The 144,179-nt window shown below is 35.9% G+C and overlaps 3 long non-coding RNA genes across 3 annotated transcripts; 1 reads left to right on the top strand and 2 right to left on the bottom strand.

Moving 5' to 3' along the window:
- Nucleotides 1–86,704: 86,704 nt before the first annotated feature.
- Nucleotides 86,705–88,716, bottom strand: LOC135086295 (uncharacterized). The gene is made up of 4 exons (XR_010260388.1): nt 88,654–88,716; nt 88,425–88,548; nt 88,005–88,190; nt 86,705–87,357 (listed from the first exon to the last, which is right to left on the bottom strand). It is a non-coding gene; the product is annotated as an uncharacterized LOC135086295 (long non-coding RNA).
- Nucleotides 88,717–88,743: 27 nt separating this feature from the next.
- On the bottom strand, nt 88,744–125,496 carry LOC135086361 (uncharacterized). Its single transcript, XR_010260439.1, has 4 exons — nt 125,428–125,496; nt 125,069–125,124; nt 89,109–89,214; nt 88,744–88,830 (listed from the first exon to the last, which is right to left on the bottom strand). It is a non-coding gene; the product is annotated as an uncharacterized LOC135086361 (long non-coding RNA).
- Nucleotides 125,497–127,557: 2,061 nt separating this feature from the next.
- LOC135086364 (uncharacterized) lies at nt 127,558–128,257 on the top strand. Its single transcript, XR_010260444.1, has 2 exons — nt 127,558–127,744; nt 128,081–128,257. It is a non-coding gene; the product is annotated as an uncharacterized LOC135086364 (long non-coding RNA).
- The last annotated feature ends 15,922 nt before the right edge of the window (nt 128,258–144,179 follow it).

The raw sequence follows: 144,179 nt of genomic DNA, 5'->3' as shown, positions 1-144,179 counted from the left end.
CGATTAATAATTACTTGCAGATGTTTAGAGCAAAGTAATGTAAGAGATAAGAAAAATAAAAAATGTATGTGAGAAAAAGACGTGAAATTATTTAATTTCTCAATTTACTAAATAAGTTAAACAACCTTATTCTTAAATCATTTTAAAGATAATGTTACATTTATCGTTCTCTTAACGATGTTAATAAAATAAATGCAATTAACCTTTTGTTTTATATAACAAATCATGTACCAAATATGGCATTAACAAAATCATTTTCATTTGTATCGATTACTTCTCTTCGATAGTACTTAATAAAAACATTAGAGGAATTACTCCAACCCGCTGCCTTGCGAACCACTTCCAGACTAACCCCGGATCTGTGAGCGGCGGATGTAGATGCCGAGCGAGTACTATGTGCTCCAAATATAGAAATATCTATGCCACTATCGAGCAACACCTTTTTCACCCAATGTGCTAATGTTTGAGAACCAACTTTTTTGTGAGGTTTTCGCACAGCAATAAAAAGATGTTCCTCCGAAGGAATCTGTCTCAAAGAAGAGGTGTTTGCTATGTAAGTTTCAACAGCCAACGCGGGACAAATACTGAGATTTTCACGGATATATGGCAATCTGATGAGTGGTTGGCAAGAACCGGGCCTCGATGTTTTTATCAAGTCGGTGATCTTAATAACAATGGCATTGTCTTGTTTTGATATATTATTCAATTTGATTAAACTGATAGTTTGCATTCTTTGAGCGGAAGCAATAGCCAAAAGTGTGCAAGTTTTATGTGACAAATCAGCTAATGGGATATTATCGTAAGGATACATATTAGATAGATGATTCAACACTATGTTTGTGTCCCATGTTGAATTATATTTCGGATTTGGGGGAGCAAGTCTATAAACACCTTTAAGGAAACGGTTAATGTAATCATTAACAGTTACTTCCGTACCTAAAATTAGTGACAAAGCTGATCTATGAGTGTTTAAACTGCTGTAACTAGTATATTGCTCTTCAAATTTTGTGGTAAGGAATGATAATACTGTTGAACTATTAGCCTCGTAAACGTCTAAGTTATTCTCTTTGCAAAAATGCCACCAGGATTTTATGGAACTATTGTATTGATTCAATGTGTTTTTTGCAAGAGAAGCCATCATTATATTTAAGGATTCTTGAGGTACACCGCGTTTAATCATTGATTCCCTGATAATTTGGCTGCCACCAGGATAAGACTCGCGTGAAGAGGATGGCAGGTTCTGAAAGGAGAATATAATAGGAATTCATCAGGGCCAAAGAACAACTTTTCCGATAATACAAGCTTGGACCACAATGGATACCAAGGTTGTGATGGCCAGTAAGGCACCACTACTATCCCCGTTGCTTTGTCTGACAAAATTTTTTCCAGGACTCTAGTAATTAAACAGAATGGGGGAAAGGCATAAAAGTTTATATTTTGCCAGCAAAATGTGAATGCATCTACAACTTCAGAATATGGATCGAGTTTCCATGAAGCATATCTACTACATTTATAGTTTTGAACGCTGGCGAAAAGATCAAATTCGGGTTTTCCTAATGATGTGCTAATTCGCAAAAAGGCATTATCTGAGATTTCCCACTCTGTATCTATATTGATTCGTCGAGACTCGCGATCTGCTTTTATATTATCACAAGATCTAACGTAGGATGCGAACACAAAAATATTTCGGGACTCACACCACTGCCAAATCTTTCGTGCAAGATCATTCAAATGAGGATGTTGGACACCACCCATTTTATTTATGTATGATATGGCAGTGGTGTTGTCTATTCGTAGTAAAATATTACAATTCCGTAAATCAGTTGTAAATATTTTTAGTCCATAAAATGCGGCTTTTAATTCAAGTTCGTTAATATGAAGCACAAGTTCTGTCTCTGTCCAGTTTCCGTTGGCACTTTGACCACTGCATGCAGCGCCCCAGCCGGTATTTGAAGCATCAGTAAAAATTTCAAGTGAATACTCGTTATTTTTACGGATGTTAGCAAATGACGTCATTATGTTATCTCGCCACCATAAAAAATCATTTTTTAAATTTTGTCTTAATTTCATTTGTTTACTGTAATTCTCAGAATAATTTAGGGCCAAAAACTTCTCTCTTTCAAACAGTTTAGTGTACATCCAACCGTAACTGACAGCTGGGCATGCGGCGGTCAAAAGTCCGATAAATTCAGCAAAAAATCTTATAGTAGATTTGGTTTTACACATAAGCTCTGTAGCTCGACTTTTTATTCGTTGTTTCTTTTCCTCTGGTAGGGTAATTATCATGTTTCTAGTGTCAAACATAAATCCTAAAAACTTGCAAAGTTGACTTGGTATCATTGCACTTTTATTTGTGTTTATTATGAACCCTAATGAATCTAAAAGGGATCTTGTAGTGTTAACATTTGACAGGCACTCGTTATATGAACTACCTAGGCATAAAAAATCGTCAAGATAATTTACTGATAAAAAACCTGACGTGCGTAAGTTTTCTAGAACGGGTTTTAGTAGTTTTGTAAAAACAAATGGGGCAGTGCAAAGGCCGAACGGAAGGACGTTAAATTCATATAATTGTGACCTCCAGCGAAACCGTAACTTTTTTCGGTCACCCTCATTTATAGAAATCAAAAAGTATGCGTCTTTAATATCAATAGTTGACATAAAATAGTCTTGGCTTAATAATCTAAGTGCAGTGCGATAATCTTTCATTTTAAAATGATCTGTTTTAACAAATTTATTGAGCTCTTTTAGGTTTAATATGAATCTATGTGTTCCGTTAGGCTTAGGCACTGTAAAGATTGGTGAGACAAATTGTTCTTCACAAGATGTACAAGGTGATATAAATTTAAACTGTATTAATTCCAGGATACATTCATCAATGATCTCAATTTGAGACTGTGTGTTACACGCATTATTTTGAGGTTCAGTTATTTGTACAGGCTCCTCGATAAAGGGAATTTTGTATCCTTGAACCCAATCTAAAATTGTACAATCATTAGTGAGCTCACACCATCTGTCATAAAAGTGAGTCAATCGACCAGCAACGCATACCTGAGGACCTTCTCCTATCGTCTCCTCGTCTGCTGCCGCGCGTGGTTGGTGGAGCGACGGCCTCGCGGCGCTTCCAGGCGGCGATCCCTCGGCGGTCGGCGCGGTGCAGGGGTCGTCCGCGGCTCGACCGCTGCTGCTACGCGCGGCGGCGCCCCCCTCGAGTTTAAAGCGCCCCGAGGCTGTGTTGTTGTTGCCGGGGCCCTATACGTAGGGCGTTGAGTCTTTTGTTTGATTTCCGAGCCCGTCTTGCTTATTGCCTTCGAAGACTTGATGTGATCTGATAATGCGGAACCAAAAAGATGTTCGTCTATAGTTGTATTTTTGACAGTATCTCTTATGTCCTTATTAAGAGTGCTCAGTGCCGCATAACGCCTGGATTGTGATTCTTTATAGTGGCTGTCGCATATGAGTCTGCCGGCGTCACTCAGTGTCTTTATTATATCTTGAGGAACAGTACTATTTGATGCCAGGGCCCAATTCAAAACTCGTCCTATAGCAGAGAGACTACTAGCAAGTTGATTTTGCTTGCTTTGGCTGTATAAATCTTTTTTAATGTTCATTTCCAACAGAGCTGCTTTGATTTCCAAATTGAGTTTTGGGGCTCTCATATTTGGGCAGTTTTCTGGCGGTAAGTAACATTTTATTAGTTCTAATTGGATCTCTTTAGAAAGCCCGTTAGCTAATATATGTGCCCATCTAGGTGCGATATCCTTATGTAGATTTTCTCCATGATTTTTCTGGCTGGTGGGGTCCTCGCCAAGCAGTTGAAGAATCTCTGGGTCTAATGAAGGTGTATTTTCATCCAAAATAGATGTTGCCGGAGCGTCATTTACGTTGACACTCGACGGGTCCTGTTGCGTAGACACAGGTATTGTGTGTGTCACAGATTCGGGTTCTGTCGGTGGCGCAGGTATGGGAGCAGCTCGCGACGTATATGGTCCGGCAAGTGGCTCTGTTAACTCGGGATGGCAGTCGCCGAAGATGTCAGCGTTTTCATCTGCGTAATTTTCCGCTGTCAAGGAGCAATAATAAACGTAAGTATTCTATTTTTAACCATAACTAGCATGGAAGAATGCATATAGCATTTAACTATATATTAAAGACCTCAACACTTTTAAAGTGGAGTATACCCTCGACACGCTTTGCGTGGAGTAGGTACATATAGGTGTCTCGACACAGATTAAGTGGAGTATGTATAATTAATCCTCAACACGGTTTACGTGGAGTAGCCTCGACGCTCATTAAAGCGGAGTAGCCTCAACGCTTATTAAAGCAGAGTAGCCTCGACACTATTAAAGTGGAGTTTGTTTGTCCTCAACACGAATTACGTGGAGCTGTCTCAACACTGAAGTGGAGTTACGAGTATTATATCCTCAACACGGTATACGTGGAGTATTATTGTGGGCTAAATAAAATGCCATAACACAACTAAGCACTATTTTCCAATATTAAAACTTAGATAATTTCGTACGGAACAGGTAGGTAAAACATTATACCTACTTAATAAATATGTTTTCCCATTAAAAATATTATGTAGGTAGGTTGAAATTCCGTTTCCCATAACCGTGCAATTTCTATATTTTGTTACACTTAGATTGTAATTTACCTTGTAATGAACTATGATTTTCATATTCCTGTGTGTCGTATCTCTTATAGTACGAAGAATCACTTTCTCCTTCCACCGATACTGATGATGATAATCGCCGTCTTTTTCGTAATTTCGACTCCAACTTTTTGATTTTCCGTAAAATACTATCATAATCACTGTCCCTAGACCTAGAACGCTTTCGTTTTCCCATAATTATTCAGAATATAATTATTTCCCGAATGCGAGGTGTGATTCCGATAACACAAAAACACGTAATGAAATCAGGTGACGCGGGGCTGCCAGTCGGTGCAAGGTGGGAGTAGGACAGAAAATGCTTTCTTACATTATAACTCTAAAGGTGTGACGAAGATAGCATCATCTCATGTAATGCTGCAAGTAATTATTAATCGTCTTCGGTTGAGACCCGAAGTATAATTTATTCAGTATAAAGCCCTTTTCCAGGGCACTTATACACGTCCCAAATATAGCTTGCCCTACCACCACTTCGGGACATCATGGGCTGGTGCTGAGAAGAAGTGGCGGAAGAAACTCAGTCACCTTTGTCAGCCTCTTTTCAAACCAGATACAACAATTTATAACTTACATAAAATGAATAATCTAGCAGTAATTAAGTCTTATTTATTATTAACATTTTGACGGTATTCTGTATAACCAGTATTTATAATCAAACACACAGAACACAAGTTCTAAGTTAGGTTACGTTAAGACTTAGGCTTTGGTTAGGTCACGACTTAGGTTTCGTACCATAATGTAACCGGCAACTATTTCTTTATACTGGTCATACAAACTACCGACCTGACCCCGTGGCATGTCACCATCCATTGGCCAGGTGTCAAAATAATAGGCCTGGCGCAGCCACATAGCCGGGTGTTAATACAATATCACAATAATACAATACAAAAACACAACAAGCATAATAATAGTACCAATAAACAATGTACACTTAACTTTGGTCAGCTTCACCGCAAAGATCCATCGAGACCGCCTTTCAACGAGGAATTCCATATATTTATACCCATACTCCTACCTTTCCTCTACTCAACTCTGATTGGTCACTTAAGACGACCAATCAGAGAACAGGAAGTTAGATAATATAATTAATATTTAAACGGACCCGGAAGTTGGAATTTCTCATTTTACAATATTTGTTTTTGATAAAAGGATAGTAAGTTGGCTTATTAATTATACATTTAATAATATTTAAGAAATATTAATAATTATTATCCAAAAGCTGGAAATCTTACAATAAATTCTATAAACAGGAAGTTCGAATACATTATAACTAATAATATTAAAACGGACCCGGAAGTTGGAACTTCTCATTTTACAATATTTATTTTTGATTGAATATTAGCCAGTTGGCTTATTAATTTATCAATTCAATTATATTTAAGAAACATTAATAACCACTATTCAGAAGCCGGAAATCTTACAATAAATTCTTATTTGCAAACGGAAGTCTTAATTTTATCTGGCAGTTAATATGGCGGCTGTTTGATACTTGGTGTGTGTGATGTTATAGAAAGTTAATTAATAGTGTAGTTACTAATATTATTTATAGGTCACATTGAAATATTAATATCAATCAGGTATGTACATAATATAATTATGCCATACCATACCATCATCGGTCCCATCAACTACAGTAATGACCATCATCGGTCCCATCAACTACAATAATGACCATCATCGGTCCCATCAACTACAATAATGACCATCATCGGTCCCATCAACTACAATAATGACCATAATCGGTCCCATCAACTACAGTAATGACCATCATCGGTCCCATCAACTACAATAATGACCATCATCGGTCCCATCAACTACAGTAATGACCATCATCGGTCCCATCAACTACAGTAATGACCATCATCGGTCCCATCATCAACTACAATACAATACAAGACATTACAATTGCTTTAATCAAAATAGAAATTTAAGCAAAAGAGAACAGTGATATCAAATTCTGGTATGTTTAAATTTTCAGAAATAAAATTATGTATACTCTTATATTATAATTATATAGAATCAATATCTATAATAAGTAATTATATTGTCTCGAATCATTATTATCAAAAATAGACATTTAAATAAAAGAACACAGTGTAATCAAATTCTGGTATTCATAACTTTTCACACAAAATAAAATTGAATGTACTATAAGAAACGGATACTTATATTATTATTATATAGAATCATAAATATTATCTATAATAAATAATTCTATTGCCCCGAATCATTAATATAATCCTCATTCGTCCAATTACCTGGCCATAGCCTTAATTTATCTTTAGACACAGTTATACTTCTAAGATTGCCTCCGCCTCTAAGAACATACCTATCATTTGGAAGTACATTAGTTATTTCGTACGGACCTTTGAATTGAGAACTCAGTTTATCGTGACGCCTATGGTCTTGGTTTACATAAACAATATTGTCTACTTCATACGACTTATTATCCCGTCTTACGATATCAAATCTATTTTTGAATTTGTTTGATTCTAGTAGTAGTCGTTGAAAAGCTAATTGTCGATCTGCCCTTAAATCAATGTCTGGTTCTGGTATATTTATTTCATTTAACCGACTTTGTACACTTGGTATATTAGCATTACAACCGATAAGCAAATGGATTGGTGAGAACCCTGTCGATTTTTGAGTAATCGTATTAATTGACTGTTGCACCTTATACAATCCGCTTGGCCAGTCTGACGAACCATTACAAATGGTATTTAACATATTAACGACTGTAGCTACGTAACGTTCTACTTGACCATTCCCTCTTGGTGTCCCTGTGGCAATCATGTGATGCTCGATTTGTAAGTCCCTAAATAGAGATATTATATGTCGTGAACTGAAGTTAGTACCCCTGTCAGTGATTATCTTTCTAGGGGTACCAAATAAGGTAATAGTGTCCCGGATTAGAGGCACCAACTCTTGAGCCGTTAGACTTTTCAAAGGTTTTAGTAGAGTAAATTTAGTAAAACCGTCTATTAAAAGTAAAATATATTTATATCCTTCAGACGTTTGAGGAAAAGGGCCGGTGCAATCTAGATGGATTGTATGGAAAGGTACTGGGGTTTTTTCTATAGGGTGTAGAAAACCCTGTTTCGGACCTGAATGACCCTTTCTTTCTATACAAATCAAACAGTGTTTTAAATATTTCCGAACAAAAGCGGCCATGTGAGGAAACCAAAAGTGTTCTCGGAGTTTTAAAAGAGTTTTATCGAATCCTGTGTGACAGTTTTCGTCATGAAAGAGTTGCAACAAGTCAAATCTACTGCCTTTGGGAACGTAAAGCTTGGGGTCACCAGGTTGTATATAAAAAAATAACAAGTTATTGTGCAAGGCATATCGAGTATCGTCTAAATCGCCAGAAATAACTTGGGTTATTAAATGTTGAGATTCTGGATCATTTTGTTGAGCAATTTCCAACCATGATTGGGGCTCATTTATTAAATTAACCACTTTATGAGGGGTTTTATATGAAGGATTTATATTGGTTGAAGTGGAAGTGGGGGCTGGAAATTCGGATTCATTGTTAAAACTATCTGAAACCGATTCGTCGACGGGATTTCGACTAAGAAAGTCAACATGTCCAATGTATTTACCTTTCTTATATACAATTTCAAAATCAAAGTCTTGCATAAATGCCCACCAACGAGCAACACGTGGGGACAGATCTTTTTTACTCACAGTGGATTTGATAGAATTGCAGTCTGTGAAAATTTTAAATTTGATCCCCAAAAGGTACACTCTAAAATGTCTCAGGGCATTATAAATTGCCAACGTCTCTAAGTCATAGGAACAATATTTAGATTCTACAGGAGTAGTTCTTTTGATGTAGTAGGCAACAACCTTCTTACTACCATCAACTATCTGTATTAGCATGGCGCCATAGCCCAAAGAACTGGCATCTGTGTAGAGTTCTGTAGGTAACTGATGATCGAAAACTGTCAACAACGGTTTGCTCGATAAGTGTTTTATAACATAATTTCTAGCTACTTCCTGCTCAATACCCCATTCCCATTTTTGGTTGTTCTTTGTTAACTTACTAATACATGCTGTTTTAGAAGAAAAGCCAGGGATAAATTTTCGAAAGTAACTCGCGAGACCCATAAATTGCCGGACTTGTTTGACATTACATGGAGCGGGAGAATTGACTAATGCAGCTACCTTAGTTTCACTTGGCCTCACACCTTCTGGTGATATGTGTCTACCCAAATACTCAATGTCGTTTACGAAAAATTTACTCTTTTTTAAGTTAATGGCAAAACCGGCAGAACATAGTGCCTGAACTGTTTTCTCTAGATAATCTAACCCTTCATTTACCGTTGAAAACGGTATTAGTATGTCGTCGATGTATACCAAAACGAATTTCAAGTGTTGTACTGCTTTAGCAATGGCTCTTTGAAAAACTGCAGGTCCATTACAAATACCGAAGGGCATTTTTAGAAATTCATAATGCCCGTTTGGGGTTACAAAAGCGGTATATTTTATTGAGTCTGATGAAACCGGAATCTGGTAAAATCCATTTTTCATGTCTAAGGATATAAAGAACCTTGCTTTACCGAGCCTATCGATTTGATCTTCAATGAGAGGAAGCGGATATCGATCTTTGTCTAGAATGTTGTTTAACGATCTGAAATCCACGCACATTCTATCGCTTCCATCTTTTTTTTTAACTAAAATAACAGGACTCGCAAAAGGCGAGTTACTTTCACGAATAATTCCTTTGTGTAATAGTTCTTGTATAATTGTGTCTACTTTTTCCTTTTCAATCTGAGCCAATCGATAGGGTCGGTAAGTAATGATCTTATTTTGTTTTAAACGCAAAACCAATTCTCCAGTCTGTACATTGCCTACCTCGTTAAGGACTGAAGGATATTTATTGAAAATATCTTTTATTCTATCTTGTACTTCCAATGGCAAGTGTTCCGTTTTTAAATTTAATTCACTTAATTCAGACGACGAAGATACCAAATTAACCTCTGAAGATACATTACACGATTTTCTGAGTAGCCGACAACCGGATGAATCAGTAACAATTTCTACATCTGGATAGTTAACAGCATTTCTGCCGATGAGAAGATCATAACGGAATGCATTGTCTCTAACTACATTAATGTCAAGCTCTAAACTTATACCATCAAATTGAACTATTGCAGTAATTAAGGCAAACACGTGTGTTTTGTTCTGTCCTAAGCCATTTACATACGTGGATACTGGTAAAAGATGACATCCCAATTTTTTTGCAACCGATTCTTTTATTAAGCTGCAACTTGCTCCTGTGTCTATTAAACAACTAATCATCACCCCATTAATACATACTTGGGTGAGATTTAGTTCTGTCTGTCTAAAAAATTTACTTCTTTTGTAGGGACTGAAACCAACTGAGTTGTTTCATTCCTCTGTTTTTGGTAGCAAAAGGTTTCTGTATGACCAATCTTGTTACAATACCCACAGTTTTTTGTTTGGGGTCTATATTGTTTAAAACTCTGTGCAGTTTCATTAGTCATTTGATAATGACGTTGAGAAGGTACATTTTTAGAGCACTGAGTATGTACATGCCCAATTTTGTTGCAAAGATAACATTTCTTATCAGTATTGAACCTAGTACGTTTTACCCCACTTGGCCCTGAAGCATTGGTTCCATCCTTGTCATTATTTTCCAAGGGTCGCTTTTTGGACTTCGTATAAGTAGACAGTAATGTAATTAGAGCAGAAGTTGTCTCAACACCACTATTTAGGGCTGCCATCCTTACACCAGTATCATTAATACCTCCACAAATCAATTCTATTAACTGAGAATTTGTAAAACAAATCCTTGTGTTACGAAGTAGTCTAATTTTTTCTCTAACATATTCACCATACGAGTCAGATCCATCAGACGTGTACAATACGGCCTTAGTAAGTTTTTCAGAAAGGTTTTTCTTTTCTGGATAAGCGCTAACTATGTCCGAACGAAAATTTTCCCAAGACCTTCCCTCTAACGGTTCCCAGGACTCAAACCAAGATATAGCAGAACCCCTCAGGGCTTTACCTGCCTTCGCTGCGGTTCTGATGCTGCTCCACCTGAGGTCCTTCGCGAGGGCTTCTATTATGTTGTCACACTAGGTGGCTGCTCCGCAGTCATTCTTGTCAGGGTCGAACACTGGCAGAGCGATGTCATCGTCGTTCGAGTGTGGTCTGGATACAGCGTCCCGGATCGCCGTGAGAAGACTTGTAGCTTCAGCATCCATCCTGAAAATATTCGAAAAAAATGTTAATGATCGTGAATCGAGAGTGATCCCACTTCTGATGTTAGATTTTTAAATGGTATGAATTATTTGTAAATTAATAAATATTTATGTATTAAAGCAGATTCTTTAATTAATAAGGTTACTACAAAAAGAAGAATAATAATAAGCAAAATGTAGCATATTAAATACTTTATGTTATATTCCTATCATATCTTATTATACCGTATTATACTGTAATTTAATAAATAAGTAAGTTCCAAATTAAAAATCCAATTTCAAGTTCCAATAATTTATTCAGTATAAAGCCCTTTTCCAGGGCACTTATACACGTCCCAAATATAGCTTGCCCTACCACCACTTCGGGACATCATGGGCTGGTGCTGAGAAGAAGTGGCGGAAGAAACTCAGTCACCTTTGTCAGCCTCTTTTCAAACCAGATACAACAATTTATAACTTACATAAAATGAATAATCTAGCAGTAATTAAGTCTTATTTATTATTAACATTTTGACGGTATTCTGTATAACCAGTATTTATAATCAAACACACAGAACACAAGTTCTAAGTTAGGTTACGTTAAGACTTAGGCTTTGGTTAGGTCACGACTTAGGTTTCGTACCATAATGTAACCGGCAACTATTTCTTTATACTGGTCATACAAACTACCGACCTGACCCCGTGGCATGTCACCATCCATTGGCCAGGTGTCAAAATAATAGGCCTGGCGCAGCCACATAGCCGGGTGTTAATACAATATCACAATAATACAATACAAAAACACAACAAGCATAATAATAGTACCAATAAACAATGTACACTTAACTTTGGTCAGCTTCACCGCAAAGATCCATCGAGACCGCCTTTCAACGAGGAATTCCATATATTTATACCCATACTCCTACCTTTCCTCTACTCAACTCTGATTGGTCACTTAAGACGACCAATCAGAGAACAGGAAGTTAGATAATATAATTAATATTTAAACGGACCCGGAAGTTGGAATTTCTCATTTTACAATATTTGTTTTTGATAAAAGGATAGTAAGTTGGCTTATTAATTATACATTTAATAATATTTAAGAAATATTAATAATTATTATCCAAAAGCTGGAAATCTTACAATAAATTCTATAAACAGGAAGTTCGAATACATTATAACTAATAATATTAAAACGGACCCGGAAGTTGGAACTTCTCATTTTACAATATTTATTTTTGATTGAATATTAGCCAGTTGGCTTATTAATTTATCAATTCAATTATATTTAAGAAACATTAATAACCACTATTCAGAAGCCGGAAATCTTACAATAAATTCTTATTTGCAAACGGAAGTCTTAATTTTATCTGGCAGTTAATATGGCGGCTGTTTGATACTTGGTGTGTGTGATGTTATAGAAAGTTAATTAATAGTGTAGTTACTAATATTATTTATAGGTCACATTGAAATATTAATATCAATCAGGTATGTACATAATATAATTAATCTAACAAGCTCATACTGCCTTAGTAGCCCGGCGGAGTCCGCCGACAGCCCCGGAATGTAGGATGTCCTGCAACCCCTGGGGATACAGCGCCGAGAAATGGTCCACACGATCTCAACAAAGCGATCATAGTTTTTCGGGGTAGGCAAGACATCGAGAAGGGCGACGTCGACGGACTGCGCGAACTGTTCCCAGTTACCTTTGGCGAAGTTAAACCTGCGCTGGAATGGAACCTCAATGGGTCGGATGACGGGCTGTACCACACACATGATAGGCCTGTGCTGGGTACGAGGTATGGGTGGACACACGGTTTTGGCATATTGTGAGCTAATGGAGGACGAGACAAAGATCAAGTCTGGATTGTACCCTTTTTTCCATCGGCCGCTGTTAAAAGAAGCCGGTTGCTTAGGATTATGGATCAGACTCAGATCATTTGTGTCAGCCCACTCCTCCAGTGCATGTCCACTCATGTCCGTGTCCTGGTAGCCCCAGTTGGAACCCCGGCTGTTGAAGTCTCCGATCACGATCTTCACTGGTTGGTTGTAAAAATTATCTGGAGGGTCGAAATGAAACAGTTTCCCTGGAGGTTTATACACGGAAGTTATAGTACAGTTCCCAGTTTCAACCGTAACAACTTCAATGTCATTTTGTGCCGAGCATGAGGTGGAAATGATGCTTACGCCGGGAGCAGCAAACACTGCGTTGCCGTGTTTCGGATGTGAGATCTCGGCGATAAGCTTAAGTCCTATTTGTGGGCGGCTCTGTGTTTCGTCTCGATGGGTCTCTTGCACGCAAAGAATGTCACAGTTGGTTTTGCGGCAAAGGTTAGACAGAATCTCTGATTTGTCCTGTGAGAACCCTTCAATATTAATCGAGACTACACACAGGCACGGTTTTGTGAGCGGACTGGTTGAACTTCGGTTTGTCATCGTGGTGCAGTAATTCGTTTCACGGCTTCTGCCGCTACTCACGGGGAGGGCCCGAGCAAAGGAGTCGCTCTACGGGAAGGCTTACTGCATCCCCCCATCGCAGTTTCGTTCATATCGCAGTTTTAAAATAACATCGCAGCAAAATAATGATCAAGTACTGAGCGCGCCACTGATGGATCAACGCATAGTCTAAACTGCTGACCGTAGAGACCTGAAAGAAGTAGGTTGGACGAAGGAATCACGTTGGGATATGGGTAAATATCAACAAACTCGTTTTTTGCCTAATTCCGGTGGCGAATTTTTATTTCCACTTTCTAAAACTTTTTTGTAGCAGAAATAATAGTAAATGACTTGTGTTATTCAATGATATGGTAGAGATCAAAATATTGTTAATACTTCTCGAGATACATATTATTATGTTAATTTGAAATTATCAAGAGCCACCGAAATTTCGTCCATAAATTACATGAGACAATTTTGGCTATTTTTGAACCCCCCCGCCTCCCTTGGTGAGATTTAATGAGATTTTGCCTGACCCCTTCCCCCACCCCCTAATCTCACGTGATAAATTAAAAAAAATCCGAAATTTAATAGTTTTGGAGTAATTTAACTGAGAAAGTTTTTTTTTGTGTGCTTATTTATTTATTTATTTATTTACTAGCGGCCGCCCGCGACTTCGTACGCGTGGATCCCGTTTTACTCCCTTCATCTATCTTACGCGATTTAGATTTTTTCATACAAATGTTTTTTCCCCGCTAACTCCCGTTCCCGTGGGAATTTTGCAATATCCTGTTGTAACTAAGCTTTAAGTTTACTAAGGTACCTGCATGCCAAATTTCAAGCGTCTAACTTAAGCGGTTTAGATTTTTCATACAAAAGGATTTTCCCGCTAATTCCCGTTCCCGTGGGAATTTCGGGAATTCCTTGCTGTAACTAAGCATTAAGTTTATTAAGGTACCTACATGTCAAATTTCAAGCGTCTAACTTAAGCGGTTTAGATTTTTCATACAAAAGTATTTTCCCGCGAATTCCCGTTCCCGTGGCAATTTCGGGAATTCCTTATTGTAACTAAGCTTTAAGTTTACTAAGGTACCTGCATACCAAATTTCAAGCGTCTAACTTAAGCAGTTTAGATTTTTCATACAAAAGGATTTTCCCGCTAATTCCCGTTCCCGTGGTGATTTCGAGAATTACTTGTTGTAACTAAGCTTTAAATTTACTAAGGTACCTACATGCCAAATTTCAAACGTCTAACTTAAGCAGTTTAGATTTTCCATACAAAAGGATTTTCCCGCTAATTCCTGTTCCCGTGGGAATTCTTAAGTATACTATAACCTGCCCAGGAGTATGAAGAATAATTGTACTAAGTTTCGTTAAAATCCGTCGAGTAGTTTTTGTTTCTATAAGGAACATACAGACGGACAGACATACAGACGGACAGACAGACAAAAATTTTACTGATTGCATTTTTGGCATGAGTATCGATCACTAATCACTCCCTGATAGTTATTTTGAAAATATATTTCATGTACAGAATTAACCTCTCTACAGATTTATTATAAGTAATAATCTATACTATATATACTATATACTATATACTATTATACTATACTATATATTATATATTATATATTATATATATATATATAATATTATAAAGCTGAAGAGTTTGTTTGTTTGTTTGTTTGTTTGGTTGAACGCGCTAATCTCAGGAACTACTGGACCGATTTGAAAAATTCTTTTTGTGTTGGATAGCCCGTTAGTTCCTGAAGGCTTTAGGCTATTTATCATCACGCTAAGATCAATAGGAGCGGAGCACCAATCAAGAATATTTCAAATCAGTGAATTTTTTCCTTTTGAGAGCTGACGCTGCGTAAACGGTTAAAGTTTCGCAAAAATCATGTATGACAGGATTGTTTCCCTTTAAAAGTTCTTTAAAAAAGTCCGCGGTAGCATATGTCTATCTTTTAAGGTTGGCTCATAGTAACCATTTTTATGCAAAAAAAATCTGTTTTAAAATAATGCATTATTTGCGAAGGTGTTTTTATAAACATGATATTAATCCTTATCCAAATAAATAAATTATTCACCACAAGTATTTAATTTTAAACATTCTTGCCCTTTACACCATTCGATTTCAATAAATATCTTAGGAGATATCGCAGTTTTAAAATCACATCGCAGCAAAATAATGATCAAGTACTACGCGCGCTACTGATGGATCAATGCACAGCCTAAACCGCTGATCGTAAAGACCTGAAACTTGGACGGTGTGTTCTTTGTATGACGTAAGCATCTGATAAGAAAGGATTTTCCAAAATTCTACCCCTAAGGAGGTAAAAAGGAGGGGCAAAGTTTGTATGAAATAACGAGATTCCTTCGTCCAATCTACTTAAAATTTTGCATAAGCATTCTATAACAGAATTAATGGAAGACGTGTTTTGTATTTTAGTGAAATGCACCCCCTAACTATGTTAAAAAGGGGTAGAAAGTTATTTTAGTGGTGATTTGCTTCAAAGTTGATATTAATTACTCATTAGTGCATTTTTTTACAATCATGACGTCATGTTAACGACTACCATACTCTAGGGGCCTCCACTTAACCTCGGAGTGGGTGCCCGCTGCGTGCGCTCGCCCAACAATGCATAGTAATGCATGAAAGTCATGCCGCGGGCACCTGCTTGCGCTGTATACATAAACTCATTTTCGCGCGAGAGTTTTGGCGGAGGCCCTTGAGGTAGTGGGAGTAGTCTTGAGGAAAAGCTCCTTCTCCCACGGCCAGTGGCATGCTGGAAGCTTGGTGATTCTAGCACCCGTAGGAAAATATAAAAAAAAGTTTACCAATAATACTGCGGTAGGTGTAGTTTTCGATTTCGTTGTAAAAAAATAATACCACCGAGTAACTTTCACCGGATCAAAGGCCGAGCTGCATATTCATAAAATATAAGAAAAAAATATTTTCATGTTTATTTAACCTGATTTTTATATTTTAAAAGTATTCAAACATTTAGATAATAACGTTAAAACATTTAAAAATAATCGTATGAGAACGTTTTCGACTTCTCCACGGACGAAGTCGCGAGCAAAAGCTATTTGTAAAATAATTAGTCTAAATTATTAAAAGTGCCTACCCAAAGTCATTATTCCACGCGGACGAAGTCGCGGGCACAGCTATAATAATATAGATATGGCATACCAACTTTACAAGAAACACCCTGTATATGTTACAGGGTGTTTCTTGTAAGGTGTCAAGCCAAAGGCAGGTGATAGGTGAGGACTAGATCTATCGATTTCACCCCCATGTATGTTCTACGATTTTTCGTAGTTTAGAAGTTATCGTTAATTTTGTGATTTTTTCAAATTTTATGACCAAGTAGGCTTTAAATTTTTTTATCTTTTTTTTGGGTTGACTTTTTTCAGATTTCTTTTTTTTTGACAGATTCCCTATTAATTGCAGATGTTTGAAAAAAATAATCACCTTCCTATCTTTGATGCAAGATATAAAATTTTTGCTAGAAACATAAAAAATATGCTTTTAGCGGAACATTCTAAAATTTTCAACATAAAAGTTAAAAAAAAAAACGGCCAACTGCGAGTCGGACTCGCACACCGAGGGTTCCGCCGTACAAACGTAGCGGTTTACAATTTATGACGTATTAAATCAAATTACTTACTAGATATCGTTCAAACCAATTGCATGGTAATGCGTAATATTTTTTTTAGTTTTAATATTATCTTATTTTGGAACTTACAGAGAGGGGACACATTTTAATACTTTGGAAGCTCAGATCATAGAAAGAGAATAGATATGAAGTCGCGCGTAACTACAACGAGAACCAGTGTCCCCACATTTCCCCCACCACAGCTCCCACACACACATTCAACTGTGTAAAAACAAAGCGACTGAGAGTCTACGACAACATGTGCAACCGGCTTAAAAGTGCTGTAATTGGCCAGGAGGCGTGCCTTATGGCCAATCAATGGCCACGTGACGTGACGCACACTTTGAAAACGCTAGTGAGAGAACAAAGATAAAATGGAGTCGACAAGATATCGATACTTTAAATCGCTAGGGGCAAGGCTCGAAACTGGTTTCACAAAATGCTTATGTATGAAAACCTTCTTATTATTATACGTTATTATTAACTACTATCACGCATTTACTTTTTAATTATGGCGATCTGCGTACCGCATATGTTTATCAATAATAATGCCTATAATATTAGTCTTTCAACTAGCTCTTATAGTAATTACATAGTTGAGAGTTACTAATTATTTCTACTGTTATTTTTTTTTTTTGTAAAATCTTATAATCGCAAGTAACACATCATTTTTAGGGTTCCGTACCTCAAAAGGAAAAAACGGAACCCTTATAGGATCACTTTGTTGTCCGTCTGTCTGTCTGTCAAGACCCTTTATCTCAAGAACGCGTGGACATATCAAGCTGAAATTCACATGAAATACTCAGGTCTATTGTCCCTTTAAGTTGTGAAAATATAAAACTTCTAAGCCAAGCCAATCAAAAGATACAGCCGATTATGTCGATATTTTCAACAAATTTTCGACACTCGCAAAGGAATCAAAACCTACAGGATACTTCCCGTAAACTCAGAATCTTGAAATTTGGCATAAAGCATTGTCATATAATGCAAATATAGGAAAAATTGCGAAAATCAAATTTTTTTAGTTATATAATATAATAAAAATATTTTAATAAAATGAAACTTACTACCTAATTTCTCACGAACGAATAAAGGTATCAAATTGAAATTTATACCAAATACCTAGGTCTATTGTCTCTTTAAGCAGTGAAAAAATAAAATTTCTAAGTTAACGCGATCAAAAGATACAGCAGTTTATACCGACACCTTAGACGAATTTCCGTCACACGCTAGGGAATCAAAACCTACAAGGTACTTCCCGTGAACTCAGAATCTTGAAATTCGGCACGAAGCAACGTTATATAGTACAGATAAAGGAAAAATTGCGAAAATGATAAATTTGAAGTTACATAAAATATTAAAATATTATTTTTGCTTACATGACATAAAATATTTTTTTAATAATTATAAACTTACTACCTACCCTTTTTCACATGAACGCGTAGAGATATTAAAGTTGAAATTCATATCAAACACTTCTTAAATCTAATTGCCTCTAAACTGTGAAAAATTCTAAATCAACACAAAAATTCAAAACGCTCTAAAACGATGACTATAAAATGTTGTAAATAAATAACTTTAATAAAAGAACTTTTACAAGGTACTGGCCTACTATTTTAGTTATATTATAAAATAAAAAATATTAACTATGTTGACTCTCACGAAATTACCATAACTATGATTGTTTTAAACTGAACGGTTTGCGCGAGTGTCACTTTCAAAGTATTAAAATGTGTCCCCTCTCTGTAAGTTCCAAAATAAGATAATATTAAAACTAAAAAAAATATATGATGTGCATTACGCATTACCATGCAATTGGTTTGAACGTTATCTAGTAAGTAATTTGATTTAATACGTCATAAATTGTAAACCGCTACGTTTGTACGGCGGAACCCTCGGTGTGCGAGTCCGACTCGCACTTGGCCGGTTTTTTTTATTTAAAATTACAAAATAGAAAATTATAATTTACTTCTATTTATCGATAATAGGAAACCGCATTAGAACACGAGCACGGCACTATGTTACGACCGGCACATGCGGCCGTACTGTGTATTTTCACACGATAGTGTATATCGGAAGAAATTAAATACATTGCGCAGTAGTTGAGCATGACATAAAGTGGTTGCTAACTAAATCGACAATGTACAAGTGTGTTAGAATTTTTATCACCACTGATTTCGATATCGCAGTAACTGTTACGGCACTGAATTCGTTCGTAAAAATGTTTAGTTTTTTTTATTTATAAGCAAAATACAAATGGATTTGCAATACTTACATGTAGTAAATGACTCCATTGTTCCTGCAGTTCTTCGTTTCACTTGTTTTATTGCACGTAACGACGCATTATCCAAAATATCGGAGAACATTTCCTTAGTACGACTGAATCGCGACTAACCTAGCTACGCGGCCGATGTTCGTTTCTGGGCATATCGCGGAGACACGCGCCACGCCCCCGTTTCACATCTATTCCCTTCTATGATCTGAGTTTGGAAGTGACTCTCGCGCAAACCGTTCAGTTTAGAACAATCATAGTTATGGTAATTTCGTGAGAGTCAACATAGTTAATATTTTTTATTTTATAATATAACTAAAATAGTAGGCCAGTACCTTGTAAAAGTTCTTTTATTAAAGTTATTTATTTACAACATTTTATAGTCATCGTTTTAGAGCGTTTTGAATTTTTGCGTTGATTTAGAATTTTTCACAGTTTAGAGGCAATTATATTTAAGAAGTGTTTGATATGAATTTCAACTTTAATATCTCTACGCGTTCATGTGAAAAAGGGTAGGTAGTAAGTTTATATTTATTAAAAAAATATTTTATGTCATGTAAGCAAAAATAATATTTTAATATATTATGTAACTTCAAATTTATTACTTTATTTTGTTACCATGTTTCTGAGCAAATAAATGATTTATTTATTTATTTTATCATTTTCGAAATTTTTCCTTTATCTGTACTATATAACGTTGCTTCGCGCCGAATTTCAAGATTCTGAGTTCACGGGAAGTACCTTGTAGGTTTTGATTCCCTAGCGTGTGACGGAAATTCGTCTAAGGTGTCGGTATAAACTGCTGTATCTTTTGATCGCGTTAACTTAGAAGTTTGATTTTTTCACTGCTTAAAGGGACAATAGACCTGAGTATTTCATGTGAATTCCAGCTTGATACGTCCACGCGTTCTTGAGATAAAGGGTCTTGACAGACAGACAGACAGACGGACAACAAAGTGATCCTATAAGGGTTCCGTTTTTTCCTTTTGAGGTACGGAACCCTAAAAAACCGGCCAAGTGCGAGTCGGACTCGCACACCGAGGGTTCCGCCGTACAAACGTAGCGGTTTACAATTTATGACGTATTAAATCAAATTACATACTAGATATCGTAGTAGTCTTTAAGTTTTGATTCCGTTGCGAGTAGTGGCGAATTTTAAAATATGCGGTATGATTATAGGTGGGTGTGTAATGTATGATATAACTACATATCATATAATACTTAAAAGATATAACATCAAATTATATAAAATCATTTAATATAATAATTATTTACTATAATAAACGAATAATATAATTTTAAAACGAATAATTTTAAGACAAATAACTATTAACTGATATAAAATGGTTTGATATAATGAATATTTTCTATAAAACTTACAATGTATAAAATTTAAAACAAATAACATTCAAATCATATAAAAATAAAGTGTCGAACAATCAAATGAGATAAAATTCTTTTCCTATAAAACTTAAATCATATAACAATAATAATTTTATATAAAGTTCAATTGTTATAATAAGCATTGCATGCAGCAAGCAAACAAGCAAGCTAGCAAACGAGCAAGCAAGCAAGCGAGCAAGCAAGCTAGCATGCAGGCAAGCAAGCAGGCAAGCAAGCTAGCAAGCAAGCAAGCTAGCAAGCAGGCAAGCAAGCAGGCAAGCAAGCAAGCAGGCAAGCAAGCAAGCAAGCAAGCAAGCAAGCAATCAAGCAAGCAAGCAAGCAAGCAGGCAAGCAAGCAAGCAGGCATGCAGCATGCAAATTTGACTAAAAACTTGAGACTTTTGTCACGGCTCCGGCACTGCGGGGCTCTGGCGGTCCCTCGCGTGCTAATCGTCGCAGATGGCTTTCGCTCGACACCGCGTCTTCGGCTTGCTGGCCGGCTTCGCCGGCCAGCCTCAGCCGCGGCGCCTCGCTTCCAGCCACCTGCTCCTCAGCCCGCGGGCCGCCTCGCCCCTCCGTGCCTACGCGCTTCTAAATTACACTCTAGGGGTAGGGCAGACAAGACTACGTGGAGTCGGTTTTACGGCGATTCGTTTTTGTCACTAAAGTCATTTATAAGTCAAGCTAAAGAAGAACATACTAAAAGCTATATCTATCAGAAATTATGTCAATTAAAGAGTATACCAAATAGTCGTTATAACAAATAATATTTATTTTATGTAATGGTTATATGAAATAATTATTTATATTAAACAAAATTACATCAAATGAGTCTTAGGTTAAGTAAGGTTTATATCAAATGTCTTTATGCGTTTTGATTGGTATCTGAAATGACATTATTAGAAATGATTTATTATATGAAGTAAACATTATATGTTAAAAAATTATATCAAGTGTTATTATAATATACGTTTATTATACAATATGAACGTTATTGAAATGAATTTATATCATATAAACTTATATAAACTGTCACGCACCCATTATAGGTAGGTACCTACCTCAGCGTTTTGAATTTTTGCGTTGATTTAGAATTTTTCACAGGTTAGAGGCAATTAGATTTAAGTTCAAATTCAAATTCAAATTCAAATAATTTATTTGTGAAACACAGGTAAGCAGTATGATGTACAAACAAAATATGTGTTCAAGCCGTGATCAGCCTTGTCGGCATACAAATGTTAAAGCGTGATTTTAAGTATAATATTATGTTAAAGAAAAGTAATAATGAGCAAATTAAATGTCAAAATCATAAATGTCAGTTAAATAAATTGCAAGATTAAAATAAATTAATGCAGGGCAGTCAATCGGATATTAGAGTCAATATTGTCAAGGAAGAAATTGTAGAAAAACTTTATTTAAATTGTAGGAACTCATGTACTGAATAAAAACTGTTACTGACCAAAAATATAAATAGCTTTTGTTTAAAGATTGAGATATCAGTGCACTCTTTAATATGATTAGGTATTTTATTATAAATTTTCGGAGCCATAGCAAAAACACCCATGTCGTAGAGGGCTGTCTTATATGACACACATCCATCAACGGCTATAAGAATATTGCGATTACGCGATCTTGGTATTATTTTAAACAGGGAAGGGTTATGTCTAATAAATAGAGCCAGCTCAAATATATAAAGGCATGGCATAGTCAATATTTTTAAATTTTGAAAATGAGGTTTGTGTAAAGTGTTTGATATGAATTTCAACTTTAATATCTCTACGCGTTCATGTGAAAAAGGGTAGGTAGTAAGTTTATAATTATTAAAAAAATATTTTATGTCATGTAAGCATAAAATAATATTTTAATATTTAATGTAACTTCAAATTTATCATTTTCGAAATTTTTCCTTTATCTGTACCATATGACGTTGCTTCGTGCCGAATTTCAAGATTCTGAGTTCACGGGAAGTACCTTGTAGGTTTTGATTCCCTAGCGTGTGACGGAAATTAAGGTGTCAGTATAAACTGCTGTATCTTTTGATCGCGTTAACTTAGAAGTTTGATTTTTTCAATGCTTAAAGAGACAATAGACTTAGGTATTTGGTATAAATTTCAATTTGATACCTTTATTCGTTCGTGAGAAATAAGGTAGTAAGTTTCATTTTATTAAAATATTTTTATTATATTATATAACTAAAAAAATGTGATTTTCGGAATTTTTCCTATATTTGCATTATATGACAATGCTTCATGCCAAATTTCAAGATTCTGAGTTTACGGGAAGTATCCTGTCGGTTTTGATTCCTTTGCGTGTCGAAAATTTTTTGAAAATATCGACATAATCGGTTGTATCTTTTGATTGGCTAGGCTTAGAAGTTTGATATTTTCACAGCTTAAAGGGACAATAGACCTGAGTATTTCATGTGAATTTCAGCTTGATACGTCCACGCGTTCTTGAGATAAAGGGTCTTGACAGACAGACAGACGGACAACAAAGTGATCCTATAAGGGTTCCGTTTTTTCCTTTTGAGGTACGGAACCTTAAAAAGAACTTCCATAGGTCCAAAATAATTTTAAAAACTGCGCAGTTTTCTGAACTTTCATAATAACACAAAAAAACATGTACTTAATAGGCCAATATTTTCTGTAATCGCTCCACTGAAGTGGTAAGTCGGAGATTCCGTTACATGTTTTTGAATTTCTTAGGACTAACTAATGTTTGCAATTCCCTAAGTTTACGTTACGTAGAACACATTTAGAGACAATAACTGAACAGACCATTTTTTATCCACAACGAGGAAGCTCTTGCCCTTCATCTGACCTGATGGAAACTGATGGATGATCAGCGAGCTTCACCCGGAATCCTAAACCACAGAGGAATTGGCTGTTCTAAATAGAAGGTCTTACCACTAGACCACAGTGGTGATTGTTACTTTACGATTAAATTCGATATACCTACCTATTAGAGTGTGAGAGAAAGGGAATGACTTTTCTCTCACACTCTAATAGGTACGTGTGTGTATGTGTGTGTGTGTGTGTGTGTGTGTGTGTGTGTGTGTGTGTGTGTGTGTGTGTGTGTGTGTGTGTGTGTGTGTGTGTGTGTGTGTGTGTGTGTGTGTGTGTGTGTGTGTGTGTGTGTGTGTGTGAGAGAGAGAGAGAGAGAGAGAGAGAGAGAGAGAGAGCAAAAATTCGTGTAATGATTTAATTTAAAGTAAAGGACAATGGGCAAAATGGTACCCGGCTCCAATAGATATGCTTCTAGTGTCATTTGAAAGGTCTTACCAAGACGAACAATATTTACTATGGCCACCAGCCTCAGATCTGGTTGCGTTCGAAGATAAACATACTTTTTGTGTAACCGAAGTATCATACGTGTCCATAGTATGGTACTTAGGTTATGCGAGGCATGAAGGGTTTACTGCTCCAACATCCTTCCTTAACTCTATAATTATTGATAGGGATAATTGTGAAATGAATGATTGTATTTGAAGAAACTACCCCCTTATTAATAAAAAGTTATACCTATTATGAATCTTGGATTAAAATGACATTTCCATGCCAAATGACAATTTAAGCCAGAGTTCAACTAGGGTGTAACTTTTATTAATAAAGGGGTTGAAGTTTTATTACTTCTTAAAGGTTTTATTATGGGTTGCTAAAGCGAATAAACCCACAAGACCCAATAAGTCACAAGATGCACCGACGACCTCATAAAGGTAGCGGGAAGGCGCTGGATGCAGGCCGCCACCAACCGGCCATTGTGGAAATCATTAGGGGAGGCCTATGTTCAACTGGACGTCCTATGGCTAAAATGATCACGATGATGATGATGAAAGCGAATAAAGGGCTAATAGCTTGGGTAGTTCATCGTCAGTGTAATCCTTTCCTTTTCAATGCTTCTTTTAGTTATATTAATAGATTATAGTCATAATACATACTCGTATACATGGATGATTGTGTTATACTTTCATTATAATACTTAGTGGAATTACTGCTTTCAAAACGTGAATAGAACTGGCCCCATAGCAGACATTTTTCTACATCTAATAGGCCTTTTGAAATATATATTGGTTATGGCTATTGGAGCGGGTACCACTTTCCATACATTTGTGCCCATCATCCTTTTAATGTTCAAAATGTCCGCCATTGACCTGAATGCACATTCGACAAAGACGCAAAAAAATTCTTCGTAAATTTACAAAAGCTTCTTCTTGCATTCTAATGTGGTTTTGTGCTTCAGTCAGCTTTGTCCGCAGTTCATCAATATTTTCATATTCCCTGTTGTATACCAGATGAAGGGCAAGAGCTTCCTCGTTGTGGATAAAAAAATGTTATTTTCAGTTATTGTCCCTAAATGTGTTCAACATAACGTAAATTTAGGGGATTGCAAATATTAGTTAGTCCTAAGAAAATCAAAAACATGTAACGGAATCTCCGACTTACCACTTTAGTGGAGCGATTACAGAAAATAATGGCCTATTATTTTTTGTAATTTTTTTTGTAATTTATTTTATTTGTGATGCCCACATAATTTTTTTTAGGTTGTCAACTTTTTACATATTATTATGTTAACCATTATAACAGAGCGTACTACTCTATATGAGGTTATTTTACATGATGTTAGGTTACATATTTTTTGTGTTGCAACTCTTATTTTGTATATTATGTTGGGACAAGTAAGTAACATTTTTTTGTTAGGTTATATTGATCTTATACCTACACTGCTTTTGGGCTTTATAGCTTATAACTTTTAGTTACTTACTTTAATTATTTTGTTTTTTCATACAAGACAAACACAGTTTTAGTTTTAATTTAGTGTTTATTTGTACTCTTAATAAGTTAGTACATAATGTATTTTAAAGTACCTACCCGGATATTTTGTTACATAATGCTAACTGAAATCTTAAATATTGTTTATGTACTAAGGTAACAAATTGCTTTTGTGTCACTATAGACATATAACTTTCATTTCATGTTGCCTAGTACACATTATTTTGTATTACATAATGTTAGCATAATATTATAACTTTTCATTAGTTTTTGGAAAAATTTGGATAACTTAAGGCAGATATTCCTATTAGTTATGTAGGCATTATATTGCAGTGTATTATAAGGTTTGGTACATAATGTTATAACTGGTTAGTGAGTTGTTTGTGGGTACACTTACTAACTTGTTGATTTTTATACGGGAATAACTTAATTGATTATTGATTGATTTTGGTTTTGATAACAATTGAAAGTTGTTAATTCTTGTAAAGTGCCTTTCTCTTAAATTTGTATAAATTAATGATTAATTTTCATTTAACTTTTGGAAAATATTTTTGCCACATAGTTTTTTTTTCAAGAATATTTTTATTAAGCTACCTTCTTCGAGGAAGTTTTTTTTAAATTATGGTTATACTGTGGTTATACCAAGGTTCTCAGTCGTAGGACTTAGGATTTTTTTTTCTGGGTAGGTAGGTACTTTACTTTGGTAACTAACTTATGAGTTTAGATTTTTTTTTTGGACACAATTGAGTTGTTGGGTAACTGCTACATACTTACTAGCCTCGGTGCTTTGTTCTGTAACTTATAGTTCAGAAATTGTTTTCCAGAGATTTTATCTCTGTGTTTTTGTTTTGTTTTGTGTGAGTGCCTATGTATCTCCTATATACATGCCTCGTTTGTTTTGTTTTTTTCAGGGATGACATCATGTGCTTTTATGCACTATTCCCTGTGTTTTGTGTTTTGTTGCGATGACGTCCAATTTATATTGTGGCCAGCGACATTTTTGTTTTGTGGTTTTTAACCCAGTCATTTTTTCTAGGGATGACATGTGTTGAAATATACACTTTCCCTAGGGCCCACTGGATGGCTATTCCAGAAAATATGTTAGTAATGGCCGAAATAGCCTTACAACGTTACTGGGGATTCGAGTACCACTGGTTCACAGTTGGGACTCTATGGGGAATTTTGAATGCAGGTGGCAAGCAGTGTAATTTGAAACTGATGCTTACAGGTATGAAAGAGAGGTTTGAAAGATGATTGTATGTTAGTGTTGGGTTTTATTTATGCTCGGACAGCAGAGATTGTTTTAGGTTTGAAGAACATCAGTCCTGGTTTGGTTTTCATCTGGTTTGTTTTGCTTAGTGAAAAGTCAGTTTGTTTTTGTTCCTGTTATGTCATCATACCCTACAACTCGTTGTTTGTTTTTTCGATTTTTTTTTCAGTTGAAGTTTCTGCTGGAACGTTTTCTTTTTGAGGTCTTTCTGCGTTTAGACACATTTTTTTTTCCTTTTCAGTTGGTAATTCGCTGAGGGCAGCTCAGATTCTTTCTCCGTGCGAATGTCTAGGGGGGAGGGTATTGTAAAGTTGCGTTTTTCAGTTGTTTTTCACAAATTGATTTTCTTCTCGATGTTTGGATTTAGGATACCACTAGCGACATCTATTGGCGTGATTTAGAATTAATTTGCAATAGATGGCGCTTTTTGCTCAGTCAATTCAAATGTATTTTATTGAAACATTTCCTAATGTTTTTGTTTTGATTATTCTGTTTTTAATGGAATATTTTCAGTGTTCTGGAAATTGTTTTCATCATGGTTTTTATTAGTACATACCTATTTACTTTTCTAAGCGGCGAAACGAAACGTCTTGCGATGTCAATGACTCGCGGCTGTCAGTTGAGCGGTCAAATCACTTTGGAATTTTGGTCGATCGTGCGCAACCGCAATTTTATTATTTTCTGGGATGTAATTCCTTGTGTTTCAAATCGTGTGATGCAGAATGCATCCACGATAATTTCTTGATAAAGTAAAAAAATAACACACATGAGGTAAGTTCCCGTCGGAGAATTTATTTATTTTTCGTGATTGATATTTTTCGTATTCCAGTACGTGGTATTTCATGTGATCGTTTCTTTCAGAAATTCCCTAAATCCTATTCGGATGAGGGTTGGGTTGCTGAAGATTGCGAGTGAAGTTCAAATTAGCGAGCAGTCTTCGTAAGTATTTGTTTCCCATTGCTGGTTTTTTTCATAACCTAATGCCACGTTCCACATGTGATGCTGACACTCGTATTTTTCGTTTCAGATGCGGGATTTTATAATTTAAACATAATATTTTGATGATATTTCATATATTTTAATTTCTCTTCATTTCGTATGAATTATTTCTCCTTTCTAAACTGCTGATCTCTTCGCATTTCCTCCTTGTCATCAAACCTCTGTCTCTGCAAGAGTTTGAACGCTTTCCTGTCGAGGAGATGCAAGAGCTTCATCTGGCACTGCGCGCTTGAGGCCGTGGAGGACGCTGCTTGTAGCCTAAAAGTGTGCGAGACCCGTTGGACCCCGGAAGAAGAGAGGAACGTTCAGGGTAACGGCTTATAACCGCATGGCTTCCAAGGTACCCACTTTTCCATCCTTCAAGTAGGAGTCTTTCCGACCTGACATCGCGCAGTTATCTTAACTAGTAGAGTCTTTTAATATTTAGGTTGAGTTTTAAGAAATTTGTAGTGGCAATAATATTCACCAAACCGAACCTAATTAACGACCCTGAATCCCTTGAGATTGGCACTATCTATTACAGTAGTTATAATATCGTAATTGTTAACTGTACATGAGCTTACGAGATAAAATAAATTGTGTCAATTGAGAGGGAGCTGTTTTATTTATATTATTAATTTCAATACAAGGAACGGTAACTCTTATAAATTTCTGCAAGCCGGACAACCTCTTTTTCACGTGCAGACAACTCACCATCTTCTCCGTCTGCACCGGTGGCGGTTCAATTCCAGTCACCAAGCCGCCAGGAAAAAATCCTTTCTTGCACTAGGTCTATTGTCCCTTTAAGCAGTGAAAAAATAAAATTTCTAAATTAACGCGATCAAAAGATACAGCAGTTTATACCGACACCTTAGACGAATTTCCGTCATACGCTAGGGAATCAAAACCTACAAGTTACTTCCCGTGAACTCAGAATCTTGAAATTCGGCACGAAGCAACGTTATATAGTACAGATAAAGGAAAAATTGCGAAAATGATAAATTTGAGGTTACATAAAATATTATTTTTGCTTACATGACAAAATATTTTTTTAATAATTATAAACTTACTACCTACTCTTTTTCACATGAACGCGTAGAGATATTAAAGTTGAAATTCATATCAAACACTTCTTAAATCTAATTGCCTCTAAACTGTGAAAAATTCTAAATCAACGCAAAAATTCAAAACGCTCTAAAATGATGACTATAAAATGTTGTAAATAAATAACTTTAATAAAATAACTTTAACAAGGTACTGGCCTACTATTTTAGTTATATTATAAAATAAAAAATATTAACTATGTTGACTCTCACGAAATTACCATAACTATGATTGTTCTAAACTGAACGGTTTGCGCGAGAGTCACTTCCAAAGTATTAAAATGTGTCCCCTCTCTGTAAGTTCCAAAATAAGATAATATTAAAACTAAAAAAAAATTATGATATGCATTACGCATTACCATGCAATTGGTTTGAACGATATCTAGTAAGTAATTTGATTTAATACGTCATAAATTGTAAACCGTTACGTTTCTACAGCGGAACCCTCGGTGTGCGAGTCCGACTCGCACTCCGTTTTTTCCTTTTGAGGTACGGAAACCTAAAAACGGAACCCTTATAGGATCACTTTGTTGTCCGTCTGTCTGTCTGTCAAGACCCTTTATCTCAAGAACGCGTGGACGTATCAAGCTGAAATTCACATGAAATACGCAGGTCTATTGTCCCTTTAAGCTGTGAAAATATCAAACTTCTAAGCCAAGCCAATCAAAAGATACAGCCGATTATGTCGATATTTTCAACAAATTTTCGACACTCGCAAAGGAATCAAAACCTACAGGATACTTCCCGTAAACTCAGAATCTTGAAATTTGGCATGAAGCATTGTCATATAATGCAAATATAGGAAAAATCGCGAAAATCACATTTTTTTAGTATTATAATATAATAAAAATATTTTAATAAAATTAAACTTACTACCTTATTTCTCACGAACGAATAAAGGTATCAAATTGAAATTTATACCAAATACCTAGGTCTATTGTCTCTTTAAGCAGTGAAAAAATAAAATTTCTAAATTAACGCGATCAAAAGATACAGCAGTTTATACCGACACCTTAGACGAATTTCCGTCACACGCTAGGGAATCAAAACCTACAAGGTACTTCCCGTGAACTCAGAATCTTGAAATTCGGCACGAAGCAACGTTATATAGTACAGATAAAGGAAAAATTGCGAAAATGATAAATTTGAAGTTACATAAAATATTAAAATATTATTTTTGCTTACATGACATAAAATATTTTTTTAATAATTATAAACTTACTACCTACCCTTTTTCACATGAACGCGTAGAGATATTAAAGTTGAAATTCGTATCAAACACTTCTTAAATCTAATTGCCTCTAAACTGTGAAAAATTCTAAATCAACGCAAAAATTCAAAACGCTCTAAAACGATGACTATAAAATGTTGTAAATAAATAACTTTAATAAAAGAACTTTTACAAGGTACCGGCCTACTATTTTAGTTATATTATAAAATAAAAAATATTAACTATGTTGACTCTCACGAAATTACCATAACTATGATTGTTCTAAACTGAACGGTTTGCGCGAGAGTCACTTCCAAAGTATTAAAATGTGTCCCCTCTCTGTAAGTTCCAAAATAAGATAATATTAAAACTAAAAAAAATATATGATGTGCATTACGCATTACCATGCAATTGGTTTGAACGTTATCTAGTAAGTAATTTGATTTAATACGTCATAAATTGTAAACCGCTACGTTTGTACGGCGGAACCCTCGGTGTGCGAGTCCGACTCGCACTTGGCCGGTTTTTTTACAGAAGTACCTAGTCTAATTATTGTTCCTTTCTACATAATCTAGCAAAATCGATTTTGATAAAAAAAAAACTTGTTTTATAATTTTCTGAATTTCGTCATTTATTCTGCATTTTAGTATTCACACATGCAGATGGGAGCATTATTAGTTTTATTTGTTTAGAGTCTAAACTTTAGACGGTATAGAATAAAATGTCATTGTCATCATAGAAAATTTTTGATAATAGCAACATTTAATATTTTATGTTGGCAGCGATGACCAATATGGCCCTCCTTCCGTATAAAATAATTGTCTCTGTTGTGTGTCTTACGGTGCAAATAAATCTATTTTCTAAAAGTACAAGCCTCTTCTTCATAATAAACCACCAAAAGGTTATGGGCCCAGTGCCAAAAGAGGATTGTAATATAAGATCTGCGGTAAAGCAGGGTTTAGTTCTGTGGTAAAGCAGAAATCAAAAACGTATCGGTGTGGCATTCAAAATGGACGCCGACCCATTTAGCAACGCAATGTCTTCAAATGGGCTGAGACTAGATGGAGCAGAAAACTGGACGAGTTGGAAATTTCAACTGAAAGTTATCCTCAAGGCAATAAGTGCTTACGAAGTAGTCGATGGTTCTCGTCCATGCCCCGACCCAACAGATAACCTAAAAGCACACTCTGAATGGCAAAGGCTAGACGCAAAGGCGCAAGGTGTGATTGTAACCAGATTATCCCCAAATGTGATGCTACAAGTGCAAAACTGTGAAACAGCGCATCAAATATGGAGCAAGCTAATAACCGTCTATGAAAAAAAGTCTGATGTGTCACTACATATTTTACAACAAAAGTTCTTCGATATGAAACCTGCGAGCAATGAAAATATAGCAACATTTATTGCTAGAATTGACAATGTGGTGTCCCAAGTTCGACAAGCGAAGGGCGAGATTCCTGAAAACATGATTGTAACCAAAATAATCAGCTCACTAAATCAAAACTTCCGTCACTTTGTCTCTGCCTGGGACTCTGTGCCGAGTGACAAGCGGACGCTGTCGGAATTAACAGCTCGACTTCTTATCGAAGAGCAGCGAAATAAATGTTATGAAGATGAAAATGAAAGTGGAAATCAAGCATTCAAAGCAAGCGGTAAAAAGGACTCCAGGAAGTGTTTTAATTGTGGAAAAATAGGACACTATAAACGGGACTGCAAGGTGCAAAAATGCAATAAGTGCAAGAAACTCGGACATTCTTATGAACAATGCTGGTTCAAGAAATCAATAAATAGTGAAAAACGTAGTGCAAACTTCGTAAATGATAAACAGAACGCGTTTATTTCATCAATTCCAATCAGTGCCTTAACCTCTAAATGTACGGAACTTGACTGGTTTCTAGACAGCGGCGCGTCTGAACATATGTGTTTTAAAAAACACAGTTTTCTAAACTACAAAAATCTATCAGTACCGAAGGATGTTATTATTGGGGACGGGACAGTCATAAAAGCAGTGGGTTATGGGGATATTCAGCTACAAGCAAGCGATGGAAGCGGAAAATGGATTCCTACCAAAATACATGGAGTTCTGTATGTACCAGAACTGAAAGTGAATCTTTTCTCGATGAGTGCAGCCTTAGACAAGGGTTATACAATGGCGTCTTCAGCAAACAAGTGTGAATTTATGAAAAATGGCAGTATCCATGCTGTAGCCAAGCGGCAGGGCAAGATGTACATCATGATGTTCAAACAAGAAACTGCGGTTGCTTTGGTTGGGAAAAGCAACTCGTCATTGCAAGATTGGCATGCAAAACTTGGCCACCAAAATATCAGCTATGTAAAGACTATTAGAGATGAAACGGATAGTTGTTTGGCCGGATACCGGATACCGGATATCCGGCCAGCTGCTAGGCCGGATAGCCGGATATCCGGCGGCCGGATAGTTGGCCCATTGTCTCGTTGCATGTCGTGACGAGTTTAGGTGCTTCGAACGCGATCAGTGGGTCTATTAGTAGACTAGACTAGTCACACTTTTCGAAAATTGAATCAGTCCGAATAGAATGTCAGATTTTGCCACTTGTCTAGGGGGCAGATCAATTCGGGCGATTTCGGTTGCCATTGTGAGTGTGTGATTGAATAGCGAAAAGGACATCATCCAAGATCCATACATTTTTGGTCCAAAATCTGTAAAAACCTGTTTGCTTAAGTAGGTAACCAGAACTGGCTGTACATACATTCTATATTTTGATAGCTATATTTGAATATGACCTTTGTACTGTTTATTTATATCTGTCACTTCTCTCTCTATAATATATACGGTCTATCTCTCATCACTCTCTTCTTTTTCTTTAAATCTTAATTCTATCAGCACTCTGCACTTCTACTAGTGTTTCTAGTTCCTAGAGTTCCTAGAAAATCAAAAGTGCCGGCCTACAAAAAAAAGTGCTGTATTCTGACAGAACACGTCCGCCTTAGCATTTGTTACTATGGCACCAAAGCTGTAGCACTACTGTGCGTCTTTCTTCTTTTTATTTTATTTTTTATCTTCTCTTCTGTTGTTTTGTTTAGTTAATTTGTAATTCTTGATGCGTACTGTATCCGTATTATACACACATCCCTGCGTTGCGCGCCCCTTGGAGAGATATCGAACTTTCACTGTTATTATAATTACGGTTACATTATTTTTATTCGGTGTCATCTTCAAGGGATGCGCAATAAGCAAGGGCGTCCGCGGAAGACCAGCTTCGTGACTTGCCCTTTTGAGCATGTCACGATTAATGCTGAGCCCCCCCATAGGTACAGTTTTTTCTCACCTTTACCTCTTTGTTTTAATAGCCTGCATATATCGATACCTTCAGGTTCAATTGTCGTATAAACCAAAACCCTACTTTTCAGGAGAGCCAAAAAACTTTTTTTTTTTTAATAAAAAAATCGTAACTTTTTTATTTGAGAAGTTATAAAAAAATGACCAAGAGAAAACATTTTTCAATTCTTGCGATGAAAAAGTCTAGATATTTAAAAAATGGGTATCTTCAGTAGTTTTAAAGTTAGCTTGGAGTTACGTCCTTAAAAAAGGCACTCGGTGGTTTATACGACCCATTATATTGGACCTAAAAATAACTCTTTACGTCGTATTTGATTTTTTAGTAAACACGAGACTGAAATTGATGGCTTAAAGACCATTAGATGTAATTTTTTTGGTTTATATACCCATTGATAAAGTGATTTATTCGAATGTATTATTAAAACTATACATGTAAATAATGTATTGTTTACTATTTCCAGGCTTTTGTTGTTTAGAGAATTTGCACAAAGATATTTAACAGTGTAAAAACTATATTTGGTTGAGGTAGAAATAATAAATTTTCTTGCATACGAAAAATAACAAGTTTATTGTTTTTTTTTTACAATTTTGCAGGAAAATTATGGCAAAACTTATAATTTTAAACAAAACTAATCACCATAAATTTTGAACAAAAAAATACAATTACAGCAAAACATTAAGACAGCTTTCCTGGTTCTCTGCTGACGCATATTGAATTCGTTTGGTTATGATAAATTTTGCATAAAGAGAAGAGCCCCAGTATGCTCAGGAGAAGGATTTGTAATTTTTTGAGAATTTCTCTAAGGAATTTATATCTTTACAAGAAACCCAAATTTAAATTACAGCTAAAAATAAAGGCTAGATGACAAAATTTCAATTATTTGTCCGTCAGACAGATAATTAGAAAATATTAGACTCATATTTTTTATTTTCTTTCATAATTAAATAACAACAGTGCTACATCGAGTTGAAATGGCGCGATACGTCACGCTAGAGTAGAATTTTTACTCAAAAGTGACGTCACGCGACATTTCAACTCAATATAACACTGTAATTATTCGATTATGGAAAAAAAATATGAGTAATATTTTCTAATTATCTGTCTGACGGACTAAATAGAATTTCGATTTCATCACTAGTCATCATCCCTAATAGTACTTGTAAAGTAATAAATTATTACAGAGCATATCAAAAGGGTATAAATAGCCTTCATGAGCACACTATGGCTTGTTTTCTTTGTTTAAAAGTCTTGAATTCATCACATTTAGTCGAGATCAATTCATGAATGTACTGGACCTGGAAAGCAACCTTATATACCTACCTATCTAGTTATTATCTTTAAAAGTAGAAACAATCAACTTTATTTAACTTTTTAATTAAGAAAAACTTACTTACTGTCCATATATACATATGTGATGCAATAAACAAATGAATATGAATATGAAACAGATAATTACCATATTGAATACGTGGACTTACGACGTTGGATCCAAATATCTGGCCATATGTCTTTGGGCGTAAAAACCATTTTCAATTACGAGAGAGTTTTACATCCTGGCTTAAAAAAATGTATGGTTGATACATCTTAGCAAAAATACCAAATACAAGCATTCGGCTTTTACATCGTTTATAAGGTATTTATTTATCTTTTAGGCTATAGTTTTTTGGGGCGTATAAACATTTTTTTAGCGAATTTCAATATATCGAATATACAGCTCGATAGAGAAAAAAATTCTGATTAAAATGGTATATATAACTCAATTTGGCCAAAATGGTTTATACGACAATTGAACCTGAAGGTGTCGATATGTTTTTGTTGTTTTTTTTCTGTATTGTGTCTTTTTTTATTGTGTCAATAAACCTATTCTATTCTATTCGTAGTATTTGAGATCTTAAAGTTATCCACGTTTCATATATTTTTGGTTCAAAATCAAAAGTGCCGGCCAACAAAAAAAAGTGCTGTATTTTGACAGAACACGTCTGCCTTAGCATTTGTCACTTTTGATTTTGGACCAAAATGGATGATGTCCATAAATTAGTTTACTTGCTGCGTAATCTGACTGAACTGCATCATGACATCAGACCATCAGTGAAAAAAAGATCGCCTATTTTATTTGGCAATCAACAGATATTTACTATTTAAGTATTCGTCATTAGAGTGTATTCACTCTATGTATGGGCTATTGCCCAGAAAAAGAAATTTGTTTTTTTAAAAGCCTTAATATGGTTTTTTGTAACTTTTTGGACTTTAAATAAAAGCCGTCATTATTATAATCCATTTTATTGATGTATACCTCAAAGATTAATGTATTTCATTTTATTAATAGGAAGTTCTCGTAGTTTTTTTAATATCCGGTATCCGGCCGGATAGTGAGTTACTATCCGGTATCCGGCCGGATAGTAAATTTAGGCCGGATATCCGGCCTACCGGATACTTACCGGATATCCGTTTCATCTCTAAAGACTATCCTCGAAAAGAATAACATACAATTTGAAAAGGGTGAAGAAGAAACCTGCGTTGCCTGCCTGAGAGGAAAACAACATAAACTGCCATTCCCAACAAGTGAGCACAGAGCAGCTGAACCTGGTGAGATAATCCACATGGACATTGGCGGACCTGTGGAGGAAATTTCACTCGGAGGAGCTAAATATTTCCTCTTGTTGAAAGATGACTATACGAAATACAGGAAAGTATATTTTATGAAGCATAAATCAGAGAGTGTAACCTGCCTTAAGCAATTTATTAAACAAACTGAAGTAAACCCCGGCCACAAAATAAAATACATAAGAAGTGACAATGCCAAAGAATTTATTGGAAAAGAGATGCAAAATTTATTAAATGATCACGGTATTCAACATCAGAGAAGTGTAGCATATACACCACAGCAAAATGGCTGCATAGAGAGAGAGATGAGGACAGTGGTCGAATCTGCTAGAACAATGCTATTAGAAAGCGGCTTAAAGAACAGTTTGTGGGCCGAAGCTTTAAATACTGCAGTCTTCATAATAAATAGAACTGGCCCAAGTCGTGTAGAGAAAAGAACACCATTTGAACTCTGGTTTGGACAAGAATATGACATAAATAACCTAAGGCGTTTCGGAGCTGAAGTTTCAGTGCATGTTCCTGATCAGAGGAGATTGAAATTTGAAAGTAAAGCTGAATTAGGATATTTAGTGGGATATGGAGAGAACATCAAAGGATATAGAGTTTACTTACCTGATAAAAATGAAGTAGATATAAAAAGAGACTTGATTTTCTTGAAAGGAGTACCTGAAAAGCAATATACAGATAATACAGAAATACTTACCGGATTTGACATACAAGAACATCATGAAGAAAACTATGAAGAGAGAGAACCTGAATTAAATGACACTTTTGCAAGTGCTACTGATCAAGAGTCACTACATGATGAATCACAAATGGAAATGTCAGATCAATTGACAGATATACTGGAAGAAAATGTATCCGAAGGAAGTACACAAGCACAAGATACAGTAGTGACAGGTGAGAGACCTAAAAGGACAACACAAAGACCGAAAAGGCTGGAAGATTACTACATGAACAGAGACTCGGATGAAACAGACTTCAGTTTTGCTAACTACTGCTGCGACGACCCAATTACTTACGAGGAGGCAATGAAAAGACCTGACAAATGCATGTGGGAAGAAGCTATTGAAAAAGAATTGAAGACCTTAGAAGACAATAACACTTGGGAAGTAGTAAAGGAAGTTCCAGTTGGAGAGAATCTCGTGAGCAGCAAATGGGTGTTCAAAGTAAAAGAAATAGAAGGAAAAACTATCTACAAAGCCCGCCTAGTAGCACGAGGCTTTGAACAGAAAAATTGCGACGACGAAACCTATGCACCAGTTGCAAAACTAACCACTTTCAGGACATTGATGGCTGTGGCAAACCAGAAAGGTAAACCAGTTTACCAGATGGATGTTACCGGAGCCTTTCTCCATGGAGATATCAACGAGACAGTCTACATGAAGTTACCCAATAATACAATCTGTAAGTTACAAAAATCTATTTATGGTTTAAAAAAGTCACCTAAGTATTGGAATTCAAAATTTAATAATTTTATGTTAACTGAAAAATTTGAAAGGTCTCAAAATGATCCGTTTGTATTTCAAAAGAGTTAAAAATGACTATATCTATGTTTTACTTTTTGTAGATGATTTGCTCTATTTTGGTCAAAATGAAAAATTAGTAAATGATCTCAAAGATGCGTTAAATTGCAATTTTCAAATGAAAGACTTAGGACTTGCAAGTTACTATCTGGGAATAAATATTAATCAAGACCTAAAAAACAATGTTACTAAAATAAATCAGAAAAAGTATTTAGAAAAGTTACTTGATAAATATCAAATGTCAAATTGCAAAGCAGTAGATACACCAATGGAACAAAATTTTAATTTTGAATTATTACAAAGAGATAAGTCTGAAAATTTAGATATTGAAAAAACCTGTAGAAGTCTAATAGGTAGTTTACTTTATGCTACATGTACTAGACCTGACTTGTCAGTTGCAGTAGGATTCTTAAGCAGATATGTACATTGTGCTAGTATGGCATTATTTAAGTGTTTGAAACGAATACTAAGATATATTAAAGGTTCCATTGATTTGTCCTTAACATATAAGATGAATGATGATGTAAAATTGCAAGGTTACAGTGACGCAGACTGGGCTGGAGATATTCAAGATCGAAAATCGACATCTGGTCAGATTTTCTATATTTTTAACTGTCCAATTTCTTGGGGTACTAAAAAACAGTCTTGTGTGACACTGTCATCTTGCGAAGCTGAATATGTAGCACTTAGTTTAACTGTTATGGAAGGATGTTTCTTACAAAAACTTTTAAATGATTTTGGCTATTCAAATGTATTATTGGAAGTCTTGGAAGACAACCAAAGTGTACTAAAAATTGTTTCTAATAATGACAGTAATAAAAGACTAAAACACATAGACATAAAATATAAATATTTATTAGATCAGGTGTCGCATGGTAATGTATCTCTTAAATATACAGGGTGTCCCGTAATGTAACGTCAAGCCGGAACTGGGTGTTGAGGCAAGTTATGCTGGTTATCAGAAAAATATAAAAAAAAATCTATGTGGCATTTTGTCAAAATAATAGGCATTTAAAAAAAAACAAAAAATTCTACTCCCGGTGACGGTCTTTTTACTCGTGTTGCCACAAATCTTCACTTTTTCCAAATTTTTTTTTTGTTATGTAACCCTGAATAATGCTTCTCTAAATTGTTATCAAAATTACAAAACCAGCTGCTCCAGCTTGGATGAAAAAAATACATTATTCCCAAAAAAAATTTCAAAATAAAAATTTTGCCTAGTTTAAACTGACTTTACTGAAAAAAAATTGTACTACGCGAGTGTGGCAAGTGACGTCATAATTTGGCGCATTTAGTAAGGATTCCAAAATGGTATAACACTTGGTAAATTCTTGCTGTAATTGTCGACAATTTTTGGTTTTTTGGAAATAATCCCGTTTGTAACTTTATCTACCTTGGTTAAAAATTATTATTCTAATGTGCCCAAAATTCAAGTTTCTGGCTTAAATGAGGTGGAGAAGCCATTTTAAAAGGTATGAGCGGGACGGAGAGGGCCATCTTACCAAGCAGGGATGTTATGGATATCCGTAACCGTAACCGAAACTATCGGATATCCGAAATAAAAAAATATCCATAACCGTAACCGAAACTGATTCAAAAGTTACGGATAGTTTCGGATAAAGGCGGAGTCTAAGGGTACAATTATTCCAAACTGCAAAACTCTATGAAATCTGCAGTATACACGCCGCAGCTGCAATGCCGCGCTGCCGATTTCATAGAGTTTTGCAGTTTGCGGTCTGCGGCCCGTCTTGGAATTGTACCTTAAATCTTAATATTTGTTACCAACTTGTCTGGCATTCGCTGGCACCATCTAATATGCCAGCCTGTTTTACCTTTATCATACATAGGTGTCGTCTTAGTTGGTACATAAAGTAGCTATGTGGGTCACGCAGCATCTTGCTATTTGAATTATACCTACATTTTTGAAATTCTAATAATTCCGTAACCGAAATTATCCGAAACTTTCGGATAATCTGAAATGATTTCATATCCGTGACCGTAACCGAAACCGGTATAATATTATTCTAATATCCGTAACCGTATCCATAACCGAAACTTCATATCCTTATTATCCCTGTTACCAAGTACAAGTGCAGGCAGAGCAGGTAGTAACGGCGCGCACGCACGGGTGACTTTTGTCACAGTATGTCAACTACTAATTACTGTCATGGTGACAAAAGTTTCTGTGACTGACTACCGTACAGTCAGTCACAGAAACTTGAATTTTGGGCACATTAGAATAATAATTCTTAACCAAGGTAGATAAAGTTAAAAACGGGATTATTTCCAAAAAAAACAAAAATTGTCGACAATTACAGCAAGAATTTACCAAGTGTTATACCATTTTGGAATCCTTACTAAATGCGCCAAATTATGACGTCACATGCCACACTTGCGTAGTACATTTTTTTTTCAGTACAGTCAGTTTAAACTAGGCAAAATTTTTATTTTGAAAATTTTTTTGGGAATAATGTATTCTTTTTATCCAAGCTGGAGCAGCTGGTTTTGTAATTTTGATAACAATTTAGAGAAGCATTATTCAGGGTTACATAACAAAAAAAAATTTGGAAAAAGTGAAGATTTGTGGCAACACGAGTAAAAAGACCGTCACCTGGAGTAGAAATTTTTGATTTTTTTTAAATGCCCATTATTTTGAAAATATGCCACATAGATTTTTTTTTATATTTTTCTGATAACCAGCATAACTTGCCTCAACACCCAGTTCCGGCTTGACGTTGCATTACGGGACACCCTGTATAAGTTCTAACAATAATGTTGCAGACTTGTTTACAAAACCATTAGGTAAACAGTTATTTGTTAAATTCAGAAACTTAATTTTGTATTAAATTTGAAATTAGAAGTCTAGTACCTAAATAATATGGGGAACTATTATTGTATAATCTTAAAGCTAAAATAAAACTACAAAGTTGAGTTTGTATAAACATTTAATAAAAGTCCTAAATTGTAAAAATGTAGTACAGTACAATGGTAGCGCATTTTCTTACATAACTTTTCAATTCCTATCATTGGAGGTCCGAAAATATTTCTCATACAATTTGATACCATAATGATCATTCTTCATAAAAAATTTAAAACCTACATATTTAAAAACATAATCATTGATATTCATAATATCACTAATCATACACTTAGTTTTTACTAATATTTGTTTTCATATATTTTTCTATACTAATGATCGAAACTCACAATCATTCGAATAAATAACTATAATATTCATAAATGTGATGTATCATAATATTTGTTTTCATAAATTTATTACTCATAAGTGTATTTATCCATATTATTGAAAATCATGATGTCTATATTCGTATTAAATCGTATTTTAACATTACATTAATTTGAAATGGTCCAAAAAAGGCAATATTTTGTGCCACAAAACTAACGTGACAGAAACGAATCGCTGCAAAACCGACTCCACGTAGTCTTGTCTGCCCTACCCCTAGAGTGTAATTTAAAAGCCGGAGGCGCGGAGGGAGGGCAGCCCTCGCCCGCTGTAACGAGGCTCAGGCGCCCGGGTGAGCTGGAGCGGCTGAGGCTGGTCGCCGAGGCGCCGAAGGCGCCGATGGCGATCCAAAAAGCCGAAGCTGCGGAAGCAAGCGTGGGTGCCTGAGCCTCGTTACGCAAGGGCGGAAGGGCTGCACATCCCGCAGCGCCGGAGACGAGGAGATACCAATGCATGCTGCATGCTTGCTTTCATGCTGCATGCTCTGCATGCTTATCTACTCTATTAAATTATATAATATGATTTTTTTTAAGATACGAGTATATCTGTTATAAAGTAAATTATTCTGAACAACAACATTATGAGTTGAAGTATGTTCTTAGTGACAACATTATTAATTAAAACATTATGATCAATGAATGTTATGAAGAAAAAAGATCTGAAAATAAAAATTATGTATTTTAAATGGTTCTTGGTAGTAACAGTATTGATAAAAAAATTATGATTACTAACTGTTATGAGCTCCGATGGTAGTAATAAAAATGTATGAATAAAAAAAGTATGAAAAATAAAATTATGAAGAGAGATTATTATGAACACAAATCGGTAGTAAGACAAAGAATATGATTTAGAATTTTATGTGAGCCAATATAGAACCCAGTACAATAAACAGTATGTAAAGTCATAAAATTTAATTGTTGAGGGGGTGTTTTGATAATAGCAACATTTAATATTTTATGTTGGCAGCGATGACCAATATGGCCCTCCTTCCGTATAAAATAATTGTCTCTGTTGTGTGTCTTACGGTGCAAATAAATCTATTTTCTAAAAGTACAAGCCTCTTCTTCATAATAAACCACCAAAAAAAAAATATTTTTTTAGGGTCCCGCAGTCCTGACAAGGAACCCATAGTTTCGATATGTGTCTTTCCGAGGTTTTGCTTGGAAACTATTGGCACTAGAGAGCTGTAATTTTGTGGAGGTATGTATGTATATTAATCACGCCGACAAAACGGTAGAACAATATTTTGAAAAAACTTTTTTTAGGGTAGCTCCCCTACATGTAAAGTGGGGATGAATTTTTTTTCATCTTCTACACCATCGTGTAGGATATCGTTGGATGACTTGGGGGTTTCAAAGACTATTTTTCGATTTAGAGATCCGTTTGCAAACTATTAAAGTTTAAAGTGCCAATTTTTGTTCGAGCAGGGCGTCCCCCCCCCCCCCCCTAAAAACTAGACTGTTGGCTTGAAAAATCTGGAAAAATTCATAATAATACTGCGTTTTATGAACTTTCAAGAAAACTATAACGGTTAGGGTAGGTCAGTTAGTTTAAGAGTAATACGGCCGAATACTGAAACACTACTCAAATCTGTCACTCAGCTGACGGGCTCCTAAATTTAAGTATCCTTCAATTTTAAATGGTATTCTCAAACGCCACTCAACGGATTTGAAGCCGTGATCAGCTAAGCAGCTCTCAAATGTTTACATAATGGCAACATTTACCAAAAAAAGTATGTTTTCATTTACACAAATGATAACTTTACGTTTTTTATCCATTACACGCAGCATCGTTTGGTTATGTATTGTCTTTTATGGAAATATACTCAATCAACTTAACATAGAACAGTTTATTTTTAGTTTCTATTATATATAAATCTCGTTTTATCATATAAAAAAATTAATGCTTGCATTTTTATTTCATTTAAAAAATAATTTTAAAGGTGATACTTTTTATTGTTGAAATCTATTAAGTGGCGATCGTGGACCGAAACGTAACCACTAGGGGTTGCAAGTCCCGGTACTAAGGAGTGTTACTAAATTACCGGTACCAGGTCTAGGCCAGTACCGGGAAAACCGGGAAATTCGGGAATTTCGGTACCCACGTGAATTGTTATTAAAACAAATTACCTAATTTGTAGTAATTTTAATAAAAATGTGAATAGGTTAACAAAAATATTAAAGAGTTTCTGTTCAGTTCAATTGGTCTGTTACCTTACTAATAAATCAGTCAAAACAGTTACACAACACGACAAAACTAGTTATAAATGCCCATTAAAAATCATAACCGCCATATTCATAAAAACCAACAATCGTTTAATCAACCTATTTTAGTTAAAATATGTTTTCTCACTTTCTATCAATGTCAAATACTGGCAGCGACAAGAGTTAGGGACAAAAGATAAATTATCTAAATTAGGTTTATAAAAAAACACGCTATTATAAGAAATAATAAGTAGTACCTAAGTACAATCAGATAAAACAATGAAATAGGAACATTATTAATATTTTTTCATTTGTTGATAGTGTGTACGTAAAAAGATGATGGCATCTAGTCAAAAAATTGTTATTAAAAATAAATTATTGAAGTCCCGAAAGTACCGAAAGTCTCGGGAATTGCATCGTCAGTACCGGAACTAGCATAAAGGATTAGATTATCGGGAATTCCCGGGAAAAATGAGTACCGGGATTTCCCGGGAGCAAACCCTAGTAACCACAATTGACATTTATCATTGTTGACAGAGCATCAAATTGACAAATCAACAACTCTTGGAAATGCTGCTATGCGATGTCCCCTTATTCCTCAGAAATAGGCATGTTTATGTAATGCGATTTCATAGCAGTTAGTTTGGTTGTTACTTCGTGCACTATACGATGCACAGTTGGCTGTTAGATGTGGAAGATATCACCTAGTACACGTTCATAACTTCCCGTTGCGTAGAACAGTAGGGTCATAATAAGTATTAGGTCCATTGGTTGTATGGCGTTTGGTGAGGGGTTTCAAAGAGCTTCCAAATTATGAATCCAGAAACAACACCGTTTCTTTGGAGACGCGGAACCTCGCTCGGAATTGCATGTCATTATAATAATATTTTTCAATACCGTTCAGCCTTATTGCGTTCCTGCGATTAGATCTAGGTATTTCCTCGAGGCTCGAAAGAAATGATAACGATGACACACATTATTTACCTCTATTTAGGTCGATTTAGGTATAAGAATAGGATTTAAGATACCGGGCAAGCACTCTCAAATTTAACAGCTGCTTAAGACGATTTGACAGTTGTTTGAGTAATGCTTAGCGTTGAATGGCGTTTCAGTATGCGAAAATTCATTTGAGTGGCGTTTGAGTGCAACTTAATTTGAGAGGTGCTTAAAAATTGAGAACTGCTCAGATATTGTTTTGAGTATGCGAAATGTAAGTTTAGGAGCTGCTTAACTATTTGAGAAGCCGTCAAATATTTAAATGGCGTTTCAGTATTCGGCCGATAGTCATTTAACTCATGTATTATAAAATTTCATATCTAATAAAAATTCCTTAGAAGAAAATATTAAAAGCGACTTTAGATGAAGTAATTGCTTGCTTTTAAAATATATTTTGTTAACGACGGACAACTACGGAACCCTACACTGCGCGTGGCACGACACGCACTTGGCCAATTTTTTTTCTTAATATTTAAACCCAGTTTTCTGGCAAACTTTATTTCTCTATATCTTGCGGAAAAAATTACGTGATATTTCCTGAGACCCCCCCTCTCCCCCACGTGAGATGTGGTGAGGTTTTTGTTAACCCCCTCCCCCCCTAAAAGTCTCACGTAATTTATGGACGCCCCCTAAGTAAAAATGTTGGTCCAAGCTAGCCAAGTTTTCATGATGGTATCATACCTATCCTACACTCAGAATTACGCAACTAATTATTCGCTAAAGACCATGCGAACTGGAGATTAAGTATGATGATATTTCTAGATCTATACCAGCTACTGAACAAACACATTATTACATTACTAAATGAAAGTAGTGCAATTAAGAAACGGAGGACTAAATCCAGCTAGCTTCATGAAGAGAGAAGGCCTAGCGAAAGATGCTAGTGTACTGTAAAATTGTACTGAGCTGCACCTTAATTAATAGTACCTACTGCAAAAAACACAATATAGGCGTCATTTTTAGACGAACAGGCAATTTATCACATGTGCGATCACCGATCACCACACAGATTATGACCGCTGTCTATGGAGGAACACTATCTATCTCAGATCATAGAAGGGAATAGATGTGAAACGGGGGCGTGGCGCGTGTCTCCGCGATATGCCCAGAAACGAACATCGGCCGCGTAGCTAGGTTAGTCGCGATTCAGTCGTACTAAGGAAATATTCTCCGATATTTTGGATAATGCGTCGTTACGTGCAATAAAACAAGTGAAACGAAGAACTACAGGAACAATGGAGTCATTTACTACATGTAAGTATTGCAAATCCATTGGTATTTTGCTTATAAATAAAAAAAACTAAACATTTTTACGAACGAATTCAGTGCCGTAACAGTTACTGCGATATCGAAATCAGTGGTGATAAAAATTCTAACACACTTGTACATTGTCGATTTAGTTAGCAACCACTTTATGTCACGCTCAACTACTGCGCAATGTATTTAATTTCTTCCGATATCCACTGTCGTGTGAAAATACACAGTACGGCTGCATGTGCCGGTCGTAACATAGTGCCGTGCTCGTGTTCTAATGCGGTTTCCTATTATCGATAAATAGAAGTAAATTATAATTTTCTATTTTGTAATTTTAAATAAAAAAATGATGTGTTACTTGGGATTATAAGATTTTACAAAAAAAATAATAACAGTAGGAGTAATTAGTAACTGTCAACTATGTAATGAGGATCATTTCGATTTTTAGCTGTGAATGCAGATTTATAGGGCTAAGAAATCCTTAATACACAGTCCAAAAATTTTTGTTCTACGACAAAAATTGACGAAGTTATGGCCAAATTACTAAAAAAAGTTCACTGACTGCCCGGCGCGGGGACGATGACGTCACTATATCCGATCCGAACGCTGCCGGCGTACTGCGTGGATAGAAAAAATTTTTTTCTAGCCAAACTATCAGTTTTAGAGAAAAACTTGTAATGACATTTATTCATCAGAATAAAGTAAGCTATCGATAGGTAATTTTTAAAAATAGAAATAGTGAAAAATAACGCAAAAAATCCATACGCTCATACGATTCAATGGAACGCAGAGACGCGATTGGGGTTTCCGCGGTGGTATATTTGGCGATTTATTCAAATAAAATAAAGTGTTCATAAGTGTTGTTAGAGTCATATCTTCTTCCAAGTAAAATATAAAAATGTATAAGTATTAATTTATTTACTTCTAACAATAAGGTATAGCTGAGGCAGATACACTCTGCCTAGGCTACAAGACATTGCTATGAAGATCATTTCGATGTACACACAATACCTACCTGTTATTTAGTTTTTCTGAGTTAAACCTACGTACCTACCTATCTATTCACCGTTCCCATGGGCGGGCCAGCTGCTGCAGGAAAGGACAGCTGCTCCCTCCTGGAAATCTATTTAATCTTAGCCTAGAAGCTGGGTATGACTCCCCCGCCCCCTTCCTCTCCCCAGGTCATAAGCTGGGCATGACTTCCCCCTCGGCCAGAAGTTGGGTATGATTTACCCCCCCCCCAGACCCGAAACTGGGTATGACTTGACCCCTCCCCCTCCCCCCAGGCCAGAAGCTGGGAAGGCTTGCCCCTCCCCCAGGCCATAAGCATAAGCTGGATATGACTCCCCTTCGGCCAGAAGCTGGGTATGACACCCCCCCATGCCAGAAACTGGGTATGACTTGACCCTCCCCCCAGCCCATAGAAACTGGTTATGACTTGACCCCCCCCCCTCCCCCAGGCCAGAAGCTGAGTAAGGCTAGCCCCCCCCCAGGCCAGAAACTGGGTTTTATTAGCATCATATTATGTATTATTATGTTCAATACAAACAATCATTAAGTTACACTCACCCCAACCGCGTCTCCGCATTGCATCGAATCCTATGAAAATGTGGTTTTTGGACATAGCGATACTTATTTTTCACAATTTTTATTTTTAAAAATTACTGATCGATAGGTTACTTTATTTTGATGAATAAATGTTATTAAAAGTTTTTTTCCAAAACTGACAGTTTAGCTGGAAAAAAATATTTTCCATCCCAATAGTACGCCGGCTGCGCTCGATTCGGATATAGTGACGTCACGCGGCCCTGCGTACGTTGACTTTTAGCGGCAAAAACGGCCTATGTTTATTACTTAATATCTTCGTAAGTAATGGTCGGATTTGGATAATTCAAAAAGATTTATCTTTCTTATGTCTTAAAGATTAACGTAGAGACTAGTTTTATTGAATTTTCTACAACAGTACTGATCCTCATTACTATAAGAGCTAATTGAAAGCCTAATATAGGCATTATTTTTGACAAACATAATTATGCGGTACGCAGATCGCCATAATTAAAAAATAAAATAAAAAGGTTTTCATACATAAGCATTTTGTGAAACCAGTTTCGAACCTTACCCCTAGCGATTTAAAGTATCGATATCTTGTCGACTCCATTTTATCTTTGTTCTCTCACTAGCGTCACACTAGCGTTTTCAAAGTGTGCGTCACGTCACGCGGCCATTGATTGGCCATAAGGCACGCGTTCTGGCCAATCACAGCACTTTTAAGCCGGTTGCACATGTTGTCGTAGACTCTCAGGTCGCTTTGTTTTTACACAGTTGAATGTGTGTGTGGGAGCTGTGGTGGGGGAAATGTGGGGACACTGGTTCTCGTTGTAGTTACGCGCGACTTCATATCTATTCTCTTTCTATGATCTGAGCTATCTATGGTTGCGATCCTCTACAGTGAGGGACCGAGGTAGAAGAAGAAGCGATCACCGAAATAGAAGAATGCCGAATAAAAGAAGCTCAAAAGATTTTTTTTTTATACAGTGTGAGTCACGTTAAAGTGTACATATGAAAATAGATGAAACTAGACCTATTTTTATCGACAAAAAGGAGGTCAAAATTTTTTTGTCATTTTTTTTTTTATTTTTTTTATAGAATTTTTTTTCTTTCAAGTACTTATTGTAAAGAAAACGTAATAACTTTTAAACTAAGCGGTATATGCTGATAAAATAAAAACAGTAATAATGCTGAATAACAGGCGATACTAAAAAAATACATAAAATACTCAGAAAATGCCAACAAATAATAAAAAATGATACTTTTAAAAAAAAAATCTCCTTAAAAATTCGTGTTTTTTTGGTTATTTGATAAATTTCTCCAAAAAATGCCCATATAAAAAGATGGTTTTTATTACTTTGGATTATTCTCTATTGTATTACCTTTGTAAAACCAAAAATCGCATGTCTCTATCCCTATCACAACATTTGCTATGATCGTTTGAACTAAGCCTCTCCGGGCGCGCCATTCAACGCTTCGTTAACAACGAAACTGAAAATGGCTCCAGATTTGTAATTTTGATAAAGACAAGTTAGATTTCAAATTAAAAACAAAAGATTTCGAAGTAAAATAAACATTTTAGTTAAAATTAAAATTGTCCCTACCTGTAGCGGAGAATAATGTTGTGGTAGGCCTTTGTTCAAACTATCATAGCAAATGTTGTGATAGGGATAGAGACATGCGATTTTTGGTTTTACAAAGGTAATACGATAGGGAATAATACAAAACAGTAAAAACCACCCGTTATAGGGGCATTTTTTGGAGAAATTTATCAAATAACCAAAAAAAACACGAATTTTTAAGCAGATTTTTTTCAAAAAGTATCATTTTTTATTATTTGTTGGCATTTCCTGAGTATTTTATGTATTTTTTTAGTATCGTCTGTTATTTAGCATTATTACTGTATTTATTTTATCAGGATATACTGCTTAGTTTAAAAGTTATTACGTTTTCTTTACAATAAGTAATTGGAAGAAAAAAAATTATATAAAAAATTAAAAAAAATTCTCAAAAATTTTTTGACCTCTTTTTTGTCGATAAAAATAGGTCTAGATTCATCTATTTTCATATGTACACTTTAACGTGACTCACACTGTATATTTGCTGCACACAAAGTCACATACATAGTTTAACAAGATTACATAATTCAATATTTAACATGCACATTCAAAATAAAAAAACAAAATAAATAACAATGAAAAATGAAATAATGTGAGCAGAGTTGCGGCAGCAAAAGGTCTCCGTCTCAGCATGTGTCACAAGCTAATGCCAGGCCTCCGTCACTCGCCTATGCCGGCCGAGATAATTACCTACAGCGCACGACAACTTCAAGTTGCAAATCAGTTAGGGCCGCCACGCGTCTGTGTACACACGCGTACCTATACACGCTCGCGCTCGGTCGATCATCGTCGCAATCAAGGTTTATTTATTGTTCCAACAGCACTGTTATTCGTCTTTATAATGGAAAATCGTTCACGTAATTAACTGTAATTTAAAATAGTAATTCAAATAATTAAAAATAACTGCATTTTTTAAATAAATTTGAAATACTTATGACAAAAAGCTGTAGCAAAAACATTATTTTAGCTAATAAAACATTAACTTTACTTCACTGTGTTTATTTTCCGACACTTCACCTTTTTGTTCAATTTCGAATAATCGCAACACTAAAGTTTATTAATAGTTACTTTGGAGATGGTACGAAATACAAACACCACTAGATTAACGTTTACCAATCGTGAATACGATGATTGCTTCCTAAAATTTAGTTTTTATTTATTTCACTTTGCTTTAACAACCCTGACGCTTGAGCTGTGACGTAGATCAAATCTGATCACAAAAAAATTGAGCTCTTGTGAGCGTAGTAGTAAGGTGTGATTTCGAATGCACCAAGTTCGTTGGAAATTTTGCATTATTATTATTACCGTTAAAATGTCGGCATCTGATGCTGATCAAGGGAGTGCAATTTCTGTTGCTACTATTATGTATTCTGTGCTAATGCCTGGACGCTGATTTTCAGACGGCGGCCGACGAAAGTGGAGAGCGGCGGTAATCGCCGCAGCAATTCGCAAGGGCATTTAAAACACAAATGATAAAGAAAAATTAAATAAATAAAAAGTGAAAACTAGTTTAATGTCAAAATGATATATTAAATTATGTAAATAAGATGTCAGGAATAGGAATAGCAAGTCAGTATTATAAATAATGTCAAATTAGAGGGGTCGACTACACCTGGCCATTAGAGATTTTTTGGAATGCCAGTATGTGCTTTTTAAGTTTACTTTTAAAAGTAAACTTGGTTATAGCTTGCCTAATGGGTGGTGGAAGGTTATTCCAGCACTTCGTAGCCAGGTACCTAAAACTTCCTCTAAAAGCAGCAGTTTTGTGCTGTGGTATGGAGAGCCTCCAAGATCTACCACGAGTGTTATAAACTGAGTCCGAGTATTTCCAATTAAGCTTCCCAAAAAGATATTCAGGGGCCCCGCTGTTCACAACTCCAAAAAGCCAAAAAGCAAACAGGCAAAGTGCAGGTCGCGTCGGGATTTCATATTGAGCAAGTTGGCTTGGTTGATGAACGGTGTAACATGCGTCCTAGGCGGGACATGCATGGAATACCTTATGCATGCGTTTTGGACACGCTGCAAAACTCGATTAGAGCGCTCCAATAAACATGGCCCAAAGACTGGAAGGCAATAGTTCAACTTTGAGAGAACATGCGTTTTGTGGTTTCGGTGAGTTTTAATCTAAGATCCTGACTGAGCTCATCGCGAATCCTGTACAGAGTCTTCAGCTTATACAGTGTGTCCGGGCATGTAGTGATCAAAATTTAAGGGCGTAATCTATGGACAATTTTATCGGTGAAAATACTTTAAATTTGGGGCTTGACCCATTTCTCGCATATTTACAAGGATTTCAGTTTTTAATTTTAAGTTTTCACCTCTTCCTTCAAAAACAAGTGATAGCGTGGGTAACTTAACATTAATAAGCAAATATTTTATATCATGCGATAGCCAATAAAATTATCTTTTAGTAGAAGTAGAAAACAGACACAAGTTTCATACATTTTAAGGGAGTAAGAATGGATTTAATTAGAAATAAACATGATTTTTTTCACACCTTTTTCAGTTATTTCCCTACACAAGAAAAACCAGGTCGTTAAGGCATGTTTTATTTGCATTGTATTATTAGTATTTGAGCTATTCTACAAAACGAATGTAAATTTATTAGTCTACGTCTATTAGTTTCGACGTAATTGTTGAACAGAGATACCCATTCCCAGCGGTTTCCATAGTAATCGGAATAGGTTGTGTGATTCTTTCAGGCAGTGCATTTTCGCATGTCGCGTGCGCTAATAATGTCATTTCAGATACCAATCACAACGCATAAAGACATTTGATATAAACCTTACTTAATCTAAGACTCATTTGATGTAATTTTGTGTAACATAAATAATATTTCACACAACCATTACTTGTAATAAATAAATAAATAATAGATAAATAAATCTTTGGACAATTTCACACAGCGCCAGCTAGCCCCAAAGTAAGCAACTCAATGCTTGTATTATGGGTGCTAGCTTAACGGATATATTACTTATATACTTTTTTTTTAAATACATACATACATAGTAACACCCACTACACCAAACGGCCGTCAACGACAAATATTATTTGTCATAACGACTATTTGGTATACTCTTTAATTGATATTATTTCTGATAGATATAACTTTTAGTATGTTCTTCTTTAGCTTGACTTATAAATGACTTTAGTGACAAAAACGAATCGCCGTAAAACCGACTCCACGTAGTCTTGTCTGCCCTACCCCTAGAGTGTAATTTAGAAGCGCGTAGGCACGGAGGGGCGAGCAGGTGGCTGGAAGCGAGGCGCCGCGGCTGAGGCCGGCTTCGCCGGCCAGCAAGCCGAAGACGCGGTGTCGAGCGAAAGCCATCTGCGACGATTAGTACGCGAGGGACCGCCAGAGCCCCGCAGTGCCGGAGCCGTGACAGAAGTCTCAAGTTTTTAGTCAAATTTGCATGCTGCATGCCTGCTTGCTTGCTTGCCTGCTCGTTTGCTTGCTTGCCTGCTTGCTTGCCTGCTTGCTAGCTTGCTTGCTAGCTTGCTAGCTTGCTTGCCTGCTTGCTTGCTTGCATGCTAGCTTGCTTGCTAGCTTGCTTGCTTGCTCGTTTGCTAGCTTCCTTGTTTGCTTGCTGCATGCAATGCTTATTATAACAAATGAACTTTATATTGATTCCTCGGCGCCCGGCCGCACGGTGGATCGAGCCCATACAAGGTGTTGGACATGGTGCTTTAAATGCAACTACTTAAAACAAGATTGATTTGCATATAAATTGAAAGATGAGACTTCATTCTATCAAATATCACTAATATCAAGTCATGATCTACTATCATAGTTATGTGGTGCGACCGTAAAGTGAACAAAGTCAAAATCATGGATTTTCTGACTTCTGTTTGTATTGTCAATTTATCCAATTTCGTTCACTGGTTTTATGTTATTACTTATTAATGTATTATCTTATACCTTTATCTTAATCTGTGTGTTAAAATGAGTGCCTAAAAAACTTCTAGCTTGGCTATTTTGACGTATTTTTAAAAGGTATTTTTTTTAATGAAAACTGCGTGTTTTAGTTGACATCTTGGGCGATCTTTAACAAACCATGAATGAGAGATGATAGATGACAACGTGGGCGATATTATTACTCAGTTTTTAGACCCTTATTCATCCCTATTTTCGAGAAAATCACAAAAAACTAAATAAAAGCGCCTCATTTTTCCGCATAGCAAAATTAACTTAGGTAAAATTCGTTACACTAAAATAATGTCAGGTAAACCAAAGATGTTTATTTTGGTTTATGAGTTGTTTATCGTGTGCAATTCAGTAAAAATACTCATTAAAATGAAAAACCTCAAGTCAAATAGAGATTTGTATGCATTATTAAAAACCACGATGAAAGATCGCGCTAGTTCTTTAGCTAGGATACTAGAGCTGTTTTCGCATACACTCTCTTCAGATAAACAGAGGTAAGTACTAACGTAGTTAATACTTTATGAACATAAAGAAATACTATAAAACAGATATAGTAAAAAAATCATATTGTCATCATCTCAAAAGATTGTCGTTGAATTTAGTACATACCATACATACATTTTGTATGTATTTTTTTCTTCATTTATGATTGTGTTAGGTAGGTACTGAGTTACACATTTTATTTATCAGATAACTATAAAAAAAAAACAATAATTTCATTGACATTGTTTGTCGCAAGAAGAAGTAGTGTCATTATAATGAGCACCAGTTTTTAGCTACAAACGTAGATTGGCTTAGGCAATCTGTTGATTGGAGTCAGTTTTGTAGTCCGCTAAGTCCCTATAAAATTGCATTAGTATGTATCTAACAGCTAACAGAATATAAAATCAAGCTCGACAAAATCGAACAAAGTGATTGTGTGCAATGAAAAATCAGGCGTTTGCAAAAACATTTCTTTCATAAGTTTAACACTTAATGAGAATAAATTTAGAGTATTGTTAGATTATGTATCTAACAGTTAACAGAATATGAAAACAAGCTCGACAAAATCGAACAAAGTGATTGTGTGCAATGAAAAATCAGGCGTTTACAAAAATATTTCTTTAATAATTTTAACACTTAATGAGAATAAATTTAGAGTATTGTTAGACTATGTTACTCTTTAAATATGGAAACAGACCAAAATGAGTGAGTATTTGCTTTTAATTGAACAATAAATACAAGTTTTTCATCACTATATTTTAAGATTTTTTTTCACTTATATTAATTGCCATCTAATAAGTAAAATCTATCACATTAGAAAGATAAACTTGTCAACCTTACACTGTAAAAATTTGAAGTTACTACGTTGACGCAATCTCATTTTATTTTAAAAACACTGAGTAAGGAAGCGATGTCCAACGCTTTGTATGGGCTCGATCCAGTGTGGGCCGGTGAGAATGGTCGTGTCCGCGCGCGTATCTCTGACAAAACCAGTGATAAAGACCCCTGCCTTACGGCCATTATCGCGCACTTCAGTGTCTCGTTGACTGGTCGACCCGTGCCTTTCACTTTTGAGCGACCAGCGTGTTTGACCTCCGTTACTGGGGAGTTCACAAGGCGACCGGTGTCTACTATTCTGGACGATTTTGGTGTTTTACACTACCGACTGTTCGTGTGGAAATAAAATTGTTGCGGTGCACCTAGGACGATAAAATGCCACTTCAACGCTCACCTAATGCATCTAACTCACTTGCAAACATACAGGTACAGTCAGAATCTGATATTCCTTCTAAAATGGACCAGGAGTTTGAAAGGTCTTACGTGTCGGTCAGGAGCAAGCGCCTGTGTACCGACTCACCGGATAAACCCGATAGATACACAGCTTTCACGAATGAAATTAAAGACATGCTCAGTTCATGGAAGACTCAACAAGACTCTGCTTTTGCACAGTGGAAGTCGGACCAAGATTCCATATTTAAAAAGCTCGTATCTGACATAACAGAAGTCAAGACAAAATGCTCCGACATTCAAAAGTCAAATCAAGAACTTGAGAGATCCTTGGAGTTTATAAATACACAGTATGAAGAAATGCAATCCAAAATAAAGACGTTGGAAAGGGAAAAAATTGAAAACCGAGACTATTTACTTTCCTTGGAGGGAAGAATCCAAGAGCTACAGCGGATGACTCGCTCCTCGACTATTGAGATCCGTAATATTCCCCAAAATGAAAAAGAGACTACTGCTGACCTCCTCAGTACTGTATCCAAAATAGGGAGTGCCATAAACTTCAACCTTCAGTCGGAGGATGTACGAGATATCCATCGTGGACCTTCTAAACCTGGCTCCCATGGCAATATTATAGTAGAATTTAGCCGGGTACATTCGAAACACGACATACTGACTTCTGTTCGCAACTTCAACAAATCGAGGAAGCCGGCGGACAAGCTCAATTCCCAGCACATTGGCCTGCCTGGTGACAAGAAACCCGTTTACGTTGATGAACACCTGTCACCATCGATGAAAAAGCTGTTCTTTGAAGCCCGTGTCTATGCCAAGCAGAAGGGATATATGTTCTGTTGGTCGTCGAGCTCGAGGATATTTCTTCGCAAGGATCCGGGAACGAAACCAATTCTAATCAGAACCCCACAGTGCCTACGTGATTTAGAACCCAAACAATGACTAGTATTTAGTTTACCTGTGCTACTATTTTCGAGTTTTATCTTAGAGGATATCTTAAGAACCAACACCACACAACAAATACACATATCTTTTTTCGCAAAGAAATATCCAAATAAACGACTACATTATTTACTAACACACACACAATTTAATCAAAACATATTATACATTTATCTACACTTAATGTCAAACATTCAACATACACCACATACACATCTTATGCACATTAAAATGTTACTTACCACTTCTAAGTCTGACCATTTATTCTATTACAAGACTTTTAGAAAATATTATATACTTGGCTTTAAATCGGTTCAAGTTGAGTCCCAGGTCCCCTTTTCATTGCAAGATCCTCGTAGAAACATAAACAAAATTCGATTTGAATAATGTAACAAAGGAACTGGACTCGTTTAACGTTGCTAGCCCCTTTAAGTGTTCACCAAATGAATGTATCCAAATTTTAGGTAATCCGTGCAAGTATTATAAAATTATACACGCTAATATTAGGAGTATAAATAAAAACCTCGATCAATTTATAGTTTTTCTTAGTCTTATGAACCTTGATACCGATATCATTATATTAAGCGAATGCTGGCTAAAGGACTCGACTGGGATACCGCAACTTGACGGCTATAGTTCATATCATTCTTCCCACAACAAACTACAGAACGACGGAGTTGTTATCTACACCAAGCGGGATTTACATGTTACTGTGTGGGAACCCAGCTTTGAAGATGGAAATTGTATGGTTTGCGCTATTGATAAAAAAATCGCACTTATAGGTCCTTTCCGATCCCCATCCTTCTCAAACATAACCAACTTCATAACTAGTCTGAATAGTTTAATGTCTGGCCTAGAATCTTTTCAAAATATCGCCTTATTAGGTGATATCAACATCGATATCAAAGCCAATAATTCGGATAGGCGTTCTGACTATTACCTTACTTCTGTGACAGCCCTGGGCTTACTACCGACGCACACATTTCCCACCAGGGCAAACAATTGCCTGGATCACATTCTTCTGAGAACGAACTTAGCATCCAAGGTTCTTGTTTTTGATTCCCCGATTACTGATCACTATCCCACTATGCTCTGCATTGACAATGCGCTTTCACACAGTGTTTCTAGACCACTCCGGACAGCAACTAGAGTAGACTTTGATGCTATAAAAAAAGCCCTTGATGAAACCGACTTTTCTCCAATTATGTGTGCCAAGGATGTGGACCAGGCCGCTGAACAACTAGTCCTTATGATTAGTAACACCATTAAAGCTCATTCCAAAACAATAAAAACCCCGAGAAAAAAAAATTATTTTGAAGCCATGGATCACTCCTGGTCTACTTCGATGCATGCGAAATAGAGACAAGCTGCATGAAAAATTTCGCAGAGACCCAGACAACCATATTAACAAGGTAACCTATGTCAGATATCGCAACTTTCTCAACAATCTTTTACATAAACTGAAACGTGACTTCTATAAAAGCGAGTTTAATAAGGCAAATAAAAATCCGAAGGCTATGTGGAATGTAGTTAAAAAAGCTACAAACTCCACCCGACGGGTGGATCCCCCAAGTGCTCTTCTCAACGTACATGAGGATCCTCATGCTGCAATAAACTCTATAAACAAATACTTCGCTAGCGTGGCTGGTCATCTGGCGTCTAAGATAACTCCATCTACTACAGTATCCGCATTAGCAACAGTTTCTCAACCTAACTCCATGGCCTTACTTGAAGTTGACCATGCTGATATTGAACGCATAGTTTGTGCCCTCCGCGATGACTGTGCCCCTGGTTGGGATGGAATCTCCCCATCTATTATCAAATCCTCCAGAAATGTCCTGATTCCTCCGATCACGCATGTGTGAAATTTGGCTATTTGTACCGGGGTATTTCCTGGGGTTATGAAAATAGCAGTTGTTAGTCCCATATATAAACAAGGAGATAGGGGAGCAGTGGCTAATTATAGACCGATTTCGGTTTTACCGGTCCTGTCGAAGATCTTGGAGAGAGTTCTTAATAATTCCCTGGTTAAATTTTTAGATGAATACGACATAATAGCGAGAAATCAATTTGGGTTCAGAGCAGGCATCTCCACAGAAGACGCTATCGCTAGCTTAACTAGTGATGTTGTGGACAAACTTGACAATAAAAATAAATGTTTTGGAATATTCCTTGACCTCTCCAAGGCCTTCGACACGGTATCCATTCCCATTCTAATAAACAAGTTGGAGTGTTGTGGCATCCGGGGTCGTGAACTGTCCATTTTTCGAAGCTATCTCCTGGATCGAACACAGTGCGTTAGAATCGATTCACATGTCAGCGATTTGGAGAAGATCGGTTATGGCGTCCCACAGGGAAGCATACTAGGGCCTACCCTGTTTCAAATCTACGTCAACGAATTATGTAAGCTTAATATACAAAACTGCGGTGTTTACGTGTATGCCGATGACACTGCACTCGTGGTGTATGGTGATGACTGGGAGAGTGCCAGGCAGTCTGCACAAAATGCACTACAAATTGTATCAAATTGGCTTACAAAAAATTTACTTACGCTGAATGTTGAGAAAACGCAGGTCCTCCCCTTTTCCATAACCTCCACTACGTCTGCACCACCGGAAGCATCCAACCTTGTGATACATACCTGCTCATCACCCAAACATAAATGTGACTGCCCCCTCCTTCGTATTGTCTCCAATGTTAAATACCTTGGTATCCCTATTGATTCCAATCTAAAATGGCACCATCAAATTGAAGCCCTTAAAAAAAGAGTAAGAAAACTAACATACATATTTAAAATAATAAGACACCTGGCTGAGCCCGAAGTCGTTAAAATGGTGTATCTTGCACTGTGTCAGTCGGTTCTGTCATACTGTATCCCAATTTGGGGTGGAGCTGGGGGAACTGTTATGCTAAACTTGGAAAGAGCGCAGAGAGCCATCCTAAAAATAATGACCAAGAAGCATATTCAATACCCCACTAACCAATTATATGCGGAGTGCCAGATCCTGTCTGTTCGGCAATTATATGTTCTTCAGTGCATTTTGCGAAAGCACGCTACTCTTCCATTTGATGCAAACATTCTCTCACAGAGACGCTCTACTGCCAAAGTATGTAGCCTAAAAATTTGTAGAACGACTTTTGCAAAACGCCAGTACGATGCCCTTTCCTGTAAACTGTACAATACACTGCATAAATTCACATCCATATACAACTTAAATAGATATGAAGTGGTTAAGAATGCCACAACATATCTCCAGAACCTATCCTATGCAGACACCGAAAATCTTCTAAAATAAATAAATAAAAGAACGTAGTATTCATCACTCATATACACACACACACACACACACCACTCACACATACACACACCACACATACATACACACACCACACACATACAAACACATTCACACTAACAAATATATCCTCTCATGTATACTTGGGCTTGGTTGCGCCACCTTATTTTTACCGTAACAGTTACAATAACCGGTGCTTTTTGTGTGGAGTTTGACAGATTTTTGACGTTCGTCCAGGTCGGGGTAGGATGGTGCAGCTCAGCCTTGGTAATTAATGATTTGTTTTTATTTTTATCTTTTCCCTCTTTGTATACCTAGTTATCTTAATAATTTTTATGTAACTCAGAAACCCACTTCCTGGATGTTTAAACACTGTCCTGTGTTTTTTTTCTTTAAATTAAATTCGTTTGAGGAATCACTGACCCTGATAATACAGTTTTTTACTAGTTTCCGGGTCAGGGGTCCAAGTTTTTGTGACACTAAAAATTAAAACTAACCCTAGAGTAGCATAGTTTTACTAATTACTTATATTGTAAATTACTGGGTTGTTTAAGTGAATAAATATTTATTATTATTATTTATTATTATTATACAATTATTATTGTTATAAGATTTAAGTTTTATAGGAAAATAATTTTATCTCATTTGATTGTTCGACATTTTATTTTTATATGATTTGAATGTTATTTGTTTTAAATAGTCCTTTGTCACTTGATTGTGTCGTTGTTAGAGATTCACTGAATTTAGATCAACTTCTATTAAAAATTAATTACATTGTTTTGGTAAACAGAGCAATAAATAACCTCACTTTTTGAATGTCTCCGTTTGACAGATCAATGCGTTACGTTTCATTCTTCTAGTAAAGAAAAAGTGTATAACGAAATTAAATATTCAACACTAAATTTTTATAAAACTTAATACAGGGTCCTTCTAAACTAGCTACATTCCTTTTAATGGGGGCATCTATACGGTACACTGAACAAGTTCACCAAATTTGAGTATGTGTTTTATAATGATTTTACAAAGTTACATTTTCTAACAAAAATAAAAATTCATTTCGTCTTACATAATGGAACATGCTGTATTTTTTACTCACACAACAAAGCTGTAGTGTATTCATTCTGCACAGGAACACGAGACACAAACACAACACACACAACGCTCACTACCACTGCACACTTTTTTGTTGTTTACACTCACGTCATAACAACTCACAGCAGTCGTCACAGCTGATAGCCGATTAGCTGATCGACTGATTGGGCGAGCTATCACTTCAATGTTGCAGGCCTACTCTCATATCGTTGTCTATCCTTATTATCTTATGTTAATCACAGTAAAACGGACTCACGATACCATCGAAAAATCAACCAACAAAGGCCATGATTTTTAAGGCGCGTCTTAGTAAATTTATTTGCATTTGTGCACCTGTGCGTCATAGTTCACTTCACGAGCACTACAAAACGCACCTTCACACAAGAAAGCTAGTCAAAAACTGAATTAAATCAAAGCGCACGCGCCGACAAATGCCGACAAGCCGCACGCCTTTTGTTGACACAAAGACGCCGACGCCGCCAAAGCAAGAGCCGAAAAGTTGGCATAAGCGTACAGTCGACAAAAAAGAAACTTATTTGTTTATTATTTTATCTGTTTGCTTTCGATTTCAATTGATTCGAATCTAAATTATGGTGTTGAGTATTTCATGGTAAAATATCCTATAACAGATAATAATTAAAAATTAATCAAACTTATTGTTTTGTGAAGGTAATTCAATGGCCTAGTCAATTATTTAGAAACATTAAATTAGACTATTGAAGCAAATAAAACTCTTCAATTTGTTTGTATTGATATTCCATTTATCCTAAATCAAAGTCCATTCTTAAATTAATCGTTAATGTCATCATTTCTATTACAATAGAAAAGTAGATGAGGTAGGTAGGTACCTAATTAGTTAAATAAAATTTTCGAATCATTTCCGTTCCAACTTGGTATTTATTTATGACCTATCTTATGTACCTGTGATTTAACAATAAACACAATTTTAATTTGAATAGTAAAAAAAAGTTTGTTGCATTTCTTAATTTTATTTTGGTGAGTGTACATTGCGCTAGCCGGCGGCCGGCGGCACGTGTCTAAAGGCGGCGGCACGTGTCTAAAGGCGGCGGCAAGTTCGTTTGCTGCGCCGGCTAGTGTTGTACGATACGACACTCGAGTCTTGGAATCTTACTTATTAAAGTTTGAAGAAAATAAAATAGCAATGAATTAAGACTGTGTGTTTATTATTTTATTGGACCGTTTTAACTTTTTGATTACGAAAATCGTCAGTCTTTAGATGGATACTTCTGATTCGATTATTTGCGTTTAATGCAATTTTATTGATATTACATTTGTATTGTGCGATTTATTTTATTTTTTAATTAGGATATAACATACGGATGATGATATGAAATCACTCATTATTGCTTATTAGTATACACCACTTATCACTTACCATCAGGTGATCCGTTTGCTCGTTTGCCTCCTATCACATAAAAAAAAAAAAAAAAAAAAAAAAACACCAACTCAAGTTCATGTCATGATTCAGTCTAGCTCAAAGAACTTAAAATACTCGAAAAGACTCGGAAGACTCAATTATTCCCTTATTCATGTGACTAACGAGTCCTAGTCTTAAAAATAAACTCAAGTCTCGAAATAAAGACTTTAAAGACTCGAGGTTCTTACAACACTAGCGCGGTCGGCTATTGTGAGGGACGGCTGTCTTTGATACCACCGACTCCGCCACGCATAAATAAGAATGTCAACTCAAAAATTCTTTCTAATCTTAACAATAATAAAACTATCATTATTTACTTTTATAATTTTTTTTTTGTTTCTACGATGATTTTAATGATTATTATTTCAGTTTAAAATTGATAGTTGGGAACAATTATTTACTTCGGAATACTAAAGACTGCCGATAATCACAGGTAGATAATTCGATAGCGTTTAGTTTCTGCTATGATCGAGTCAATTACGAATCACATTTTTAATTTGCTAAGGGGATATTAAGCGATTAAAATTAACATGAAAAATGTGCCTGCTTTATCGTAATAATAACCGTAATTCTAAATTTCATAGTCATGGTAGCTATCCCATTTGTGTATGGCATAAAAATAAGTCATTGATTTCGGTAACTAATTTTTTTGCTTCGTTTCGTTGCTACGTTTGAAATAAAAGATTTTTGCAAGCGCAAAGGTATTTTAACGAACTTTTGAATAAACATCATTCCATTAAGGCCACTAAATAAGTACTTACCACATAAGATTTTTTTATGTTACCAAAAATAAATAAACTTTAATTTTCTGCTTAATTTAATTCCTTAAATAACTAGTAGTAGCCCTAGAATAGCTTGTGTGGCGCCGCCCGCCGGTCCGTCGTCCGGCGGCACTCTTGTGTTCGCGGCCAGTGGCCCAACGGCAGCACAAGCGCAATGGCGGCCATTACGTAAGCTCGTGTGCGTGCGGATTTTCGTCAGTGTAGTAGTGAATCAGCTGAACAGGGTGTTGTATTGGGTTGATAAGAAATGAAGTTGTTTCCTTAATTATCTCGGAAACTAGCCTGAATTTTTGGCTCAAACTTTGGGAACGTATTCAGTGTGACGTATACATGCTCCCATTAAACGGAACGTAGCTGATTTAGAAGGACCCTATATATAGGCTCTTTAATTTAAATTCTAGCTATTTTCCGTATTTTCTTCAATGTTTATATTAAAACTAGCTTTGGTCGCCCGCTACGCGGGCTACAAAAGCTAGATCTGCGATGCTGGCCGCTCCGGGCTTCGCCCTACGCGGCGCTCGGCCTGCGGCCTCGCATTCGGAGCTCGGCCTTCGGCCTCGCAAAAATTACAGGGGGCGTTCTCGTTTGTCACGGTGCTCTTGTGCTTTTTTGACGCAACACAAGTTTAACTATGGTAACTCTCGGGATTTGAACCATCGCTCGGCCTTCGGCCTCGCCTTTCAGTCTGTCACGGGGCTCTAGTCCTTTTTTGACGCATTAAAAATAAATCTATGGCGACTCTCGGGCTTGTAACTATCGCTCGGCCTTCGGCCTCGCCTTTTTCTACGTTAGCTAAGCCCCCCTGCATACAATTTGTATGGAGAATTTAGTCCCTTTATGAAAACGGGTGAACGCTTGGCGGCCATCTTGGATTTCCAAAATTTTGCATTTTTGCCTTAATCTGGACCATTTTCCGCGCCGAACCCCATTTTTACTTTTTTTCTAACTTCACCCAATCCCGAATTCATTTGTTTCTACAATTCCTCATTCCTCCGTTGTCCCAAAACTTTGAGTTCCCCTAACTCCCAGTGTTGCCAGGTGATCGAGCTAAAAATGGTCAAATGTCATTAGTTTGACCTATTTGCAGGAGGCGTCATCCAAAGTTTTGACCGAAAGTCGTTATTTCCTTTTTTTACATTTTTTGACCAAAACTCTTAAAGTATGGCAACACTGGGAATCATTGTTTTTCCAAACGATACTCCTTGACGAACTACATAATCGCCACATACAACCCGACTTTACCAAATGTTGCCAACTACCCGAAAAACGCATTTGAAAAATCGAAAATCTGAAACATTTTACAAAATGGTCGCCAACTCAGCCGCCATCTTGATTTTCTGACATTTCGGATTTTTCCCATAATCTGGGTCGTATAACCGACTAAACCTCATTTTTGGATTTTTTCTCCCATATATCCTTCTATCCGTCCTTAACTTTAAAGACACCCATGTCGAAAAAAATACTTTTCCCCGTAGCTCCCAGTGTTGCCAGGTGATCGAGATGAAAATGGTCAAATGTCATTTGCACGACCCCTTTGCAGGAGGCGTCATCCAAATTTTTGAGCGGAAGTCGTTATTTCTACTTTCGACATTTTTGGACCAAATCTCCTAAGGTATGGCAACACTGGAGAAATTTCTTCACCCAAGCGAAACCTCTCGACAAGACACACAACCGCCTCATACAACTCGACTTTCCAAAGTGTTGCCAACTACTCGAAAAATGCATTCTAAAATTTCGAAATTTTCAACTTTTTACAAAATGGCCGCCCGCTCAGCCGCCATCTTGATTTTCTGACATTTCGGATTTTTCCCATAATCTGGGTCGTATATCCGACCAAACGTCATTTTTATTTTTTTTCTGCCATAATTCTTTCTGTCTGTCCTTAACTTTAAAGTCAGACATGTCGCGAAAATTTGTTTTCCCCGTAACTTTCAGTGTTGCCAGACTTTTTTCATAAAAATAGTAAAATGTCATTCGGGTCCCCAAATGTCACCAGACTGCATACCAACTTTTTGGAATTTCTGGAAATTTCCATTTTCTACTATCCGGGACCGTGGTGGAAAATTTTCTTCCAAAATGGTAGTTTTTTCCGATTTATGGCAACACTCGAATAACAGACCAACAATCGCCCGGAACATTGTACCCCACTCCGGTGTCGCCATCTACCGGAAAATTGCTACCAAAGTTTGGGAATTTTTATGCTCGCAACAAAATGGCCGACGGCTCAGCCGCCATCTTGTTTTTTGATAATCTGTGAATGGGGCTCTGAAGCAGACTATACATGTAACAAATACTCAAAAGAATTTTTCAAAAACAATTGCGCATCTCGGAATGACACCTCCCTAAAAACACCCCGAAATCGCATTTTCAATCCAAGATGGCGGCGCGGCCATTTTGTTTTTCTAATTTTTTCTCACATTTTTTAACACACCTTGGCAACCCCAACAAACCACCAAAAAAGAAAAAATTCAGGACCAAAGACAGAAAAGTTTGTGTTTCAAAAATTTCCGCCATATTGTTTTTTGGTTCAAAAAATATAAAAAACCTGGGTGTCAAAAAATCTAGTTTAAAATAAACACCAACAATTTTACCCCTCTCCCCTCTAAATACCCCAAAAATACCCCTGATCAGTGAGTGAGTGAGTGAGTCAGTGGTAATCGAGCTTTATATATTATAGATAACATTATAATGTATCTTGATTGATCATGGATTCGGAACGTTCTAGAAATTTGACATATTCTGAGTGAAACGAAACGCGCGGGAGACGTTCCGAATACTGCTGGTTGAGTTTCTTTTATTTCTAAAAGTTTAATTAATTAATTAAATTTAAATCAGAGGAGCAGTTTTGTGAGTTCTCATATCGAAATTATTCAATAAGAGGCTAGTTGACTCAAATAGAACTTATTGAACATAAAAATAAAAAATAAAAATGTGATACATTTATTGATTGTTGTTGTTGAGGAGTTTGAATCGGACCTCGAGTCACAGGTGATGACCGACGCCTTTTTGAGTGGCCCTTTGCTCTGCTGGCCGTGCTCGTGAATAGAAGTTCTGGTGTGCGTGGTGTCGTAGTGTCCCGATTCCAAAGAGGTCTGAACCGTGCCATTCCCAAATAAACGGGCAGGGCACGCATCATCCTCCTCAGCGAAGGAAAGGGAATTCTCGGATAAATCCGAAAGCCCCGTAATTTTGCGGACCCACTGCCACGTGCTACACTTGGGCCCACGCTTAATTGAGATTGTGTGTGGTTGGGCAGTGCTCGGTGGCGAGCCTCTGCGCTGTCTTGTGTTGCTGTTGCTGTCTGTTGTTGCTGATGTTGCCTCCATAGCAGGAGGTGTATGGTACCGGCTGTTCTGTTTGGCACCGGCTATAAGGTGTTTGGCACCGGCTGTCCCGCAGTGCCAGACGCTTGCTGCACCCAACGAGTGCGGAGGGGGTTGAGCCGAGTGGTGGAGAGTGGCGTGCTAAATCCCATATCTTTAAGTATTTTTAATTAGTACCAACCAAACGGCCCAACGACCCATCCCTTTTTAAATTTAGTTTTCTTTTGTCTCACTGTAGCGTTGCAGTTTTGGCTGTTTTTCACAAATTGATTTTCTTGCTCGATATTTGGATTTGGGATGCCACTAGCGACATCTATTGGCGGATTTAGAGGTTTGATTGAAGAAGGTTTGCAATAGATGGCGCTTTTTGCTCAGTCAATTCAAATATATTTTTATGAAACATTTCCTAATATTTTTATTTTGATTGTTCTATTTTTTAATGGAGTATTTTCGGTGTTCTGGAAATTGTTTTCATCATGGTTTTTGTTAGTGTTTGCTTTTTATCTAAGCGGCGAAACGAAACGTTTCGCGATGTCAATGCGAGTCATTGTCACTGTCAGTTGAGCTGTCAAATGACTTTGGAATTTTGGTCGATCGTGCGCAACCGCAATTTTATTATTTTCGGGGATGTAATCCCCCGTGTTTCAAATCGTGTGATGCAGAATGCATCCACGATAATTTCTTAATATAATTTAAAATAAACACACATGAGGTAAGTTCCCGTCGGAGAATTTATTTATTTTTTCGTGATTGATGATTTTCGTATTCCAGTACGTGGTATTTCATGTGATCGTTTCTTTCAGAAATTTCCTAAACGTTATGTTGGATGAGGGCTGGGATGCTGAAAACTGCGAGTGAAGTTCAAATTAGCGAGCAGTTTTCGTGAGTATTTGTTTCCCATTGCTGGTTTTTTTCATAACCTAATGCCACGTTCCACATGTGATGCTGACACTCGTATTTTTCGTTTCAGATGCGGGATTTCATGTTTTACATTTTATAATTTAAACATAATGTTTTGATGATATTTCATATATTTTAATTTCTCTTCATTTCGTATGAATTATTTCTCCTTTCTAAACTGCTGATCTCTTCGCATTTCCTCCTTGTCATCAAACCTCTGTCTCTGCAAGAGTTTGAACGCTTTCCTGTCGAGGAGATGCAAGAGCTTCATCTGGCACTGCGCGCTTGAGGCCGTGGAGGACGCTGCTTGTAGCCTAAAAGTGTGCGAGACCCGTTGGACCCCGGAAGAAGAGAGGAACGTTCAGGGTAACGGCTTATAACCGCATGGCTTCCAAGGTACCCACTTTTCCATCCTTCAAGTAGGAGTCTTTCCGACCTGACATCGCGCAGTTATCTTAATTAGTAGAGTCTTTTAATATTTAGGCTGAGTTTTAAGAAATTTGTAGTGGCAATAATATTCACCAAACCGAACCTAATTAACGACCCTGAATCCCTTGAGATTGGCACTATCTATTACAGTAGTTATAATATCGTAATTGTCAACTGTATTCAAGCTTACGAGACAAAATAAATTGTGTCAATTGAGAGGGAGCTGTTTTATTTACATTTTCTAATTTCACACAAGGAACGGTAACTCTTATAAATTTCTGCAAGCCGGACAGCCTCTTTTTCACGTGCAGACAACTCACCATCTTCTCAGTCTGCACCGGTGGCGGTTCAATTCCAGTCACCAAGCCGCCAGGAAAAAATCCTTTCTTGCATCACACACAATAAATTATTATTGATTCAAATAATTATTTTTATTTTGCCCCGGCAATTTTTTCAAATTTACAATACATTATAAGTTTTATAGAAAATATTTATTATATCAAACCATTTTATATCAGTTAATAGTTATTTGTCTTAAAATTATTCGTTTTAAAATTATATTATTCGTTTATTAGTAAACGAATAATATGTATATGGCTGCGCGTTGATTTTTAAAAGGGGGTTAAGGCCTTCCACAGTTTTAATTTGCCTACTTGTTCCAAATATCATAAATTTGGATTTAGTGGGATTGAGTGTGAGTGTCTCTTTAATGGCGCCAAATTGACTGTGCAAATTGACTGCAACTTCTGAAGTATTTGTATGAAAACTTCATCATATCAGCCCTTCTCCAAGATCAGAACTCGAAACTTATCTGGTTGCTGCAAGGGTTCAGAGAGGGAGACACCATAATCTCTTAAAGACTTCACTGCCTCCACTTAGAGGTTTTCAAGCTTCTGAGCTAGAGGGAGCTCAGTATCAAGATAAGGCGAGTACATCACACAACTTCGACTCACTGACGATATTGTAGTTATGGCTGAGACCTTAGTAGACCTAGGTACAATGCTCCAGAGCTAATAAGACCAATTCTGGCAATAGATTCGCCACCAGAGCCACCGAAATTAAAAAACTGTTACAAAATTCAAATTATAAAGAAAACTATAATTCTGATCAATAATTTCTGTATGCAGATACAACAAAATACCAAACTTTAATCATGTAAAACAATCGTTTAGCATCTAAGTAAGTAGTTTTCACTCATACACTTGTCAGCGGGTGTGTGTGTAATGTATGATATACTACATATCATATAATACTTAGAGGATATAACATCAAATTATATAAAATCATTTAATATAATAATTATTTACTATAATAAACGAATAATATAATTTTAAAACGAATAATTTTAAGACAAATAACTATTAACTGATATAAAATGGTTTGATATAATGAATATTTTCTATAAAACTTATAATGTATTGTAAATTTGAAAAAATTGCCGGGGCAAAATAAAAATAATTATTTGAATCAATAACAATTTATTGTGTGTGAGACAAAAGAAAACTAAATTTAAAAAGGCATGGGTCGTTGGGCCGTTTGGTTGGTACTAATTAAAAATACTTAAAGATATGGGATTTAGCACGTCACTCTCCACCACTCGGCTCAACCCCCTCCGCACTCGTTGGGTGCAGCAAGCGTCTGGCACTGCGGGACAGCCGGTGCCAAACACCTTATAGCCGGTGCCAAACAGAACAGCCGGTACCATACACCTCTTGCTATGGAGGCAACATCAGCAACAACAGACAGCAACAGCAACACAAGACAGCGCAGAGGCTCGCCACCGAGCACTGCCCAACCACACACAATCTCAATTAAGCGTGGGCCCAAGTGTAGCACGTGGCAGTGGGTCCGCAAAATTACGGGGCTTTCGGATTTATCCGAGAATTCCCTTTCCTTCGCTGAGGAGGATGATGCGTGCCCTGCCCGTTTATTTGGGAATGGCACGGTTCAGACCTCTTTGGAATCGGGACACTACGACACCACGCACACCAGAACTTCTATTCACGAGCACGGCCAGCAGAGCAAAGGGCCACTCAAAAAGGCGTCGGTCATCACCTTGTGACTCGAGGTCCGATTCAAACTCCTCAACAACAACAATCAATAAATGTATCACATTTTTATTTTTTATTTTTATGTTCAATAAGTTCTATTTGAGTCAACTAGCCTCTTATTGAATAATTTCGATATGAGAACTCACAAAACTGCTCCTCTGATTTAAATTTAATTAATTAATTAAACTTTTAGAAATAAAAGAAACTCAACCAGCAGTATTCGGAACGTCTCCCGCGCGTTTCGTTTCACTCAGAATATGTCAAATTTCTAGAACGTTCCGAATCCATGATCAATCAAGATACATTATAATGTTATTTTAATATAAACATTGAAGAAAATACGGAAAATAGCTAGAATTTAAATTAAAGAGCCTATATATTAAGTTTTATAAAAATTTAGTGTTGAATATTTAATTTCGTTATACACTTTTTCTTTACTAGAAGAATGAAACGTAACGCATTGATCTGTCAAACGGAGACATTCAAAAAGTGAGGTTATTTATTGCTCTGTTTACCAAAACAATGTAATTAATTTTTAATAGAAGTTGATCTAAATTCAGTGAATCTCTAACAACGACACAATCAAGTGACAAAGGACTATTTAAAACAAATAACATTCAAATCATATAAAAATAAAATGTCGAACAATCAAATGAGATAAAATTATTTTCCTATAAAACTTAAATCATATAACAATAATAATTGTATATAAAGTTCATTTGTTATAATAAGCATTGCATGCAGCAAGCAAACAAGGAAGCTAGCAAACGAGCAAGCAAGCAAGCAAGCAAGCAAGCTAGCAAGCAAGCTAGCAAGCATGCAAGCAAGCAAGCAGGCAAGCAAGCTAGCAAGCTAGCAAGCTAGCAAGCTAGCAAGCTAGCAAGCTAGCAAGCTAGCAAGCTAGCAAGCTAGCAAGCAAGCTAGCAAGCAGGCAAGCAAGCAGGCAAGCGAGCAAACAAGCAGGCAAGCAAGCAAGCAGGCATGCAGCATGCAAATTTGACTAAAAACTTGAGACTTCTGTCACGGCTCCGGCACTGCGGGGCTCTGGCGGTCCCTCGCGTGCTAATCGTCGCAGATGGCTTTCGCTCGACACCGCGTCTTCGGCTTGCTGGCCGGCGAAGCCGGCCTCAGCCGCGGCGCCTCGCTTCCAGCCACCTGCTCCTCAGCCCGCGGGCCGCCTCGCCCCTCCGTGCCTACGCGCTTCTAAATTACACTCTAGGGGTAGGGCAGACAAGACTACGTGGAGTCGGTTTTACGGCGATTCGTTTTTGTCACTAAAGTCATTTATAAGTCAAGCTAAAGAAGAACATACTAAAAGTTATATCTATCAGAAATTATATCAATTAAAGAGTATACCAAATAGTCGTTATGACAAATAATATTTGTCGTTGTCGGCCGTTTGGTGTAGTGGTTCCGAGCGGACTACTATTCCCGGGTTCGATTCCCGGCCGGACAGAAATTGAAATGATGAATTTTAATTTCTGTGACGGGTCTGGGTGTTACTATGTATGTATGTATTTAAAAAAAAAGTATATAAGTAGTATATCCGTTAAGCTAGCACCCATAATACAAGCATTGAGTTGCTTACTTTGGGGCTAGCTGGCGCTGTGTGAAATTGTCCAAAGATTTATTTATCTATTATTTATTTATTTATTACAAGTAATGGTTGTGTGAAATATTATTTATGTTAAACAAAATTACATCAAATGAGTCTTAGATTAAGTAAGGTTTATATCAAATGTCTTTATGCGTTGTGATTGGTATTTGAAATGACATTATTAGAAATGATTTATTATAAATATGAAGTAAACATTATATGTTAAAAATTATATCAAGTGTTATCATAACATACGTTTATTATACAATATGAACGTTATTGAAATTAATTTATATCATATAAAGTTATATAAACTGTCACGCACCCCTTGTCAGCGGAATTGAAAAATTTTGTATTCCTGTGCCGCTGATACAAATATTTTCGTGTCTACTGGAAAAACAATACCACAAGTCGCATGTCTTTATAGCCCGATCAGGAGGACACAGCTGAGTGATTCGGGGAAGAAGAACTCTTAGTCTCTCAAAGCTTCTTTGGAGAAGTAAGAGAGTGTCGAAATTGAGCCACTGTAATTGCTTTTTCTCGTGGGACATTTTTGAAAGGCTATTAAAACACTTAATTATGAGTTACTAACGCTCGTAACTCAGTTCAGACTGAGTTTAGAGGTATACATGTCATAGTAAGTTTGGTTTATTACACTATTTTGTAATCAAAAAACAAAGTTTGGTCGATGGCCGCGCGAAAAAAAAAAAAACCGGCCAAGTGCGAGGGTTCCGCCATACAAATGCCGCCATTTATGACGTATTAAATCAAATTACTTACTAGATATCGTTCAAACCAATTGCATGGTAATGCGTAATGCACATCATATATTTTTTTTAATTTTAATATTATCTTATTTTGGAACTTATAGAGAGGGGACACATTTTAACCCTTATTTTCCTGTGTAACCTTGGCTGTTCCCTTGATGGTACAGTGGAAAATAAATTTTAACCGCTGTACCCTTGGCCGTAAAACCCAACCAACTTAAATTGTACACGTGACCAAGAGGACTAGCTTTTCTTGAATTTGGCCAAAAGACAAAAACAAATGAACATCGATAAAAACAAATGAAGTAACATGGATGTAGATAAAAGTAAAACCTAATTATAATTAATTAAGTACATAGAATAAAGAAAATATTATGCCATTTTCCTGTACCACTTCTGAAATGTCAAAATTGTAGTAGGTACTGTCAACCGTCATGTAATAAAACAATACCGCCATTCCTCTCAATAAAACAAGGTATATCATCTTCTTAGATTATGCTACGCCCCCGTTCATTCATGTTTCGGGTCTAAGCAGCGTCGGCGCACCACTGTAGATGTTTGCCCTAGCAAACCAAGCTCTATGTAAAGCGTTTAGGATTGAGTATTGCTTATTACCCGCATCCGTAGCGCTCGTTTGGCAACGTCGCATTTTAGTCAATTTGAAACCCAATAAAGAATCGCTACAAAATATTATATGGGGCTTCGTGTAAAATTTGAACTAGCGATTGCCCGCTCGGGTCACAAAATTGCTATCGCACATTCCAAGGTAACTGTGCAATTTCCCGAGAAAAAAGTAGCCCTTTCTATAATTATTGTTATAATAAGAGTGTAAATCTCATGATATTAGTTTAGCTAGTTAAGGCGAGAAATACAAAATCATACAGTTACTTTCGAATTTTACTTATTTAATTGGTATTTAATTTATTCGGAAGTTATAATTTATAAACAATTTATTATTGAATTAATTAGTAAAGAGTTAAGGAATATTTTTGGCTTAAAAACAATTAGGTATTGTAAGATCTGGCTACATAATAACTTTCTTAAATCCTTGAATGTAAATAAAAACCTTATAATAGGTTTATATTTCTTTTTAAAACATTAAAGCCCAGTTTTACCATACTCTGTTAGTTATTCTCTAAATGAGACATTACTTAACCAGTCATTAAAGTTAACAGGGGTGCTAACAGCACTGTTAAATTTTTGTGTCCCATGGTATTATTTTAACAGACCATTACGAAATCATACATTAAGTGAATGGAGTCTCAAATCATTCACTCACTTTCTAAACCGACCAAAACAAAATGTCATTGTATGTAATAGAATTGCTTCGAAAACCAGCACTATTCTCTTCAGTCGTATAATGTTTTTGTGACATGTAAGGCGACTGATTTAAATACCACGTATTTTGTAGAATTCATCAGAAATCGGGTTGCATTTCATTTTGCTGGTTGAATAAATGTCAAAACATTTGTTTTTTGTGTGACTGTGTCTGTGAGTTTGAGCAAGATTGTCTTCAATGGATTCCAACACATCCAAAACAGATTCTTTCGAAAGTCGAAATCTTCCGCGACATATTCTTCGAATAATGACGCCGTGCTTTTAAATATTTTGAGTCGTCGTACTATACAGTCTGTTTAGGATAGGGCTAGCGATCATTTAAGGCGATGTTGTGATGCCAATTTTATCGAAATGTCCCCATATGTGGGCCCAACCATGTGACTACATAAAAATTGTTTGTATTTCTTATGTGCCCGTCTTACAGATTAAATAATAATTTGCATTTGTAAGCTAATAATATTGTGTGTCATTAAAAATGAAAAATAATGACCAAAAAACTAAAAAAAATAATAATGATTTTTATTTTAATGGTATTTCGTATTACAACCTAAGCCCTGATTGTCTCTTATTGGTCGTAGTAAAAATATAGTAAAATGCGTAACCAATTAGAGACGGGGTGAGCACGTGACCGGAGCGATGCGCTTACGCTAAAATTTCTACAAAGTGGTCAGGCGGAAGAGTCCCCGATAGTACCTAGGTGTAATGTGTCCCTACAAGAACAATCATAGTTATGGTAATTTCGTAAGAGTTAACATAGTTAATATTTTTTATTTTATAATATAACTAAAATAGTAGGCCAGATATTGAAGTCTCCCACAACAATCAGACGAGAACATGAATCATACTTTTTTGGACGACCACCTTTATTACGTTTCGGACGACCAACCTTAGAATCTTGTGTTTTATTTACGAAGCTTTCCTGCGCATTATCGTATGTATTACTCAGTAATTCTTCGGACCCGATTGGTGAACAAAAATCATAATGACCCGATGATAAATTACCTGAAAAAAGTAATCGCTTTATTGGATATCCTTCTCTACCAAATACACCCCTCAGAATACCCGTATTAAGTTCATATACTTCAAACCTCACTGGATACAAAAATCCTGCTGCCTTCACCTCAGCAGTACCGCCATAACTGAATGATTGAAGCATCGTAGCTTTGTACTCTTGTCGTGAAGAGAAAGGATATCCCCGGGCATTGCTTGTATACAAATTAAACTCGTCCCAGTTATCATAAATATAATTAACTATTGAAGTTCGTAGTAATTGTGTTTGATCCAAATTAGTGGAATTGTAAATAGAAAACGCTATTGCATGAAATAAACAACTTCCATCTGGAGGCATAGGAACTATATGATGTAAAATATTAAGTAAGCAAGCTTTCTGATAATCAAGGACAACAATAGGAAATTACAATTAATGTCTTTGAATATATTTATAAGTACTAAGTATAACACAGCAGTTAGGACGCATTTAGGTTATACACAGAATTACATTCACCAAAATATTTAGATTGAATGACGATTGTGTTGGTCTTTGTTTTGGTTTAACTAGTTACTGTGCCTAAAAATTTTAAAAGGTTTCGGGTTTTTCTGTTAGGTTACCTTAAGCTATTGTTTCATACCAAAATTCAAGATTCAATGTCAGCGGGAAGTAGTCTTTAAGTTTTGATTCCGTTGCGAGTAGTGGCGAATTTCAAAATATGCGGTATGATTATAGGTAGGTACCTACCTCAGCGTTTTAAATTTTTGCGTTGATTTAGAATTTTTCACAGTTTAGAGGCAATTAGATTTAAGAAGTGTTTGATATGAATTTCAACTTTAATATCTCTACGCGTTCATGTGAAAAAGGGTAGGTAGTGAGTTTATAATTATTAAAAAAATATTTTATGTCATGTAAGCAAAAATAATATTTTATGTAACTTCAAATTTATCATTTTCGCAATTTTTCCTTTATCTGTACTATAATAAATAATAATAGTAAATTGTTTATTTCTCACCACATACAATACATATACAAAAATAAGAATATTATTAACAATCAAGATATTGTGGCAGGTTAATACCTGAATTAGGAAAATTCCTGTTGCTCAGGATATTAACCCTCCACCCCATACAAGAAGTATTAAAGTTTATATAAATTACTGAGCATAAAATAATCTTTACAATAAATTAAATTAAATTAAAATCATCTAATCTTATACTTAATATAAGACATTAGATACAGATATTTAACACATCTATCCCAACTAATATTATAAATGCGAAAGTAACTCTGTCTGTCTGTCTGTCTGTTACGCTTTCCCGCTTAAACCTCGCAACCGATTTTGATGAAATTTGGCATAGAGATAGTTTGAGTCCCGGGAAAGAACATAGGATAGTTTTTATCCCGGTTTTTGAAACAGGGACGCGCGCGATAAAGTTTTTCTGTGACAGACAAAATTCCACGCGGGCGAAGCCGCGGGCGGAAAGCTAGTACTTATAATAAATCTGTAGAGAGCTCAATTCTGTACATGAAATATATTTTCAAAATAACTATCAGGGGGTGATTAGTGATCGATACTGATGCCAAAAATGCAATCAGTAAAATTTTTGTCTGTCTGTCTGTCTGTATGTATGTTCCTTATAGAAACAAAAACCACTTGACGGATTTTAACAAAACTTGGTACAATTATTCTTCATACTCCTGGGCAGGTTATAGGATACTTAGGAATTCCCACGGGACCGGGAATTAGCGGGAAAATCCTTTTGTACGAAAAATCTAAACCGCTCTAAATCTAAACGATCCCAATATTTGTACAAATTACATAAACCATGTGTAAAACTGTCTGCAGTGTCACGAAATGCCTATATTATGTGTATAGATATCTATAATAAATTACCTGATCGCTTTAAAGATGATGAATTAAGTTTAAGTTCGTTTAAGAGGCTCACTAAATTGTGGTTATTGAAACATTGTTTCTATAGTTTGAAAGATTTTATGGAGCATAAGGAATAGTTTTTTAATTTTATTTTAAGAGAAATGTGTATACACCTGTAATGGTAGGATTTGGCGATCTAACTTTATTATTGCAATAACTACTGCAAATGTAATGTACCCAAATTTATGCACAATGTGCCGGTATGCACAATACTAAATCTCTTCATATCTTATCTTGATCACGTTCACAGTGTCAGCACATTTATCACGTATAGTGCTGATGCTGTGACGTCATTTACCTTTAGTCTATATCGTATAAATAGTCACGCAGTTCGCATTAATGAACAGATTAATATCAGAGACTAACTACAACCCGTGTCTCATTCATACGGTCTCCCAACATGGCACAAATTGGTGACCCCGACGAAGAAGATGAACCTGACGAAGTTGCCACAAATTTCTGACTCCAACGAAGTCGAAGAAGCAGACGGTAACCCCCATCACCACCATCTTCGGCATCAGCCTCCGCCAGCTTTCACCATCTGACATGGAATCAAATTGGTTACCCCGATTGAGCAGAGAAAATTACACGTCCGTGACGTCACTTCAACATCAATCATCGTCATCATGTCAACTCCGTGCAAGTCGTGCAACACAACACTACGAGAAGTCGCTGCCAGTACCCCTGTCACATCCGTATTCCCGATTTCTAAAAGGACCAACCTCGTCTGTGTAGCTGGAATCAGTCTTGGAACTTCAAACGAATCAAATCGCTAATAAAATATTAGAGAATGCAAAAATAATGAAGTCTCAGCAGTTCAACAGTCAACTACAACATTCAAGACCAAACAATGGAAAATGTGCTAACACAGCTATAACATGTGCAATTGAAATAATGATTGTGCCATGACCGTGAAAATTTGCGACGCAGCAGTTACAGGCCAAGGTCGCCTCGTCAAGTAAGAAGATTTTGTTATTATAATATGTATCAACGTATGCAGAAAAATGTGAAAAATCATGTGATTGGAAACAAACGAATCAAGGAAACTAGAAATCGCACAGCCAGCACGGCTTCTGTGCTATCTACCCGTCTAACCGCCTTATTTTTACCGACTGAAAAAGTGGTATAAGGTTTTTAATCGTTACGGGAGCAACATATCAGGAGCAAATCCTACAGTAAAGCAACAATGCCAAATGAGCAATATGTTATATGCCACGAATGGTTCAAAGATAAACACTTACGGTGAGAAAACTCTGACTCTTTAACTTGGGATTACAATCATTTAGAAAAATGTGAGTCCCTCCAGAGCGAATATTTCTTAGGTTATCCGATAACGAGCCAAGAAATCGCCAACAGAGCAGAAATACAAAGCAATTAATGAATTGAAACACAGTCAACGAATTGAGAAAATTACGCAGCCGCGTATCGAAGTTGAATACTTTGAATATTTCAAGAATGATAATTCGCCTATCCTTTGGTCTTCAGAAGCCGATAACGCTTATGAAATGTGCAAGGACACAAGGCATGAACGCTGTGACTACAGCGCACCCATCGCGTAACGCCGAGCTTGCGCGAGGGCAACCCACGACTGTGAAAACGCCAGATAAGGAAGAAGCCAGTGGTTATGTTTTGTTATAATTTCATCTTTATAAACGTTTTCCCATTTTTCACCACATGATTTGTATAACGTAGATAGCTATTGTAATTTGTATTTAATTAGCACATTATTTTTATTTCTTGTATGTAAGTATGTAGAGATTGAACATTGCACCATATATTAACGTAGATAATTTATGTATGTTATTGTAATTAGCGCATTATTTTATTTTTTTTCTTATTTAAAGGGGGGGAGTACTGTGCCGGTATGCACAATACTAAATCTCTTCATATCTTATCTTGATCACGTTCACAGTGTCAGCACATTTATCACGTATAGTGCTGATGCTGTGACGTCATTTACCTTTAGTCTATATCGTATAAATAGTCACGCAGTTCGCATTAATGAACAGATTAATATCAGAGACTAACTACAACCCGTGTCTCATTCATACGGTCTCCCAACATGGCACACACAATAAATTATTTGATTTGATTTGTGTAGTAACGGGATCGAATAGGTGAATGAAAGATGTTGTCTCAATGATAGTCGTGTAATAAATTGGATTCAAAAGTGCATTACAAAATATTATATTCTAACTTAAACTACGTCACACGCTGAGGTCGCGTATGTCATCGACCTAGATACGCTCATGCGGTGTACACTAAACTATGATATTAAAATATTCTTATAATTACTTACATACTATACTACATAACCCCCTTAGAAAAAGAAAAAAAAAATTAAATGTCTATAATTTTTTTTTTGTTCAATAATAACTAATTATTTAAAAGGAAATATAATTATACACATAATTTTAAATGATTATTGTAAAAATGATTACAAATAATACATAAGCATGACTTAACTAATTAAAAAACAATTTTGTATTATTTTTATGAGTAACATATTCTTTACCATTTCTCAATATCTTAACATTTGGGGAAATATCTTCCACTACTGGGTAAGGTCCATGATAAATACAATCTAGTTTATCTCCTGTCTGATTTTTCAAAAGTACAAGATCATCTCTCTGATATACAATAGGATTTAACTTAGTGTCATACAATACTTTTCTATGTAACTTATTGTTAATCAAATTATTTCTTGCATCTGCCTGAGCTCTTTGTAACCTATATTTAAGTTCTTTAGGATAGCTGTCGTAGTTATAAAGTGGATCAATCACACTACTTTGTAAGTTACTTGGCAAAGTGCAATTTTTTCCAAAAACTAATTCAAATGGGCTGTATTTCGTCTCAGAATGAACCGTAGTATTGAAAGAAAAACACCAGTAGGGTAGCCAACTACTCCAGTTTGACCTGTTTTCCTGACATTGTATTCTAAGAAAATCACCTAATGATTTATGTGTATTTTCTAGAGAACCAAGCGTTTCATGGTGGTACGCTGTTGAATGTAACTTTTTGATTTTTAATAAATTACATACTTCGGTCAAGACTGAAGAAAGAAATTCTGTACCTCGGTCCGTCAAGATTTCACTTGGAATTCCATATCTCAGAAGAAAATTATTTACAAAACTTTGAGATACCGTTACAGCATCTTTAGATGACAAAGGATAAGCCTCTACGAACTTACTTAAATTACACTGCAATGTTAATACGTACTTATTGTTATAATCATCTACATCTAATGGTCCCTAATAATATCTAAACTAATTTTATCAAAAGCCGAGGTGGCCGTGCTGGTTATCACCATTGGCTCTTTTATTTTCCTGTTGGTATGTTTGTAAACTTGACATTGTTTACACTTCTTTACGAAATCTATGACGTCATTACTTATTCCTGGCCAGTAAAAATATTTTTTAATGTTGTTAAACATTCTATTAGCGCCTGCGTGTCCACTTGTGGGCAACAAGTGAAAATCGTTCAGTAAAACTCTTATTTCATCTCGATCCGTAATTTTTCTTACATTCTTTGTAATAAGAAAGCGCGGGAAATCAACTTTTAATCTTTTCTTTTCACTTATAAGATGTTTTATTTTATTTAAAACATGATTTGATTTCACTATTAATAGTTCTGCGATACTCAACCTAATACACAAGGCTTCTAAGTCCCTCGCTAACACCTCTGGGGTCGATAACGATCGGGAACATAGATAGATCGCGGCCTTCGACGGCACATATACACAATAACCCGCTTTGGAAACAATATTTTCGCAATATTTAAGACTATTTATGTCACATGTCAGTAATAATTCTACCACATCTTTGGGTTTTTTGAGTACTTCTACAACTGCAGGTTGGTCAGGCGGCCCGCGGTTGATAGAGTTCTCAGAAGAGTTAGGCAAGTTGGGAGAATGACTATTAACTTTTCTACTCTGTGCGCGTGTTAATACTGAAACTACTTGTTCTTGTATAGATTTTAAATCAGTACACGTCATAGGCAATCGACTCAATGCGTCTGCTGGTGCATTGTCTCGACCCGGGACGTATTCGACTTCAAAATCGTATTCTTCTAAATATAGTCTAAATTTAGTAAGTCGGCTAGAGGGATCTTTCAGACTAAATAGATAAATAAGAGGTTTATGGTCAGTGATGATTTTGAACTTCCTGCCATATAAATATGGTCGAAAATGCCGTACTCCCCAAACAATTGCTAAAAGTTCTAACTCAATAATAGGATATCTAGTTTCTGCAGGTTTTAAATTACGACTAGCATAAGCGATAACCTGGCCGTTCTGGTTTGATAAAACTGCGCCTATGCCTGTTTTACTAGCATCTGTTTGTAATCTGAAGATGTTTTCTTCCGAGAAATCGGGATACTGTAAAATTGGAGGGTTCATCAAGGCTGATTTTAATGTTTGAAAAGCGGACTCGTGCTCATTGGTCCATGCAAATTGTATATTTTTCTTACATAGTTTATTTAATGGAAAAACAATATTAGCAAAATTCGGTATGAATCGTCTGTAATAATTAGCAAACGCGACAAAACGTTTGACGTCATCGCAATTTGCTGGTGGCGGATAATTCTGCAACGTCTTTATTTTACTGTCGTCAGGTAAAATACCTTCGGATGTTATTTTGTGTCCTAAATAAACTATCTCTGTGCGTAAAAACTCACATTTTAAGGGATTTAGCTTTAGATTAACTTTTCTTAAGCGTTCTAATACACTTATCAGATTTTTATTGTGGTTTTCCTTTGACTTTCCTAAAACGATACAATCATCTAAGTAAATAAAAGCCTGATTATAATTAATGCCTGACATAGCTATAGTCATTAAACGTGAGAAAACACTTGGTGAAGTTTTTAATCCCATCGGACAGCGTTTCATTTGATACATTTTAGTATTCGCTGTAAATGCAGTTACTTTACGTGAGTCCTGATCTAAAGAAAGTTGATACATTTTATCAACGCTAAATGCAGTATATTTCCTAGAATTTTCATCTAAATTGAGCTGATAATAACTTTGTGTAAGGTCTAATTTTGAAAAATAAATGCTGCCAGAAAGAGAATCTAAAATATCTGTGATATTAGGTAACGGGAATTTATCATCTTGAATGCGATTATTTAACTGTCGATAATCTATAACTAGTCTCCATTTTTTCTCGTTGGGCTTGTCTGATTTTTTCGGGACAAGTAAAACTGGACTTGACCACTCAGATGAAGCCTCTTCAATAATGTCATTCGCGAGCATATCATCTATCTGTTTCTGAACTTCCTTTCGTTGCGCATGCGGCAGCCTATAAGGCTTGACATACACTGGCGCAACATTATCTTTTAAAGTTATGCTGTGTGACATCAAATTAGTAACACTTAATTTGTCGCCAGGTAAATGAAAAACATCTGCGTATTTAGCGCAGATACTAGCTATACTTGTTCTCTCCTCCTCATTCAAATTAGACACGTTAAGTAATTTAAACAAAGATTTCACTCGATCGGCACAAACTTTTTCATCCGTAAAATTACAGATATCGAAACTTGTTAGGGAATAAATGTTTAAGTCAGAAAAATCAATACTGACTTCCTTATTTGTAGTATTTAGTATCCTGATTGGAATACTACCCTGACTTGGTTTTGCAATTAACCCAGCTATAAAAATACCGTTTTGTATTTCGCTAGATAAAATAACACAATCATCATTGATTGAGGTCGGTATGTATTTAATTACCTCGCATCGCTGTGGTATCGTATGTGTGTACCGACCTTTACAGTTAATGTTTACACAAACCGTTTGTGAGTCATTCGTCACTTGCAAATTATTAAGTTTATAATTAATTATAGCCGAATAACGCTTTAGAAAATTGTCTCCTAAAATTCCATTAGCAGAGCAAGATAAATTATTAAATACGTAAAACTTTTCCTTAAAAACTACCCCATTATATGATAAATCTAAATAAACATAACCTATTGATTGTAATTTTCCGCTGACACCTTTTATAGTAATTCTATCAAAATTTAATTTATTTTCAAAACATGGGTCACCTTTGAACCATTCATATTTTAACACACATAGACTGGCACCACTGTCGACTAATAAATCGATATTTCTATCATTAACACTAAATGTTACCGTGCTACTATTGTTATAATTAAGAATATGAAAACTTTTATCCTGAACTTTAGGTACGAAAAAACTCATCTAATAAGTCATCCTTCTCATCAGTGGCCGGTGTGTCTTCTACTATCTCTTCGTGGTCGTGGTCAACGGTCGCATGTTGGACATGGTGGAAACCCCGTTTACCGCGATATTGGCCGCGCCCGCCGCGACCCCTATTCATGTGACTTTGGTTACCTTCTGGCCGTGTCGGTGTCGGTCTCGTGTTATTTTGATTATGCCACGATGAGTAATATGGCCTAGAGTAATTTCCGCGATTATTACTACGATTGTAATTATTTTTAAAATAATAGTTATCCCTGGGAAAATTCGAACGTTGCGGGAATGGTCGCGTAAACGACATGACGTGGTTATCAGTGGACATTGAATATTCGTCCATGGCAGTTCTGATAGCTTCTGAAAGTGAGTCAAATTGGCGAGATGCAATGATAGTGCTGAGACGTGGGTCAGATAACCCATCGGCAAAACGCTTTATAGCGACCTTCTCGTTAATAGGGCGCAAAATATCGTACTTTGTACTGTCACCGTCCGATTGGCTTAATGTCAAATTAACAAAAAGGTCTTCCAACTCTGACCCGAAAGCCTCAATAGAACGACTGCCTTGTTTGCAAATTTGTAATTTCGATTGCATAGCAACTGGTGACTTTTTAGGCAAGATATATTTATTTAGGTCAGACAATAAACTATCTACGCTATCATACGTGGTTTTTAGCCTTAACTTCGCGCTTGATGAGAGTCTAGTTTTAAGGACAAAATTAATAAGTTGTGGGTGCGTATCAGTCGCAATCATACTACTATATAACTCAATACCATCGATTAAACTCTTGGAGACGTGTTCTTGTCCCGTCATCACGGGTAACAAGGAAATGGCCGTTTTTAAGTCAAATTTTTCAGTTGCCATTTTGGAGGTTTTTTCTAAGTTAATTGAACTTGGATACGATAAGGTTATAATTTTATTATATATGCTATGAATTTGACTGACTAAGTTGTTAATTTTTGTTAAGTCGCTGGTGCTTACTTCTAAGTTCTCAATACAACCTTTCAAGTGAGACAAAATACAGTCCAATTTCTCGTATTCTAAATGAGCTTCCCTAAATTTTCTAATTCCTAGATCGGTCTGTCTTCTTTCTGGTCCTAATTTACGAATATATTCCCATATTGAAAGAAGTTTGTTATTTAATTCTGTTAATTTTGTAACAGGTTCCATAACATATTCAAAATTAGTCTACACAATAGACTGAAGGTCTTTGTTGGATGCAGCTTGAAGAGCTATGGCATTCAATTCTCGTCTGAGTGTCTTAATGTTGTTTTTCCTATATTTCTTTACAATATAGTAGGGTAGACCGGGGACAATAGTACCATTTTTTGGAAATTGTTCAATATTGAGAAATCTAATGAAATATAACTTATTCTGTTAGTATGCTGTAAAAACTAGACTCCTAAGCTACAAATTTAAGCATGCAGAGTTGAACTATTCTTTCGAATACTTAGTGAAAAACGAGTTTGAACTGTACGATGTCTCATGTTACAATTGACCCCTACAACGGGTCAATTGTACCAATAATATATGAGGCTATAAAAGTCGTTATGTTTATCTAATCATCACCTTTATTGGTATTCTGTACTCTTAATCTCCTACAATCATCATTATTTATTAATTGAGATCGAAAATATTTAGGAACAAGTATGAAAAATCAACACTAAAGTTTAAAAACAAAACAATAACTTTTCTTCCATAAAAACGAAAAAGCTAACTGTTTCTACATAATATGTCATTTATTTGGCTCGGATATTGCTCCTGAAACAACAATAAGCATAATAACAATGATAGAATAATCAAAACTTAAAAATCTATTTTTGTATGAGGGTACAATTGACCCCTGGTACAATTGACCCTGATTTATTTATACCTATTAATGCTTCGCCCTTTTAAAATTTTTTCATAAGCCTGTTCATAAAGGAATAGATCCGTTGATCCGTGATCAGTACCTTTGACTCTACGTCGAGGCATCTAAAACAAAACGTTCAAATACTTAGTTACTTACTGAATTAAGCTAAAATGTACATATTCAGAAGGGTTTTAGAAACCTATATTAAAATATTTTAAGTAGGCATTTAGGTACTTATATCACCTTTTTATCGACATCTACCTACTTATTTAATAAAACACATTAACTATTTTTTCAGTAGGTAGGTATGCCTATAATTATAAAAATATAATTGTAAAAATGTAAAATAACCACGTGAATGTTTTATAATAACTTATTTTATTATAAGTATAGGTACTTTGAAACCAATTTAAAATATTAAGTATAAAATAAGGTTCCGGGGGTTAATTGTACCACGGGGTTGATTGTACCGCTACAATTGACCCCATGGAGACTGGTACATTTGTTCCCAGTAGGTAGTCAAGAGAACTTCACCTAAAATTCAGTCATTTTCACAGTGAATGCCAATAATTCGCTGTCGATACAAAGTTTAGAGCCTGGATAAACTATTGACAACAATACTTTGGTAACAAATAGCATTTTAGGCAACTTATGGGCTCATATATTTGACATAAAAACTTACTGCGGCTGGGCAAAAAACAAAAATCCTTCCTGTACACCTTCGTTTTTCAGCGCAAGCGCCGGCGACTGGTGAGCGGATGGAAACACAAAAAGCGCATATTCTGACGCTATGCACACAATCTAACGTTGCTTGTATGAAGAAATATCGCCGATGGTACTATTGACCCGTGGTACTATTGTACCCGGTCTACCCTAGCAGATACAACCTAACAAAATTAAAACGATAGTAACTAATAAAATTTCTGATGTACTAAGCCCCTGAGAAATTTTTTGGGTTGCTTGTGCATCACCTGACGCTGTTTGAGCGATTATAGTGTCCTCTTTAGTGTTTGTAGTACCCATGATTAACTAATTGTTCTAAATTAATAACTAATAAAAATTATTATTGTTAAACTAATTGGCTTTAAATTATCTATATATCAATAAATGAGAAATTATATAGCACTACTAAAAATACTTAATATTAAAGAAAGTTAGTTTTTAAATAAAAAGGATATATACAGCATCGTGGCAGCGAAGATGATGACGACTGCTGCAACTGCGACGAGTAGTCCGGCTTGCATTCTGGACTCCGACTTCATTTTTCTTCTTCGCGAACTCTTCTTGGGCCGGGATATCCCTGGACACCTCTGGAACTGGGCCGGGCTATACCCTGGACTCCATCCTTGCTCCCGTACGCTTCTGTCTTCTTTTATAATAACTTCGTCTTTTGTTGATTCGATTCGATTTGGTCTTGCTTTTCTTTGAATGGTGCTATTTATGGTGGTTTTCTTCTTTGCTTGGTTTTCGGTATTTATTTGTGGTGGTTTCAGACGTCCAAAGACTCCAAACTGGTATGGGTCGCCATGTAGTAACGGGATCGAATAGGTGAATGAAAGATGTTGTCTCAATGATAGTCGTGTAATAAATTGGATTCAAAAGTGCATTACAAAATATTATATTCTAACTTAAACTACGTCACACGCTGAGGTCGCGTATGTCATTGACCTAGATACGCTCATGCGGTGTACACTAAACTATGATATTAAAATATTCTTATAATTACTTACATACTATACTACATTTGATTTGATTTGATTTAAGTTAGACGCTTGAAATTTGGCATGCAGGTACCTTAGTAAACTTAAAGCTTAGTTACAACAGGATATTGCAAAATTTCCATGGGAACGGGAGTTAGTGGGAAAAAACATTTGTATGAAAAAATCTAAACCGCGTAAGATAGACTCTTAAAATTTGGCATGCAGGTACCTTAGTAAACTTAAAGCTTAGTTACAACAGGATATTACAAAATTCCAACGGGAACGGGAGTTAGCGGGAAAAAACATTTGTATGAAAAAATCTAAACCGCGTAAGATAGATGAAGGGGGTAAAACGGGATCCACGCGTACGAAGTCGCGGGCGGCCGCTAGTTTACAAATAATTTTACACATTTACAAATAATGAGGGTACTTAGGTACTATGCAATTTTACTAATTTCAATTATTAATTTTACTCGTAGCATATCAAAACACTTTCTGTTTCGCTATAATTTAGTTCATTTAGTTTAGTTTTTAGGGTTGACTTCAAGCTTGTCCTACACATGTTTAGAATTTTATATAAATCACTAGCTTTGGTCGCCCGCTACGCGGGCTACAAAAGCTAGATCTGCGATGCTGGCCGCTCCGGGCTTCGCCCTACGCGGCGCTCGGCCTGCGGCCTCGCATTCGGAGCTCGGCCTTCGGCCTCGCAAAAATTACAGGGGGCGTTCTCGTTTGTCACGGTGCTCTTGTGCTTTTTTGACGCAACACAAGTAAATCTATGGCGACTGTTGGGGTTTGAACTATGGCTCGGCCTTCGGCCTCGCCTTTCTGTCTGTCACTGGACTCTAGTCCTTTTTTGACGCATTAAAATTTAATGTATGGCGACTCTTGGGCTTTAAACTATCGCTCGGCCTTCGGCCTCGCCTTTATTTTCGGTTATATGGCTTAGTCTTTAGAATTTGGCACAAAAATCTATTTCGTTTTAAGCAATAATATTAAAATTAAAATAAATTCATTTATTTTTGCAAATAGGCTTTAAAAAAGCGCTTTTACACGTCCCAATATTAACCCTACCACTGCTTCGGGACATTATGCATAGAAGGCAATAAATTATGAAAGATTTCAGTTGTCGTACATATTTCTGATTCAATTAGCTTATCTACCTTAGTTGTTTGTTGGCTATGTATTACAAAAGTAGGTACCTATGAGATTATCCTAACAAATTACATTATATTATATAATTCTTTTATAATAATCAATTATATTGTAAAATCTTATGCATTCATAATAATAAAAGTAATAGCTAGTGTACTTGTTTATTAATTTTATTGTCATTAAGAATGAATGTAGTCTATCATGATAATGTGCTGAAATTACAGAATGCTTTAGGAATAATACCGACAGGAGGCGCATCGTAGAGCTATCACCATTGATAACTATTTAACAATGCGCCACCTATCGATTTTATTTCCAAGCATTCTCTGTGTCATGCTCTGGGGCGGGACCACCTTAACGTAGGTACATATAACCTAAATGAAAGTTGTTTAGGAAACATATATCAAAGATATTTAAGCCTGTGTGCGAGATAGTTAAGCCAGTGTTAGATATTTAAATCTGTGTGCGAGATAGTTAAGCCTGTGTGTGAGATATGTTGTGCTTATTAATTAATTAATGAAGAAAAAACAAAAAATTAGTTTAAATAGTATATTTATAATTATTAAACAATTATTCTACAACTTTTGAAAGCATACATTTGACTGTAATATTACTATGTCTCTGTAAAGGAGCAATCTACTTTCGTAATTGATCTATCATTTAGTACATTAAATAAAAAGACATAAGCTTATAAGTGAAAAAAGTGCTACATATAGCTTCAGTGCAGACAGAGTCGGATTTAAAAATCTAAGTTACCTAGAATGACAGTGGATCAAGCTGCGATTTTAATATAAGCGAAAAATATTAAATTCCAATGATAGTGAAATTCGAGTAATTTTACTTAGCTAAGACATGTTAATTCCAAAATATTATGTAATCATAATTTCAAGTGCAATATTTATTTATAATATGAATGCAAATTGACATTGGCTAAATATTTATGTTACATTTTCCTTTTATTATATATACTATTTTATTTCCTATATAAATGAAAATATAAAAAAGAATCTGGATCAGAGGTGGAATTGTGTAAAGCAATCGTAATCATTTGACAGTTCATAACGTACGATAAAATCAGTTAAAGTGTTTGACAGAATAATCGTACGTTATGTTACGTACGTAACTGTCAAATGATAACGATTGCTTTACACAATTCCACCTCAGTTTTAAAAAAAACTTATGGGCTGATTTCTCAATCGTCGTATAACTTTTAACTGAAGAATAGTATGAGATATGTCAAAATGTTTATTCTTTAGCAGATATTCAACGATTAAGAAATCAGTCCTAAGTCACCTAAATATCCGAGTAGCTTGCATTTTATGTTCACTAAATTAATATTAGAAAATGAAAAATAAAGAAAAAAAAACAAAAGAGCCATGATGAGGTTCAGCATAAGCTGCTACAAGTCTTGGGTTATGTTATTATTACTGATCAGTAAACAATATTAATTTGAATAAAAGTGCATAACTACTATGTTTTAATCTGTAAATAACTCTAATTATTATTTTCTTGCTTCCTCTGTAGAACGTCAAGCATCTTCAAATCAGTGTTCATCGATAGTTGACTGCTGTCGTCAATCCAATACCGGAACTGCAACTGAGATTTCAAGTCCAATGTCGATAATCCCATGATACTGATGAACCTGGAAATAAAAAGACAGTTGTAATTATTTCGTTTTAATGATTTCATTCTCTTATATTTTATTCGCAAAAAAGGACTATAGGTAATTAAGAAATGACAACATAGAGGTGAGTGGATGCGTGGTAGTATTATCACATAATACCTAATTATTACTTAAAGGGACCTCTAAATAAAATGCGGCAGGCATTTATTGTGTGACATTTGCGTTTAAAATAAGATTTCAAATTATGCATAGAATTCATTTTATAAGAGTAATATTGAACATGTCTCGGAAATGGATTTGCAATAATATACAATAGGGATGATGACTGGGTAATGAAATCAAAATTATATTTAGTCCGTCAGACAGATAATTAGAAAATATTACTCATTTTTTTTTTCTATAATCGAATAATTGCAGTATTAAATTGAGTTGAAATGTGGCGTGTCATCATTTTTGAGTAAAAATTCTACTCAAGCGTGACGTATAGCGCCATTTCAACTCGATGTAGCACTGTTATTATTTAATTATAAAAGAACATAAAAATTATGAGTCTAATATTTTCTAATTATCTGTCTGACGGACAAATAATTGAAATTTTGTCATCTAGCCTATTACTTATCTCATATTTCTTGGTCGTTTAGCGTAATAATGTTAGGTACACTTACTTGTCGTGTCGTGAACTACTATTTGCGTCTTGCGTTTATGTTTTGCTTTCTTTTCTTTCTTTATTCTTAGCCTTCTTGCTTCGTAGAGTAATATTTTACGCATTGAGACAGTAATTTCTTCTTGGCGATATCACTCCTCCTTCCTTGTGAGATGTGATCAATTCTATTCTATTCATGGCGTTTTACCTGTTGGTTAAATTTTGTTAAAAGTATTTTTTATAAAAAAAATGCCTTTAAACAAAGGTAGTAGGCGTGCGTGAACACCTGCCAGTAGAGAGGTTATATGACCTAACGACAGTTGGTGAAAAGAAAAAAGAACACTGGCTGAGTACTCCAAAGATAAGTCCAAGCTTAATGTTTATGGTATCTTAACACTTACTATTGATTATTGCGATTGAGTTGTAAAATTGTTTTACTTACATAATCAGAAAAAGGTCGTGTGGTGCATTGTCAGGCTCCGGTTCAGTTCAGTATGAAGTAGCGAAACGTAGGTAGCTAAGTATTATATTACATTTTAATTTTTATTATTTCTTCTAGTCTATACCTGAAATAGATGGCATATTAATATTATTAATAGTGAAATGTAATAAGACAATTATAATTGTATAATTTATATAAATATAAATCTGAAGATTGAAGTTGCGTTTACCTTAATTAGTAGTTAGTTCTTTTTATGTTTATGAACTCTTCAAATTTGCATTATTTTGTCAGGGCTGCGCTATTAATGCTTCATTTTGAGGAACTTGACTTGCGAGTAGATGTGGTGAGCACCATCGTAGCAATTTTAACTTTTGCATCACTCAAGTTTCTCTTTTGGCTTCTATACCTGAAATAATTAATATAAAATATGTAGTACAGATTAAAATACTAATACATATTAGAAATGCGAAAATTTGGATGTCTGTTACTTTTTCACGCAAAAACTACTGAACGGATTTTGACGAAACTTTACAGTACCTATTATTGTTTATAACCCAGAATAACACTTAGGCTATAATTTATGACGATATGTGACAAACAAAATTTCACGCCGGTGAAGCCGTGGGCAAAAGCTAGTCTTTTTATAAATTAAATAATAATTTTATTAATATTTTTAATACTTACTCTTAGTATCTTTTGAGTGTACGAGTGACAGTCATCTTGATGTCTAATTGAGTATCTTATCCAGATAAGATATAAACAGTGATATTACTAATAAATCGTTTGTCATCTGTAATATAAAACATATTAAAATTAGATTTATATTTGGCTATGCATTGTTAGAGTTTACATCGATGTATAATTAGAGACACATCAAAGCATTGCACGGCTCATCTGTGTTTTGTGTGAATGAGATGTTTCCACATTTATAAACAAGTTAGCTGCCACACACTGCCAGCCTGGTTAGTCCATCTGCAAGCTCTATAACATGACATACAATGTTAGTAAAAGACAGCCATAAATATTAGTTAAAGCCAGAGCCTCGTCAGTAAGACAGCAGGGAGCACCGCAGCGGAGCGTCTCACTCTCGCGGTGAGCCACGCCGCTGCCGCCAACAGCCGGCTGTTGGCGCGAGCAGGTGAGGTTGGCACATGGGATAGTACCATAACATTAATTTGATCTTATAATTAATTAAAGGCAAGCCAATGGTTAGTAAGATTAGTTTTGTTATGCACTCTCCCTTCTACTCCCCATCTACCTACATGAAATGTATAACATTAAAAACTGATTTTAATCATTCGCGTCCCACCCATTATAACTAAACGTCAAGCAGTGAGTACATAATGTAACTCATTCATAAATATCGCGTCAAGACATACCTAGACACATAGAAAGACACGGGTCTTTCTATTTTGAATAAAAACCATTTCATGTAGTTAGATCGCCCTACTGGGCGAATTCGATCTTCTAGCTACAATTAGTTAGCAAATAAATAATATGAATATGAATGAATTCTAAGCCCAAGCAGCGCAAGCATTTTAAAGCAGCAAGCAATTGCAAAGCAGCTACTGAAATGAATCCAAAATTTGATAGATTTGCCCGGGTAAGCCGATATTGTATATGATGAGTGTTTACGTGTGCAGTAATGTAAGAGAAGATGGGAAAGCAAAGTGAAATGGAATATGAAAAATATCACCCCATTACTGTAAGAGTGGTATATCGGAATATAACGTAATCACTTTGGAATCACCATGACATTAGCGCCTGATTCGGAACAGGAGCCTCCTCAGCCAACCAAACGAAGGAAGAGAGAATGATACCGCTGACTGAACGAACTGATTGACAGGGGAAGACTGTTAGGACGACACCCCCAGCCTGCAGGGGACGTCACTGATCCACGTGGGTGACACAGGCAGACGCCTCAGAGAGGGTGACGCCATCGAAGCGAAGAGTGTGAAGGCGACAGCCAACACAGCACGAGCATAAAGTTGAAGAGGTCGAGCGGAGGGAAGATGCAGGGTTAACGAATCAGGGCAGAGAAAATAACCGGTCGATAATGTCCCGGGTGTCAATCAAACACCTCAGCGTCGACGGAATATCAGGGTGTCCAGGTACAAGTACGAGTATGTCAATATAACAAACAACACGTGGTTCAGAAAGCAATGAGCAATGGATGTGTTCAAATGAAGTTAGTTAATGCCGTCATAAGCGAAACTGAACGAAATTGTTCTCACCAGCATAATAAGGATCGTCGTATAATTGTCATTTTGTAAAATTAATAATGTAAACGTCGCCTTTTTTCGCATTTCTTAAATAAACATTGCAAATACATCATAGGTCTCACTAAAAAACAGGTATTTTTAAAGGTATATAAAGTGCTATAAACGGTTACAAAAACAAAGTCAAAATTTATTTATTTGTAATTTTAAATAGTACTTAAATATTAATTAACAAGAATAAACATTCTAAAAAATAGCAAGTTACACTTAAAACATAACGTTATTAGTTATTTATTTCAAGAATACTCAAATTTTAACAACCATTAGATAATTTTCATAAAATGTTTAGTAAAAAAACTTTTAGTTATTGTTAATTTTATGAAATTGATCAAGTAGCAATTCCTGGTAAAGAAAGAAAATGTCACGTCCATTATGAAAACCCTCTCAACAATAAAATTACCTCATGCATGATAGCAACAACAAACTTGTAAATAAAAGGAGTAACTTTAATATTAAGAATGTGAAAGAATAATGGTAATAAAATAACAATACCATAAGAAAATTCTAAACTGAAAATATAGTAAACATTAGGTACAAAAGAAGTGAAAGCCCAAATAAAAACAAACGGTGTAGTCGATATCCAATGCTCACTTGTCTTCAGCAAGACAAGCGATAGGATGTTTTAACACCTACGACCTACAGTGCTCGAGATCCGTCGCACATCTATCTCATCAACGAGAGAAGAAGGAGGAAAATATTGAACAGAGTAGTTGAAACTGATAAATGATTAATTTTAACTTCAAAGACAAGAGGTAATTAGGATAATATTTAGCGAGGGAACATACAGCAGTTCTCAAAATGGGACCCATTTTTATCACAATTTCATTGTTAGGTTAAAATGGACGAACATAAAATATGTACCTACGCAGGACATTAAAAACAGTGCACCCAAAACAAAATTCTTATTGTTTAAATAAATGAAATTATTAAAAAGTACTATCCTGTAATATGTGAATAAGCTAACAAACATAACAAACTGAATTACAATAAAAACATTATAGGTAGGTGGTAGTCAATATTCATTATTAATTTATAGTTAATATGTACACATTCAAACATAACGTTACTTATTTAATTAGTTATTTATTTCAAGAATACTCAAATTTTAACAACCATTAGGTAATTTTCATAAAATGTTTAGTAAAAAAACTTATAGTTATTATTAATTTTATGAAATTGATCAAGTAGCAATTCCTGGCAAAGAAAGAAAATGTCACGTCCATTATGAAAACCCTCTCAACAATAAAATTACCTCATGCATGATAGCAACAACAAACTTGTAAATAAAAGGAGTAACTTTAATATTAAGAATGTGAAAGAATAATGGTAATAAAATAACAATATCATAAGAAAATTCTAAACTGAAAATATAGTAAACATTAGGTACAAAAGAAGTGAAAGCCCAAATAAAAACAAACGGTGTAGTCGATATCCAATGCTCACTTGTCTTCAGCAAGACAAGCGATAGGATGTTTTAACACCTACGACCTACAGTGCTCGAGATCCGTCGCACATCTATCTCATCAACGAGAGAAGAAGGAGGAAAATATTGAACAGAGTAGTTGAAACTGATAAATGATTAATTTTAACTTCAAAGACAAGAGGTAATTAGGATAATATTTAGCGAGGGAACATACAGCAGTTCTCAAAATGGGACCCATTTTTATCACAATTTCATTGTTAGGTTAAAATGGACGAACATAAAATATGTACCTACGTAGGACATTAAAAACAGTGCACCCAAAACAAAATTCTCATTGTTTAAATAAATGAAATTATTAAAAAGTACTATTCTGTTATATGTGAATAAGCTAACAAACATAACAAACTGAATTACAATAAAAAACATTATAGGTAGGTGGTAGTCAATATTCATTATTAATTTATAGTTAATATGTACACATTAAGAGAAAAAAGTTTTTGGTTTTATATTAAGTTATTGCAAATTTTAATATTATTAACAAAGACAGGTACTAATTAATAAAAAATATTATTTGTTGTGTAGCAACATTTATGACTTAAATGTGATTAAAAATATGAATTCCTTTTAACTATTCGTATAGTGTCGATTCGAATTAAAAAAGTATGTCCTAAATGTATAACAAGAAAAGTAACGTTATGTTTTAAATGTTTTTAGAGTTATATAAAAAACAATTTCTTGTAAAATTGTTAAAAAATATTTATATCATTTGGTTTTGGACTATTATGTATTCGTTAAATATTGATTAAACACAGTATTCATAAAAAAAACTGAATACTCCATGCAACAAAATACGTTAAGAAGTGTTTAGGATTTTAATTATTAACAGTTTAATGTCAGAGTTAGTTCTAGCTTTAACTATAACACGGATATTTAACCGGATATGTCCTGCGAAAATTGATTTTCTCGCCAAAAATCTTGTTTAAATCTTCTACAGCCATAGCGTGCAGTAACTAATAATATGACGTGATTGGATTACTAATGTTTGGCCAAAAACGTTTCCCAAATTATCACATCGCAAACAACTTATTTCATTATTTTTATCGAAATATTCATTAACAAGAGGTGATTCTGGCGCTCGGCGGCCGCTACCGCGGCACGCTTCGCTCGCCTTCGCGCGTTAATGGTCACTGTTCTAACCTAACCTAACCCACTATTTTCTGCAATACCTACTTTTTGCAAACATACAATTTTATTATTAAAATTATTGTTCAAGAAAACCATGATCATGTGCCTTATGCTTTGATTTGTGGGTAAGTATATGAAGTGTTAATTTGATCAATCAAATTATTTGGATATTTGGCAAAAAACATTTCCTATACAAAAATTTGCCATAAAAAAACTTGACCAAGTAAAATTTTGCCAAATGATAATTTGACCAAATGAATTATCGCATCCCACCGCTCCTGCCAAAAGGCCACGGCATCCTCTCTAATGGTGCGCTTCAATTCCCGGCGCTCCCTGGGGGCCAGTTGGATTCCCTCCTCCGCAAGTCGTCCTGCACGAGAGACTTACAGGTAACGCTGCCGTGCTGCACGACCTGTAAGCCTTCGTGAGTAAAATGAGCGCCGGTCGCTGAGTACTCCCTCCAACCACCTTTGTCATCACAAAAATCGACGAGCATCGGTACCATACGGCCGCAGCGTATGTCATCGTGGCCACATAAATGCCTGCGTACAGCACACTTAGGCGGGGTATCTCACGCCCCATGACGTCTTGCCAAAACCATTGGCAGCTTGTAAATCAATCAATTTCGCATGCGGCACATAGGACCTAGCCTCGTCGAGGGTCACACCAAGCGATTGCGATCGTCACATCGTCTGCGGACGCTATTACGTGTACCCACTCAGGACACGGCAGCATCAGGAGGTCGTTGAGCAGGAGGTTCCAAAGTGTCGGGCCCAACATTGATCCCTAAGGACATCCCATGGTACTGCGCTTCCACGACGTTTGAGCCCCTACATAGAGGCCCACACGCCGGTCTGTAAAGTAACTAACCAATGACCTGAAGATATTGTATGGTGGTGGAGCTCCGGTCTGTTTGGCCTTCAACAAAATCATCGGCCACCACGCGTTGTCAAAAGCACCGGAGATGTCCAGGAAGATCAGCTGCACGTATGACGCAGTACTGTTCTCGGTGATCGAGTTAATGAACTTGAGCGCCGTGACCGTAGACCGGCCACGGGTGAAACCGTGCTGAGCGTCAGATATATGTCGGTGCAAGCAGGGAGCGCAGGAGATGATGACGCGCTGCAGGATCTTACCCAGGATTGGCAAAAGAGTAATAGGCCTATAGGCCTTCGGGTCAGAGAGAGGCTTACCGTTTCCCTTCGGGAGGACCAATAGTCTACCTACCTTCCAGATGTCTGTAAAAGAACCTTCAGCAAAGGTGGTGCGATAATAACTTTAAAAAAAAAAAAAACCGACTTCAAATGCGTGAACACAAAAAAAAAACTAAAAATAAAAAAATATTGCGTATAAAAAAGTTCATCCCCAATTTTCCACCCTTGGGGGTGAAATATTTTCTTTAAATTTGCATGAAACCACCCTTTTGATAATACCTATGCAACAAAAAATAATCGTTCAAATTGATTTATAATCGGCGGAGATATTGCGTATAAAAAAGTTCATCCCCAATTTTCCACCCTTAGGGGTTGTTTTTTCTATTATTAAATTTAAATGGGACCACCCTTGAGGTATTACCTATACGTCGAAAAAAGATTTGTTCAAATCGGTTCATAATTGGCGGAGTTATCGCGTAACAAACATAGAAAAAAAAACATACGGGTCGAATTGAGAACCTCCTCCTTTTTTGAAGTCGGTTGAAAAGTAACAGTTGTTAAAAGTTTATTTGGGAAAGAAAACATTGGCGATAAGTTGTTTGCGAAGCGAAATTTGGCGAAAAGTAATTTGGCCAAACGGAAGGATACCGACGCGATTACTATTAAATCGTAACAAATAAGTTTATGAAATGTTTATTTCTAAATGTAATAATATCAATATAACTTTAAAAAAAAAACCGACTTCAAATGCGTGAACACAAATAATACCTATTCAACAAAAAAATAATCGTTCAAATTGGTTCATAATCGGCGGAGATATTGCGTATAAAAAAGTTCATCCCCAATTTTCCACCCTTGGAGGTGAAATATTTTCTTTAAATTTGCATGAAACCACCCTTTTGATAATACCTATTCAACAAAAAAATTATCGTTCAAATTGGTTTATAATCGGCGGAGATATTGCGTATAAAAAAGTTCATCCCCAATTTTCCACCCTTGGGGGTTATTTTTTTTATTATTAAATTTAAATGGGACCACCCTTGAGGTATTACCTATACGCCGAAAAAATATTTGTTCAAATCGGTTCATAATTGGCGAAGTTATCGCGTAACAAACATAGAAACAAAAAACATACGGGTCGAATTGAGAACCTCCTCCTTTTTTTGAAGTCGATTGAAAAAAAAGGTGGCATAGGGGCCCGAGCGCCAGCCTCGCCGCACCTTAACCTCAAATCAAAAAATCAAAAATCAAAAAATATTTATTCAGTTTAGACCACAAGTGGCACTTATGAACGTCAATAGAAAATAATAAAAAAAAAGAAAAGGTAGCCCTTATGGGGCACTTTACATGTCTCCTTATCTTTTGGGCCCTACCAGCGCTTCGAGACAAACATATGGCAAGTGCTGAGAAGAAACGCCGGAACAAACTCAGTCACCACTTATTGCCAGGAATTATCTAACGGTAAGAATAGTCAAATTTAAGTACATCAAATATGTGCAGACTGAACTGACCACGCATCCTTGTCATCAATATAGTCTCGAACCTTGTAGTACCCTTTGGACATAAGGGTATTTTTTATATGTATCTTAAATTTGTTTATTGGCAATTCGACAAGGTTGTGTGGTATTTTGTTAAATATGGTAATACATTTCCCCAAGAATGAATTACCTATCTTATGCAACCTAAATGATGGAACAGCAAGTTTATTCTTATGTCTCGTGTTAAATGAGTGGACGTCACTTTTCTTAGTAAATAAATGTATATGTTTACGGACATACATAATGTTATCAAATATGTATTGCGAAGCCACAGTCAATATATTGATTTCTTTAAAAACTTCTCTAAGCGAGTCACGTGGTTTAAGACCGTATATTGCCCGAACAGCTCTTTTCTGTAAAATGAAAATTGATTCTATGTCTGCTGCTGAGCCCCACAGTAAAATACCATAAGACATAATACTATGAAAATAACTAAAATATACAAGCCTTGCTGTTTCAACATCAGTCAAGTTTCTGATCTTTCTCACCGCAAAGGCAGCTGAACTAAGTCTTCCCGCCAAGGCAGCAATATGGGGGCCCCATTGTAATTTACAGTCTAGGGTAATACCTAGAAAGACAGTAGAGTTTATCAGTTCAATGCGTTCATTATTTACTGTAATATTAGTATTAACTTGTTTGACATTAGGCATAGTGAATTTTAAACATTTAGTTTTTTTTGCGTTTAATAGCAAATTATTAGTTGTAAACCAGTCTAATACTTTGGTAAGAGCATTATTCACGTCGTCAAATATTTCCTGACGCCTGTCAGTTTTAAAAATTAAAGAAGTGTCATCAGCAAATAATACTATCTCACAAAGGTCCTTTGAATAAAAAGGTAGATCATTTATATAAATCAGAAAGAGCAATGGTCCCAGTATTGAGCCTTGGGGCACTCCCATTTTTAGGGGGGCACCCGAAGAGTTAGTTCCGTGAATATTTACTTTTTGTAATCTGTCTGAGAGGTAAGAGTGTAATAGGCTTAAGGCCTTGCCTGATACGCCATAATGTTCTAGCTTAAATAACAGAGTTTGATGATCAACATAGTCAAACGCCTTCGATAAGTCACAAAATACACCAATAGCATCCTTTTTCTCCTGCCAAGCATCGAAAATGTGTTTGATAAGAGCAACCCCTGCATCGGTCGTACTTTTCCCTTTTGTGAACCCATATTGTTTTTCATGAAACAGTTTATTTAAGTTAAAATGAGACAGTAGTTGATTGAAAATATTTTTTTCAAATATTTTACTGAGCGCAGGTAGTATCGATATAGGTCTAAAGTTGGATGGGTCACTTTTGTCTCCTGCTTTAAATAATGGTATGATTTTACTATGTTTCATCAGGGTAGGGAACTGACCTTCGTTAATACATTCATTAAAGATATGAGCTAAATGGGGAGCTATAAGAGGAATGATGGGTTTTATTATGTCTGTTGATATGCCCCATATATCCTCTGTCTTTTTTATATTTAGTTCTTTGAAAGTTTTTATAATAACTATGGGGTCTATTTGTCTAAATTTTAATGGGCTATTGCAAACATCAACACAACCCTCGAGAAGAGACATTGCCTGATATGAACATGAATTAAGATTGCTTGTTGTTATGATTGGTACATTTGAGAAGTAACCTTCGAATGCGTTTGCTACCTTATCATTGCATTTAATATACTTATTATCAATTTTTAATGCGAATGTGTCATCCCGAGATATAATTCTACAAGTTTCTTTATTAATACAATTCCAAGTAGCTTTAATTTTGTTGCCTGAGTTTTTAATTTTGTCACGTATGTAAATAGATTTTGCCATGGTACAAACTTGTTTAAAAACTTTTGAGTATTTTTTTACATATTCTATAAAGTCCGGGTCGCTACTATAGGCTTTTCTACCATATAATTCAAACATTTTTTTCCTACTAATATAAATACCTACTGTAGCCCAGTCACTGAATTTAGTTTTATTGTTTTTAATAATAATTGTTTTCTTAGGAAAAGTTTTATTGAACTCATTTTTAATTAATTCAAATAATTGCTCATATAAAATATTTATACTACAGTTAAAATAATGCAAAAGTGGGACCTTATTAGATATTTGAGATTTAAATTTGTCTTTCTGGGATGCAGTGACTGGTCTATATTCTATTTCCTTGCTCGATGGCACAAAATGGTGTTGAAATGACACTATTTGACCGCAATGATCAGAATTAACAAAATTTATTATTGATTTCTCTAGCACTAAGCAGTTACAGAATATATTGTCTAAGCAAGTAGCTGATGTTGGAGTCACCCTAGTTGGTTCAGAGAAAAGATTTAACAAGTTAAAAGATTTGAATAAATTTAAAAACCGTATTGAAAGAGAGGAATCTTCTATTATATTAATATTAAAGTCTCCACATACAACTACTTTCTTTGAACTATTACACACTCTTCTAAGTACCTCTTCCATTGTGGTTTCAAATAATTCATAGTTACTAGATGGGGGTCTATATACACATACAATAACATAGTCGTCCAGTTCTGCACATGACAGCTCAATATTTCGCTCGACAGAGAGAGATACAATATCTTTACGCTCTTTACATTTTAATTTATCATTGATTAATATTAGTGACCCTCCACGAATAGCTAACTCTCTAGTGAATGAACTAATAAGCTTATAATTATTAATGCTCAGCATTAGTTCATATTGCCTGAGCCAATGTTCCGTTAAACATAAGACATGAATATTCAATTCTTGGATAAATAACTCAATTTCCAAGTCTTTGCCGGAGAAGCCTTGTACATTTTGATGCACTAAATTAAAACCGTTAAATTTCTTTGTACCCGAATTTTGTATGCCAGAGTTATCCTCTATTGTCTTACGATGTAATTTAAATTATGATTTGGAACAGATTCCAAGGGTTGAACATCCATGTTCTGCTCAATAAAAGCAGTTTGGCTAGCCAAATTAATGGCTAAATATTTAATAAAATATGATAGCGAATTCGCTATTCGTCTTTTACAATATTTATTTAGATAATTATATTTATCTATTGTCAATAAACATTTATTTTTTAAATAATTGTTAATGTCAATTACATGGAATTTGCATTGATTATATGTCAGTGTATTCAATGTCAAATTCAATTTATATCTTAAATTATTTTCCTCCTGTGGCAAGCTTCTACTGTAGGGGAATGTGAACAAAATTATTTTATCTACATTAAGTAAACATAAGCTATCAAAGATATTTAGTAGGTCTTTTTTGCCTACATTGCCCCTATTTCCTATTAAAATTACTAATGTGGTATTTATTGAGAACGAATAATTTGTTATTTTTCTCATAATTTGTAAATAGGAAGCACCCGGTAAACAATGGTTGATTACACTTTGTCCCAAGTAACTATTAATAAGTTGGCCCATATTTTTGCCTAACTCATCACTGAACATTACTATGTTGGTTTTTTCAATATTTTTAGTTGGGGAGCCGCTGGTAAATGTGTGTGATATCCTAGGACAGTAGTCTTTGTTTAGGGTGTTTAGAGTAGGTGGTGACTCACAACCAGACTGAAAACTATCTGTACAAGATTCATCCAATAGGATAGAATTTTGACAGTTGCAATTAGATATAAATTTTTTCAAAGCCTGGAAATGTTCATCACACTCTTTTTTTGTACATTGATACCGTTCAGACATTGTGTTCAAAGATTTCTTAAGATTACATAATTTATATTCTAGGTTTTCGACATCATGTTCATATTTCAGTACACTATTCTCTAACATTGTGGAACATATGTCAAGCTCATTCTTTAGACGCTGTCTCTCATTTATATAGTTTACTTTGTTGTATAAGCATTTTTGTTTTTTAATCAACTTATTTGTTTTTTTAATATAATTACTAATTTTTACATACTTTTTAAATTTATTTTTATTTTTACTGCATCTGACAATCTTACCACATACAGGAGTATTGTTTAAAGTATTATCACAAGTTAGGTCTATGGTAATTAATTGTTTGTCAGATGCAGTTTGGGTCAGGCTGGGCGCACTACCGACTAACTCGTCAAACATGATTTGGGTTTTGGTGGCTGTGCAGGCTTCTCTTTCAGCTTCCATTAATTCGATATGGCTGTGAGCATCATAAAGGTCTTGTTTCATGATGGTCATACGTCTGAGGTTGTGTACGTACTCTTCATTGCACTCACCAAACCCGTCAATGATTAATTGTAGCCTATTCCGTTCCTCTACAATTGTCTCATAGTTGGTGTGCAGCTCAGCCATCTCTTTCTTTAAATGCTTGTTTTTATCCCACACATCCATCAGCTCCCTCTCATTGTCCTCTCTTTCCCTATTTAATTGCTCAATCAAGTCTTTGGCTGCCTTCAAATCTCTCAAAGCCAGTTGGAGTTGGGACTCCTCCCGGCGAGCAAAGGCTTTACGTGTAAGCATTGTTTCTTTTGGTAAATAATAAAGTATTAAAATGTAAATGCCAAAGGATCAATTGATCAATAATTGGAGGTTGACAAAAATGTAGGTAAATATAACCTCTTACGCGGGTGACAGTATAAGGTCACAATAATAGTATTTCGTTTCTAAAATATGCACTACTGTTGTAAATATAAAACAAATAGGTACCTGTTTCGAAAGATAGAACAATGTTAACAAAATCCAACGTAATATTTTCGTAATTGCACTGTCAAATCGGTCCTAAGTATATGCACAATTTGCACCATAAACACAATGCAATACACAGATTTAAACGTTATTTCACTTATAATTACATAAAACAGTAACAGTGATGAGTTTAGAGACCTTTTATGATATTAAATTAAATAAAAATCAGTAAATAAATTGGGACAAGTTCAAATCAGCTGTTAGCGGTAGTGTTGCCACAGGAAAAAAAAAACATAGAAAAAACATAGAAAAAACCTATTTATTACACTGCATTAACTTAAATTATACTGGTAAATTACTAATATTAGTTAACCATGCCACCACCTCAGAGACATTTTAGTGAGAATGACGAATCCAAGATATCTTTTTTCATATTCTAATGATAGTAATAATTCAGACTGAAAAAACTTAAACACAATAAGATTGAAGAGGATCCCTTTCAATCGTGTAATATGTTATTACCAATAATGTGACTGTTTTGACACTGAAGTAACCAAAAATATTTTTGACTATCTATGGGAACTGTGGCAAAGTAATGCTATAACATCACCCCATCCAAAATTAAAAGCGTAAAAATCTGGACAACTTGGTTTGACCAGTCCCCGAAGGCAGCGCCTGTTCACAGACATGACGGATGAGCCAGCCATCGCTTCACTCGATCATATTTTAGAGAATGTAACGACCCGCCTCACCACGCCACCACCCCAGAGACATTTTAGTGAGAATGACAAATCCAAGATATCTTTTTTCATATTCTAATGATAGTAATAATTCAGACTGAAAAAACTTAAACACAATAAGATTGAAGAGGATCCCTTCCAATCGTGTAATGTTTTATTACCAATAATGTGACTGTTTTGACACTAAAGTAACCAAAAATATTTTTGACTTTCTATGGGAACTGTGGCAAAGTAATGCTATAACATCACCCCATTCAAAATTAAAAGCGTAAAAATCTGGACAACTTGGTTTGACCAGTCCCCGAAGGCAGCGCCTGTTCACAGACATGACGGATGAGCCAGCCATCGCTTCACTCGATCATATTTTAGAGAATGTAACGACCCGCCTCACCACGCCACCACCCCAGAGATATTTTAGTGAGAATGACAAATCCAAGATGTCTTTTTTAATATTATAATGATAGTAATAATTCAGACTGAAAAAACTTAAACACAATAAGATTGAAGAGGATCCCTTCCAATCGTGTAATGTTTTATTACCAATAATGTGACTGTTTTGACACTAAAGTAACCAAAAATATTTTTGACTATCTATGGGAACTGTGGCAAAGTAATGCTATAACATCACCCCATTCAAAATTAAAAGCGTAAAAATCTGGACAACTTGGTTTAACCAGTCCCCGAAGGCAGCGCCTGTTCACAGACATGACGGATGAGCCAGCCATCGCTTCACTCGATCATATTTTAGAGAATGTAACGACCCGCCTCACCACGCCACCACCCCAGAGACATTTTAGTGAGAATGACAAATCCAAGATATCTTTTTTCATATTCTAATGATAGTAATAATTCAGACTGAAAAAACTTAAACACAATAAGATTGGAGAGGATCCCTTTCAATCGTGTAATGTGTTATTACCAATAATGTGACTGTTTTGACATTAAAGTAACCAAAAATATTTTTGACTATCTATGGGAACTGTGGCAAAGTAATGCTATAACATCACCCCATTCAAAATTAAAAGCGTAAAAATCTGGACAACTTGGTTTGACCAGTCCCCGAAGGCAGCGCCTGTTCACAGACATGACGGATGAGCCAGCCATCGCTTCACTCGATCATATTTTAGAGAATGTAACGACCCGCCTCACCACGCCACCACCCCAGAGACATTTTAGTGAGAATGACAAATCCAAGATATCTTTTTTCATATTCTAATGATAGTAATAATTCAGACTGAAAAAACTTAAACACAATAAGATTGGAGAGGATCCCTTTCAATCGTGTAATGTGTTATTACCAATAATGTGACTGTTTTGACATTAAAGTAACCAAAAATATTTTTGACTATCTATGGGAACTGTGGCAAAGTAATGCTATAACATCACCCCATTCAAAATTAAAAGCGTAAAAATCTGGACAACTTGGTTTGACCAGTCCCCGAAGGCAGCGCCTGTTCACAGACATGACGGATGAGCCAGCCATCGCTTCACTCGATCATATTTTAGAGAATGTAACGACCCGCCTCACCACGCCACCACCCCAGAGACATTTTAGTGAGAATGACAAATCCAAGATATCTTTTTTCATATTCTAATGATAGTAATAATTCAGACTGAAAAAACTTAAACACAATAAGATTGAAGAGGATCCCTTCCAATCGTGTAATGTTTTATTACCAATACTGTGACCGTTTTGACACTAAAGTAACCAAAAATATTTTTGACTATCTATGGGAACTGTGGCAAAGTAATGCTATAACATCACCCCATTCAAAATTAAAAGCGTAAAAATCTGGACAACTTGGTTTGACCAGTCCCCGAAGGCAGCGCCTGTTCACAGACATGACGGATGAGCCAGCCATCGCTTCACTCCATCATATTTTAGAGAATGTAACGACCCGCCTCACCACGCCACCACCCCAGAGACATTTTAGTGAGAATGACAAATCCAAGATATCTTTTTTCATATTCTAATGATAGTAATAATTCAGACTGAAAAAACTTAAACACAATTAGATTGGAGAGGATCCCTTTCAATCGTGTAATGTGTTATTACCAATAATGTGACTGTTTTGACATTAAAGTAACCAAAAATATTTTTGACTATCTATGGGAACTGTGGCAAAGTAATGCTATAACATCACCCCATTCAAAATTAAAAGCGTAAAAATCTGGACAACTTGATTTGACCAGTCCCCGAAGGCAGCGCCTGTTCACAGACATGATGGATGAGCCAGCCATCGCTTCACTCGATCATATTTTAGAGAATGTAACGACCCGCCTCACCACGCCACCACCCCAGAGACATTTTAGTGAGAATGACAAATCCAAGATGTCTTTTTTCATATTCTAATGATAGTAATAATTCAGACTGAAAAAACTTAAACACAATAAGATTGAAGAGGATCCCTTCCAATCGTGTAATGTTTTATTACCAATAATGTGACTGTTTTGACACTAAAGTAACCAAAAATATTTTTGACTTTCTATGGGAACTGTGGCAAAGTAATGCTATAACATCACCCCATTCAAAATTAAAAGCGTAAAAATCTGGACAACTTGGTTTGACCAGTCCCCGAAGGCAGCGCCTGTTCACAGACATGACGGATGAGCCAGCCATCGCTTCACTCGATCATATTTTAGAGAATGTAACGACCCGCCTCACCACGCCACCACCCCAGAGACATTTTAGTGAGAATGACAAATCCAAGATATCTTTTTTCATATTCTAATGATAGTAATAATTCAGACTGAAAAAACTTAAACACAATAAGATTGAAGAGGATCCCTTTCAATCGTGTAATATGTTATTACCAATAATGTGACTGTTTTGACACTGAAGTAACCAAAAATATTTTTGACTATCTATGGGAACTGTGGCAAAGTAATGCTATAACATCACCCCATCCAAAATTAAAAGCGTAAAAATCTGGACAACTTGGTTTGACCAGTCCCCGAAGGCAGCGCCTGTTCACAGACATGACGGATGAGCCAGCCATCGCTTCACTCGATCATATTTTAGAGAATGTAACGACCCGCCTCACCACGCCACCACCCCAGAGACATTTTAGTGAGAATGACAAATCCAAGATATCTTTTTTCATATTCTAATGATAGTAATAATTCAGACTGAAAAAACTTAAACACAATAAGATTGAAGAGGATCCCTTCCAATCGTGTAATGTTTTATTACCAATAATGTGACTGTTTTGACACTAAAGTAACCAAAAATATTTTTGACTTTCTATGGGAACTGTGGCAAAGTAATGCTATAACATCACCCCATTCAAAATTAAAAGCGTAAAAATCTGGACAACTTGGTTTGACCAGTCCCCGAAGGCAGCGCCTGTTCACAGACATGACGGATGAGCCAGCCATCGCTTCACTCGATCATATTTTAGAGAATGTAACGACCCGCCTCACCACGCCACCACCCCAGAGATATTTTAGTGAGAATGACAAATCCAAGATGTCTTTTTTAATATTATAATGATAGTAATAATTCAGACTGAAAAAACTTAAACACAATAAGATTGAAGAGGATCCCTTCCAATCGTGTAATGTTTTATTACCAATAATGTGACTGTTTTGACACTAAAGTAACCAAAAATATTTTTGACTATCTATGGGAACTGTGGCAAAGTAATGCTATAACATCACCCCATTCAAAATTAAAAGCGTAAAAATCTGGACAACTTGGTTTAACCAGTCCCCGAAGGCAGCGCCTGTTCACAGACATGACGGATGAGCCAGCCATCGCTTCACTCGATCATATTTTAGAGAATGTAACGACCCGCCTCACCACGCCACCACCCCAGAGACATTTTAGTGAGAATGACAAATCCAAGATATCTTTTTTCATATTCTAATGATAGTAATAATTCAGACTGAAAAAACTTAAACACAATAAGATTGGAGAGGATCCCTTTCAATCGTGTAATGTGTTATTACCAATAATGTGACTGTTTTGACATTAAAGTAACCAAAAATATTTTTGACTATCTATGGGAACTGTGGCAAAGTAATGCTATAACATCACCCCATTCAAAATTAAAAGCGTAAAAATCTGGACAACTTGGTTTGACCAGTCCCCGAAGGCAGCGCCTGTTCACAGACATGACGGATGAGCCAGCCATCGCTTCACTCGATCATATTTTAGAGAATGTAACGACCCGCCTCACCACGCCACCACCCCAGAGACATTTTAGTGAGAATGACAAATCCAAGATATCTTTTTTCATATTCTAATGATAGTAATAATTCAGACTGAAAAAACTTAAACACAATAAGATTGGAGAGGATCCCTTTCAATCGTGTAATGTGTTATTACCAATAATGTGACTGTTTTGACATTAAAGTAACCAAAAATATTTTTGACTATCTATGGGAACTGTGGCAAAGTAATGCTATAACATCACCCCATTCAAAATTAAAAGCGTAAAAATCTGGACAACTTGGTTTGACCAGTCCCCGAAGGCAGCGCCTGTTCACAGACATGACGGATGAGCCAGCCATCGCTTCACTCGATCATATTTTAGAGAATGTAACGACCCGCCTCACCACGCCACCACCCCAGAGACATTTTAGTGAGAATGACAAATCCAAGATATCTTTTTTCATATTCTAATGATAGTAATAATTCAGACTGAAAAAACTTAAACACAATAAGATTGAAGAGGATCCCTTCCAATCGTGTAATGTTTTATTACCAATACTGTGACCGTTTTGACACTAAAGTAACCAAAAATATTTTTGACTATCTATGGGAACTGTGGCAAAGTAATGCTATAACATCACCCCATTCAAAATTAAAAGCGTAAAAATCTGGACAACTTGGTTTGACCAGTCCCCGAAGGCAGCGCCTGTTCACAGACATGACGGATGAGCCAGCCATCGCTTCACTCCATCATATTTTAGAGAATGTAACGACCCGCCTCACCACGCCACCACCCCAGAGACATTTTAGTGAGAATGACAAATCCAAGATATCTTTTTTCATATTCTAATGATAGTAATAATTCAGACTGAAAAAACTTAAACACAATTAGATTGGAGAGGATCCCTTTCAATCGTGTAATGTGTTATTACCAATAATGTGACTGTTTTGACATTAAAGTAACCAAAAATATTTTTGACTATCTATGGGAACTGTGGCAAAGTAATGCTATAACATCACCCCATTCAAAATTAAAAGCGTAAAAATCTGGACAACTTGATTTGACCAGTCCCCGAAGGCAGCGCCTGTTCACAGACATGATGGATGAGCCAGCCATCGCTTCACTCGATCATATTTTAGAGAATGTAACGACCCGCCTCACCACGCCACCACCCCAGAGACATTTTAGTGAGAATGACAAATCCAAGATGTCTTTTTTCATATTCTAATGATAGTAATAATTCAGACTGAAAAAACTTAAACACAATAAGATTGAAGAGGATCCCTTCCAATCGTGTAATGTTTTATTACCAATAATGTGACTGTTTTGACACTAAAGTAACCAAAAATATTTTTGACTTTCTATGGGAACTGTGGCAAAGTAATGCTATAACATCACCCCATTCAAAATTAAAAGCGTAAAAATCTGGACAACTTGGTTTGACCAGTCCCCGAAGGCAGCGCCTGTTCACAGACATGACGGATGAGCCAGCCATCGCTTCACTCGATCATATTTTAGAGAATGTAACGACCCGCCTCACCACGCCACCACCCCAGAGACATTTTAGTGAGAATGACAAATCCAAGATATCTTTTTTCATATTCTAATGATAGTAATAATTCAGACTGAAAAAACTTAAACACAATAAGATTGGAGAGGATCCCTTTCAATCGTGTAATGTGTTATTACCAATAATGTGACTGTTTTGACATTAAAGTAACCAAAAATATTTTTGACTATCTATGGGAACTGTGGCAAAGTAATGCTATAACATCACCCCATTCAAAATTAAAAGCGTAAAAATCTGGACAACTTGGTTTGACCAGTCCCCGAAGGCAGCGCCTGTTCACAGACATGACGGATGAGCCAGCCATCGCTTCACTCGATCATATTTTAGAGAATGTAACGACCCGCCTCACCACGCCACCACCCCAGAGACATTTTAGTGAGAATGACAAATCCAAGATATCTTTTTTCATATTCTAATGATAGTAATAATTCAGACTGAAAAAACTTAAACACAATAAGATTGAAGAGGATCCCTTCCAATCGTGTAATGTTTTATTACCAATACTGTGACCGTTTTGACACTAAAGTAACCAAAAATATTTTTGACTATCTATGGGAACTGTGGCAAAGTAATGAAGATAAAGAATTTTTTTTTTGCGCTGGCATCCCTAGCTGTCAGACGCGTAATTTTAACGGGAAAAATTTTTAATGTTAATTTACTATAATTTCGTGTAATATTGTGATAAAATATACTGAAATCAATTGTTTATTGTATAAATAATGTATACGAGTGTTATCCGACGAAAATATTTAGTATTTACACAAAAAAGTGAAGACAAAATTTCGTCAGCTGTCAACGAAAAATCTTCATAAATTCAAATTTACGGAACAAATTAACAGGGGAGTATTGTTTTTATTCATTAATTAACTAATATCTATAGGTACATTCCCAAAATCCCAAACTAATGAAACTGCCTTGTCTAAAAAAATTGGTGATACCGGTAATGGAGGGAAAACCTATATTTATTCTGATCAGCTTGGTCAGGGGGTAGGTTCTATGCTCAGGGAGCACTTGAATACACAAGTCTTGAATTATTGCTATCCAGGCAGGTTTCTGACAGAGATAATTTACGAAATTGGTAAAAACCAAGAATTAGATGAGAACTCTAATGTTATTATAATGTATGGTAATAGTTACTCTGTAGATAAAAAGAGTATAATTCAGAATATTGACCAACTCTTGGATTTGCAAAATAGGATAAAATGTAAGATAATTTTGTGTACTTTACCCTATGTAAATTCAGGGTATAATCTAAATAAGATAAACAAGAACATATTTGATTTAAATATACTTATGTATAACTTGACTTATCGTCATAGCGACGCACTTTTACTTCTTGACATAAATAAATTTATTTCTAGCTTTAAGTTGACTGTAGATACAATGTATCTCTCTAAAAAAATGAAGAATAAATTAGCCTCATTGATTGCATACAATATTAAATGTAATTATATTCATAAAACTGATCATAGTCAGGGTACTAATAATTTGATATCTCAGTATGTAAATAGTAACAATATTATGACTGTACCTACTACTAGTTGTTTAAACTGAGGCACTCGACAAAGGCCAAGCCCGGAACATTCAAGATTGTTCATCAAAATATTCAAGGCTTGGCCAGCAAAGTCTTAGAAATAGAGCTATTATTAAAAAGTTTTGATATTAATGTAATGTGTATTACTGAACACTGGCTAAAAAAATATGAAAGCTCTTTTCATATAGATAATTATCAGTTAAGTAGCGCGTTTTTTAGGAAGTCGGCCATTCACGGAGGCTCCTTAATATTTGTGAATAATAATATCAGATATAAAGAACGCAAAGATGTAGTAGGGCTATCAGTTGAGCGTGTTGTCGAAATTTCCTGTGTCGAGCTTGAGAGTTACATCATTGTATGTGTGTATAGACCCCCTTCTGGGGACTTTGGTATTTTTGAAGCGGCTATTGAGGATGCTCTTAATAAAACTTGTAACAGCAACAAAAAGGTCTTAGTTTGTGGAGATTTTAACGTCAATTTACTAGATAGCTCATCATTATATTCTGTAAGACTACTTTCCCTTTTTAAGTCATTTAATTTGTTTAGTCAATTTAAGGAACCAACTAGAATTACGGAAACCACAGCTACTTGTCTAGATAATATTTTCTCTAGCTGTGTCCCTGACAATAAAGCTGTCATACACAATCTTACGTCAGATCACTGTGGTATTAAAGTAGAATTTATTTGTAATAATTTGAATAATAAAAGTAATAAAAATGCCGTATGTAGACCTGTAACCATTAGTCGTCTAGAACGTTTTAAAATTAATCTTGAAAATAAATTGCATTTAGTCCCGTATGTGCAGGGAGACCCAGATGCTCTTTACAATAACCTTTTCGAATGTATTAAAACCGAACATGACAAAGTTTTTACGGTAAAGCCATTAAAACCAAATACCAAATGTAAGTTTAGTGACTGGGCTACTAAGGGAATATACAAAAGTCGAAATACGTTATATGAACTTTATGGCATGAAAAAGTATAATAATAGTGTATCTTTTCTTGAGCATGTAAAAAAGTATTCAAAAATTTTTAAGAAAGTTTGCTTCATGGCTAAGTCTTTTTATATTCGGGACAAGATAGGGAACGCCAGTAATAAAATAAAAGAAACTTGGAATGTTATCAACCGAGAGACTGGTAAACTAAAACCAAGAGATAATGACTTTTCTCTCAAAGTTCACGATAATTTGATATCTGCAGATAAAGATGTAGCGGAAGCTTTTGACAATTTTTTTGGTAATATAGCTTCAGCAACAACTGCCAACTTAAAGTCATCTCCCTCCGAGGCTGAAGAAATATTGAAAACCCACGTGACACCCTGTGACTCGCACTTCTCTTTTAAACATATTACTCCATTAGATATCACTAAAACTTTTAATCTTTTAAATGTAAAGAGTACAACTGATATCTGGGGCATCTCTGTCAAGATAGTCAAACACATTATTGATATAATTTCCCCACAGTTAGCGATAATATTCAATAATTGCATAGAGAAGGGCATCTTCCCCGACCTCATGAAACATAGTAGACTAATGCCATTATTTAAGTCTGGTAGCAAAACCGACCCTGGCAATTATAGACCCATTTCTATCTTGCCCGCTCTAAGCAAGATTTTTGAAAAAATCATACAGGAGCAACTTATGATTCACTTTGGCTCTAATAAACTATTTCATAGTGAACAATTTGGTTTTACCAAGGGTCGTTCCACCACCGATGCCGGGGTTGCACTACTTAAACATATCTTCGAGGCTTGGGAAAATTCTCAAAATGCACTAGGGGTCTTCTGTGATCTCTCAAAAGCTTTTGACTGCGTAGAACATCAAACGCTAATTCGCAAACTGCACTATTATGGGGTGAAGGACTCTGCTTTGGATTTAATACAATCCTATTTAAACTTTAGAGTTCAAAAAGTTGACATAAATGGTGTTTTGTCTTCTGGGTCACCTGTGAAAATGGGAGTTCCGCAGGGGTCCATTCTGGGTCCATTCTTGTTTCTTATATACATTAATGATCTACCATATTTTGTTAAGGACTCTTGCGAAATCGTGTTATTTGCTGATGACACATCTTTGATTTTTAATATTGATAGAAGTAAAAATAACTTTGACGATGTAAATAATGTAGTGCATTATTTACAAGAGTTTTAAGTTGGTTCACTACAAATAATTTACAACTCAATGCAAAGAAAACAAAATGTATAAAATTCTCTTTGCCTAACGTAAAAACAGTTAGTACCCAAATAGAACTTAATAATAATGCAATCGATCTGGTAGACTCTACTGTATTTCTGGGAATCACCCTGGATTCAAAACTCCAGTGGGGCCCCCATATAGAAACTCTGGCGGGAAAGCTCAGCTCAGCGGCTTTTGCAATAAAAAGGATACGGTCATTAACCGATGTTTCAACAGCTCGCTTAGTCTACTTTAGCTACTTTCATAGCCTAATGTCATATGGAATCATGCTATGGGGCAAAGCTGCAGATTTTGAAACAATATTTATTTTGCAAAAACGTGCGATAAGATACTTGTATAAAATGAAAGCAAGAGCGTCCCTTAGAGAATTGTTTAAAGAAATTGGCATTCTCACGGCCGCTTCACAATACATCTTAAACTGTATTCTATTTATTCAACAAAATATTAACGAATTCAAAAAGAAAAGTGATATTCACCAAATTAACACTAGAAATAAAAATAAATTGGCTATACCCGCTTTTAGACTTAATAAAGTGTTTGCCACTTTTATGGGACAAGGTATCCATTTTTATAACAAAGTCCCTGATAAATATAAAGAGCTACCGTATAATAAATTTAAAGGTATAGTTAAAGATCACATGCTTAAAAAAGCCTATTATACAACTCGAGATTTTCTTAATGATAAGTCATCCTGGGAGTAGGATTATGGTCCTCTCATGCTCGCACTAAAAAGAATTAAAATGAAAAGTAATATTGTATAAACTAATAATAATTTCTCAAATGTTATAGTGTCATGCTTCTCAATCTGGACTGTTACTTAGCTTTATTATTAGTTTTTTTTTAAAGAGATAACTTGGCATTGTCATTCTCACTAAAATGTCTCTGGGGTGGTGGCGTAGTGAGGCGGGTCGTTACATTCCCTCTAATATGGTCGAGTGAAGCGATGGCTGGTTCACTCGTCATGTCTGTGAACAGGCGCTGCTTTCGGGGACTGGTCAATCCAAGTTATTCAAATTTATGTATGCGAGTCATTTCTACTAGTACCTTAATATGTAAGTCTAGATATTAGCACGTCACTACCTTGTTTAATATACCACGCAATCTTGTATACCCATTCTTATGATACACCATACAAGAATGCATGGTAAATTCAGTGAACTGCTCCTGAATCGAATGTACCTACTACTACTATTTCTATTTATTTATATTAACCGGCAGACAGTGGTGACTGAGTTTGTTGCGGCGCTTCTTCTCAGCACTTGCCAAATGTTGGTCTCGAAGCGCTGGTAGGGTAAAAAGATTATGAGACATGTAGAGGCTCCTTAAGAGCATATGACGATTTGTAAGAACTATTTATTAGTCTAAACAAATAAAGAAATTTTGACTTTGACTTTGAATGCTATAACATCACCCCATCCAAAATTAAAAGCGTAAAAATCTGGACAACTTGGTTTGTCCAGTCCCCGAAGGCAGCGCCTGTTCACAGACATGACGGATAAGCCAGCCATCGCTTCACTCGATCATATTTTAGAGAATGTAACGACCCGCCTCACCACGCCACCACCCCAGAGACATTTTAGTGAGAATGACAAATCCAAGATATCTTTTTTCATATTCTAATGATAGTAATAATTCAGACTGAAAAAACTTAAACACAATAAGATTGAAGAGGATCCCTTCCAATCGTGTAATGTTTTATTACCAATACTGTGACCGTTTTGACACTAAAGTAACCAAAAATATTTTTGACTATCTATGGGAACTGTGGCAAAGTAATGCTATAACATCACCCCATTCAAAATTAAAAGCGTAAAAATCTGGACAACTTGGTTTAACCAGTCCCCGAAGGCAGCGCCTGTTCACAGACATGACGGATGAGCCAGCCATCGCTTCACTCGATCATATTTTAGAGAATGTAACGACCCGCCTCACCACGCCACCACCCCAGAGACATTTTAGTGAGAATGACAAATCCAAGATATCTTTTTTCATATTCTAATGATAGTAATAATTCAGACTGAAAAAACTTAAACACAATAAGATTGGAGAGGATCCCTTTCAATCGTGTAATGTGTTATTACCAATAATGTGACTGTTTTGACATTAAAGTAACCAAAAATATTTTTGACTATCTATGGGAACTGTGGCAAAGTAATGCTATAACATCACCCCATTCAAAATTAAAAGTAACCAAAAATATTTTTGACTATCTATGGGAACTGTGGCAAAGTAATGCTAACATCACCCCATCCAAAATTAAAAACGTAAAAATCTGGACAACTTGGTTTGACCAGTCCCCGAAGGCAGCGCCTGTTCACAGACATGACGGATGAGCCAGCCATCGCTTCACTCGATCATATTTTAGAGAATGTAACTCAATGATGCTCTGCCTGCCTGCTCTGGGATGCTCGGACGATTGCAGTGGCTGCGAGGAACTGCCATGACATCGAGATTTTTTGTTTTTTTTTCCCTGATGAGTGCCCTGCAAATAGGCAAATAGGTAAATTATTTGTTACCACTGTGCGTGCGGGATTGTTAACTCTCAACTAACAAGCCACTCACCATTAGTTCACGGCTTCTGGGTGATGGAGTTCATCCATCCGTCTGTCAATCCATTTATTTTTTAACACAGTAGACATTAAAAAACACATATTTAATTAGTACATTGTTAAAGTGAAAGTGTTCTGTCGCTACGTGGCTGATTTACGTGGCAAACGTGAACGTCAGGTGACTTTGTCTTGTCACTTTTTTTTTTTTTTTTTTCTTCATTCACGGCCCGTCACCTGACTCTTTGGCCGCGTTCTTCGACCGCAGCCAAGCGGCGTTTTGTTTTGTTTTGATTTATTTCATGAATATTATTATTTATTACATTTGTCTAATTAAAATTATTATTGTCCTGTCTGTGTCGTTAATTTGGTATTTTATTTTTTAATGTGAATTTTAATTTATTTTGACATGTTTATTTGAAATTAATTGTATTGTTTTTTGTTTTTTTTTTTTTGTTAATTTTGTTAATTTTATTCTTATTGTAATTTTTATTTTATTGTGAATTTTAATTTTTATATATTTTTGGACATGTTTATTTAAAATTTTAGTTATTGTATTGTTCTTTTTTTTTAAATTTTATTGTAATTGTTATTTTTATTTTTATTTTAATGTGAATTTTAATTAATTTGAATTTATTTTATTATATTTTTTTTTGCCCCTGCGTACAAGGCACCCACTGAAAACCAGTGTCTTGGCACTTGGCAGTAAAATGTCAACTGTCAAGATAATACTGAGTGGGTGACCTCTTTGGCAACATTTTTTTTTTCTCCGCCTCGTTGTTTTTTGTGCTTTTTAGTTGTCAAATAAATAATTTTTCTTTCTTTCTTTCTTTAACGACCCGCCTCACCACGCCAGCACCCCAGAGACATTTTAGTGAGAATGACAAATCCAAGATATCTTTTTTCATATTCTAATGATAGTTATAATTCAGACTGAAAAAACTTAAACACAATAAGATTGAAGAGGATCCCTTCCAATCGTGTAATGTTTTATTACCAATACTGTGACCGTTTTGACACTAAAGTAACCAAAAATATTTTTGACTATCTATGGGAACTGTGGCAAAGTAATGCTATAACGGTTCTATATTGGCTCACATAAAATTCTAAATCCTATTCTTTGTCTTACTACCGATTTGTGTTCATAATAATCTCTCTTCATAATTTTATTTTTCATACTTTTTTTATTCATACATTTTTATTACTACCATCGGAGCTCATAACAGTTAGTAATCATAATTTTTTTATCAATACTGTTACTACCAAGAACCATTTAAAATACATAATTTTTATTTTCAGATCTTTTTTCTTCATAACATTCATTGATCATATTGTTTTAATTAATAATGTTGTTACTAAGAACATTCTTCAACTCATAATGTTGTTGTTCAGAATAATTTACTTTATAACCGACATACTGGTATCTTTAAAAAAATCATATATAATTTAATAGAGTAGATAAGCATGCAGAGCATGCAGCATGAAAGCAAGCATGCAGCATGCATTGGTATCTCCTCGTCTCCGGCGCTGCGGGATGTGCAGCCCTTCCGCCCTTGCGTAACGAGGCTCAGGCACCCACGCTTGCTTCCGCAGCTTCGGCTTTTTGGATCGCCATCGGCGCCTTCGGCGCCTCGGCGACCAGCCTCAGCCGCTCCAGCTCGACCGGGCGCCTGAGCCTCGTTACAGCGGGCGAGGGCTGCCCTCCCTCCGCGCCTCCGGCTTTTAAATTACACTCTAGGGGTAGGGCAGACAAGACTACGTGGAGTCGGTTTTGCAGCGATTCGTTTCTGTCACGTTAGTTTTGTGGCACAAAATATTGCCTGTTTTGGACCATTTCAAATTAATTTAATGTTAAAATACGATTTAATACGAATATAGACATCATGACTTTCAATAATATGGATAAATACACTTATGAGTAATAAATTTATGAAAACAAATATTAGGATAACTCCATTTATGAATATTACAATTATTTATTCGAATGATTATGAGTTTCGATCATTAGTATAGAAAAATATATGAAAACAAATATTAGTAAAAACTAAGTGTATGATTAGTGATATTATGAATATCAATGATTATGTTTTTAAATATGTAGGTTTTAAATTTTTTATGAAGAATGATCATTATGGTATCAAATTGTATGAGAAATATTTTCGGACCTCCAATGATAGGAATTGAAAAGTTATGTAAGAAAATGCGCTACCTGCTATAACATCACCCCATCCAAAATTAAAAGCGTAAAAATCTGGACAACTTGGTTTGACCAGTCCCCGAAGGCAGCGCCTGTTCACAGACATGACGGATGAGCCAGCCATCGCTTCACTCGATCATATTTTAGAGACATTTTAGTGAGAATGACAAATTCAAGATCTTTCTTTTTAATTTAATAAAAATAACAATTCAGAGTGAAGATAATCTTGACAATGGAGGGGATCACTTTATTGTCATAATGTTTTATTACTAATTTATGATATTAATTTATGCAACATAGTATTAAAAATAGGTCAAGTTGCGGCGGGAGTGGCCCCTTGGCCATCCCTAAAGCCAACTGTATTTTTTTACATACAATATAAAAAAAATCGGAAAACCGTGGTTTAGATAGCAAGAAACAAACGGACATATTCATTACGTCACGGTCATTGCATGGGTTCAAATATTATATGTGCTCCCTCGAAAGCCTACTCTCTACATAACCGTTTAAAGCACTTTATATATCTATAAAAGTACCTATGTTCTTCAGTGTAACCTACGACGCAGCGTGCATTGCTTATTCAAGTAATGCGAAAAAAAAAGGCTACCCCTGTACATTATTTCAGCTTCAACCAAACCAACGCGTGCAGATTGCCATCGCCGGCGCGATCATAGGCCAATGACTGGTCGTGCGACCTGTCATTCGCCTATGATCGCGTCGGCGATGGTGATTTGCACGCGTTGGTTTGGTTGAAGCTTACTTTTACAAAATGACAATTATACGATATCCATTATATGCTGGTAAGAACAATTCCGTTCAGTTACGCTTAAAACGGCATATAACTAACAAAAAATCAACACATCCATTGCTCATTGCCTCCGGAACCATGCATATGTTTGTTATATTGGCATACTCGTACTTGTACCTAGACTTCCTGACATTCCGCCGACGCTGAGGCATTCAATTGGCACAAGTGGGACATTATCAAGCGGTTATTAACCTTACCTTGATTCGTCACCCCTGCATCTTCTCTCCGGTCTCTTCCCCCTCAACTTCACGCCCGCAGCTATGCGGCTGTCGAACTCCACACTCTTCGCTTCGATGTCGTTACCTTCCCCAAGACGTCCGCCGGTGTTTCCCACAGCATCAGCAACATCAGCCCACAGGCTGGCGTGTCCCCCTAACAGTCGTCCACGTCTATCCTTCAGTTCGCCCTTCAGCGATATCATAACATCTCTTCTTCAATTTGGTTGACCGAGAAAGCTCCTATTCTAAAATCAAACACCAATGTAAATGGATTTATACTCCAAGTGACGACGCTATACCGATCCACCCCTACAGTGTAGAGATGATATTTTAACATAGCCCATTCCCCCGATACTTCACTATCTTCACTCACACCACCACACACGCATAACTCATATACACAAAACCAACATGCCCAAACAAAAACCACCAAATTTTGAATTCATGCGAAATGAGTATAAAAAAAGCAAAAATAAATAAATAATGCACGTGTATAGGCGTGTCAGCGTGATTTTAATTGATTTTAAAATATATTTACACAAAAGAATTGTCAATTGATTGATGAGGTGAATTATATTTACACTTTCCGAGAAACTGCGTAAAAATAAAAAAAAATATAAAAAAAGTAATCTAAAGAAGCTGCGGGTACACTACATTATTAAGCAAAAGTTTATCGTCGACTAATTTATCGCGCGAAACTAAAATTTTGATATCCGATTTTTCTTGGACCCGACCTAACGCTACGTACAATTGGCCATGACTGAACACGTCCGACCGCAAGTCTACGCCTACCCGATTTATAGTCTGCCCCTGACTCTTATGAACAGTCATGGCATAACACAGAGCTAAGGGGAATTGCCGTCGCGTCATTTCGATGGGGCTGTCCGGTTCGATTGGAGCTTTAAACAAGATACGCGGAATCAAAAATTCGTTTGTTTCGCCTGGCTTGCGAACGGTTATTATGCGCGGCGTAGTTTTCACGACGATAACTTTTGTGCCATTGACCAGTCGGTCTGAAAAACTAAGATTGCGGATTATCATGCACACGCATCCTACTTTTAGTGTTAGATCATGTTCTGGAACACCCTTTGGCTGCAGTTTATTTAACGCGTCCGCGCCTAAAAATATATCGTCCGCGTTATCGGAAAGGACTTTATCGATTGAATAAAAGTGTAACGGTTCCGATTCTACTCTATCTAATACTATGGAATTAATTTCCCTAACGTTTTGATTGTGTGTGGTGAGTATTGCTCGACCAGCACACGTGTCCGGTTCAATAATGACAACATGTGAAAAAACAAAATCTATTAGATCGTTCAAATCTGTAACATAAGAAAGGTGGGAAGTTAAATCTACTAAATTTAAAATTGAACGATTTACCTTTACCGTTTGAACCGGCAATTGATTCGATCCCAGTTTTAATAAAAAGTCAGAATACTCTGGGTCGTCTCTGTTACGTTGGGAAGTGCTCAAGTTGAAAATTTTAATTTGTTCCCAAATCGGTGAGGACTTGACTGAACAATTGATTACGTCAGAGTTACTTTTAGCTTTTACTACGACAGGAGGTATCTGACGGAAATCTCCTGCGAAAATTACGATTTTCCCACCAAAAAGCCTGTTGCACTTCATCAAATCGCGGAGAGACCTATCAAGCAGGTGAATGAAATATTTGTGAGCCATAGGGGCTTCGTCGTAAATAATAACGTCAGCTTGTCGAACAAGCTCAGCGCGCTGCGAACCATTGGTAATGCTCCAGTAACCAAGATCATCTACGGGGTTGAGGGGGAATTTAAACATGCTATGTGCCGTAATACCGCCTACGTAATTTTGCGCCGCGATACCTGAACTCGCCGTACACAAGACAATTCCTGAATTTCCGCGTGCGTGTGCAGTAATTACATTTAAAAGTAAAGTTTTACCTGTTCCGGCAGGCCCGTCAATGAAAATGGCAGTATTGTTAGAGTTTCGGAACTCGCTGTCACTCAGGAGAGTGTGAATATAACTAAACACGAGGTTTTGGTCGGGGGATAATTTTGGTAGCCAGCTACTCACGAACGTGTTTAACTCGTCGCGATTATATTCGACGCGCTCGCGGCCTACTTCGGTCGAATCGTCTATAACGCCCGGTAACCCTTGCTCGACAAGGGATGTCCCATGTTTACGCAATAACCGGTCGATTTGGACGAGACAAAGTTTGTACGCTTTTTCTGCGTCATCGGATAAACGCTGCAAAAAATCCTGACCAATTAAATGTTTGTACTTATCCCACAAAGAAACGACCCTAACCCCGTTCACAGCTAAGAGTACGAAAAAGCTACGCAGCCGTGGTCCAGTCAAAAATGTAGATGCTTCCTGCATAGCAATCTCATACTCCGCTTCATCGTCCGCGATCCCGAGAGCTTTCGCAGCTTCCTGGAAAGTTTTGCACAATGGACCACCAAGTTTATATAAATCGTCGTAACTACGACACGGCTGAGACGCTAAAAGAAGACGCAAGTAAAATAATTCACCTCTGTTTGGCGCGACCCAGAATAAACGCGATACTAATTCGCCCCTTTGCCGTCTTGTCAAAAATTTATTATTACTTAATTCATAGATTTCTACATTTTTAGTGGTGGGACGTCGTGAATGTACAATAAACCGCTCGTAAAAATCCAAGTACGTTATGTTATCAAACTGTTCACCGAGAGGCCTTTTAAAATAAGTTATTAAGTCCGAATGAGCGCGGCGCGCGGCATCTGCTTCGGTTCCCGGCTTGAAAAAGATGGATTGTTGGCCCTCAAGGTGTACGGCGAGCTGCTTTACGTTCGGTTCGCGAGCTGTTACGTCAAACTCTAAAATGCGCCACGTCGCTTCGCAAGAACCAAGGTAACGTTTGGTGACATACTGCTCGATTTCATTGTTTTTATCTGAATCGGGAACGACAGTAACGCGCGATTCGTCAGGACCTTTGGTCATGTATTTGAATAGATATTTGACGATCGCGCGTGCGGAATATGCTAATAAATTTATGTGACAGTCATACTTGAGGAGAAGAGCGGCATTGTACGGAACGACCCACAAATCACTAACCGTTATGTCTCTATTTCTAAATTTAATGGTGGCTTGGTTTTTACTATCACGGCGTAAATGAACAAAACCTTTGTCATCGCAGTAAGTTACAGCCGTTTCAGATTTAGGGAAATACTTTGTGCATTTCATTTTTTCAGTATCCCAACATGGCAAATCTGTTCTATGTGGAGGTCCACATGGGCCGTGTATCATGTGATCAAGCACAGCCTTGCGTAATCTACCACCTGCCTCAGAAGGAGGAGGGATATCTGCCCTTACAAATTGATCGATTTCAAAATTTTGTATGGGACCACCCCCTTCGATTCTAAAACAAATGTGGGCATGGGGCAGTCCTCGTTTTTGAAACTCTATGACATGCATAATATACATACATCTACCAAACCAAGCACCAGTTCTAAGGTCTTTTAAAAGTTGTGCGAGTTTCAAGTTAAAAACTCTCGCACAAATTAAAGGATTAGGCCTTTGTCCTTGTGGAGTAGATTGTTGGATCTCGGGCCACTTTGGATTGCATGTCATCGTTAAAAAGTATGATGGAGTGCCCAGTCTATTGACCAGTGCAATCGCATCCATATATTTAGTTTTCATATACCGTGGACCTCCAGTAAATGTATTGGCCAGATAGACACGTCCCGGCACAACACCACCCTCTCCCCGTATGGTTTCATCTGCTGCTATCTGGTTACTAATTTCTACCGAGTTTTCTACTTCCTGAAGGGGAGCAGATCTAAGAGCAGCATCTGAGGAATGATTCTGCATATTAAAAATGTACCTAAGTCGTTCCTCTGAAATTCTACAGAACATATCTACTATCCATTCCTCAGAAAGTCTGCTCAACTCTGAAAACCGCGGCTCAGATAGCAACAAACAACGGACGTATTTATTTTGTGTTAGTTTTACGCCGTTGTTATCGAGTCTATTCGGTAACCAACCGGGATTACCGTGTGGATACAGCAAAGGATATTGGAAAGTTTCATACAGCGGATGTAAAATGTCTACAGTGTGCGGTTTTCGAGCACCTATGCGCCATATGACTATAGCTTTAGGAATATAGCGTTCGCGTTCTGTGCTCAGAATTGCGGCTATTTCCGAACCGATTGGCATGTCTCCCAAAATATTACCATGGGAGCGTCGCGACGTGGGTTCAAATATCAAATGTGCCTCCTCGGAAGGCTCCTGACTTAAACGTTTAAAACAATCTATGTACGGACTAACATTATGCATAAAATTGGTAATGCAGCGAACTACCTCCATGTCTAAATTTTGGCTTACAGCTGTCCTTTCCCTTTCGTCGTAAATGTACATACCGATAGGATTATATGTGTCAGTGTAAGCTAAATCAAAAACGCGATGGTAAGTTCGGCCCTGAATTTTTAAGAAAGACACACCGGAATTTGGTTGATGAAAACCATGAGAAACGCCTAATGCGCTAAACGAAAACAAATTATTGAAAGCTCGCGGTCTTAGAAGGAAAGCTGGGTGGGAATAGAACTCTTCGGTTAACGGCGGTAAATTTTGAACATTATATGCTCCAGAACCACAACACCACTTGACTCTACCTTTTTCCTCAACAAAAATTCGCGCCTGACATTGAGGACATCTGTGACTGTCATTTAAAGACAATTTTTTAAAAGAATGGGTCTGAATTGAATCTAGGTCGTCGTTTTGTTTTTGTCCGATCAAAATATTGAAATTACGCAACGCGGGTTCTAAATTTCTGTTTACTACATTATATTGTTGTGACGCTTCTTTATTAACTTCCGGATTTTGTTGCGAATACCGTTTTACCGCTTCCCTATTAACCGAGGGATTATTTTGCGCGTACCGTTTAACCGCGTCCCTGTGAACGGAGGGATTGTTTTGAGAGTATCGTTTGACCGCATCCCTGTTAACGGATGGATTGTTTTGCGAGTATCGCGAAACTGCGTCCCTATGAACCGAGGGATTTTTTTGTGCATAACGTTTAACCGCGTCCCTATTGATAGTTGGGTTCTGGGTAGCATAACGTTTTACAGCCTCTCGGTGTCTAAGGGTTTTGGTTGACGTTACGTTACTAACCCGACCGCTATTTAAATCGACCCGATCAATTACAACGACTGGCTTTAATTTCAATTTGACATCAGAATGTGTAGTACTGACGGACAAAGGTTTCGCATCATGGGCAATTTTTAACGCAGTTAAATCTACTCTCTCAAGAACCACAACTGGTTTTAATTTTTCATTAATTAATTTAGATTTTTTCGGTGCGGAAGAATCTACTTTAGATTTAGATGATCTCTTTTTTTTGGGTCGACCTCGTTTGGTTGATTGCACCGGTGCAATGTCTATTGATTCTAACTCAACTTTTTCAAGGACTACGACAGGTTTCAACGTTGTTAATTTCGCGTCGCGTGGCTCGAGTGGGACGACGGGATCTAAGTTTAGCGCAAAATTTACTACAGTTAATTTATGTATAGAATATTGCGCCGAGGTATACGCATGTCCTACGAACAGTAATTTTGCGAGATCTTCTAAATTTTGGCAACAAAACAAACGCGCCTTATTTTGAGTTTCGTCCCGATGATTAAATTTATTATTGATGCCAACCGCATGGCTATTAAATAAATAAAATTTGTTGCCAAATTTCCAAAAAGAAACCGTATAATTGTTCCCGGTGAACAAGTAACTATCCCGAGTATCGTTACGTTCGCGAGTGAATACACGGTCGCGCAAAATATGAACTAACTGCAATGTTGCAACATCAACATCGCGCAGTGAAGCTGGAAAAAGCCCGTTTTCAATCCAGTTGGGTTCCATTGCATTAATTTTAACCGCGAAGTTCCCTACTCGATAATCATTTGGCAATTCGTCTGGTAATAAGAAAACGTGGTCCCGAGGTTTGCACTGCAAGTAAAGTAAATCACCGTACTGAAGAATAGTATTGATATCCGCAACATCAAACACGGCCCGATTTTTAATAACTGACAAAGCGGATGCACATGCTGACATGGCTACACACTGTGCATTATTACCTTTATACCGTGCATCGCCTTGATGGGACAATCCTTTACCAGAAATTAATAATTAATAATAGTCTGATTGACAATGAAGTCGCGCTTATTATGCATTACGAATACATAATTTAAAAGAAAGTAATTTGCTTCGAAATACAAAATGCAGGTGGTTTCTTTATTTTCAGATAATATGCTGATACCTTATCAAGACAAAAATAACGAAAACTCTAAAAAGATTCAAGTCAATCTTCTCTTAAAATTATTGTCATAAAATATAAACGTGTAAAGAATGCAACTTCAGTATCTAAATTGAATGATAAAAAGTGTTATAGATTTATATGACACAGGGAAGATAATTAAAAGATTGGTCACATAATTAATGCTAATTTTCAACTCAGTTATGTAATATTATAAAAATACTTTCATTATCTTCTAACACTCTCCGCTAAAATATCTAAAGCATTTTGACAAGGCATTAGAACATCACCTTAAAGCAATATCAATCATGCTAATTTTGAGGTACACACAGAAAACAAAATGACAAACTATAGTGCCAACAAATTTTCTGAAAATAAATCGTCAATAAATTCATATTCAGTTATAAATGGTTATGCAATGAACAAGTGATAAATTTTACAATGCCTACCTGATTAATTACCTTTATTGTTTTGGTAATTGAAATTAAGTTTGTTTTTTACTAATAAATAAAAGAAATTAAATTAAATTTAAAAGTAGATATACCTACCTATAGAGACCTACCTAAACCGAAATTCCAAACTCATACAATTAATAGCAGCTAGTTCTAATAGTAATAAGAAGTTTAATGTAAACAAAAGTTTGAAATTTTATTATAATTGAACAACAACATTACCTACTTAAGTAGGTAGGTAATGTATCCAAATTACTAAAGAAAACAGTAAATTGTATTAAAAACAAATGCCTACCAGTTAAGGTATGTAATGATGGAAATCAATGATTATACAAATAAGTACTAACCTATTTTACTGTAACTGTACCATTTTGCAGTAAGTTCATATTACAACAAGTAATTTTATAAGGCTAATCCTACCTAAAAAATGCATTGCATTGATACAATATTTCCTAAAATAAAACTAATGCAAAATCAAATAACAGGCTTGCCTAACCCCATTGAGACAATAAGTAGGTACCTACCTAATTTCTGCTTATTAACTTCAATTAAATTAGTAATAATATGGATCAAAAGAAATTTAGAATTTGTTTCTGTAAAAATGAAAAATATTATAGGACCTTAGATTAATAATCTAAGTAGGTATAGGACCAATTTCAAACATGATGAATATTAATAACTTCAATCAATTGGTGCACATCTATTTGAATTTAATTAATTTATGACAAGAGATAAAAATTAAATGTTATTAATACCACTATTCAAGTAGGTAAATTATAATTAGTATAATTATTAATCTTGATTTATAAAAGGCTAGATATTATGGTCAGATCCAGACTTATACAAGTTCAAAAAAAAGTACCTATACCTAGTAATATGAATGTTAAATCAGAATTCAACGCACTAAATTGAAAATATTGATAAATAAATACAAATATAACAAGCGCAGGATATAAGTAGTATCAAATGCAAATAATCCTATTGCAAATCTGAAGGTTTTCAAATAATATTTAAACTGCATTGATATTACCTGCCAATATTTGAGAAGGATTCAATCAAGTTCTTATTATTGATTTGATTTCAGAGCAAATCAATTATTTTAACTACACTGAAACATTAATTAAATTAGATGTGATTCAATAAATGCTTTGTTTATAATAAGAACTAAAGTTATGCTTACTTGTGTATTTTAAATACCTAATGTAACACCAATTTCAACAGTAAATAATCCTACGTGTAAAATTATTTTACATAACTATTCATATGAAAACCATCTCAGAGTAAGAAGATCTAAATAACTTTTATTGATAGATAATGTGAATTTATGTTCATCAACAATGAAATGATAACTTGTCTGTTAGGACATTATTAATACAAGTACCTACCTTGTGTGGAATTGACATGTTTCAAAATATAAAGATTTCTTACGTGTTATTAACTATTTACTGTTAGGCATGGACCTTTTTTTATAGGTCCATGATTGTAGGTAGGTGTAGGTAATTTAAATAACTTGGCAAATAGAATAAGGGGCTACGCCCTTGTCAACCATATTTAGAAAATGTGTTATTGACTTGAAAAAGCTAGATCTTAACGAACAGACTCAAAATAAAGAAACAACGATAGAGAAATCCTATAAATTTGCAGTTATGAACTACCTACAACACCATTGCCATGTCAATTATAAAAGAAGAAAAATGGCGGTCCATAACTATTCATCAAAGCCAAACATAGTATATTTTTAACGAACCAAAGGACCTAAACACAGAAAATAATGGAAAGAAGAACAAATAAGACTTTATAAGACTTACCCGTGGCGATGCAGACGGCCGTGGTGGAATCGTAGTTGAAGCGGGGCATCGTGAAACTGCAATTATACACATTTAATGAACTAAAGAACCACAAATTATGGCACTGAAGAACCTAAAATACACTTAAAACTTCGATCATTACACTTTAAAAAGTTTTAAACCATAAAAAGTTGTTTGTTTAACATTATTTCATTTGTTTTACAATGGCGTCCCCTTCAACAAAAATGATGCCTATACTAACGGAACGATGAAAAGAAACAATTAAGTTGATATATCATCAAAATTGATTTGTACAATAGTATTTTATTATTTGACAAACCTATGGATAATAATTTTAATAATATTTACACATAACTTACCGCGATGAAACAAGATGCAAAACAGTTGCGACCGAGAGGGAGGCGGAAGTGAATGAGCGCGAAATGTCTCAAGGAAGGGGCAAACTTTTTAGCCTACAAAACTTATGACCATAGACAACTTTTGTTTGATGATGTTTAACCTATTGGTCACCAACTTATTTCGCCTGGAACAGTAAAAAATATATTTCTGTTTTGAAAATAAAGATTTAGGGTTTTAGGCAATCGCAAAAATACGCATAAAATAACTAAAGCATTTCTATAAGTATTTTTATCAAAGAAATATTGCACGGAAATGTTAAACGTTTTGTATTTAAAAAAAGACCATGGCGCTCTAAAGGATATAGAACGCAACTCAGATTTTATTTAATCTGATTTGATTATGATGATTAATTATGATAGAAAAATAATGATTAATAACAATCGGTTATTAAGAATAATTTGGTAAATGTGATTAAAGAAATTATTCACGTATATATGAAATTAAATAAACTGCTTAGGGTTGGCCCAAGGTCCACCCCCGCCGCATCTAAACCTATTTATTAAATTTTAAACAGTTCGTTTAAATTTTAAACATTCCAATCTCATTATACTAATTTATATTAATATAATTAAGATATCAAAACGTTCAAAATGTGTTGCTGTACACGCTGTACACGAGCCGGTGTTCTCTTTTAAGATATTTGTAAGTGATAAATTAATGTGATTACTTTCTTACTTTTACCTCGATTGTCGGTAATTATTATTAATAACTGGTAAGTAACGTAATATACATAAATTAAAACGAACTGTCCCACCCGTGACAGTGACAGGGGGGCGCCACCACCGTCAATACCGAATCGCTGGTTCCGATTTTTGCCACGTTGGAAACTATATAGTTGAAATGATGGTGGCGCCCCCCTGTCAATGTGTTTGGTGACACGGTTCAGTTTAAATTAGTTCATCTATATGACTGTAAGTAATGAACAGCGCAGCCGCCGCCGGTCTTATTGATCCTTGAGGGGATAATGACATTAATTAATCAGTAAGACGTACTATGGATCGAAATAGCGATTTATGGACATATTGATTTTTTTCTTTCATAATTTCTATTTGAAAAAAATACTTATCGAACGTAACTTACGTTATTCTGATGAATAAATGTCGTTAAAAGTTTTTCTCTAAAATCAATAGTTTGGCTGGAAAAAAATATTTGCCATTTTCGTTGTATGGAATGAAACTTAAAGTGGTCGATTTCGACTAAGCCTATAGCTTGTTGACTATAATCCTAAACTATCAGCGCGCGCCCAAAGTTGCCCGTTCAGAAGTTACAAGGTTCCAAAATATGAGTTAAATATTTGTCAGTAATTTAAGGTTAATTTAAATTGTTAACGTATGGAATCTTTATATTTTCGTTGAATCTTTAAAGATATTCCAAAAAAAGTCACTTTTACTAACTTTTTTTTCATTTTTCAGAACCACATAACTTGTGAACGGGCAACTTTAGGCGCGCGCTGATAGTGTAGGATTATAGTCAACAAGCCATTTCATTCCATATAACGAAAATGGAAAATATTTTTTTCCAACCAAACTATTGGTTTTAGAGAAAATCTAACGACATATATTCATCAGAATAACGTAACGTATCGATAGGTATTTTTTTCAAATAGAAATTATGAAAAATATCGCTATGTCCATAAATCGCAATTTCGATCCATAGTGTGACGTAACCTATCAATATGAATTTAAAAAATAGAAGTTGTGAAAAAAAAAAACGCTGTCCAAAATTTCGCTTTTCGATCGATCCATAATAGAAGTTTTTTTTTTAAAAACATGATGATGACATTCACAACGCTAAAAAATTATTATTTTTATCTCATAAAGATAAAAGTAAATTATGCCTGCTCCACTTTTACCTACTTTCGAGGGACCTTAATTTTTCAGTCGTACAAAACAAAATTTGACAGAAGGGCGCTACACGGGTTAAAATTCACATTTTTGTCCTTTGACGTTTCAAAATCTTTTGATTAAATTTCCGAACGAAACATCCTATCACTCTCTAATCTATGGTCCCTACACCCCCCCCTCTTGACAAACTGTCAAACAAAAGTTTGTTTTGATTTGGTTGGTGTTGTTCGAATGAAATCTAATAAGAATAGTTACTTACATACATATCTCAAAGAAATAATCTATAGCTGAAACAAGTGATCTTAAAAATAATAGTAACAGAAGCCTTGTACAATATTACAACAATATCTGAGTTTTCAATGTGATACTGTTACGTTAACTCTATGCATATTTTGCCTGTGTAAAATAAAGAGAATAGTGATTGCAGCGTAAGGTAATGCTTGATGATAACTATGAAACGTTTGATAATTGATGGCACTATTAATTATTCAATAATATTTAAGAGGTCAAAGTTTTTGAGGATGAATGTTTTTTACTCTTGCACTCTAAAAGTATTGTACAGTTTTGATGAAATTGTTTAACTATAAGGCTGGGTTGCACCATCTTACTATAACAAACATCAAAAATCTATCAAACTTCATTCAGAAAACACCAGTTATCGTTAAAGTTACGGTCAAAGTTAGGTAATGCAACTGAGCCTTAATGTTTACAACAAAATGTAAGCACAATATCTATCAATTTAATTAAAGTTATATATTTTACTTTTCAGATGTTAAAGTGATCAATAATGATGTACAACTTGTCCCGGAAAACCAATATTTAATGAAAATTAATAAAATCTTAACAAACCAAAGTAAACTGTTCATAATTCCAAAATATTTAATTGAACATAAATTGATTATTATCTTTAAATAAGCCTTCTTAATAAATGAGTGTTTTAAATTCATTGGGTTTTAATTAATATTAAATATCTAATAAGTTGAGATAAAAATGATATAGGAATGTTATCAACTGAACTAAGTAAATATACAGTGTGTCCGGGCATGTAGTGATCAAACTTTAAGGGCGTAATCTATAGACAATTTTATCGACGAAAATACTTCAAATTTGGGTCTTGACCCATTTATCGCAAAATTAAAAGGATTTAAGTTTTTAATTTTTAGTTTTCACCTCTTCCTTCAAAAACAAGTGAAAGCGTGGTTAGCTTAACATTAATAAGAAAATATTTTATATCATGCGATAGCCAATAAAATTATGTATTAGTAGAAGTAGAAAACAGACACAAGTTTCATACATTTTATGGGAGTAAGAATGGATTTAATTAGAAAAATACATGATTTTTTTCACTTCTTTTTCAGTTATTGTCCAACACAAGAAAAACCAGGTCGTTAAAGTATGTTTTATTTGCATTGTATTCTTAGTGTTTGAGCTATTCTACAAAACGAATGTAAATTTATTAGTCTACGTCTATTAGTTTCGACGCAATTGTTGAACAAAGATACCCCTTCCCAGCCGGTTCCATAGCGCTGCTAACATGCGAAAATGCACTGCCTGAAAGAATCACACAACCTATTCCGACGCGCTATGGAAGCGGCTGGGAAGGGGTATCTTTGTTCAACAATTACGTCGAAACTAATAGACGTAGACTAATAAATTTACATTCGTTTTGTAGAATAGCTCAAATACTAATAATACAATGCAAAAAAAACATACTTTAACGACCTGGTTTTTCTTGTATTGGAAAATAACTGAAAAAGAAGTGAAAAAAGTCATGTATTTTTCTAATTAAATCCATTCTTACTCCCATAAAATGTATGAAACTTGTGTCTGTTTTCTATTTCTACTAATACACAATTTTATTGGCTATCGCATGATATAAAATATTTGCTTATTAATGTTAAACTACCCACGCTTTTACTTGTTTTTGAAGGAAGAGGTGAAAACTAAAAATTAAAAACTTAAATCCTTGTAATTTTGCGATAAATGGGTCAAGCCCCAAATTTGAAGTACTTTTATCGATAAAATTGTCCCTAGATTTCGCCCTTAAAGTTTGATCACTACAAGCCCGGACACACTGTATAATAAAGTGTATCAATCAATCATCAATGTTAATGGAGTTCAAAATAATAGTAATATTTTGATGGTAATGATACAGACGGAGACAAGGCTATTTTCATAAATAAAAATAGATGAAAACTTTTAAATACTATGTCACTTTTAAGAACTTATTCTACATAATAATAGGTTTGGAAGTTCTTTACAAGCTTAAACTTGTTTGTTTGGCTCTTGTGCATAAAATCTTACTTTTACAGAAAAATGCATCAAATAAATTATTAAGTAAATACTTTTATCCTTCTTACTGTTAGAATTTTGCTGTGTGTAGGTTTTTCATATCCAGATTTTTTCTTAGAGATGTTTTCTTTGTGTAATGAAGTACTATAACACTAACTTAATTTAGTAGTAAGTAGGCAATACTTACCACATTTAGTTTCAACAAATGTCATAATAATACGAGTAAGTACTTTAGTAAGTCCTGTTCTTTATATTTTTAAAAATTATTTTGGGACTGGATGGCGCAATACAGGGTGGAATTTTATAATGCCACCTGGAGGGAAAGTACTTTTAATATTGTAGATAGAACTTTTTTCTCAAAGAAAACATTCCTTTATTTTTGAAAAGAAATAGAAGTACATTCAAAGATTTACAAACATTTTCTTGCCACACCCAGAATCAAACCAACTGAAATCTATTAAAAATTACAACCTGTATTTTTATTGCATCAATTGTTAGGGTTAAGTATAAGGATGAAATCTCTTTAACAAACTTGATAAATCAAATGAAATGAAAACCATGAAATCTTAAATTATTTTATTTATGTACAGAATACATTGTATGGTATGGTAGACAATTTTCGAAAATCTTTCAATGCAGTTCTCTTTCTTTTCAAAAACAAAGAAATGTTTTCTTTCAGTAAAATTTTCTATCTACAGTATTATGAGTACTTACTGATATGTACCATCCTAGACTGCATCTCACTTAACACCAGGTGCGATTGCGGTCAAATACCTGCCTTGTCTAGCATAAAAAAAAACTTTCCTCTAGGTGGCATTACAAAATTCCACCCTGTATATCCAATAATATTTATTTATTTAATTAATAACTACAATTTATAATACACAAAAGCTAGTGAGATGGCTAAAAGAAATTTTCCGTAAAGGGGGTAAAACGAGATCCACGCGTACGAAGTCGCGGGAGGCCGCTAGTTATTTCATAATGCGCGCTCGTTGCCTCGCACAAATACCTATAACCTATGTACAAGTTACTGATTCTTGCTTGAGAAATAATAAGAATTAAAATCTATAAAAATGTGTAGAATATAACTACCCACAAGGGCTGCTCCCATGTGGTGGGGCTTATCACCCTGCCAGATGGGTAGGACCATATGAGTTGAGAACGCGGGACATTACCAGGAGTATTGGCGTGTGCTTCAAACATTCGTCAGCGGTCCCTATTCGGTCTCACACAAGGAAAACGTCATTACGCCTTCGGCTTTCAGTGTGCGGCATGAATGTATTGTCCTGGTGGTCACTGTTCGAGGCCTATTAAAAGGGCAGGGGATGAAGAAGTCGATTGGTCATGTGGAAGACTACAGCCGGCAGAAAATGGTCGTTACCTACCTAAGTGGGCTTTCTGGAGCGGTATTATGACCCGTAGCCCGTCAATGCTAGTGTCATCCGGTTGGCAAATGACCATGCTACCCAATGTCGCAGTCACTATGCCTAGACAGCCTCCACCACTCGCCACTGGTACCTCCGGAGCCGTCCTGTGAAACTACCCTTAGTGTAATTAAACGCACTGCCCTCTAATCTATAGATATAAACCAGTTAACCAAGTTCGTGTCGTGCCACGCGCAGTGTAGGGTTCCGTAGTTGCCCGTCGTTACCGCAATATATTTCTGAAGCAAGCAATTAGTACTTCATCTTAACACTTTTAATGGGGGGACGCCCTAAGTTACTCGAACAAAAATTGGCTTCAATAAAGTGCTACTTTAATATTTTGCAAACGGGATCCGTTAAAATAAAAAAATAGTCTTAGAAACCCCTAAGCCATTATAAAAGACCTATCCAACGATACCCCACAGATGGGGTAGAAGATGAAAAAAAAATCCCCACTTTATATAGGGAAGCTACCCTAAAAAATTTTTTTTTAAGTTTTGTTTTATTACTTTGTCGGCATGATTAGAATACATACCAATGGTAAAGTGCCAATATACCTCCTAACTAACAATACTAAATTTTTTTAAGAAATCTATTTAATTTCCTGTGGACATTTTCCATTCGAAATTTTTCTCCTAACTGATATTTCTTTTTAGATAGCAATAAAACTTTGTGGAAATAGCTGCTATATGCGCAAGTAATATTCTTATAACACTGGGCTGCAGTCCTGTCTTAAATATTAAAATTACATTTATGGAAAGAATGAAAGAAAGAAACATTTATTGCCATGGACATCACAGAAGACAAAAGATGTAAATAATAGAAAAAAAAAGTAAATAACACATAGTTAGGTGACATAAAACATGTACAATGAAAGTGAAAGTAAACTGAGCAGTGCCACCCTGTCGCACAGCGATGTCCATCGCAATGGGACCCCACTCAGCATATTCCGTGGCCCCCGGTGAGGGAGGCCACGACGCTGGTTTTCAGTGTGGCGATTTTCGTTCTTTGAACTATCGTTCGGCCTTGGGTCTCGCCTTAGTAAGCTCCTGTATACAATTTGTATCGAGAATTTAGTTCGGTTACGAAAGCGATTGACAGCTTGGCGGCCATCTTGGATTTTCAAAATTTTGTATTTTTTTTTTGATCTGGACTACTTTCCGCACCGAACCCCATTTTTACTTTTTCTCTAAGTTTACCGAGATCAGAAAAATGAAACTTTTTACCAATTGGCCGCTTGCTCCGCCGCCATCTTGTTTTGCCATGATTTTTTATTTTTCTAATAATTAGGGTCATATAACTGACCAAACACCATTTTTAGATTTTTTCTGCCATATCTCCATCTGTCCGTTCCTTAACTATAAAGATACCTACCCATGTCGCAAAAAATACTCTTTCTCATAGCTTCCAGTGTTGCCAGGTAATCGAGAAGAAAATGGTCAAATAACCTTTTTAGGATTACTTTGCACGAGTTCACATTCAAATTTTTGACCGGAACTCATTATTTACATTTTTTAAATTTTTTTTGACCAAATCTCCCAAAATATGGCAACACTGGTGAAACTTCGTTACCCAAGCGACACCTCTTGACAAAACACACATACAATTCGACTTTCCCAGATGTTACCAACTACCCGAAAAAAGCATTGGAAAAATAAAAAATCTGAAACTTTTTACAAAATGGCCGCGCACTCGGTCGCCATTTTGATTTTCTGATATTTCGGATTTTTTCTATAATGTGGGTCGTATAACCGACTAAACCCCATTTTCAGACTTTTTCTGCCATAACTCCTTCTGTCCGTCCTTAACTTTAAAGACACCCATGTCGCAAAAAATACTTTTCCCCATAACTTCCAGTGTTGCCAGGTGATCGAGATGAAAATGGTCAAATGTCATTTGCAAGACCCCTTTGCAGGAGGCGTCATCCAAATTTTTGGCCGGAAGTCGTTATTTCTACATTCGACATTTTTGGACCAAATCTCCCAAATTGTGGCAACACTGGAGAAATTTGTTCACCCAAGCAAATCCGCTCGACAAGACACACAAACGCCCCATACAACTCGACTTTCCAAAGTGTTGCCAACTACTCGAAAAATGGATTCCAAAATTTCGAAATTTTCAACTTTTTACAAAATGGCCGCCCACGCCTCCGCCATTTTTCCCATTATCTGGGTCGTATATCCGACCAAACGTCATTTTTATTTTTTTTCTGCCATGACTCCTTCTGTCTGTCCTTAACTTTAAAGACTTTCAGTGTTGCCAGGCTTTTTTGATAAAAATGGTGAAATGTCATTCGGGTCCCCAAATGTCACCAGAATTGGAATTTCTGGAAATTTCCATTTTCTACTATCCGGGGCCGTGGTGGAAAATTTTCATCCAAAATGGTAGTTTTTTCCGATTCATGGCAACACTCGAATAACAGACCAACAATCGCCCGGAACATTGTACCCACTCCGGTGTCGCCATCTACCGGAAAATTCGTGTCAAAGTTTGGGAATTTTTTGATCGCAACAAAATGGCCGACGGCTCAGCCGCCATCTTGTTTTTTGATAATCTGTGAATGTGGCTCTCAAGAAGACTATGCATATCACAAATATAGAAAAGAAATTTTCAAAAACAATTGCGCATCTCGGAATGACACCTCCCCAAAAATACCCCTGAAATCGCGTTTTCAATCCAAGATGGCGGCGCGGCCATTTTGTTTTTCCGTTTTTTTCTCACATTTTTAACACATTTTGGCAACCCCAACAAACCACCAAAAAAGAAAAAATTCAGGACCAAAAACAAAAAAGTTGATGTTTTTTGGTTCAAAAAATGTGGTAAAGCTGTCAGTCAAAAAATCTAGTTTAAAACAAACACCAACAATTTTACCCCTCTCCCCTATAAATACCCCAAAAATACCCCTGATCAGTGAGTGAGTGAGTCAGTCAGTGGTAATCGAGCTTTCCTTCGGCCTCGCCTTTTTCTACGTTAGCTAAGCCCCCCTGCATACAATTTGTATTGAGAATTTAGTCCCTTTAGGAAAACGGGTGAACGCTTGGCGGCTATCTTGGATTTCCAAAATTTTGCATTTTTGCCTTAATCTGGACCATTTTCCGCGCCGAACCCCATTTTTACTTTTTTTCTAACTTCACCCAATCCCGAATTCATTTGTTTCTACATTTCCTTCAAACCAGTCATGTCCTGAAATTTTGAAATCCTGTAACTCTCAGTGTTACCAGGTGATCGAGTTGAAAATGGTCAAATGTCATTAGTTTGACCTATTTGCAGGAGGCGTCATCTAAATTTGTGACCGAAAGTCGTTATTTCCATTTTTTACATTTTTGGACCAAAACTCTCAAAGTATGGCAACACTGGAAATTTTCGTTTTTCCAAGCGATACTCCTTGACAAACTACGTAATCGCCTCATACAACCCGACTTTCTCAGATGTTGCCAACTACCCGAAAAATGCATGTGAAAAATCGAAAAACTGAAACTTTTTACAAAATGGCCGCTTACTCGGCCGCCATCTTGATTTTCCATGATTACGGATTTTTCCCATAATCTGGGTGGTATAACCGACAAAACCCTATTTTCAGATTTTCCCTGCCATATCTCCTTCTGTCCGTCCTTAACTTTAAAGACACCCATGTCGAAAAAAATACTTTTCCGCGTAGCTCCCAGTGTTGCCAGGTGATCGAGATGAAAATGGTCAAATGTCATTTTCACGACCCTTTTGCAGGAGGCGTCATCCAAATTTTTGACCGGAAGTCGTTATTTCTACTTTCGACATTTTTGGACCAAATCTCCTAAGGTATGGCAACACTGGAGAAATTTCTTCACCCAAGCGAAACCTCTTGACAGGACACACAACCGCCTCATACAACCCGACTTTCCAAAGTGTTGTCAACTACTCGAAAAATTAATTCCAAAATTTCGAAATTTTTAACTTTTTACAAAATGGCCGCCCACGCTGCCGCCATCTTGATTTTTTGACATTTCGGATTTTTCCCATAATCTGGGTCGTATATCCGACCAAACGTCATTTTTATTTTTTTTCTGCCATAATTCTTTCTGTCTGTCACTAACTTTAAAGACACCCATGTCGCAAAAAAAACTTTTCCCCATAACTTTCAGTGTTGCCAGACTTTTTTGATAAAAATGGTGAAATGTCATTCGGGTCCCCAAACGTCACCAAACTGCATACCAAGTTTTTGGAATTTTTGGAAATTTCCATTTTCTACTATCCGGGGCCGTGGTGGAAAATTTTCTACCAAAATGGTAGTTTTTTCCAATTAATGGCAACACTCGAGAAACAGACCAACAATCGCCCGGAACATTGTACCCCACTCCGGTGTCGCCATCTACCGGAAAATTCGTGTCAAAGTTTGGGAATTTTTTGATCGCAACAAAATGGCCGACGGCTCAGCCGCCATCTTGTTTTTTGATAATCTGTGTATGCGGCTCTTAAGAAGACTATACATGTCACAAATACCCAAAAGAAATTTTCAAAAAAAATGGCGCATCTCGGAGTGACACCTCCCTAAAAACACCTCGAAATCGCATTTTCAATCCAAGATGGCGGAGCGGCCATTTTGTTTTTCCGTTTTTTTCTCACATTTTTTAACACATTTTGGCAACCCCAACAAACCACCAAAAAAGAAAAAATTCAGGACCAAAAACAAAAAAGTTGATGTTTCAAAAATTTCCGCCATATTGTTTTTTGGTTCAAAAAATGTGGTAAAGCTGGCAGTCAAAAAATCTAGTTTGAAACAAACACAAACAATTTTACCCCCCTCCCCTCTACATACCCCAAAAATACCCCTGATCAGTGAGTCAGTGAGTCAGTGAGTGGTAATCGAGCTTTATATATTATAGAATAGATAGAATAGATAGAATAGATAGAATAGATAGAATAGATAGAATAGATAGAATAGATAGAATAGATAGAATAGATAGAATAGATAGAATAGATAGAATAGATAGAATAGATAGAATAGATAGAATAGATAGAATAGATAGAATAGATAGAATAGATAGAATAGATAGAATAGATAGAATAGAATAGAATAGAATAGATAGATAGATAGATAGATAGATAGACTAGCTTTGGTCGCCCGCTACGCGGGCTACAAAAGCTAGATCTGCGATGCTGGCCGCTCCGGGCTTCGCCCTACGCGGCGCTCGGCCTGCGGCCTCGCATTCGGAGCTCGGCCTTCGGCCTCGCAAAAATTACAGGGGGCGTTTATTGTCTGTCGCGGTGCTCTTGTGCTTTTTTGACGCAACACAAGTAAATCTATGGCGACTGTCGGGATTTGAACCATCGCTCGGCCTTCGGCCTCGCCTTTCTGTCTGTCACTGGGCTCTAGTCCTTTTTTGACGCATTAAAAATAAATCTATGGCGACTCACAGGCTTTAAGCTATCGCTCGGCCTTCGGCCTCGCCTTTTTCTACGTTAGCTGAGCCCCCCTGCATACAATTTGTATGGAGAATTTAGTCCCTTTAGGAAAACGGTTGAACGCTTGGCGGCCATCTTGGATTTCCAAAATTTTGCATTTTTGCCTTAATCTGGACCATTTTCCGCGCCGAACCCCATTTTTACTTTTTTTCTAACTTAACCCAATCCCGTAAAACAATTCCTTAAAACCACCCATGTCCCAAAATTTTGAGTTTCCGTAACTCCCAGTGTTGCCAGGTGATCGAGCTAAAAATGGTCAAATGTCATTAGTTTGACCTATTTGCAGGAGGCGTCATCCAAATTTCTGACCGAAAGTCGTTATTTCCATTTTTTACATTTTTGGACCAAAACTCTCAAAGTATGGCAACACTGGAAATTTTAGTTTTCCCAAACGATACTCCTTGACAAACTACGTAATTGCCCCATACAACTCGACTTTCCCAAATGTTGCCAACTGCCCGAAAAATGCATTTGAAAAATCAGAAATCTGAAACTTTTTACATAATGGCCGCCTGCTCAGCCGCCATCTTGATTTTCTGACATTTCGGATTTTTCCCATAATCTGGGTCGTATAACCGACCAAACCACATTTTTGGATTTTCCCTGCCATATCTCCTTCTGTCCGTCCTTAACTTTAAAGACACCCATGTCGAAAAAAATACTTTTCCCCGTAGCTCCCAGTGTTGCCAGGTGATCGAGATGAAAATGGTCAAATGTCATTTGCACGACCCCTTTGCAGGAGGCGTCATCCAAATTTTTGACCGGAAGTCGTTATTTCTACTTTCGACATTTTTGGACCAAATCTCCCAAAGTGTGGCAACACTGGAGAAATTTCTTCACCCAAGCGAAACCTCTCGACAAGACACACAACCGCCTCATACAACTCGACTCTCCCAAATGTTGCCAACTACCTGAAAAATGCATTTGAAAAATCAGAAATCTGAAACTTTTTACAAAATGGCCGCCCGCTCAGCCGCCATCTTGATTTTCTGATATTTCGGATTTTTCCCATAATCTGGGTCGTATAACCGACCTAACCCCATTTTCAGATTTTCCCTGCCATATCTCCTTCTGTCCGTCCTTAACTTTAAAGACACCCATGTCGAAAAAAATACTTTTCCCCGTAGCTCCCAGTGTTGCCAGGTGATCGAGATGCAAATGGTCAAATGTCATTTGCACGACCCCTTTGCAGGAGGCGTCGTCCAAATTTTTGACCGGAAGTCGTTATTTCTACTTTCGACATTTTTGGACCAAATCTCCTAAGGTATGGCAACACTGGAGAAATTTCTTCACCCAAGCGAAACCTCTCGACAGGACACACAACCGCCCCATACAACTCGACTTTCCAAAATGTTGCCATGTACTCGAAAAATGAATTCCAAAAATTCGAAATTTTCAACTTTTTACAAAATGGCCGCCCACGCCGCCGCCATCTTGATTTTTTGACATTTCGGATTTTTCCCATAATCTGGGTCGTATATCCGACCAAACGTCATTTTTATTTTTTTTCTGCCATAATTCTTTCTGTCTGTCACTAACTTTAAAGACACCCATGTCGCAAAAAAAACTTTTCCCCATAACTTTTAGTGTTGCCAGACTTTTTTCATAAAAATGGTGAAATGTCATTCGGGTCCCCAAACGTCACCAGACTGCATTCCAAGTTTTTGGAATTTTTGGAAATTTCCATTTTCTACTATCCGGGGCCGTGGTGGAAAATTTTCTTCCAAAATGGTAGTTTTTTCCGACTCATGGCAACACTCGAGGAATAGACCAACAATCGTCCGGAACATTGTACCCTACTCCGGTGTCGCCATCTGCCGGAAAATTGCTGTCAAACTTTGGGAATTTTTATGCTCGCAACAAAATGGCCGACGGCTCAGCCGCCATCTTGTTTTTTGATAATCTGTGAATGGGGCTCTGAAGCAGACTATACATGTCACAAGAACTCAAAAGAATTTTTCAAAAACAATGGCGCATCTCGGAATGACACCTCCCCAAAAACACCCCTGAAATCGCGTTTTCAATCCAAGATGGCGGCGCGGCCATTTTGTTTTTCCGTTTTTTTCCCACATTTTTGAACACACCTTGGCAACCCCAACAAACCACCAAAAAAGAAAAAATTCAGGACCAAAGACAGAAAAGTTTGTGTCTCAAAAAATGCCGCCATTTTGTTTTTTGGTTCAAAAAATCTAAAAAAGCTGGGTGTCAAAAAATCTAGTAAAAAATAAACACCAACAATTTTACCCCCCTCCCCTCTAAATACCCCAAAAATACCCCTGATCAGTCAGTCAGTGAGTCAGTGAGTAGGAATCGAGCTTTATACAGGGTGTTTCTTGTAAGGTGTCAAGCCGAAGGCAGGTTATAGGTGAGGACTAGACCTATCGATTTTACCCCCATGTATGTTCTACGATTTTTCGTAGTTTAGAAGTTATCGTTAATTTTGTGATTTTTAAAAATTTTATGACCTAGTAGGCTTTAAAGTTTTTTATCTTTTTTTTGGGTTAACTTTTCTCAGATTTCTTTTTTTTGACAGATTCCCTAGTAATTGCAGATGTTTGAAAAAAATAATCACCTTCCTATCTTTGATGCAAGATACAAAATTTTTGCTAGAAAAATAAAAAATATGCTTTTAGCAGAACATTCTAAAATTTTCAACTTGAAAGTTTGAAAAAAAAAAGAACTTCCATAGGTCCAAAATAATTTTAAAAACTGCGCAGTTTTCTGAACTTTCATAATAACACAAAAAAACATGTACTTAATAGGCCATTATTTTCTGTAATCGCTGTACTAAAGTAGTAAGTCGGAGATTCCGTTACATGTTTTTGACTTTCTTAGGACTAACTAATGTCAGGCCTGGCTCACTCCGCGCGGTACATCCGATAATTACCTACAGCGAAGCGCCCCGCCGGCGGGTATTATATCAGTCGAGTGTCACGCGCGCGCCCGTCAGGACACTGGCTTGCGTTGTAGTACCTAATTCTATGATCGAAGTATTATTTAAAAATGGACATAAAGAGAAAGAAATATTATTGTGCGGCGTTCGGGTGTTTAAATTCGAAAAGAAATCTACCGGATTTATCTTTTTTTTCGCTTACAAAAAGATGCTGAAATGTATGTTGGCCATGTAGGTAATCAATAATTCTTAGGATAGTATAGGAACCTAACCTACCATGACTACTGCTCAGAATGCGTTCGTTCGTTTCAGCCAATTAATGACGTCCACTGCTGGACAAAGGCCTCTCCCAAGGTTTCCCATAATGAATGCGTACTTACCTACATACGTACCTCATTACAAATAAGTAGATTAATTATTTTTTTACTAGACACTACTAGACAGCAACCCTAACAGCGTAAGAAGAGTTCAGAGGCACGCGATAGAAAGAGACAAAACTTGTAGGTGAATAAAATTGTAGGTACGTAGTGCTGTGCGAGCTGAATTCCACTGTATCGCGTCGTAGCAAGACTCGCATTTATTTAAATCGTCTTGCGGAGTAATCCTTCTGTACCTGTACTATTACTTATTCTGTGCTAATGTATGCAATCCACTAAGTTTACGTTACGTAGAACACGTTTAGAGACAATAACTGAACAGAACATTTTTTATCCACAACGAGGAAGCTCTTGCCCTTCATCTGACCTGATGGAAAGTTGGAAACTGATGGATGATCAGCGAGCTTCAACCGGAATCCTAAACCACAGAGGAATTGGCTGTCCTAAATAGGTAGTCTTACCACTAGACCACAGTGGTGATTGTTACTTTACGATTAAATTTGATATACCTACCTATTAGAGTGTGAGAGAAAGGGAAAGAGTTTGTGCGTGTGTGTGTGTGTGTGTGTGTGTGTGTGTGTGTGTGTGTGTGTGTGTGTGTGTGTGTGTGTGTGCGTGCGTATGTGTGTGTGTGTGTGTGAGAGAGAGAGAGAGAGAGAGAGCAAAAAAGGGTGTAATGATTTAATTCGACAACGACGCAAAACAATTATTCGTAAATTTACAAAAGCTTCTTGCATTCTAATATGGTTTTGTGCTTCAGTCAGCTTTGTCCGCAGTTCATCAATATTTTCATATTCCCTTTTGTATACCAGATGAAGAGCAAGAGCTTCCACGTTGTGGATAAAAAAAATCTTTTCAGTTATTGTCTCTAAATGTGTTCTACATAACGTAAACTTAAGGGATTGCAAATATTACTTAGTCCTAAAAAAGTCAAAAACATGTAACGGAATCTCGGACTTACCACTATAGTGGAGCGATTACAGAAAATAATGGCCTATTAAGTACATGTTTTTTTGTGTTATTATGAAAGTTTAGAAAACTGCGCAGTTTTTAAAATTATTTTGGACCTATGGAAATTCTTTTTATTTCTCATACATTTCAGTTGAAAATTTTAGAATGTTCTGCTAAAAGCATATTTTTTATGTTTCTAGCAAAAATTTTGTATCTTGCATCAAAGATAGGAAGGTGATTATTTTTTTCAAATATCTGCAACTAATAGGGAATCTGTCAAAAAAAAGAAATCTGAGAAAAGTCAACCCAAAAAAAAGATAAAAAAAAAATTAAGCCCCTAGGTCATAAAATTTGAAAAAATCACAAAATTAACGATAACTTCTAAACTACGAAAAATCGTAGAACATACATGGGGGTGAAATCGATAGGTCTAGTCCTCACCTATCACCTGCCTTCGGCTTGACACCTTACAAGAAACACCCTGTATATTATAGATAGATAGATAGATAGATAGATAGATAGATAGATATATAGATAGATAGATAGATAATCGAGCTTTATATAATATAGATAGATAGATAGAGATAGATTAGAAGTGTCAGGAGAGAAAATTGCAGAAAATGAAAAAATCTGCTATCTCTTAACTGGATTGGGAGAGGAATTCAACGCAATAATAACAGCAATGGAAACGGTAAACCAAGAGCTAAGGCTCGACTTAGTAAAGTCCAGATTGCTTGACAATGAGATAAAGAGAGAATATAGTAGCACAGAATCACAATCTTCATTTGTCATCAAATGCTATACATGCCATAAAAAAGGGCATAAATCCTTTGAGTGCAAAAGCCGAGGACGAGGCAGAGGCCGCAGATATAGAGGTACTACAAGAACACAGTATAATGAAACAGCACAACCTGCAGAGAGTAGCAAATTCACGTTCAGTGCCACAAACGAAGCACTGGCATGTGATGGCAAAAATGGAAAAATAGTATTTGTTGTGGACTCGGGTGCGACTCAACACTTTATAAAAGCAAGTTATGAAAAATACCTCAAGGATGTAGTAGACTTAAAAAGCATTATAAGTATAAAAATAGCAAATGGAGAAACATTGGAAGCAACTAAAAAGGGATACCTAGATGTTTACTATCAAGAAGAACCATTGAGATTGGAAGTAGTTATCGTGCCAGGACTAAGTAACAACCTACTGTCAGTCGGTAAACTCATTGAAAAAAGAAAAGAAGTAATATTCAGAAACAAGAAGGTACTGATCATAGCAAACAACAGAAAAGTTTATGAAGGCAACAAGACAGGTCTACTGTATACATTTATATTGCAATTACCAGAGAACAATCGTGCTAACCTAGTACAAGAGAAAGATGACAATTTATGGCACAAGAGAATGGGACATATGTGCAGGAAAAATCTAGCCATATTGAGATTACCATACAGCAAAGAAACATGCGAAACTCGTATGAAAAATAAAGCCACAAGACTACCTTTCAGAACCCTAGATAGACCAAGATCAAGCAAAATGGGTGACTTGATACATACTGATATATCTGGACCAGCCAGAGTGCCTACAAAAGAAGGCTACAGATATTTTCAAGTAATTGTTGACGACTACTCTCATTTTACTCAAACTTACTTACTGAGAAACAAATTTGAAGCAACTCAAAAACTGATAGAATTCATAAAAGAAATGGAAACTCAAGAAGAGGTGAAAGTGAAAAGAATTAGATGCGATAATGGTGGTGAATTTACAGCGAGTAAACTAAGAATATTTTGTGAAAATAGAGGAATAAAAATTGAGTACACACAGCCATACAGTCCGCAACAGAACGGAAAAGCGGAAAGGATGAACAGAACAATATATGATAAAGCAAGAACTATTCTAGATGAGTCTAATCTGCCAAGATACCTATGGGGATACGCTGTATTAACATCAACATTTCTCATAAACAGATCTCCATGCTCAGCTATAAACAACAAAGTACCTGCAAAGATAAGAAACAGAGAATATCCAATGAATAAAATAAAAATATTTGGATGTAAAGCATGGGCACGTATAATACCACAATCAAATAAATTTGATAATAGAGCTACTTCAACAAGAATGATTGGTTATGCACCAAATGGATACTTATTGTGGAATCCTGAAACAGACGAAGTTACAGTATCAAGGGATGTGAGATTTGATGAGACAAATATAAGGTATCAAAAAGAAAATGGTTATCAGAAAGAAAAATACCTTCACAATGAAAACTATTATGATCAAATAAACAAGGATGAGTCTGAAAATAATGAGTATGATAGGTCAAGAATGCATAAAGAAAGCATAGATGAAGATCTAAATGACAGAGAAGAAAACAAGCATACCACAAGAAGCGGCAGAGAAATAAAGAAACCTACTATTCTAAAAGATTATGAAATATATGAAGCCTACTGTTTAATGTCAAGTGAAAATGATCCCTCTACATATAATGAAGCCATACAACAAAGTACAGAATGGAAAACTGCAATAGAAAGTTAAATAAAATCATTAGAAAGTCTACAAACATGGTCACAGACAGAGTTACCACATGGGAAGAAAGCCATATACACAAAGTGGATATTCAAGACAAAATCAGATGGAACTAAAAAGGCACGACTAGTTGCTCGTGGATTTCAACAAGAATCAGACGAATTTGTATACTCACCAGTTGCTAAAATAATTACAATAAGGATGGGACTGTCAATAGCACTGAATAATGACTGGAAAATAAATCAACTGGACATACCTACAGCATTCTTGAATGGGAAATTAGAAAATGAAGTTTACATTAAAGTTCCAGAGGGAGTAAATGTGAAGAACAAGAAAAATGGAACAGTACTGAAATTACAAAAAGCATTATATGGACTGAAAGAATCACCCAAATGTTGGAACAAGAGATTTGATAAGTTTTGTAAACAAATAAACATGACAAGATCTAAGAATGACATATTATGTTTATACACAGGAGGAAATATAATGGTTAATTGTATTTGTTGACGATATACTACTTATTGGAAATGAAGAGAAAGTTAATAAGCTAACAATACAATTAAATGAAGAGTTCAAAGCTAAGAATATGGGAAAAATAAAAAACTTTTTGGGTATAGAAATAAAGATAGATAAAAACACAATGAAATTGTCACAAAGAACATTTATTAGAAACTTATTACAAAAGTATAACATGCAAGACTGTAGAGACGCGAAGACACCAATGGAGACTAACTTTGAAGTACCTGAAAAAGAAGAAATAATTAGTAACTTACCTTATAGAGAATTAATAGGAAGTTTAACTTACCTCTCGACGATCAGCAGACCAGACATTACATTTGCAACATCTTTTCTTAGCCGATATCTTGACAAGCCAACAAGAAGCTTGTGGAATGCAGCAAAGAGGATACTGCGTTACCTAAAGGGAACTGAAAACAGAGAACTTACCTATATGAAGAAAGAAGATAACACTAACA

The sequence above is a fragment of the Ostrinia nubilalis genome, chromosome W (genome assembly GCF_963855985.1).
Source record: "Ostrinia nubilalis chromosome W, ilOstNubi1.1, whole genome shotgun sequence".
NCBI lineage: Eukaryota > Metazoa > Arthropoda > Insecta > Lepidoptera > Crambidae > Ostrinia > Ostrinia nubilalis.
Note: the sequence above shows the minus strand (reverse complement) of the source record. Positions and strands in the feature narration are given on the sequence as shown.